The 144,179-nt window shown below is 40.0% G+C and overlaps 3 protein-coding genes and 1 pseudogene across 5 annotated transcripts; 3 read left to right on the forward strand and 1 right to left on the reverse strand.

The window, feature by feature from the left end:
* Positions 1-573: 573 nt before the first annotated feature.
* Positions 574-23,071, forward strand: LOC139211311 (uncharacterized; annotated as a pseudogene).
* Positions 22,351-43,083, forward strand: LOC139210690 (polycomb group RING finger protein 5-A-like). 3 transcript variants are annotated; one of them, XM_070840803.1, is made up of 9 exons: positions 22,351-22,572; positions 27,434-28,238; positions 28,626-28,722; positions 29,221-29,276; positions 31,052-31,111; positions 31,811-31,995; positions 32,244-32,342; positions 33,425-33,514; positions 42,677-43,083. In XM_070840803.1, the coding sequence occupies exons 2-9, from the start codon at positions 28,124-28,126 to the stop codon at positions 42,722-42,724; spliced, it is 750 nt and encodes a 249-aa protein (XP_070696904.1). In that variant the 5' UTR covers positions 22,351-22,572; positions 27,434-28,123; the 3' UTR covers positions 42,725-43,083. The 3 variants fall into 3 exon arrangements, with proteins under 3 accessions (XP_070696904.1, XP_070696906.1, XP_070696905.1); XM_070840805.1 differs by having other exon boundaries at positions 31,814-31,995; XM_070840804.1 differs by having other exon boundaries at positions 27,438-28,238.
* Positions 43,084-66,787: 23,704 nt separating this feature from the next.
* On the forward strand, positions 66,788-113,480 carry hectd2 (HECT domain containing 2). Its single transcript, XM_070841561.1, has 22 exons — positions 66,788-67,300; positions 73,794-73,935; positions 79,425-79,563; positions 79,772-79,874; positions 80,096-80,185; positions 80,595-80,659; positions 80,993-81,038; positions 83,875-83,984; positions 85,636-85,784; positions 85,928-86,051; positions 87,877-87,973; positions 88,141-88,248; positions 89,440-89,572; positions 93,487-93,575; positions 99,324-99,388; positions 99,661-99,754; positions 101,773-101,847; positions 104,477-104,564; positions 106,053-106,159; positions 110,422-110,537; positions 111,721-111,864; positions 112,867-113,480. Exons 1-22 carry the CDS (start codon positions 67,217-67,219, stop codon positions 112,985-112,987), a joined length of 2,289 nt encoding a protein of 762 aa, XP_070697662.1. The 5' UTR covers positions 66,788-67,216; the 3' UTR covers positions 112,988-113,480.
* A 27,073-nt stretch (positions 113,481-140,553) lies between these two features.
* LOC139210762 (protein phosphatase 1 regulatory subunit 3C-B-like) lies at positions 140,554-143,200 on the reverse strand. Its single transcript, XM_070840909.1, has 2 exons — positions 143,044-143,200; positions 140,554-142,622 (listed from the first exon to the last, which is right to left on the reverse strand). Exons 1-2 carry the CDS (start codon positions 143,055-143,057, stop codon positions 141,596-141,598), a joined length of 1,041 nt encoding a protein of 346 aa, XP_070697010.1. The 5' UTR covers positions 143,058-143,200; the 3' UTR covers positions 140,554-141,595.
* Between the last annotated feature and the right edge of the window lie 979 nt (positions 143,201-144,179).

A 144,179-nucleotide genomic window follows, 5' to 3' on the forward strand; every position in this document is an offset into this window, starting at 1 on the left:
GTTCACACAGAATGTCCTTGCAAAGTTTGTTTTTTCTGCAATGTCTGCTCAGAACCACTGAAGGATCTTTTTTGTGCCTCTGTTTCGGCACTCATGGCACTTGCTTAAGGGGGAACTCCCTTAAGGTGGTGTGCTGGGGAGTTCTGCTTGCATATGTGAATGAAGTACTATAAAGCTTTTAGTGTCTCCGGGGAGGACTACACGACGTCTAATAAATGTCCTCAAGTGATGTCACTAGAGTCAGCACATGAAAAAGTTCTGGAGGTGTTGAGCTAGAAAGACGTAAACTTACACACCCTCTGTAGCCCGCTGCTCGTCTCTGCTGCGGGCTGGAGGTTTCAGGGAACCTTTGCTGCTACTAACACAACACACACCAGTCTCCAACTTACAGTGGGTACAGAAAGTATTCAGACCCCCTTCAATTTTTCACTCTTTGTTATATTGCAGCCATTTGCTAAAATCATTTAAATTCATTTTTTTTCCTCATTAATGTACACACAGCACCCCATATTGACAGAAAAACACAGAATTGTTGAAATTTTTGCAGACTCGGGTGCTGTCCATTTCTTCTGAACTGCTGCACTTAAGGTTCCGAAGAGCACAGTGGCCTCCATAATCCTTAAAATGAAGACGTTTGGGACGACCAGAACCCTTCCTAGAGCTGGCCGTCCGGCCAAACTGAGCAATCGGGGGAGAAGAGTCTTGGTGAGAGAGGTAAAGTAGAACCCAAAGATCACTGTGGCTGAGCTCCAGAGATGCAGTCGGGAGATGGGAGAAAGTTCTAGAAAGTCAACCATCACTGCAGCCCTCCACCAGTCGGGGCTTTATGGCAGAGTGGCCCGACGGAAGCTTCTCCTCAGTGCAAGACACATGAAAGCCCGCATGGAGTTTGCTAAAAAAAACACCTGAAGGACTCCAAGATGGTGAGAAATAAGATTCTCTGGTCTGATGAGACCAAGATAGAACTTTTTGGCCGTAATTCTAAGCAGTATGTGTGGAGAAAACCAGGCACTGCTATTCACCTGTCCAATACAGTCCCAACAGTGAAGCATGGTGGTGGCAGCATCATGCTGTGGGGGTGTTTTTCAGCTGCAGGGACAGGACGACTGGTTGCAATCGAAGGAAAGATGAATGCGGCCAAGTGCAGGGATATCCTGGACGAAAACCTTCTCCAGAGTGCTCAGGACCTCAGACTGGGCCGAAGGTTCACCTTCTAACAAGACAATGACCCTAAGCACACAGCTAAAATAACGAAGGAGTGGCTTCAGAACAACTCCGTGACTGTTCTTGTGTACATTAATGAGGAAAAAAAAAAAAGAACTTAAATGATTTTAGCAAATGGCTGCAATATAACAAAGAGTGAAAAATTTAAGGGGGTCTGAATACTTTCCGTACCCACTGTAACTGTCTGCTGCATAGTGGGAAACAGAGCTGTCAGGTTTTGATAAAGATTCTGTGGAATAAAAAAGATACAACATCTCTGTTTCTGCTGCTGTTGTGTTTCTATTTCTGTCAAATCTAACAGCTTTTTTTTCACATACATAAAAAAAGAGCTGTTCCTAAACATTCTCCAGAGAGGATAGTTCTGAACGCAGAGTTTATTGTTAAACGGGAAAACTGAAATTTTACAAAATTCTGACATATTGGCTGATATATCGGTTGGACTAGATCCTCTAACAACAGAAACAGAGACAAATGGAAATGAGAACAACTTTATTGTGCATTTGGCTGCATGAAAACACAGAGAGGAAGGAATACAATCATGGAGGTTTAATGAGCTGAAACTATTCCTCCCTTCCTCGCTCTTTTCCTTCTCTCTCTCTCTTCCTAACTACAGCCATGAAAAACTAGATTAATTGTGTGTGTGTGTCAGGACATGCCTTTTTTTTTTACATTGAAAAACTCAGCCTTGAAATATACATTAATGTGTTGACATAAAATTTGTCACTTTCATTTGGTTTAAACTCACAACCGTACCAATTCTATCTGTAAGTATTCCCTACCAGCAGCAGCACTGACCATGAATTATGAGCAGGGATGAGAAGCAACAACTTTTTATTGAGTTATTTTTGAGCTGTGATGAGGTCTGTGATTGCTTTGCTGACAGGTCCACGGCTCCAGCAGGAACAGCAATATCATGTTGTTACAATGAGAGCTTGGCACCAACACTGACTCTAAATAAAAATGGTGCACTTCACCTAAATAAAGTCCCTTGTGCCTATTTCGACTGCCGCACCTCCTCTCTAACACGCACCTATCAGCCATCTCTCATATTTGTCAGAAGTCTAAAGGAGAATGTGAAAATGACACTATCTTTATGTGTGTGTGTGTGTGTGTGTGTGTGTGTGTGTGTGTGTGTGTGTGTGTGTGTGTGTGTGTGTGTGTGTGCTGAGTTCCTGTGCAGGCTGGTCAGTGGTGTGCCGGTAGTCTAAGACTGGTTTGGCGTTAAACCCCAAGGGATACATCATAGGATTCTGTAATTATAAATAGGCCCCGTGCAGAATTCCTTCTCTGGAAATATATCTAGTTTACTCTATTATTAGCCGTGTAAATCCTCCTCGCACCCAGTATCCTCATTCAGTGAGTGGGGGTGGAGGTTAGGGGCACTGCATCTGTGAGATCGATTGCAGCACCTCAGCACTGTTTATGAGTGTGTCATCGTATGAAGATAATCCTTCACTCAGAGAGACAAACCGTCCGGTCGTAATTCACAACACTGTTTGCTTTCTGACAAGCGCTCGCAACACCCCCCCCACCCCGTCCTCTAACAATCTGTCTGAAAGAGCTGTAAATCTGACAGGGATGAAATTTAAAGGTAATTTGCTACACTGCTGCTACGTTTTTCAGGATAGACACAAAGGCAAATGCCAGCAGAGATGGGATAAGATAAAATGTGACATGAAACTTATGTTGGTAGAGAGATACCACTCAGCCATGTTCATGTATGGATACGGGTTGTAGCATATGTGTTTGGCAGTATTTTAAATTAAACAGCCCAGTATCCTGAGGAATTATGTTCATATTGGTATAATTTTACCCCAAAATTTACATCAAATGACAAATGCACAAAGTAGTGAAACTGGAACTTCTGGGATTGTAATGACGAAGGCAAATTATTTAACATCCAGTTATGTTCCATTAGAATATAACCTCAATCAACGGCATGTCATGTGGTTCACTCCATATGTCTCGATAAGGATTAAATGTTATGCTAATCTCTGTAATATCTAATGCTAATATCTGTTTTTTGGAACATCGAACACCATTTCCCCCAGATAAGCTACATGTTTGATGTTTTTTACTAAACATTCACTTCCACTTTCTCATCGTGCTTGGTTGGAACACATTAAAAAGCGTAGTGCTGACAGCGGGTGTCTTTTTAAATGCAGCACTGAATTCCACATTGTTGTTGCAATGAACAGTCTCAACCTGCTGATTATTGTCGAAGACTGGAGTGGCTGGTGAAGTGAGAAACCTGTCAAACTCAAAGGGTCTGTTATTTGGCATTTGAGTCCTGTCAAGATGTTTTCAACCATTTAGTTTAGTAAACATCATAAAATGTTTCCATCTAACATATTCAGGCCTGAAGATCGCATAAATAAAAACTAAGGCAGTTATGAGGCTGTGGGGGTTAAAACTCAATAGAGCATCATTACTCACAGTTATTATAACCAGTATAACTTCAGTATTCTCTAAAGAAATACAACTCCTTCAGTTTCAGCATTTTACTTGTTATACCAATAACATAACACTGAGCTGCATTAACCTTCCAACTGCAACCCTGATGCACAAAGATGGTTCAGGTGTTTCCTCCAGGAGATAACTCATGGAAATAAAGTTTGTTGCTAAGCAGCACAGGCCAAAACTTGGTTTAATGGAAAATAACTTATTTGTTGCCAAGCAACATTATTTTATTGGCTGTACTGAGAACCTCTGGGAAATACTGAGGTCTTCAGTGTGGAGAATAAAACAGAACTGTCTTAAATTATGACTCATGCTTATTAACATGTTCATCAGTGGGTCCACTGTGGCCCAGGAGAGCTACAATATCAGGCAGACACTGGAAAAGAGAGAGAGAAGTCCGTGTTCATCCTATACTTTGTTGTTTTTTAGTACAGTGGAGGCCAACAAGGAGCAGAATGAATGAAAACATGTATACTGAGACAAACAAGAGAGAAGGGAAGAAGAAGTGTTCAGACATACAAGAACGGCACCAGTCAAGTTTAGGCACACCTTCTCATTCAATTGTTTTTCATTAATTTTATTATTTTCTGCATTGAAATTAAAATTGAAGACGAAACTAGAAAGGAACACATATGTTGTAAACACAAAAGCAGAACAAATCAGAATATGTTTCATGTTTTAGATTCTTCAAAGTAGCCAGCTTTTGCTTTGATGACAGCTTTGCACACTCTTGGCATTTTCTCAATCAGCTTCATGAGATAGTCAACTGGAATGTTTTTCCATTAACATGTCAGCCTTGTCAAGAGTTAATTTGTGGAATTTCTTGCCTTCTTAACGTGTTTGAGACCATCAGTTGTGTTGTGCAGAGGTAGGGTTGGTACTAAGTTCTATACAGTGAAAAGCCCTATTTCACTACTATTTTAATCCATATTATGTTGAGAACCACTCAACTTAAATAAAGAGAAATTACAGTCCATCTCAACTTTAAGACATGACGGTCAGACAATCTGGAAAATTTCAAGAACTTTGAACGTATGTGCAGTTACAAACACTATGATGAAAATGGCTCTCTTGAGGACCATCCAAGGAAGTAAGACCAAGAGTTACTTCTGCTGCAGAGGGTAATTAATAGCACCTCAGATTGGAGCCTATATAAAGGCTTCACAGAGTTTAAGTAGCAGACACGTCTCAACATCAACTGTTCAGAGGAGACTGCATGAATCAGGCCTTCATGATCAAATTGCTGCAAAGAAGCCACTACTGAGGAGGAACAAGAAGAAGAAGAGGAATGTTTGGGCCAAGAAACACAAGGAATGGACATTAGACCAGTGGAAATATGTACTTTGTTCTGAAGGGTCCAAATTTGAGATTTTTGGTTCCACCCAGCATATCTTTGTGAGACGCAGAAAAGGTGAGCAGATGGTTTCTACTTGAGAGGTTGCCAGTGTAAAGCATGGAAGAAGAGGTGTAATGTGCTGGTGGATGTCTTTGGACTGAGCAATATGGTCATCATAGAAAAAAGAACTGCCACTTCAAGTGGAAAGGAGGTTGCGCCACCGTTTCAGCTCCATTTTACAGCTGTCATCTAAGAAAACATAGTAGTGGGGTGATGGGATAGTGGCATTAAGAGGAAGAGGAAGGATTGACCTTGGGGAATGATGCCTATGGTGAAGTTCAAGCAGGGAGAGAAGCTGGTGCTTATTAATAAAGCTGGGGTGAGGAGGTAATATGAAATATACAAGAAGATAAGATACCGATAAGTTACCGTTTCTCTGTAGGAGAGTAGGCCTGAAGGGAGAGTGAATCCATTGTAATGCAGAGGAATTCAAAGACATACAGGGCCCTGCTCTCTGCCAAAAGGGGAACACTGACCTGAAGAAAAGTGAGACCATTGTTCAAGGTGATGATGGTGGTGTAATGGTGAAGAAGTCATCCACAAGATGAATGATGTATGGAAGTCTGTGGCTGTTGATGTGGATCCAGCAGAGTGCTTCGGAAAGTGAATCAAATATCTTGGGAGTGATGTTGTATCCAAAACGTAGACTGATTTTGAAATAAAAGAAACCTTTCCAAGAAATGCAAAGAAACCTCCAGAAATTCAGGTGAATGGACATAACTTAGGCATAAGAAGGTGCTAGTGATCTCAGCCTTGGCCAACCAGGTGCAATGGCCAGTGAGATGGATGAGGTCGATGACACGTGATTGCTGCACAATGCATGGTAAAAATCTGGACTTGGGGTGAGGCTGTTGATGCAAGATCTAGTGGCACCATAGGGAGAAGAGAGATCACTAATGAGTCCCTTCAGATGAAAGAGGGGCTGTGGAAAAGGGCAGAGCTGAAGGATCCACATTAGCCTTGGCGGCAGGAAGGGAATAAGAAAGGATACTGGATAGAGGCGCAGCCTGCTGACAAATGTTTGAAAGAAAAGCAGGCTGAAGCAGTTTGCTGCACCGCTGTAGCAGGCTGCCTCGTGACATCATAAGTGTGCTGTGTGCAAGAGGTGCTGTGCAGGGAACCCAGGAGCAAGCGGTCGGATGGAGTGCTGGTAGAAGTGGAGGCTGTGTGGAACTGGAAGAGCCTGGCTTTTTATTGTTGGTCCAGTAAAATTAAATATTTCTGTTCTTGGTGGAGGTGGACAACTGCATGGTGGGAGATGGAAGTAGCACTGGTGGGAGCTGTATCTGGCCGTGGCAAGTTTGCCCCTGCATGGTAGAGAGCTAATGAACAGGGAGTATCGGACAATGCTTCACTGGCGAATGTTGATGATGGAGGGTGGACTTGATGGCAGAGTGAACAGGGGATATTCGAAGACCACAAATCAAGCAGATCACTGTCCAAGGGACTGAGAACCAGCTTGCAGTCCATGATAAGGTAAGCGATTGACAAGATAACTCAAGAAACAGTTAATGAACAATTGTGAGAACTGAGACAAATGGGAGAGAAGAGGCTGAACACACACAGCTGTATGCACAGATAACTGGATTAAAAAGACATGGGTGATTGACATTAGAGAGGCACATGTGATTGCATCAGTCAGAATGTGGCAATGTGGTAAATGTCTCTGAAAGTGAACCTACAAAGAAATATGACCTGAATCTCCACCTCTCTTTGGTTTTATGGAGCTGTACAGCGAGTTTCAACTCGCTGTACAGCTGTCTAGCCCAAAATCTTTTCCTGTTTGACTTTGATCTCACCAATCTCATAGTGTAGGTATAACAGAAATTTGCCAGTTAGCCACCAATCATCTTAGTGTAGACAAATGTGTGCTGATAAATGTAGCCAAGGACAGACATTGTGACAATGTTGACTAAAAAGTGGTCAACTCATTTAACATCTAAAATGATAATGTGGTGTTAACATGAATAGAAGTCTGCATATTGAGGTGGAGGAATGGTTCGATGACTCAGGAGATCAGGTTTTTGAAAGTGAAACTTAAGTTATGGGAGTGAAGTTGTAATTTTAACCTAAATCATCATATTTTCCCATATCCAACCAAGTAGTTTTAGTGCCTAAACCTAACCAAACTGTTACAATTTCAGAGTGTTAATCAAGTGTGGTGTGTTTTATTGCTACAGAGACAACGAAAGTCCGATATGCATACAGCTATATTAGATGGTCTGGGGAATCAGTATTTTACAAAGTGGGAATGAGAGCTGTTTGTGAAAGGGGCACCATATACTGATGCAGAAGGGAGCCTTGTGCGTTGGTATAAGACACCAAAGCGTGTGACAAAGCACTGGAAACTGACGCCCTGGGAATGAGAACTGGTTGGGTGCAACAGGCAAGCTCATTAGCCATCAAGCATGTAAAATGACATTAGCAGTGAGCTTTTGCTGTCAGCATGTTTATTTGTCTGTTCCTTAGCACCATAAAAGAACAAGAAAAAGAATGATGATGTCCTGCATTATGCAAAAACTTCTGTATGCTGTAGGCCACAATATGCAGTTTAAAGTGCTTGCTGTCTAACAGCATCTTAAATCCCCTTAGTGGCGGTAGAATAGAGGGGGGTCTGCATCCAAAATGTTTTGTAACTTTCCAAAACAGGCAATCCAACATTTACGCCCACTTTACGTAGCGCTTGGCCACTTCTCTCTGAAGCTCTCTCAAGCGTTTTCATTTTTCATCCAGCTACTTCTGTCACTTTTTGTCATTACAACTCAGTACAACATCGTGAATGTTTCCGAGGAGAGAAAGTGTGTAAAATGATTCCCATTTAAACAATTCACTGGGCGTGGTAACAAACAGCCTCCAACTGTAACAAAACTTGAGCACAACCTTCACTTTTCCTCTTGCAATGCACTCTGAGGTAACCTGATATAGAAAATAACAGATTCGTTGGAGTAATCACCATCGGCTATTGCCTGTACGTTAGTGTGTTTGGGAATGGACAGATTGTTTTGATGGTACAGTATCTGACTGTGAGAATGAGGTCAGCTTGAATGTTGTGGCATGAGTCTGATAGGCTACAAACCGTAGTTCAGTACCTCTGACCTGACCCCCCTCCCCCACCCACCCACATATAAACACTTCCTGTGTGCACACTAATAAGAGCTTAAGAGTGAAGGATCTCGGCATGTATTAATAGACACAGAGAGCTTCATGGCAGTAATGAGGGTATTTAGGATAGTGGAGATGTGTTAAGATTAAGCACAGGTGTCACTCACGTGTGCACACTCGCACACATACATACAGCATATCGGCACAAGCGCAAACGTACTCATGCATACATCAGCTTATATGGACACACATTAGCGTAGGTTATCAGAGAGATTCACTGCTTAGGGTCACAGGGTAACTGTGTGTGTGTGTGTGCGTGCGTGCGTGTGTGTATATGTCTGATTACAGCAGGTGCTGGTTCACTGCACTTGACCTTTGCTCCCACGTTTATGAGCATGATCACATGTACAAACGTGAAACCACACACACACATACACACACACACACACACACACACTGCTACACAACAGCCTATACAAGTTATTTCTGTCTGACACCTCTGATGATAAACAATCCATAATCTTTCACTAATCTCCTTCACACCTCAAACGAAGTCTCACTCTACAACAATGCACAGCAGTTTAACAAAGGCAGGTGTTTAATAGAAAATTCAGTTACATAATCTATATATAATGTGTGCCTCTCCAAATTGTATAAATTACATATATGTACATACACATTATATGTAGGCCTATTTATTTCAAAACAACAGCAGTTTTATACGTGTCTGATATATCTGAAATATATATAAATATATATTGTCACATTATGCTGTTGTATTGAGTTATTAGTCCATGTATTACTTAGACATCCAACCAACCTGTGGGCATCATTGTAAGATCTTTTTATATTGTGACAAATATCCTCCATTGAGTTTAAAAGGATTCTGAGCTCTTTATCTCTTTTCATTAAGTAAATATTAAGTAAACTGATTACTTTTCACAACATGACAAAATCCTTTAACAAAAAGGGCACATGCAATTAATTCATCGCAATATCTATTGTGCAAACTTTTACAGAAGGATAGATTCACAGTTTTTCAAGTCTGTCTTACAAGAAAAGTCAGGTGCACATGAAAGTGCATTAGGAAGGAATCTCGTAGTGACCATAATGAACAGGAGGTGATTGATGATGATTGCAGCTAGCGAATCTGATTGCAGCGTTCTTATGCGTTCAGGAGGTAGAACAGGTCGTCCACTTATCACAGAGTTGGCGGTACAATCCCCTGCTCCGCATGTCGAGGTGTCCTTGGCCAAGACACTGAACCCATTGGTTGGCTTGCACCTTGCATTACTGATCTGCGTGTTTGAATGGGTGAACGAGGGGCAAATTGTTAAGCTTTATATAAATGCAGTCAATTTATATGTTCATACATGGTGTTACGTGCAGCAGTTTGCTGCTGGCTCTCTCTCTCTCTCTCTCTCTCTCTCTCTCTCTCTCTCTCCCTCTCTTTGTCAGCTCTGTCTCCCTCCTTCCTCTGCCTGCTGTGCACCTGAGGTAAATCACCACTCAGGTAGAGAGGAGGAGGGGATAAGAGAGAGGGAGAGGAGGAGGAGAGGCAGAACACATGGCACACGACTGACGACACTTGGTGCAGGTAGAAAGGAGGTTTTTCCTTCCTCTGTTTTGTTTTTTTTCTTTCCCGCAAGCCCGTTCATTTCCATGCCCGTTTAGGGGCTGGGGTTTTGTTATTTTAGTTTGTTTTGTTAGTTAGCGTCTTTTGTTTATTCTAGTTTTTGTCTTTAATAGTTTAGGGGGAGACGTCAGGAGCGACGATCCGCTGTAGGGTTGGCCCGGCGTTTCCCTTCTTTTGTTTCTTTTGGCCGGGGTCTCCAGTCCCTTTTTTGTTTCACTTTTGGTTTGTTTGGGATTTGTTCTAAAATAAAGCTTGTGGGTAAATAGACAACTACCTGTATTGGCGTCCTTTTTCTTATATGTTGCTGCCTCCTGCCCCTAGACAGCTTTGTTTGATTTGTTTGTGGGGAGGCCGTAACACATGGCTATATAATAGACGTTTGTATGGGTTGAGCTTTGGCTGAACCAGAATGAGGACTGGGAATTTTGTCCCCACCTCTTACAGTGAAGTTGCTCGTTTGGAGGGAAGAAATTAATACAAAAACCAATTACTATTTCAATCCACATATGGACATTAGAGGACTGTAAGCATGGATACTGAGGCGACATGCACGTGCTGTGAACAGACACTGATTATAAACCAGACATGGAGGCAACAATCCTGTGGCATGTATTTCTGTGTGTGTGTGTGTGGGTGTGGGTGAGGGTGTGTGCATTCATGGATATGTGTCCACAAGAATGCCAACTGCTCGCCGTGAACAGGTGGGTCGGGCGCTGTAACAGGGCGTCAGATGCCGCGTGGTGAGGAAAGGCTCGCTGACACCAAACGGCAGCTTCAGATGGATCTGAGCTGATCCTCAGGTTCAAGGTTAAAGACGGGAGGGGGGGAGGGAAGGGCTCATAATGATCAGAATAATAAAGGAACACACTGCCAGAGAAAAATGCTTGTCATGTGGCACGCTTCTGTCAAGCATAATTCTGGTTTACTTCAGCTTCAGTTTTATTTTCATTGTGTTTGGCATTTTCATCCGTAATTGTAACTGATAAGTTAATTGAGATCTGGGAACACAATGACATCACTATGAAGAAGTCTGACATGGCAAGAAACAGGTTAGATCATATGGTGAGTATAGTGTTTTCCCTGTAAGATTTGATTTGACTTGTTTTACTGAAGTCATGTTCTCAAGAAATGCATATAAAGCATTTTAAGGCCCTAAGGAATTCCTTAATCATAATCTTTTCAGTGACTCAACAACAAAATTAAAAGAATATGTACCTTCATAGACACCTCATTGTATGCAAATAAACAGAATGAAAATGTGTCAACAAGAAAACTTTGTTAGTAAAACTTGTTAGTACTTTCTTGCTCTTTTACCATAGGCACAAATGCACCCCCAAATTATTTAAAATGTATCACACTAAGAACCGAAACAACAATTATCCTTTGAAACATAACCAGGATTTAATGCAACAAGAAGTGAAGCAAAGCTGCAGCAAAAGGCAGCAAAAAAATGAGCGCCAGCTAGGAAATATGGATGTCAACAATGCAGGTTTCAACGGGTTCCATATATCAGCTTAGGAAATTATTTAAGAAAATGTATTCAACACCTCTGTTAGACCTCAAGGGTTCACATAATGAGTCTCAAAGAGAAATAGTGAATGTAAAAATGACCTTTTTCTTTGTTCGAGATAAAACTCCACAGGTCCCCCTTTAATTTTCCTCATTTTCTCTTGAGTCAGTTGCCTTGAAGACATTATCATTAGATGATTTGACTGAGAATGAGTTGGACGGGACCACATCTCCCTCCTCCTGGTGAGGTGCACTGTGCTTTATTCTTTTTTACTTTTGTGATAAAACCATTGAAATGTTTATTTGTGATGGGAAAATGTAGCGTAAAGAAGGTTGATAATGATAACTGAGTAATTTCTGAGTCATAATGTCATCAATCCTTCTAAAGTTTGGCAGCATTAGCCACCATAAGCCATCAGTGATATCAGATCATGTACAACTCATATGTTCAAGTGAACAAGGGTGTGTTTTATGACTTAGGAATTCAACATTTCATTTGTAAGAGCAAAATTAAGTTGTTTCTTACAAAAGCTATAGGGTGAAATATTAAGGATATTAATATTTATTATTGAAAACCAGGCAAGAGCTGGCAGAAGTTTATTGTCCATCTCAAAAACACTTCATCAGTGTGGATGTTTGATCTCTCCTCTGTTACACTGACTCACCCTGCAGGCTGTGTCGCCCTGCTGCTCTGGAGAATATCTGTGGTCAGTGCTGCGGTGTTGAGGGAACTCCATGCACTGGTGCCCATCACACCCTGAAAATAATAGTTTGGTATTTTCTGACTCAGCTGCTGTTCAGCTGTCACACGCTTCATTCAAGGGGCTGGGCACACACGCCCACCATTTGGCAATAAGGTCCAAAACAAGGTTAGATTTAAAGCGTCTTGGCATGAAAAGGCCAGTACGTCTGTGGTGTTGATGGGGCAAAATAGAGAATGATGCAAGAATCATAATAAAAATTGTGTATTTAATAAAACTACTTAGAGTAAAAATGTATTTTGTTGTTAAATTTGTGAGAAAACAGTCCTACGGGTCAAATATTAATGATTATACTGTAAATTAAAATGTTTTCAGTAACACATTTTAATATCGACATCAAACTGCAGCAGATAAAGTGAAGTTGATCACATATGAATGAATTAAATACATATGAATTATGAATGTGAGTAGCAGGTAATTTCACAGTCTATAAGACACACCAGACTCTGGTGGATGTGTTCCCATGTCTGTTATCTACGGTGGCCCTGAAAGCTCAATACACTTAAGAAAATACATGTGTGGAGAAAAACACATCTGCAGTCATTTTAGATGATGAGTTTCCAAATATTTCATTAAATGCGTGACAAGTGAGAAATGCACACCTCACAGTGAGGACAGGAAACATCTAAACTATTGCTATTGCAATTAATGGAAATGTTAATGGCCACTCAAGTCATCAGTTTGGTTGGACATTCTGGCATCCTTTTATTGCATGTCCTCTGCGCAACAGCCAACAGTAATGATTTTGAATTGGGTTAAAGGAAGTAGAAGCACAAAAGCTAAAAGTAAGAGACTCTATGTCCAATGGAAATGAATTGAAATACACAAGAAAGTCCAAAAACCTCCGTCTGTACATGGCAGTTGTACCCAGAGGATACTTTGTCAAATGACAGAATATTTCTTTGTGCAAAATTAGTCTGTGAACTGATGACCCAGGCAGCGTTCCAAGCTGCTGTTAATAATGATAATAATAATAATAATAATAATAATAATAATAATAAAATTACATTAGCCTACCTCCCTTCTAGCTAAACGTATCTGGTTAAAATAGGATGTAGTTCTTTTATCCATAGTATGACCTTTATTATTTGAGGGAAAAAATCACTCGGCTGTGATGCTGAGGGCCTAAATAGCTCTACTAATAGTTTTAGTTTAGTTTTAATTTCAGTGTCAGAAGTTTAAGACCCTGTTCAGTTCATCACTGCACATTGGTGACTGATGTTTGAGCAACTATTCTACATCAGTGCCAATCAACAGAAAAAAAACATTGTGACTGTACATTCAGCGGAGTTTCCCCTTTAAAACCGAGAGAACAGAAGAGCTTTTCTGTGTTCTCCTGTGGTACTTTTTTATTCAAAAGGAAGCTTTCAAATCCTATTTCTGTCCTGAGAGCAGGATTGTGTTGCATGTCAACTCCAGCGTTTGATGCCAAGTTGTTCAGCTGGACTGAACTGAAGATGATCAGAAAAGCCAGGCAAATTCTGGCTTTTGACAAAAAGCCAATGGCGTTTGATGCTACAACAAAAAATAGAGACTTTGATCTGGCTAAAGCTGTTGCTTTGAGTTAGGCCAAGTAGGTAAAACAAACCATGCAGTAGGGTGAAAAGTTGCAAATGTAAATTTGAGTTTGATGAGGCTGAAATCATAAATCATAACCTACAAGGTGCATAAAATAGTAGCGCCAGTACTCATCCATGCATTCCCAGCATGCATTGGGCCAGAGCTAGGTTACGTCTTGGAGAGTCCATCAGTCCATCAAACAGTATAGTCAACTGTGTTACATAAAACTGCTGACTAAAGTGTACATTGGCGCTACTTTATGCTAAAATTGCTCAGCTGGGAGAGCACTGAAAATCTAAAGGTAATCCTGAGCTTCAGGCTACAATTGTCATTGTCTGACATGGCTGTTACTAATGTTTGTGTCAGGGTTGGGTGAACAACAAAAATATGTTTGTATTGAATATACAAATGAAATTGGCATTCATCCTCTATCTCTTGGTAAGGGGGCAAAAGAGATAAGATTGTCAGACTGTATATATACTTACTGTGATGGAAATCTTAGGATGCAGGAAGTGAGGTCACACTTTATACTGCAGAAATACTTAGTCAAAGGCAACTGGACTTACCCTTTTAAAGTTCAGTGGGTAACCTTTATAAAAATGGCTTTTTGACATATTTGCTGTCACTATATCCTGACAGAATCAGAATACGGGAGGAGAATTAAGTCTACTCTCTTCTCAATGCTACCAACTGCAGCTTTGATACTCAGATTATGCTTTGTGTCCATATAGCCACAAGGGTTAGAGTGACGCAAATCAGCCCATGTTCACAAGTTGCTATATGACACATTCACTGCCAACGTGAACCATCTCACGACAAATCATGATGAACTTGAAAGTGTAAAACACAGAACAGAAGCAGGTGAACATGCAGGTTTGAGTTTAACCCTTGTATGGTGTTCAGGTCTGTGGGACCCGTTTTCATATTTTCATCAAGAGAAAAATGATACGATTCATTATTTTTTCAAACTCAGACTCATTGGCCTTGGCTCATATTGATGAGTCTGAGTTTGAAAAAATGATTAATCGTATCATTTTTCTTTTGATAAAGAACATAAAAATGGATGAAATCGGGTCCCACAAACCCGAACACAGTTCTCTACAGTACAATTTGTATGTGTTTAAAGCTCCTTTTACCCATGGAACTACTCATCCATGGCATTGCATGCAGGTATAAAAGTGTTTCTCTGACTGTAAGTGGTGTAAACCATGCAGAGAGAATAATGAGTCATTTAAAGAGAAATGATGAGTCAGTCAGTCAGTTGGGAACCTGCTGTAGGAGCCCCTGAGAGACATAAAAATAAGATGGAAGGGAGGCTAAAGAGAAGAGGTTGGAGAAAGGGAAAAGAGCAGTAGGGAAAAATAAAATTAGAGCTTCAGAGTTGAAAAGATGAGGCAAAAAATGAAAAAAGAAAACAAAAGGACTCAGATACAAGAGTGGAAAAGATGGGAGAGAAACGAGAGGAAAAAAAGAGTTAAGGGCCAAAAGGGCTAAAAGAGAAAAATGGGGAGAACAGACCACATTACAGTAGAGGAAAGAAAAAGAAGGAGAGGGGAATTCATGAAGCAGTGGTCAGTAATTGGGGGGTTCAGAAGTTGATCCACATTCTTGTAGAGTGAGGATAGAGAGTAATGGCTGCCAGCAGTGTATGTAGGGCACAGAAACACCCTGTAGACAAGAGCGATGAGGAAGACAGATGCTTCTCTCAGTATTCTCCTCAGTATCATTTCCATCCATCACTTACATTTGCACTGAGGAAGATTGTAATGTCAAAGTGTGGCCATCTATTCGTCAGTCAAATAGCAATTAATCATCTTTAATCTTGAAGCATTCGCGCAAACTGTTAAACTGCATTATTTTCAGTCCAGTCCAGCACTTTGGTCCAGATTGAAACTTTGGGGACACATTTTTGTACAGTTAATTGTGATCCCTAGATGATGAATCTGACTTTTCCTCTTGCACCACCATTGAAAACTGAGATTGACATCCATGGTTTTAAATGAAATGGCTCATCAGCTATTGAATGGGTTGGTATAAAATTTGGATATATTTTTGGTGGCCCCCTTAAATTTTCTTGTAACACAATCCCCGGTCAAAATCTGAAATTGTTCAGTACTTTTGGAGACAAGAGAGTAAAACTTTCCCTCCTATGTCAGTTTCATTGATTTTGAAAAGGCATTTACCAGTGTTGATCGTGAGACACTTTGGCATGCCGCCTAAGTCCATTAGCATCATCGAGAGCTCATACCGAGGGATGCAATGTTGAGACTTTGATGAAGGATGCCAATCAGATGTCTGCTCTAGCCCTTCCTCCTCTGCATAAATCGGATCACGAACCAAGTAACAATAGCCGAACCGACATACAGTGGCGCATGGTGGAACAGCTAGAAGATCTAGATTTTGCTGATGACACTGCACCTCTTGCACACATTCACCAAGAGATGCAGGACAAATCACACAGTAGAAAGAACTGCTGCTACACTCGAGCTAAAGATCACCACATTAAAAGCAAAAGTCATGATAATCAATAACAAGAACGATGAACTAATAATTACAGATCATAACAAACTAAGGCGGGAAGACAGCTTTACCTTGGGGGTATAATTACTGTGGATGGAGGAACAGAGGATGATGTGAAAGCCAGGATGGGAAAAGCAAAAATACCATTCAACATCCTAAATAACACCTGGAAAAGATCAAGAAGAATTAAATCTTATCTGTTGTATAGGTATAAATCGTGGAAAATTGCCACAGTGAACCCTGAATTGAAAGAGTAGTTTCCTCCTAATGGCGAATCAGCAACCTCCCATAAATAGGTGAATGTGAATGTAGTGTTGAAACACTTTGAGTAGTTGAAAAGACAAGAAAGGCACCATAAAAGTACAGTCCATTTACCATTTACTGTACATCATCCCTAACACCAACCTGTGGGAGCACATCAAGAAAGATCCTACAGAACTTCAAATTAGAGGAAGGCCACACACAATAAATCAGTCACACATTAACACAGGAAACACAGAAAAACCAGGAAAAGAAGCATAGAAAAAGATATTAAGGCTGATGGGCTGTAATGGCAGCAACTGGGACAAAAGGAGAGCTTTCGCTGATGGTGTGTGTTCCTTAGGGAATACAAAAGCCTAAGTAAGTAATACCCTAGTCTATGACTAAAGGAACTGTACAAACTGTCGGCTGTGCCATTTGCAAGTGATCAGATTGGATTTTAGTGTCCAGACTTTACCAACGTATCTGCATGGCCCGCTGTGGTAACTGCATACATTGGTGATGTGGCTTTACAGCGCAGAAACATGAGAAATGGAGTTCCATGATGCCATCATCCAAACAACTGCGCTGTGAAGGTACAGAACTCCTCAGGTCGCAGCAGACAAAGACAGCGACGGAAGAGGCTGGTAGAGATTGCAACGTTCTGTGCTGCAGTCAAGGTTGGCTGAGTTGTGAGTGATGCAAAAGACACTTTGAAATCCGTTTGAGCAGCCAGAGCATCTGCACTGAGACGCATCAGTAGAAATCCAATTCGAATCACATTTCATGTAGCCTCAAAACGTGGTTTGGATCTGATTTGTAAAAATCACATTTCATGTGTTTTTTCGCTGTCCAGACCTTGAAAATCATTCTGGATACAACATACTGGATATTTTAGAAACTGCAGTCTGAACAAAGCCGAGTCTTCTTAGGAGGGACTTACTTCCTCTGCAGTGGTAAAATTAAATCTGTAAAATAGTCAGACTAATCCCAACAAAGTTTAATAAATAACAGATACACACAGACAAATGTGCACACACACTCTCTCTCTCTCACACATACACACACAGCTATGAAAATTATACATATATATTTAGCTCCTGTATCTATGTAGACTGGTGTGCACAAACACAACAGATGAAGTATGACGCTTGTGTGATTTAAATAAACAGATAAAAATACAGACTGGCGAAACTGTTTCCAGGTTAAAAACCATCCCAAGTATACAGCAGAGTCTCTCTCATACATCGCTCCTCTTTTCTTTCTCTTTGTCTTTGTGAGTCTTTCTTTTCTTGTCCGTCTTTGCAGCTGTCTTCATTTTCCTCCTCTACTTTGATATCCATCTGCTGTATCTCTCTGCTGTTGCTGTCTTTGTCATTTTATCTCTCTCTATTCATCCCTCTGCCTCTTCGTATTTTTCTCTCTTCATCTCATTCTGCTCTCAATTCTTTCACGTTTCTCCTCATCAGTCTTATTCGTTCTCTCTTTATTATCTCCCAGTATATATGTGTGTGTCTGTGTGTGTGTGTGTATATATAAAGTGTAATCTTACTCTTCAATCATTATCACTTCCCCTCCTCTCTTCCCTTTTCATCTCTCTCATTCTCTTGCTTTCTCTCATCAGCTCATCTATATCTGTGTTTTGTTCTCTGAATCTGTCTTTTCCTTCCTCTTTCCACCTCTACTGACCTGTCAGCCACCTCCTCTCTTGCTCTTGCTCTCCCAGTTGTGACCTCTCGTTTCTCTTTCCCTCTCTCTCTCTCTTTTCTCTGTTTTCTACTCTAGATTTTACTCTAATTTGGACTGACACCAGCCTTGCTACACTAATCCGTACAGTTAGCTCTAATGAGTTTAATGAGAGCGCCCAAATTTCAAAATAACATTAGTTATGGTAAATTAACATTGAAATAGGCGTTAAAAACAATATATATTTTTATTTCATCTTTAATTGTTATCATCCTTGGTTTATTTAATTAATTTAAATTGTACTTCCTCTCCATGTCCATTTAAACATCTCTGGTCACACTTCACACACACCATTTATAGAACATGCAGGATTCGCACAGGAGCGCAAAAATAAATTCATTTAAAGATTATTTGAAAATCAAAACATTAGCATACACTGAAATCACACTTATCACACGCTGAAACACACTCTAACAAGCATAGGAGGCGTCCAACACTGCCCCCTCCTTACCATCCTTAACAGCACCGTGTCTGGCGTGGAGGCCTTCAGGTTTCTGGGATCCTCAATCTCCCAGGACCTGAAGGGGACACCCAACATCAATTCCATCCAAGAGGAAGGTCAAACTGATTCAGGAGCAGCTGATCCAGTTCTACTCTGCAGCCATCCAGTGTGTTCTCTGTGCTTCCATCACTGTCTGGTTTGGATCGGCCACCCAGCAGGACAGGAGCAGACTGCATCAGACCGTCAGGACTGCAGAGAAAATCATCTGTGCCAACCTGCCCTCTGTCCAGGACTTATCATTATGTCCAGAGTCAGGAAACATCATTACAGACCCATCGCACACCCTGGACACAACCTGTTCCAACTTCCCCCTTTTGGCAGGCACTACAGATCACTGTGCGCCAGAACAACCAGGCATAAGAGGCCATCGCTCAGATGCACTCTTAACATCAGTCACTCAGTATCAGGAACAGCCTCTGTGTTATAACCTAATGTCCATTGAGACTGTTTATTCTAAAGTATACTTTTGCAGTTAAAAGCACGGATTTTTAACACATTATCATCAAATACAAATGGAAACATGCTGTTCATACTGAATAGATCCAGCCTCATTCAGAGGGGCCTGTTTAAAATTGCCTCATTATAGTAAGTAGAGAGTAAAAAATATAGCAAGCAAGTCAGCTCTTCTTGTAGGCTTTTTTTTCCATTTTGTCAAGTCATCTGATTGGCAGGAAATAAAGCATGAAGTCTGGGCCAACTTTAATGAGAACTCCCTGCACCTCTGGAAACAGATTCATTCAACAATCCTGGAGTTTTTCTTCAAAGGTAAAAAAAAAAAGCACATTTTTTACTGAAATTGTTGCAGGGGAAAATTTTCATTTTGGAATTTGCAATCTGTAGGACTGTCCAACTGTGTGACTGGGAACTGCGTTGCCATGGTGATACATTCCACTTCCCAAAACAAGAGGTCATATCCCACAGGGTAATGTCACAGAAGACTTTGTTTTCCCTCCAGTGGCCCCTTGTGTGTGTCAGTGCAATTCTGCTAGAAGCAAAGTTTAAACAAAATCTTCATAATTCTTTTGATTTAAACCCACACAACAAGGAGGACTATATATTGTTTAAAAAATCCCTGGGTGGCAGTCACAGTGAAAATGAGCACTACAGGAAAAGGAAGGGGTTCACCAACGGTTACATTAGGGCACATCATCTGGGTATCATGAATGCCAAGGATGTTGAGATGTATAAACTTTGACCTGCTTGTAGAGTTAGATGTATCCTCTATGCACCATGCATATCTGTATCCACTCCAATCAAAATGTCTCATGATGGTGCTACAGGAGAAGTCAGGGGATCACTAAAGCCAGTAAGATTCATTCTCTGGGGGTCATGAATGTTTTAATAAAATTTTATGGCAATCTATCCCGCAGTTGTTTCAGTCGGGATCAATGTGTCAGTGTGTGTGTGTGTAATTACTCTGGTGATCCTTTGACTTTTCATCTAGTACCTTCATTAGGTCAAAATTTCGCTTGTTCAATACTTTAGATTATGACCAAAAACCTGCAAAATTAATGACATTCTCATCAGCCTCTGCTGTAATTTATGTTTACTGCAAACTAAAAAAAAGTTAGTATGCTACCACACTAAAGTAAGATGCTGAACATAGTTAGCATTATATCTGTTTAGCATTAGCATGCCAGGATTGTCTTTGTGAATATGTTAGCATGCTGACATTAGCATTTAGCTCAAAGCACCACTCTTAGTGTTTTTGCTAAACAAATATGAATGCAGATTTATTCCTTTGTGCAGCGATGACTGAAACAACAGCAGAACAACAGTGGGAAAAAAAGTGTGTGATCACTCTGTTTAATCATTTAATGTCTTTTTAGGTAAACCTGTTAGGTCTAAACATTTTTTGAAAGGTGAGTGTTGATGAGTGTAGAGTGATGAAGAAATTAATCTTGACACTGCATCTCTTCCCCAGCCTCCCCCCCTCCAAGCTTCCCGCCACATCAACATCCTTCAATCTCTTTTTATTTTCCTCTGATGATCCTTCTCCCCCTGACGTCTCAATCTGAGCCGGAGCGAAGACTAAAGGATGACAAGATGGAAAGACTTCTGAATTCTCTTTATAATGTCTTTTTCCTCTCCTACGTCTCAAACCAAGTGAGCCCCAATTCAGGGCTTGTTTGATGCAAATTAGCAGTTTTATTGAATGACACAAAAAATCATTTATTGAAGGCGAGTCGACCTCACAAACTCTGGAAGAGCTGAGTTATCAGGTCTTTCTGTCGTATATGGAGTGCAGCTGAGACCAGCAGCTGGGTCAGCATTTGACGAGTGGAATAGTTTTTTGGTCACAGCAACCAACGTGACGAAAAAATCTTCTAAATATGAGGAAACTACATAGTAAAAGTGGCTCAAAATCAATGAAAGTAAGTAAAACACAAAAATTCCGCATGAAAAATCTTGTCTGACAGAGCGACCACCAACATACACTAACTATAAAATATACAGATGGCACTTCTTTTTGTTTGTTTTTTTTGCTTTGGATGGATGATAACTATCTTAGTTGACCAAAGTAGGTACAGTAAATATGATTTTATATGATTGTGCATGTCATGAGAAGTCTTCTCATTGATATGTGAATTGTTTTTTTTATCTCTCAGCTGTGTGATATGGTCACTTTCTCCGAGCCACAAAGTAGCGAAGGCTCATCTGAACATTGTGTCAGGTGAGCAGGCAAGAAGGCGCAAAGCAGCATCAAGAAAAGGGCACTGGCAAACCCAACTGATGCTCCCATAAAAGATTTACTGAGTGCAGCTACGTGTGACGAGTTCATCAGGAATATGGGGTGCAGGAGTAACCGAACGTACTAAATGATAATGAGTTTGAGTGAAATTGCTTAAGAAGAGGACGGCAGTCAGAAGCGTGCAAAAGGTTCGATCCCTGAGTATTGATTAATTAATTAACAATTATTTTCAATATTGAGTAATCTGCCGATTCATTTATCAGCTAATCAATTATTCGTATGATCTATAAAATTTCTACTTCTGTCTCCAAAAGTCTTATTTAGTTCCCAAAAGCCAAAGATGTTCAACTTACAGCGACATAAAACAGAGAAAAGCAGCAAATTGTCACATTAGAGGAGCTGGAACCAAAATACCTTTCTGCTGGAAAAGTAAGTCAAACTATTGATCGATTTTCAAAATAGTTGCTGAGTAATTTTCTGGCGCCTTTCTAATCCATTAATATACTAATCGTTTCACTTCTATATTGGCTGTTTTGCAGCTGAGTGCCAGATTGAGACAAATTTACATATATATCTGGAGCATTAACAACTTTCACAGTTGAGCTACTAAAAAGTTGACTTGTTATAAACAATGAGAATCTGAAGAAATCAATTGTGCATTCATTATAGCCTGGTTAGTGGCAGAAATTAGACTAAGACATAAGCTAAATGTTATTTATGTGGGGTGGTGCATAATGTATGATATCTATATGGTAAATCCTATTGGGGCCCATAATGTCGCCGTTTGATCATGTTATACTTTCTTTCTGTCTTTTTTTTCTCTTGGAAATGAAAGTTGATTTGGTGTGCGGTGCTCCATCCCTGCTCATCACAACACACAGCAGACACGGTGCTTTGTGTGTGAGCTTCGGTGTGTACGCGCGCGCGTGTATGTGTGTGTGTGTTATAGGCCAATAGTCACTCAGTTACACAACCGCTTTCAGTTTCCGAGCCCTGCCTGCCTGCCTGCCTGGTGGCTCCCCGCCCACCGCTGCTCTCTGCTGCCTGCCTGCCTCCCTGACTGTTGGACGGACTGGGGCAGATCCGAGCCGACCAGTTCCGTGTTCTCTCCTCACCCAGTGCACGGACCAGACTGAAGAGGAAGACCTGCCAGTGTCATGGTGGACATTCCTGGCCAGCCGCGGCATCCATAACTCCGGGGGCAGCGGGAAAGTGCGGACGGAGGTGAGGAATGTGTTATTATTTCTTATTATTTCTGCGCGGATGGCGAATTCATCAGCCGACGTCGCCCGCGTTACGTTACAGCCAAACTTTGACGCTGCTGGCTGGACCTCCTCTCTCTCTCTCTCTCTCTCTCTCTCTCTCGCTACCCCTCCCTCCCCCTCTCTCGCTCTCTCTCCTGACACGCAAAGTGCGTCGCCGTGCACGCTCACATGCGGGATTTACGATGTGTTCACGCAAACGGTGGATAACCCGCGTGCGGTGCGCTTCCCGTTCGCGCCGTTAAAAGGCCCCGACGTGAAGCTCCGCAACTTTTACCGTCGATACGTGCCGCGCGCGTGTGTCTACGCGTGCGTGTGGGTATAAGGGCACACGGTGACGAGCTGCGACACGCGCGCGCACGCGAACACGAGCCTCCGAACAGGTATCGCACAGTGTGTCGGCGCGTGCCGCTGTTATATGCGTGTCGTCCATTGATGTTGTTTTGACACAGGTGACGTAGACCGTGACGCGCCCTAACGATGAGATAAGCGGATCCGCTCCGTGAATAAATAGCACGCGCGCGTGCGAGTGGGTCTCATTGACGGACAACTGAGGAGGGGGGGCGGCATTTCTGAGCTGCGCACTTGAGATTTTTCTAGCAAAAAGAGCCACGCAGAGTGAAGCAGGAGTCCGGAGGAGCCCACGCTGTTTCCTCCGTCTCTAGTTTGTTGTTTTTTTTTTTTTTTTTTCCCTGCAGTGAGTAAGCTGCCTCAGTCCAGCTCTGCATGTGTTCAACACTGTTTACACACCTGACGCACACGCAGCGATGTCCACACGCACGCCGTGTGACGTCATCTCCAAATGATGGAAATTGCACGTGAAAAGTAAGCGTGTACCCCCCCCAGTAAAAAGTAGCTGCAGCAGAATATTCTTACAGTTTGATAGGAAAGTATTGTGTTTGTAGCACACAGCAGGGGAGGGCGGGGTCAGATTAGATCATAAGGACTCAAAAGCCACCTCATCATTTAAACCAATTGTTGTATTTAGATTGATCTATTCGGCTTTAGTCCACACACCTGAACTGATCACCACTGAACTGATCACCACTCTCCTGCTTAGTGAAATAAGCATCCGTTAAAGACTTTGTCATTCACATCTCCTAAATATGACACTAAGTTGGGAAAGTTTTGTGATTGTGAGTCATGATCAGCCGATTGCATCATCAAAATGAATGCATTGGATAGTTTTGGGAAAAAAGTTTGGGAATTCAAAGAGTGACTTTCTTTTGATGTCATTGCCATGCAGCTCTATTGCAGCAGCTATGAACAGCCTTTTTTACATGAGCTATGCGATAGTTGGAACATGTCAGCTTTGACAGTAAGTTGGTGTTTTCTGTCCCACCTCTTTGTGTGTTTGACTTTCTGTAGTAAGCAGAATATATGTGAAGCTTTGGCAGCTTTTGACAAATTTCATTTGTTGGGAAGTTTTACCATGGGTTAAGGAAGAAAGTTGAATTATGATATGTTGTTGAGGGTTCAGGAACTTTAAAAATATTTCCCTCACAATGACAAAAAAGTGCTGTGTGCTGCATGTATCCCATGATTGTTAATCATCCTGTGTGTTCAAAGTCAGACTCTATCCATGCAGAGATGTAAAGTTTCCAAACAATTTCTAGGACATAGATAATATTAATGTGCAGGATTGTGAGGCATTTAAGAATTTAATTACATTTTTTAATTTAAGCAGTTACAACGATTCAGCTGTTTCCATTTAAAGTGCATATTTCCTATACATATGAATTAACAATAAAAAAAAGACATAGTATTTACAACATTTTGTTCAGTGAAATTTTAAATCTTGACAGAGAAAATGTCATTTATGTAAGCGAATGCTTTATTCCAGATAAATATTGTATGCAGTTTTGACAGATAACAGTAACATAACTAGAACAACTACTTATCGTTGCCTTCACTGCTGGATCTTTCTTTATGATGTGCAGATATCTTTAGAAAGTTGTCATAGAAACAAATATAACACGTATTGGTGGATATGTTTGTTATGAGTGTTCACATTATCATTTGCATCCAATTTTAATCTATGGAAATCATAGTTTTCTATGTGCAGTATCGCAAACTTTATTTCTGTAATATTCCTACAGTAACTTATATTATGTCTGTGATGCACAGTGGTGAGTTAAACAGAGCCTTTCCTGCTTCATTATGTTGTTTGCTCCTGGCACAGTCACATGTGTCACTGCTATATCCCAATGCCATTTATTATTATAAGAGTAAATTATGGTCCTATAGAATGAAGTTGTGGTAGTTCGACCCACCAAAACTCAGAGTGACTCATTTTCGTAAATTCATGGTAAACATCCCATTGTCATGCTACTCATACACTGGATGAGGTAAATAAATACAACCTGCATGCAAAGAGTTTATTCTTTAGCTGTTATTATAGTAATTTGAATGATGATTAGTATTTGATGGTAGCCCGTTATCAAGTAATGGGCAGAGTGCTGTGTGTTTACAAAGAGAATGAATCAGACCTGAGAGCAGTGACTAATCCCACATCCACAAACATTTACTGGCTCGCTCACTTCATTTACTGTAACAGCAGCACTGACACCATCGCATGAAAATAAATGGTTTAGAAAAGGCTTAGCTCAGTAAATATGAAATATCTGAGTGGGTTTGCAGTCGCCACTATGAAGCTTAATATCGAGCCCAGCAGGCAAACCAAAAGTCATTCAGATCCATCAAAGTGGGGATGGAATGGGGGCAAGCTGGAGAGTTTAGCTATCTATAGTAATAGTAATCCAGAGACGGATGCATGTAGGTCAGAACTGCAACAATCCTGTAGGATAAAATGTTCATGGCTCCTAATGATATTAATCACAGAGTTTGATTAGAGGCTGTAATCAAACAAACAGGGAAGAGAGCGAACCAAAAAAGTTATAGAATGGGAAAAAGATAATACTCCCGTAAAACTGTATAGCAAGTAAAATGTCCAAAAACTTGAATATAGGAAAAAAAAAATCTTGTAATTCATCTTCTATTCTTTAGTTTTAGTCTCCACAATGTTTATGTTTGATTGACATATGACTTCTAGTGCTTGTGCGAACAATAGCTGCTGCCTCCGAGAGGCATTTAGTGATCCATCCCCAGCCTCAGTAGTCTTAGCTGTCTAAAAACAGAACCAAAACGACATATGACATATGAATCATTTTTGTAACAGTCATGTTTGTTTTTGGAAAGTAGTGACAAACAATATCATCCTGTCAATAGCGGCTCAACAAAACATTCATTATAATCGTTTTTGTTGTATTGTTGGATGACTCGTTAATGGATAGCAGTAGTTACTCAGTGTCATAAATGCTTGACAATAAAGCAGGTTGGCGAGAGTAACCCAAAATATATCCCTTGTTATAAATCAAGTTGCATCACATATGTAGCGTAGCTTCACTTCCGTAACTAACATACTTATTTTAACTCAAACCACGATCTTATCCTAAACCTAATCAGGTAGTTTTGGTACCTAAACTAAACTAAACAGCAACCGTTTCACAAAATTAACTTCAGTCCCTTTTGTAACGTAAGTTATGTGCTTGTCATTGGCCGGTCCCCTTTAGAGGATGCTGAAAATGCTCATATTCGTCAGTTTTGGAGCCTTTGGAAATTGAGCAATTCTGTCATGTCGGTATAAGAATGTGTTAATATATAGTGACAAAAAATGACAGTAATTAAATGTGTGGGTTTAATCGAGTTTAATGATCTAATTGATCTATGTCACTGACCAACATATATTTTATAATCTACATGTATCCGATTTTTTGGTGATCATTATTTGGTGGGGGCATCATCCAAATTGAGGGTCTAAGGACAGAGGGTGCTGTATGCTGCACAAACTTTTAAATCAGTGTTTGTTAGTGCTGGTCCCGGGGGCCTCCTGCCCTGCGTGTGTTATGTGTCCTAACACACCTGATCCAAATGAGTGGATCATTTTCAGCTCTCTGTGGAGCTGGAGGGCGAGCTGATCATTTACACCAGGGGTGTTGGAAGAGGAAAACATCTAAAACATGCAGGGCATTGAGGATTGAGAAACACACCTTTAAAGTATCCATTAGCCAGTTCACAGCCTCAACTCACACGGAGCCTCTCTGGTTGTTGATAATGGTCCTGGTGTTGAAGGTATTACATGATGGTGACACAGCGATCTGATATTATTTGATTGTTGATGAAATTTTTCTTCTTTTTTTCCTCAGAATTCTGTTTAATTCTGTGTGAGAGCAAAGAGAGACTCCTCAAGGATAAACACTTTATGAGTAGAGGCATTTATTGAGAAACATGACGATATTAACTTTTATCAATACTATGCAGCTTTCAGGCTCTCAATAGACTAATATTTCTTTGGAATTTTTCTTCATCTTTCTTTCAAAGTTTGCTTTTTCAGTTCATCGATTCATTTTGTTCTGATGTGCAGCTTCAGTTTTCATTGCTCTGAGTAAACCTTCGTTTTTTTGTCTAATCTGGTTCTCATATACTTCATTTGAATTATTTCAGCTTATTTTTAGAATATGTCTAGTACATACAAAGGTGTATTAAAGACGTGATGTGGCTCCTTGACAAAAACAGCATTCTTTTTTTAAATGTATTTATTTTTAGCTGCAATGGCGCTATTACGCCATCATATTTACATGCCGTTAGCTTCTTCGCAGTTTTTTTGTGGTAATGTATATGTGTGTGGATGCAAGGTTGTAAGTATGTTGATCGTTCATGAATACCTTTCCATTCCTCTTTGTTTCTTTGTAAAACCATTGATCTGTACTCTGCTCATAGCTCAATCGTCTCCAACCCTGATTTTTGTGTTTTATTCTCTTCAGGTAGCTTCAGTTTGAAGTAAAAAAGTCGTTTGACGATCCCATGTCGCCGCTTGCCACCACTCGAATGAAGACGTCAGCAGCAGCAGCACCACTATGATGAATGAACAGACTGGGATGAGGCCGACTACACACAAGTCTTCGGCCTCACTGTCATCAGCTGACCTTTGACCCCTCATGGATTAAAAATGGCACTTTGGTGGAGACAGGGAGGCTAGCGAGACGTCTTATACTCCAGGAATTCTGGGAATTTAACAAACGGGTTTGTCGGAAACAGGATTAAGCAGACGGAACAAGCCTGGAGTCTTTTTTTTTTTTATTCTATGGGACTAATATGGTTCAGTGGAGATGGAATAAGATCTGAGTGGGAGATGCTTCTAGAGAAAAACTGACTACAAAACAGAATTTGAGACAAGGATGGAGCAGGATTTTACACAGTAGGATCTCTTATCTCTCATAAAGTGCAGATAGTGAACACTTGCATGCACTATCCTGGACGAGCGTTAGCCAGGAGTCCAACTCTTAGGACACAATTCTGCTTAAAACAATTCAAATTCATTAAACTCTAGCAGGCAATAGCAGCCTGTAACTGTTTCCATTCCTCATTTTTGTGAATGGACTTCTGACCTTCAGCTTCAAAGTAACTGACTCCCGGTCAGTATCCCACCACAGCATTGCTACAAGAGCCCAAACATGGCGGCTACAGGAAGGAAGCACTTAGTGAGAGACTTTAACCATTTCATCACTTGTTACCTGTGTCGAGGTTACCTGATTAAACCGACCACGGTCACCGAGTGCCTGCACACCTGTGAGTGAAACACACACACACACACTTTTTTGTTCTTAGTTTGAAAATAAAAGGCAAAAGTTCAAGAGTTCAAGGCTCAAAGAATCCCAGAGTGCATTATGTGAACACATCATCATCCACACATAGTAGTCAGCTGATGCTGCGTTCATGTCATAAGAGGAAAAAACATTATCATGAATGAACTGCTATAAATATAACACAATACAGAAAACAATACTTCAGGCTGTTTATTTGATGTCACTTCAAGGTTAAAATGGGGTAACCTCTAATAAAGACTAAACTCTGGGAGGCTTTTTCACAGTTTTTTAACTACTTTTTCTTGACTCTCTGTCATCAGAGATGCTAATTTCACTCCAGTAAAATATGTCGTCATTGTTTCCCCTGCAGTCTGTAAGAGCTGTATTGTGCAGCACTTTGAGGAGAGCAATGACTGTCCTAAATGTGGCATTCAGGTCCATGAGACCAACCCACTGGAGATGCTCAGGTGAGATGTACTGTATTTCTTCTCTGTCACTGGTACTTCGTCACCCTTAAGCTGTCTTCATTTTTCTTCCTCATGGCTCTCTTCATTTTTGAGGAAACTCTGTTGCTAAGTTTTAAAAGTGACATTTTTCAAGGCCTGTTATTGTACTCGTCTTTCTATCATTTGATCATCTAATCCTTCTCCTCTCAGCACGTCTCCTCATCCTTCTGTTCCTCTCTTATCTCATTTAACACATCTTACTCTTCGCTCTTTTTATATTTGTCTTCTGCTTTTTTATTGTACTACCTCTGTTTTGTTTTTTCAACCGTCGCTACTTTCAACTATCCCTCTTTCGTTCCTCCATTTTTTTTTACCAACTCAATCACCTCTCTGTTACATCTCCCTTTTTCTCGCATCTTTTATTCCTACTCAGCTTCTTTTCTTTGCTATCCATCCACCTGATCCGTCTCTCCTCTCCCTCCACCTCCCTCTCACCCTCTTCTCTCTCCGTTTTCTCAGGTTGGACAACACCCTGGAGGAGATCATTTTCAAGCTGGTGCCCGGACTCAGAGAAAGTGAGTTTGCCAGATGGTTTCATCAATCTGTCTCCTCAGTTTGCAGTCCGTGTTTAATTATGTGACTATTCAAGGGAGGAAGGGAAAGCACACAACACAACACAACACAACAACAGCACTCCAATCACATAATTTATTACAAAACATGTGGACAATTTATTACTACGCACAAGTGGCACAAATGGCCTTCAGCCCTCGCGCTAGCAACAATGCTGCAACCCCTCACTGGATTATTTGTAGTTAAACCAGTAAGAAAGAAAACAGTCACAAGATTCTGAGCATTTCTATAAGCCCATTTCTGTATATACACCCCAGCGATCACCAAGAATATCTTAGCAACTACTTGGCATCACCGTCACCGAGCAATCATTTAGCAAGATCCTTGCACCCATGTAGCAGTGTCCACTAACCACCCAGAACACGTAGTGACCACCAAGAAATGCCTTAACAGCAACCTACCAACCCCTCAGCAACAACTCAGCAATCATTAAGTCCAAGTGAGACTCTTTTCACGCTGTCTTTGTGGTAGTTTTTTTATGTCTTTTTTTGTGGTCAACATTAATCCAGATTTTTAGACCCACCATAAAAGGCAGGACCTGCACTGCAGCCCACCACAGTGTACTGTATACTGTACTAACATACTGCACTAAGTAACAACCTGCAACTCATTCAAACAGTAACACACATTTTGATCCCCCTTTAAGATGGATTGGAGTTTCCACAGAGATCAGTAAAGTATTCATTTGTCAGTGTCAGATTATTTTTTAGAGAAGTAGAAGCTGAAGAGTTTCAAAATGAGACGAAGATGTACAACCTTCCCTCCGTAGCGGAGTCTTGGAGAAGCCGCGTCAACATGTCTAACCAAAGCTGTGATGGTACTATAATTTTATGACTCCATAACTTCACCTCTGCTGACAGAGCGCTCTGGCAGTCCAAAGATGGAACAAACATTGTATATTTTAGTGGGGCTCGTGCCGCTTGGCCAAGTGGTGTAAAAATCAACCTCATATGAATTGTGCTTTATGGTTTTTGAAGTGTAAACTGTTTTTTTTTTTTAAATACGATTTATTTGCACTCGACATTACAGTCCAGCTATCTGTCTGTTACCATCTTAACCTCATGGCATGATTCAAATTTTTCTCTTTTGATCGTTCATCAGGCTAAAATGTACTTTGAATCTGGAGTTAAACAAATTCTATTCATACACACAAGTTTGAAAACAACGTTGCAGTGTGCTTTTTTTAAGAGATGGAAATGGCACCAAGAACATGCTTGTCTACAGTTCCAAACAGAGCTGTCGGTGACGAGATATGAGCCATATGCTCCTGGGTACCTCAACATAGTTTTATCTTTAGTAGCCATGGTTAAATTATAGCAGCTGGCTCATATTAAACAATACATTCCCCATCCTATAAATCCGTTATGGAAATGCAGCCTGCTGTCTGGACAGAATCCTCACTACAGCCCATTTGATGCACGTGGGTCTAGTCTTCATAATGTGTCTCTTTCTTTAGAACTATATGCAAGGGAATTTGTTTGCATCAATTTAACATAAACCCTGCCATATTTTCCCATTACACCCCAAAGCACACTAAGTTTTGCACCAAATTTAATGAAGAGATATTGAGTTCTTTGAACACAAACTGGAACAGGTCATGCAACATGAGAATCACCCCTCCTCTTTTATACAAATGAATTCTGTCCAAAGGCCTCTCTGTGTCTCTGCGCTGCTTGTTAACACTGTCGCCTTTTCATCTGTTGTTCATGTGAACCAGAAGAGGAACAGCAGGAACTCGAATTCTGGAGGAAGAATCAGCCCAAAGAAAACGGCCAGAGTAAGCTGTTTGTCATTCAGACCATGAATGTGTCTGTGCATTGAAATATGTAGCATGTAGTATTTCTCAGGCTTTTACAACTTACTGCTAATGCTGCAATTTTCAATAACTTCAGAGATCGTGTGTGTAAATCAGCCATGTTTAAAACGTACAAATGAAAAACTCCACTACAGAACCATTTTCAGGAGGGGGAGGGAATATGGTAACACTATTCTTGGGAAAACAGAACTTTTAGTAGTTGGTTTTTGGCTTGTGATTTCTTTTTTTTCCATCTTATTCACAGTTTCTGTCTTTCTGACATTATAAGAGGTGGCAGAAGTAAAATCAGTAGATTGAAATTAGATTATGGGAGTTTTTGATTCATCAGCATGTGATGAGAATTTCCCCCTATGGGGGATCAAATAAAGAAAAGTCTAAAGTCTAAATAGTCATCACATTTTCAGCTTGATCAAGTGAATCTGGGGATTTCCTGCTCGTTCATCGCAGACCCACATAAACCTCTACTGACGCAAACAGGTCTTGGACTGTTCTCACTAGGGAGCAGTAATTCAATATTGTCATTTGTCATTTGTTACTCTGATGACATTTTGATATCTTAATGTCCTGGACATCGAACATTATGTTACTGCTCTTGCTGGAAACTCAGTGGCGATGTGTGTTTGGACACGTGTGTGTGTGAATGTCTGTCTGAAACAACAGCAGAAAACTTGAGGTGTCAGAGGCTGGGGCTGCCTGATGTCGGAGGCGATGATGGAGATGGTGGTGGTGGTGGTGATGATGCAGACGATGGCGGTGATGAAGACTACCACAGAAGTGACCCTCAGATAGCAATCTGTCTGGACTGCCTACGCAACACGGGACAGTCCGGGGAGAGCACTGTCACGGTGTGTGTTAAATAAGAATAAACCTTTAAAACAGGGATAGTTTTTAGTTTTTCTTTAATTAAAAGAATGACATCAGGGAAATGTTGTGTAAATGTTTCCAAGCACAATCTAATCTAATCTAATCACTATCTTGTAAAGCTTTGAATGTGTTTTGGGGTCTTTTCCTGGAAAAAAAAAAATCTCCATTCATATTAGCTGCCTCACTCATTATATCAGAGTGTAATAGAATCTGTCTCTCGTCCAATTAGGATTTGATGAAGAGGTTCATCCGCTGCTCCAGTAGAGTCACCGTGGGAACAATTAAGAAGTTTCTCAGTCTTAAACTGAAGCTGCCCAGCTCTTACGAGGTAAGGAACGCATTCAATCCTCCCCCTCAAAAGCAAATATACATTTTGATCAAACTATCAAGAACAGCACTGTCAATGTTTTGTTACTCGCCAGGTCTCACGTTTTATATGCCTGCTTAGCTCAATTGCTGGATATCAATTGGTTGAAACAGCCTCTAAAGTTTGAAAATAATACATTTAAGCCTCTATGAAGATGGCTACTACCCACTTAAACTTAAACACATTTGTAAAGTTGTTTAGTTTACCAAGACAGTAGATTTTTATGTTGTTCGCTGAACAATGTTTAGTGAACTCATGCCACATTTACTCTTTACATTTACTTCAGCCACATTTTAATGCAAATTTCTTCTCCTGAATATAGACTACAACCAGATGGCTGTGCTACACCTTCTGTTTATAGCCCCTCATATGGTCTACAATTACTTATTGTCACATAAGGCGAACGGGCGAGCAGACTAGACTGCCAGTAACATGATCCCAGCACAGTATGTGTGTGAATGCTACCGAGTTCAGCGCAAAAGAAGGAACACCTATCTGAACAACTGATGTCAACTTGTTTTAGGTTTGAATAGACACAGACTCTGTTGAATTTGTCATGCAAAAATGGCATCATGCGTCAACTGAACGATGACAATTTAAGTAGAATAACAGATTTCCGCTTAAAGAAAATCAAGTCAAACTCTGACCAGGTTAACCTTGATTCTCAAACCAGCCCAGTGTTAATGAAGCCAGATGCTCATTAATATTCCATTCCAATCATCATTATCACCAGTCAGCTTCATTAAGGGATTAAAAACTGTTGGCGTCTGTATTTGCAAAAGACTGGGCTAAAACACTCACACTCATGCAGTGCAGCCTCCCACTCATAACCACAGTGAACTTCCCCTTTCCTCTCATATTACATTAGGACCAAGATTCTGCATCGTGTTGTTATTTGACAGGTTTTTGCGCCACACTGTCCTTTTGACCTTTTTATTAATTGACCTGAATTGTTTGTTTCTTCAGTGTTTTTGTTCAATTTTGCCTCGGGAAAATATTTTAATGCAACCTATTTCTGATGACATTCTCGCTGCTGTGTCCAGCTGGATGTGCTGTGTAACGGAGAAATCATGGGCAGAGATCACACACTCGAGTTCATCTACATGACCCGATGGAGGCTACATGGAGAGAATGTAAGGCTGTCACCCTCACTTCCTGTTAACGTGTGCATGTGTGCATGCTCATGCGTAGATGCAATCGAGCAGGAAAGCATTCACTTGTGTGTGTGTGTGTGTGTGTGTGTGTGTGTGTGTGTGTGTGTGTATGTGTAATGCATTCATCCCCACAAGGTTGAACTTTAATTTTATGGTTAAACCCTTGTGTTAAGTTAAGGCTTGTGTAAAGATCTGGGTTGTGGTTAAGCAGGCAGGTTAAGTTACAGAAATGAGTAGCACAACTACTGTGTGTGTCTGTGTGTGAATGCATGTGTGAAAACTATTGCTGGTTGAACTACTTCTCTATTCAGTGGTAAATAGTTTTTGCAGAAAGAAGAGCACAGAAGAAAGTTTTCATTCCAAGCAAAAACCTTTAATGACTCGTATTCAAGCTGGCTGAAAGGAGACATTTCCCAACATGTGTTTGGTTGTGGTGTTGTTATGTTGTTCTGAGAAAATGCTTTTCAAATATCTCACGCACTTTTCAAAGATAACGCTTTTGCTTTCAAGATGCTGAAAAACAGTTTGACTTGAATTATATTGTACCCCTCATGCCAAAGAAACACTTGGTACAATTGGTATTAGTACTTGTCAAATAAAAGGTGCTTACTCAGACTGGATTTTTAAGACATGACACGATAAAAGAGGTTAGTGGTGTTTGCGTCTATTGTGGGGACCAATCCGTGGCGTACTTTGCAAAGTATTCTCTGGTCCGTGTCAGACTGTTTATATCCAAACCACACCCAAGCAACAGATTTGTGACACAACGAAAGAAACAACAGAGCATGATATGAAACGATGGGTGTTTTCATGTCAGGTCTTAAATTTGGATTGAACCTCGCAAATATAGAACTACAGGAACACACGTACACACACTCGCAGCAGGAGGAGTTGTCCCGGTTTCATCTGAAATGTGACGTCACGCTCAGCTTCAGGCTGTAGGGTCATCAGTCCGCTCTGTGGTTCATTGGGCCTGTGTGTGTGGAGGGGGGGGGGTTGTGTGTGGATGGGTGTGTGTCTTCATGACGTTAATATGCAGTATACTGTGTGTGCTCGCTTGTGTGTGGGTGTGTTCATTTCTGTTCAAGCTGATTTGTGTGTGTGTGTGATGAGAGTATAATGTTGAGGTTTCTCAGTTCCAGCATGTCCACTTACTACTATACTACTATATACTACTATAATAATAATATAACTACAACAGAGCAATTGTTCTTTTACATAATTTCCCACAAACAGGATATCTTAATATTAAAACTATATATCTTGAAACAATCAGGCTCATGGACATAAAAGCTCGGAGCCTGTTTTCCAACATCACAGACATTGTTTGGCCTTAATAATCCAGTTTGAACTGACATCCTTCTTATGTAATAATGAGGTACAGATTGTGTGTTTAGCATGCACAGATTGTCAGACTTGTAGGTCAAGTCATTTTCCATCTGGGCCTTTATCCCATATGGAATGTTGTGGACACACATGATATAAACATTATGTTTCGGGACTTAGGACAATAAAACAAATCATTCACAGTGCACTGCTCTGGCAAGTAATCCCTGCAAGTAGCACACCAGTGACTGTTGTTAAATAGACTTGTATTGATGATGCACAGCAGAAAAAGGCTGCTAGGCATCCAAACCACAGATCAGATGAAAGTTATAAGATCTGTTCAGTCCCACTGTTGTCAGTCCTGCTTTTAGCTCCTGGAAAGAACCGTGAAACAATGGATATATTGTTGTACATTGTTGTTTTCAACCTTTTTAGCTCAGTTTTAACCCAGATGTTTGGATGTCCTCCGACATGCAATTCACTAAATCAGTGATTACAAAGACATTTGACCCCTTTTAAGTTAGTTTAGTTACAAAAAAAACATGGTGACTCAGCTCAACATACCCCATGAGCTCTAGAACCACCTGATGGTTTTGTATAAAATGGTTTATACTGTTGCTTTGTACTCCTCGTCCTTCAAGTACAAGGCAAAGTCGCATTCGCTCCAGGTGAATGCTCTGAATTTAAATGCATTTGAAGCACTGAATTTGAATATGTGAAGATGGGTTGTTCAAGTTAAAACGCTGTGTTGAATTAGTTTTTTTTTTTTATTACCCAGCTCCATTAAGAGCCAAATCTTCTCAGGAGTGTTTGAGTGTTTCCTTCATCTTTGCCCTGCCCAACACTCTCGTGTTCCAAAACAACAGACAGAAGTCAGACTTTATTTATGTCCTGCCTGTTGAGTCAGACGGATAAACACCGTGAAATTATTTTGAGTCCTCTTTGAAACCTGTCTGGTTAAGGACAAGGTAAGAAGGGGAGTGATGGACAGGGTGAGAGAGACGGTTAAGAAGCATGAATGTCAGGAATGGAGACGGAAGAGGAAGAGAAAGAAGATACGAGTCATTCGTCAGTCTCATCCTTCTGACAACTCCACAGCTTGGCTTCATTTTCTCCCTCTGACAGGAAACTGCCACCTGAATGCCATCACAATCATTTAAAAAAACATGAGACTCAAAACTAAATAGAATTCTTTGTTCTGACTGGGTAATGAGCACGCTCTGAGGTCTGTTATCGCTGACTGGCAGTTAATTATATCGCTCAGCAGTTAATACATTTGCACAGTTTGGTTGATTTCTGTTTAAATTAACTGTCAACATTTTGTTACAGAAATGTGCTGTTGTTTGGTATTGTATTAGATAACTATATTGTAAATCTTTTCACTAATTTAAATAGTGTCACAAAGACTGAATCAGCAGCCCTGTCTCCTTCAAAAGCAAATAGAATTTTTTTAATTCCAGAAAGTGCAACAACCTAATGGGATGATGGGGGTCCCATGTGTGGTTAGTTTGAGGAAACTAAAATACTTGGTTATGGTTCAGTCCAGTACATAACCACCACTAGATGCTAAAACATACAAGTGAATCAACAAAACTGAACCGGGTCGACATCATAAAAGTAGACTTTATGGCAAATTGTATTTGACCGCACAAGTGTACCTAACACAGAGTGAAGGGGTAACATGACCAACATATTACGAAGAATTTAAAAGAGTAAAAAAATAACAATTATAGAAACACAGATCATGGGCAACATTTTTGTATATAGTAGGAGGCGTATTAACTATTAAAATGGTTTTTAAATCCATGCACTAATGCATTATAACATACTGATATATCTGACTTACTTAGATTAAAAGATAAATGGCTACGGTGTTCATCTTTACATGAAATTACATGAATTGACTTAAAAGCAATGTGTTTTGTCCAACATGTCCTTATACTAAAATAACAGAATAAGTTGATTTCCAATTGCCCCACAAAACAATATATGAGCACTAGCGCTAGGGTTAGGGTTATTGTAATTTAATGTTGTGACAAGGTCGCAGTTGGTTAGGTTTAGGCAACAGTATGATGTAACTTACATCTTATGTCATTTCCATCATGGAAGTGACATAAGATGTAAGTTGCATCGCATGTGTAAAGTAACTTGTGTCTAATGTCACATAAAATAAGGCAATTGAAATTAATCAATGCAGACTTTTGGTTTCACACAGGACACAAACAGCGTTCTCCTGGTTGAAAGTCGAGTCCATCCAACCATCCACAGCCTTCTCTCCACGCTGACTTCTTTGCACTTCATACTATATCATGTAACTTCCTCATTTGCTGTCAGAATTACAGGGCCACTAGAGGTCGCCTACGTAAACACGAGTTGTTATAATCCCCTAGAAAAAAAACATGCACTGTTGTCATTTTCAGTATGAGCACGAGCTGGTTTCGTCACAGGAGTCTTAACAGTAGCAGCGTATTGGCAGAGACAGGTGGTGATAAAGAAGACAGAGACTTGTGACCTGAACCTGACTGTTGTGTCTACACAACACACTGACAGTTTAAATGCCAGATGGTTGCTGCTGACAGTCGTGCTGGATAGACGGAGCTGTCCTAGATAGTCCATCCCCGTTTCTGCTGTTCAAAGGTCAACTCTGCCTCTCAGATCAGATAAGAAAGAGTAATCACATTGTTTTTGAATTTCACAATGTACTTCTGAGATCAGCCCAAAGTCACAAATTGTAGCTGTGACAGATTCCTTCCATCCCTCCTGTAATTGAGAAGCAGTAGATTCATTTTGTTAGTACAAATCAGTCTCAGGTGTTGGCACCATTAGTTCAAAAGCAGGAAAATTTTTGGCCTGAATGATGGAACAAAACTTAAGAGTGAAACCCAAAACTTTTTCCTAAACACCTTCAAGCAAATGTTCCATCCAGAGAAAGCTGATTCTCTTCACCACCTCAAACACACCAAACTCGCCAGGGTAAGTTTAAAAACAAAAAATCCCAAGGGAAAGTGGATGCTAGATGTTAATTAGGGAAAAGGGTATCCACACTGCAAGGAGACATTACATCTATTTTTTTTCCTACACAGCCCTGCTATTACGTGTATAGTTCACAATTTAGTGCTGGGATTAGAGAAATAATGAATTAAAAAGGTTTGTTTGTTGGTCTTTGGTGGTCTTTTCAGAGAAAGATAATCAGATATATAAGATATATGTATCTGTTCTCCTTATATCAGTTCCCGTCTGAGCCAGATAGCCTAATCTAAACTACTACCTTACTACAAGATTATAATGTGTTTCTTCCAAACTAAACACCAATATACATTGTCCCTACAGCATAGTAACATACACACTGTGTGTGGATGGAGTTAAAAAGCGCTTGCAAAGCAGATCTTGCAGCTCTTACAACTTACTTGGAACTGTAGTTCTCCAGTTATATTTCTCCTATGTCTCTTCTTTTATTCTCTGGACTTTGTACATTAATGAGCTGGAAAGGGATAAGCACATTTTATTTTTACTCCACTGGAAACAATCTCACTGCCTCACTGTTGAATATATCTATTTATATCAACACCTTCACATTGCTTCTTAGAATTTGCTTTGCATTCAGTCTGAACACACCTTTATAATCAGTAGATGTCCTCAGACAAGATACTGTATACTGCACCTTTTTTTTTTCCACAGCTACTGTTCACATTGTAATGAAATCTGGATTCGTGGTTCCCAGAGAATGATTTCCATTGATTTTGGTGCCGCTCCGAGCTTTCCACTGGACCGACACTTTGGTTCATGTGGAGATTACAAAAAGACATCTAAAATTTGTCCAGAATTTGTTGTGAATATTCAGGGTCACCAGAGGAGACATTTCATGAGCTTTGTGCAATGTTACACACCAGTGGAGACACATTACATTAGAATATATTGGCATTAAGCATAAAAAATGACATGTTTGTGTAGGATATGTAGAATTGGAAACAAATTCATTATCATTTTTCGCTGCATTCTGGCTATTTTTTGCTAGTGCTGCAAGTTTGACGACTCCATTTTCAGCCATTTGACACCAAAATAAAATCCCTTAAAACTAGCTGACAGCTGGACAGAATTTGTGTTAGTGCAGTATAATTAAAGTGTTTGGAGAGAAAAATGCTGAGTGAAAGAGTATCAGAGATCCAGACACAGTGATAGACGGGTTAGGTTGGATTCAGTGTTGTTTTTTTTCTCAGACATGATGCAGCAAAATGCAGAAAGCCGGAGGAGATGACAGCAGCTGTAGTCTGCTGCAACAGCAGCCTCGAGCTGCCAGAAATAGGAGACAGACTCCAAAAACAGGAGACATACTCTTCACTTTGCAGCTGCTCTGACACAAACACTCGCCTTTTTTCTTTGTGAATTTTTTATGAGAAGGGCAGCTCACATCTTTTTACTGTTTCAAATGTACTTTACACCCAAAAGAGGCAGGAGTGTCATTTCGATTATTTAACCGCAATGATGGATGGATTAGTGAATGGGCCTGCAGGCCAGCATGTCCACACAGGGGCCTGAGAGATCATGAGTTCCCTTTGCTAAGTGAAAAACGTAAGGTGCAACCTAATCATTCACCATGAGGCTGCCACATGACATCAGCATCGCATGGAGTGTTAGTTTCCTCACATTTACTGCTTGCCTGATATCCAACTGTTTGTCAACTTGTTACACTCTATTTCCGTCTTCAGTGTGGTGTTGTCATCGCTAAAATCTAGCTGATTTCCATGGAGAGGGGGGATTCGATTTTCCCCCAACCACTGGGTAGAGACCAACGTATCCGACTGAATCTGACATCATTTTAGGTCGTAACCATGACAGCATACTGGTTTCACCAGGGTTTTAAGAGTGGAGGAGAGTGATGTCAAAAGGACATGCTGTCTATGTAGAATAAATGTATCAATCGATGAGGTCATATATAATTCAGTAATACTATGCAGCAGCCCAAACACGTCGTTGTTACTCCTCCTTGAAGTTTGACAGCTTGACAACAGCATTCGGCCCACCCGTGACGCTGATTGGCTGATCATTGGTTATAATCGCTTTTTCAACTGAGAAACTATGACATGTAGCCGGACCAGGATCGATGGAGTGGGTGGATTCAAAGTACCGAAGCAAGTTTACTGCAGGATGTTTGGCTTAGTATATAACATTGACATCTTGCTATCACGGCTCTCAAATTAGATTTTAGTAACCATGTTTTAAGCTGCAGAAATTATTTGAAGGTGAAGTTTGCACTTCCATGTATCTTAATGGTGGAATACAACTTTAAGTCTTTTGTCAGGGCAGTTTTGTGACATGGCTTTGCATATTTGTTGTGGAGTGCGAGCAAAAAATAGTTCTGCTGTGGGGATTATCTGACAGCTCTCATTGAACATTGGGAAAATCAATCTTGTACTACATTCCAAATTGCATATTTTTAATTTTTACTTGTAGGACTTACTACAGCTGCCCTTAGAAAGGATGTACAGTTGTGTACAATATGCAAATAATAAGGATATACTACTACTGTGACCCTCTTGCTTTGACCTCCATACATTCATTGCAGTCCATACTGCAAAATTTGAGTACAAGTCGTAAAGTTGTTTGTAAAATTAAAAGCTAAGCCTGAATACATTTTAATAAGTTGGCTCTTTTCTGGATTCAGAAATGATGAGATCCGACTGCCCCAAACGTGATACAGAGAGTGTTTGGTTACACATGTAACACTTCCACACACTCAGGTCGCTACATCTCCAATGTCAGACCATCTGTGCTTTTCCAAACGGTGAATTAATAGCTTTTTGGAAATGAACTTGTCTTCGGCAGAGCGAGCAGCAGCCAGGCCTCTATTACTTTATATATATATATATATATTTCTTCTGCATCACAAACTTGGCCTCCATCCCTGCAGAGCAGAGGCAGGTGGATTGTGAGCAGTTTAGTGCAAACAGGTTTACATTCCTCTTTAACTCCTGTAGTTTCAAGTCAGATGAAATAAGAGTCACCTGGTCTGTCAGCAAAACCAGGAACACCTGAGATTTTAACAAACGGCTTAAAAGTTAAAGAATATATCTGGCTTGACATTACTGCAATTTTAATTGGAGATTTATTCTTTCATAGAACCTCAAAAGTAAGTTAAAAGACTTCTAAATAAATGAAGCGTTCTTCATGTTTCATTTTTATTCTAAATACACATGACAACCTTTTTTACCATTTTAACACCTTCATTTCATGATTTTATGGTATGGAGTTGGACATTATATGAGATAATATAGCAATTTTGAGGCAGTTGATCAGTGATATTAAATCCCAGAAGAGGCTGATGATATAGTTTCTATATCACCAATCATTGATTTTTGTTTTTTTACTTTGCATTTAATTAAAATTGTGTACACTGAATTATAAACGTAGAAGAACAATATAGACACATAATTTGTGACATTTAGCTTTCATGAACCTCATTCAGTTCGAAGCACAAGCAGTAGATGTGGGTTTGACTTTGGTCTAGAACAGGGGTCTCAAACTCAAATTGGCTTGGGGCCACTGACAGCACTGTTATCTTACAGGAGGGCCACTACAAAATTCAAGTTCAATATATAATTTGTCATTTCAAACAGAACAAATTGTAAACTGCAGTTTAGAAACATTTTCCAAACAGTTGTTTTCAGCTTCTAGTACAGGTCTTTTGTTCTTGCTTTTTAAAAAAAAAAAAAAAAAACTAAAATAACTTCATTAAAATAATCTAACAAAGCTTCACTCTCCAGCAACAAAGTGAACACAGCCACAGCCAGTGTTTGCTGAAAGAGGAAAACACTGGACACAAGATATCGGCAACTTGCAGCATGCAATCCTTCAGTAACTGTCCTTCGGTGGTCCTTTGGCAATTCATTCACTCACCATGTCACTGAACTTCCAAGGCAGCGTCTGCATCCTCTTCGGCTCTGCAGAGACAGGAGTCCTCTCTGCATCTGTGGCCTGCTGTGTGCTCTCCTCTCCCTGCTACTTCTCATGCTGATCTCCGTGTGTAGTCCAGTGATGCAGCTTGAGCTTATATTCCTTTAAAACTGCGACTTTTTCCTTACATATCAGGCAGGCTGCATGTCCACTGAACTCCACAAATAAACACTGAAATGTCCATCTTTCTTAAAACTGTCTGTGTTCTTCAGCCACTTTTCTTTTTGCCTTAGAAAGCGACACTTTTACCACTTTTACAGCCAAACAATGACGCATCGGCGCCACCTGCTCTCCGTCATGTCGAACCTGGGAGGACACGAGCACCTTTGCCCTTTGACCTTTGCTACCTCGTCAAAACACGTTATTGTAGAATGATTTATTTTTTAAATTTGATATGAACGGTAGTAAACAATGGTTTAAGCATCATTAAAAAAAATAATTAAATTAAAAAATATTTCGCGGGCCGGATTGCATTGTGTTTTTGACATCTGGGCCGGGTCGGAGGGTGGGGGCCAGTGGGCCGCAAGTGGCCCGCGGGCCGGGCAGTTTGAGGCCTCTGGTCTAGAATGTGTGTGAATATGTGTGTAGACATGTTGTTTTAGCATATCAGGGTCAAAAATGCACGTTATTGATGTAACAACTGTTCCTTTTGAAAGGAGTCCTAAAAGTCTGTTCAGGAAATGATAACCTGCATTCTGGATTTTCTAGCATTAGTGATTCAGTATTTATCAGATTTTTCTTCCCCGCGATTCAGCAGCAGCAGTGTGTTTATCTGCTGATGTGTGGCTATGCTTACAGTGTGAGGACCAAAAGATCGATTCTCTCCCTCTGAAACAGTTTCTCTTTTTTCTGTCCCTCCCTCAGACGTATCCCATGGTTCTTGAGTACCGGCCACGAATCGACTTTGGCTGAAACACACGGCTGCAAGAAGAGGACCACACACACACACACACACACACACACACACACACACATATATATGCACACATATAAAGACATACAGACATCGAAAACATTAGGGAACACACATGCCCACAATGTGCAGAGAAAGAGAAAGATTTAAATGTATTTTTGTACAGCCAATGATGAAGTGCATACGTTGTTATGGTAAAGAGGTTTTATGCTACATAGAATAATATATGCTATAATATATGATATTTTTAAATGTATGTCCCTGTGCCTAAAAACCTGTTGAGATCAGAAATGAAGTATGACCATATCTTCACTTTGCCTGTCTAACTCTGTAGATTAAATGTTGATTTTCTACTGTTGATGGATGTACTTGTGTTTGCCTCTGCCGTTTGATTTTTATCACGTTCCCTCTCATTGTCTGAAAGTGTGGCTGACAGAATTAACACTCAGTGTGTATGCTTTGACACATGTATGCTTTATGGAGATCTCCTGAAAACAGCTGCAATGTTCACCTTGGTTTTGGTGAAAAACCTGATCAGCACCCCCACACCCACTCATTCATTATGGTCAGTTTGTTCAAAGACAGGCAGTGAGATACTGCTGTTTTTATTTGAAAATAATGGTTGAAGTACTTTTCCTGTCACTGGTCACACCAGATGCGACCACACACAAACACACACGCACACGTTCACCCAATGTTTTATGTGTTGTGGTGGTTAGGGTCAGACAGTGTGTCTGCTCACTAAAACAGGTGAAGCATGTTGGTGACTGAATTTATGAATGAAGAGGACAGACAGAATGATAAACAGGTCGAAGTCTGAGTGATGACACGCACACACACACACACACACACATCTCATGACCACCTATATATACACTGTAGACACTGGTGCATCGGATGGCATGTCAGCATCCATTCCACAATCATGCCTATACTTGTGTGAATGCATGCACACACTAACAGAGAGGACAAACACACCTTCTCTGACAGTTTTACACACACTCACTCACACCTTCATAGGCTCATATGTACGCTGAAACATTTCCTCACACACACACTTGTCCTTCCAGCTGTTGGTTTTGCCCTTGTTGTTTTCCAGGTCAGTTATGTAGGCCAGAGGTCCCTGTGGTTTTCTATACAACCCTCATCACAGCCAAATACCCTGTGGCTTTGTATGAAACGATGACACGGAGGCAACAGTAGACAAATCTTACATATATCAGTAGTTACCAGCTTCACCAGTGGATCAGTCAGTACAGACTGAAGCTGTGCAGCCAAATGCGGTTTGAAACCATAGAACTTTATTCTAAATATAAAGTTGTTGTTTGAATCAAAAATTCTTCCTACTTCTCAATTAAATTGAATTCTGTCTGCTTTGACTAAATCAAGTCCTACATTTCCCACGATGCACTTCTACAGCCTTCTGGGGGTGGGGGGGGGTGGGTGGGTGCAAACTCGTGTGAACTCTTTCTCCTGTGGGTCCGTTATCTTGAGTGGGTGGAGGGACTGATAATGAGCATTATCAATAGTGAAAGCAACAACAAGACAGCGATAGTTTTTCCAGCTGAGAAAAAGTGAGAGTTTCTGTCTCCACACTCAGATCACAACCTGCATTCTGGTTCAGTGAAGCTGCTGTAGGAAGACAAACGAGTTTCACTTCCTCTAGTTTGATTCATTACTGGCTGTCAAAGTGAAAACAAGAAAGGAGTGGGTGAAAAACTGTTTTTGTTTTTTTGGATTGATGACGTAGGAGCAGGGTCATCATCACTCCTGTGGCTTTCTTTACCATTTTGTGACTTTAACATACTAAAACAGAAATATATAAATAAATGAAAATATGATTCATTTTCATAACACACGTAGTTCAATATCAAAATTAGATAAATAAAACCACTGTAAATACACAGAATATTCAATAAATTATTTATAAGAAGATACATGTTTCAAAATCCTTCCACTTTACATAGTAATCGTACTTAACTCAAGGTTCATTTACTTGCTTTTTCTGAAGCTTTCAATCAAATCTCATGGTCTTTTTAGGATTGTTTGCAGTCGTCAGTTGTCTTGGAGACGCCTTGGTTGTAAACACTGAAGTTCCTCTTTATTGATAATGCGATGACCATGAGAGGAATCTAGTAAATGGATCTTAAAATGTATTAGATAAATAAGATTAATTTCACATCTCCTACCTGCTTTCAATAGAATAAACCAGTAAATATTTGTAGCACTTTGTATTATAGTGCCATTATCCCATTCCTGCTATATAAACAATGCACTTAATTAAAGTTTCCTCAGAAACACTGGAGAAATAGGAGGCAACAGATGATAATGTGGATTTTTAAAATAAAAATTATATCATTTCTGGCACTTGCACAACAGAAATACATTGTGAACATAATAAAGGACGGACTGAGCCCCTTCATCAAAATCCACATCTCTGGACAGCCTCATTGATCCGTTCTGAGAAACTAATACTTAGTCTGGGTTCAATCTACTCTGTAAAAACACCCTTTGTCACAAGAAGAGGAGGTTGAAATCTCCCCTGAGTTGTTCAGCTCTGGACTCCTGCCAGTCTGCCGGACAGAGGGACGCTGTGCAGGGACATCAGTGATGTTGAAGGTAAACAGCGTCTGGCACAAGGTACTGATATGTCTCATCCCTGCCGCTCAGTAGCCACGTCTGAGCTTCAACCTTGGACCCAGCCATGTCCTTTTATTATGAATGTATTATCATCTTGAGGACACTTCTGTCTGTGCTTTTGGCTCTAAGGCTGAATACCATATTTGTCCATGAGACAGAAAGTACATCCTTGACCTTGAAAACAGTTGTTGACATCAGCAGGAGAAATGTGCTGATAAAGATACCAGAGCCAGACGGAGCATCTTTGTGCACACATGGTCATGAGTTAACTTATAAGTCTTATATGTTGACTGATCTGTTTTGTTTAATATATTTACTAATCAACTCTTATTGTCAGAAGCATGTTGATATATGTATATTCATTCGGTCTATCTCAATATAGTAAAAGTAAAATATCTCTCTCTTAATGGCCTAAACTGTACATGGATATTTATAGTTCCATGAGGATGATTCCTGATATTTTTGGTGACCTTTTGACCTTTTTGAACCACCATCAGGTTAATTTTTTCCCTTTAATCAACACTTTGGTCCATGATGAGGTATCACAAAAACTACAGGGCCAATTATCACCTGACACCTGTGGATATTCACTGTCCCCAGAAGATGAATCCTGAGTTTTTGAACGACCCTCTGAACCTTCCTTCGCTGTTACTATTAGGCCAAAATGTTTACTTGTAAACTTAGAATCTATCAGCCAGATTGCTATAATTGTTATCCAGTGCATTCATGCTCCAATGAGGATAAACTCTTTTCATTTTAGACACTTTTCGCTAGAGCCCAATAATAAGGCATGACACTTCTGCCAAATGTATAGCTGCAATAAGACTTTCTTTATCTCTCATTAAAAAGTATGTTTTTTCCCAACTGTTTTTAAGCAATTTTTCAATCTGCACATAAAAAACATGAGCGGAATGGACAGGAATTTGACACACTACTGATACCCCTAGAATCACATGTACCACAGTGGCAGCTTCATGTCACTACCTCACCCAAATACCATCCCACCACTGGGTCCCAACACTTGACACAGATATCAGTGTGTCAAAGGTTGGGCCAAGTTAAACAGCAGATGGCACGGGACATCCTGCAGCCAGAGGGGAGCTGACACGAAGCCTGCTTGGACAAACAGCAAGTGGAGTCCTGCTGAGAGGGTCTGCATGTATGACACTGAGGCATCACAAGTGCGTGTTCACACTGTGTTTGTTGGATTGCTGCAAAATACAGAATATTAAAGACAGTAAAATGGCATTTTCTCCTGTTCTACTTATGTATTCATGTGTTGATTAATAATTTATCTCTACTTCCTTTCTAATATATAATAATTCACATTTGAGTATTTCTATACTAAAATCTAATTTTCTTCATGCTTGAGCGCAGGAGCTGTTACAGAAATATGTCTTATCACATGAGATTTGCGGCAACCAACTTACCCTGGCCATCATGTAAAACTGTACTTGACTGTTAGCTCGCAGGTAGCTAGCACAGCAATATTTTGAGAGGTGATGGGGAACATGATTGTGACAAAAAAATTTGAAAAACAAAAACGAGGCGTCTCTCTGCAGCCGTCGCTAACTTTAGTGGATAGATTACAGTCAGGAGATGCATCACTTCCCTTTTGTCAAACATGACATCAGTGGGCAGATAGTCCAGATGACAGATGGAAATAAAACAAATGACTGACGGGGTGCGGCGATCCTGAAATGGGTGCATTATAAATATTCGCCTACACAGTTCAGATTTGACTGCTGCAGTCATACTTGTGAGAGACAACTGATGTTATCACAGGGGTAACTGATATCAATCTACTTATTTTCTATTTAGTGTGATTCTGAGTGCATTCTGTTGGAAGGTCACCTTATAAATAACACATACATCATCTCACCACTATGACATTGTCGTCTATTTTTGTTTGAACATGTAAGTTATTTTTATAAATGACAATACATGAGATGAGTGTGTGTGTGTGTGTGTGTGTGTGTGTGTGTGTGTGTGTGTCATGTACTTATATCTTTTTGAGGAACAATTTGAGTTTTAAAGTACAAAGCACTGGAGTGGCAATAAAGAGAAAAAAAAAATTATGTTGAGGCTATGTTTCACCAATGAGGGGTCAACATTCAGGCTACACGTTTCGATTAATTTGTGGGCACAAGATACAATTAGACACTATTGCTGCACATAAAGTTTCCTAACAGCAGTTGCCGCTCATAGTGCCACCAGAGGGCTGCCGTCTGACTGTACCACCAAAGCTCCGTAAATAAAGGAATGAACAAGTTTCCCTCTTCCTTTCTGTTGTTGGGATATTTGTGATGCTTTTTAAATGACAGTTAAGTAATTTCCTTTAGGCAAAGTGCTTTTGCCGCTGTAACATGACCCAAAGCTAATATTAGAGCAACATTTATCAGCAGTCTGACTAATCTGTAACAGAAATTTAGAGCCATGAACTATATAATATTTTCATTATTGTTGGCATGTTTTATTTATCAGTAGAACGTGATCACACATCATATAAGACTCCACATGATGGAACATTAACTGGGCCTACGTATGACATATTTAATACTTACCATAAATACTTCGAATGAGTTGCTGTCATTGCGGAATTGAGGTGTTTTCTCACTAGCATCTATCTTCAGATAGAGTTAAATGACAATGTATGCATTGATAATACCTGATATGTGCCAGTCACATCTATAGAAAGCTTTTAAAAAATGGCGAGTGCCAGCAGAACGTAAGCAGCTTACCACTGTAGCGTTCAGCAGATGCTGCTGAACCACCAGTTGTATGTCATCAACCAATTTTTTCGATCCTGGCGCCGCTGGTTGTGCTGTCTCTCTGTGCACATGAAACTAATCACAATGTGGAAATGAATTGTATGCCGTGCCCACTGAATAATCAAAACATGGGAACAAATTAATCAAAATGTGGGAACAAACTCTATCTCATGCGCACACAATAGCAATTCAAGCACTTGATCTTTGGCCTTTATGTCTTATTTTATATTTTAGATATATTTTATAGTTTAATTATCTTATATCTTTTCTCTCTATGGAATGAGGACATTTTGTCTGTACTTTGGTTTTAGGAGTAAGATTGGACTATTGTGTTTGGTGAATGTGAGTGTGTGTGTGTGTGTGTGTGTGAGTGTGTGTGTGTGTGTGTGTGATTCTGTGTGACAGTGTTGCAGTATGTGCTTGATGAATGTGTGGTAGCGGACCCATGTGTGAGTGTGAGTCCATGTGACAGCGTCTGCATGAGTTTGTTCCCCTTCAGTGTACGTGTGACTATCTGTGAGACATGTTATGTATGCGTGCATGCGTGCGTGTTTAAGAAAGTGTGTATGTACGGTAATATTTACAGCAGCAGCCACAACTGCAGATTTTGTCACCTCCCCTGTAGTCACATGCTGCTCTCGGCTACCCTCTAAAGGCACGCAGCGACTTCCTCTGCAAGGTGAGGTCGTGATTTCAAGTGGAAATCTTGAAGATTTTTGTTAAATAAATGGCTATTAGGTCTATTACTGAATAATTTAACATAATGCCAATTATGCTAATCAAAGAAGATGGACCAAATTCGACATTCACAACCATCAGCGAGGACACTGTTTGGATGTCTGCGAGGTCCAAAAACACACCTACAATCATTGCGTAACCAGACGTCTTAGAGATTGCTGCAAAAAACCTTTCACAGTTAGCTGTACTCTTGTCCCACTTCATCTCCATCTAGGCATCACCCCTTGGCCCAAACTTGGACTTTCTGGCTGTAGATGACAAAGATGGTGGAGACTATAAAATCCTTGGTTGCCAAAATGGCTTAATGCAAGAGCGGCCTAAATCGGACATCCCTGGCTGCCAGAAATGTGTCAACCTGATGATGAACGATGAACAAGAATTGGCTCAAGCGTACTTGGGCCAGTTCCACTGGTCGTCGTGCTGATAGTTGGAGCTGATTTCAAAATCAGCCCAGAACGCAAGAGGATGATGTGAAGAAAATGCCTCATGTTTTCAGTACTTTACTCAAGAATGATTTAAATTACGTCTACTTTTAGTATTGCCATGTTGCTTGTACACATACAAATGACACTATTTACTCAATCTGACAGCTATAGTTAGTTCCAGTGACATTTCACCTCTTCCCGTATGTGAGGGCTTTGTTGGACATACTAGGAGTGTTGGTAATGATGATGATGACATGCAGAGCCGTCGACTCAGCACATGGCTCCACAACGGTGGCCATTTGTGGGAATGTCACGTCCGTGTACCGAGCCAGCTACTTGTAACTGGTGACATATGAGGATGCCAAAGGAGTGACTGCACGACTGCACGCGGGCTGCAGGTCAGAGATCATTCAGATTTAAAAGGGTGTTCATGAGGTGGAGTGTACAGTATATTAGGGAGCCTGCCATGTGTGTGATTTTTGATACTGTTGAGCGCATTTGTGAGTGATGGAGTGTGTGTGTGTGTGTGTGTGTGTGGAGCGTTCCTTCTAGGACTTTAACTCAAAGGATAGGTTTGCAGTTTGTCATGGCTGTCTTAAGACTATAATTAGGTGCTCACATGAACATTAAATAGGTTTTTGCATGTTTAATATGTTGATAAATGTGCAAAATTTGGTATTCTTGGTAAAAATCAAAGAGTTAAAAATAACACCAAAAAGAAGAAAGTGTGTGATATTTGAGGACATAATGATTACTTTTGGATAATTAAAATCATGGAACTATGTGAGGAAAGGAACTAATTGAGTGTAATATTATTGACAGACAATTCTGACTCCCAGAAATTTTGTTAAGATTGTGTTAAGATTAAACATTGAAATCATACAGTCTGCTCTTATTACCCTCTGAAGGGATATGGTCAATGTCTGGGAGGACATCAGAGCACAATGACATGCAAAATGCACCTGTTCATCATCAGCACACACACACACACACACACACACACACACACACACACACACACACACACACAGATCCATCAGTCTGGAAGATAAATGGCGTCTGGGTGTGTTGGTGACGGCTCATTCCAGGCGTCATGGTGGAGAATCTGTTGTACAGTAAGACGATCTGACTGCTTCTTCCCTCCTGCTGAGTCACCTCACACTAATAGATTACTGTCATATGGTTTTATAATAATAATAATAATACATTTTACTTTTAGGGTGCCTTTCAAAGCTCACAAGGTCGCCGTACAGAATACAAATAAAACATACAATATTTTGTAGACATCTTGGCTCTTTTTTTGTGTGTAATTTCTTATAAAAAAAAAAAAAAAATCCCTTGTCATTTTACATTATTTACATTGAGGTTATTCCCCCATTTCTGAACTGATCACTGTGCTTTTTCTCAGTCATTCTCAGTTCTTCATGTCACTCTGTGTTTCAGTCCATCCAAGACCCTGTTCCACAGCAAGATATTTGGACAACTTACCATGGAAATTATGAATAAACAGAGGATATTCATTAAAGATTACACAAAAATACATTAATTCAAATTTGAACACAACAAAATATCATAATGTAATGGAAAGATTGCCATTAAGCTTACTGAATAAATTGACGCTCCCCAGATGATTAATCCTTTTTAAGGGCACCTTAATGTTACCCTGACCCCAACATTAAATTTGAAACTCTAAACTCTAGGAACACTGTATCCATATAATCAGTGTGTTACAATTAGTAACTGTATGTGGTGCACCCACCAGGAGAATTCATCACTAATGATTCTGTCAGCGATTATCTGTATATCTGTATATAGATCTCTCATTTTCATAGCGTAAAGTGAAGAACTGAGACAAAGGGGAAGTTCTCAGGCATTCCTGTTTGCTATAAGTTAAAACAATATTTCATATTCTGGTATCACGTTATAAACACCCTCTCGTATGTGTTCCAACTGTATCTTAAAAAAGATGCTGCTGTTTACTCCCTCAGAGGAGTTGCTATCTGTCCTGAGAGTCTGGAATGAATTATTCTAAAGTGCCTCCCTGTATTGTGCTCCAGCTTCCTTGAGGATGATTTAAAGTTAAAAGCGCTTCTCTTTCTCGGTGAGTTTAAATTGTGAATAGAGGACCTTGTGGCAGATTTAATAAGGAGCTGTCCTTGCAAAATGTAAATGAGTCTGGCCTGTGAACCTGCTGATTTGCCGGTCCGCTGCCCTCTGGAGGACCCCTGTGGAAAAATGTACTTTGTTAACTCCTCTACCCAATTTTTAATCCTTGTGTATTTGTTATTCTGCATTGACTACCTCTGCCATGGAGTTTTTTTTTTTCTGATGCTGTTATTTTTGTCTGTTTGTCAGCAGCATTATGAAAATCACCCCGATTGTCATGAAACGTGGTAGAAGGGTGCAGCATGAGACACGGAAGAACCCGTTGCTGATCTGACTCAAAAACAAGCAAACCAAAATGTAACACTGGTGTCTATGGCAGTAGTATATGATGGGCTGCAGCTACACATACAACTAAGCTTTATTTTACATAATTCTTTTGGAAAAATATCCAGACATATACATAGACATATGAAGGTCTGCACTCTGCGACTGCCCTTCAAATTCACTTTTATTTCACGTGACTTTTTGCTTTATTATGATTCTCTTCTTCTTTTTATGTCATGAAAATGAGTGGCATACCGTACACACAAAAAAAATACTTATCTGCAGGGGTTCATATAGGTACTTTGAAACTGAAAAAAAAAAAAATCTGGTGTCTCTGGCTGGCACAGGCCTGTAATAAGCTTGTGCAATCATTTCATTTGCACTAAATGAAATGATTGGATGGCCCACCTGCCTGTCTACCTGCCTACTTGCATGTATTCTGCCTATGAACTCACGCTAGCAAGGTAGTCACATAAAAATGGAAAAGAAAATGCTGCCAAAGTTTGAGCCGCAGTTCAAACTAACACTAAAAAAGACAGGGCATTAGTTTAGATGTAAGGACAGCAATACAGAAACTCAAACTTTTATTTTGGTATTTGACATTTATACAGCATTGTTATTGGCATTGGCATTGTTATTTACAATATCCACAGATGCTACTTTCAGGTTTTGCGTGGACGTGAAATGAGGGTGCTTTACTGACTCACACGCGTGTCTGTACTAAGACACAGTAAATGACAAAAGAAATTTAACAACACTGACAACATCGGACACATCTCAAAAAAAGGGCATACTGTTGATCATATCTCTGAGTTTTCTGACAATGGGGAAAGAAAATAAGATCAGAAAGAGAGCAGGCATCAAAGATAGCTAATCTCTGTGTGCGTGACCATTTTAAACATGTCAGAGTATGTGTGACAGCTCTGTCAGATAATATCTATTTAGGAACAGAGAGCTATTCATATGGAGGGACTCTTCTCTTCAACACAGAAATCTCTTTCTTTAAAGTTCAAAAATTACATACATGTATTACTGCACTGTCAGAGAGTGACAGTGACAAAAACAGCCATAGACAGAAATAAGGTTGCTCTAAAATGTTAATGGATGTTTATAAATATATGTAATTTAGATATAAAAATATATGTAACAGGCTGCAAGCTAAAATATATCCACATCCCATCATCTCAGCCATTGGTATGTGGAGAAGCATGTGGTGTGTTTGTGTGTGTGTGTGTGTGTGTGTGTGTGTGTGTGTGTGTGTCACCGAGCCACAGGTGTTTTTCTGGAATAGAAAGATGACATAATGCTCTGACAGGCAGTCTGATGACATAGAAGTGTGAGCATGTATGTGTGTGTGTGTGTGTGTGAGTGTCTACCATGTATTACTCATGTTGTGGGGACATAAATCTGCTCACACAGTCACATTATGGGGACTGTCCTTCCCCTTCCAGACAAAATGCAAGTCCCCATAATGTAATAATAATAACATTCTGGGGTGATGACTTCATTCTTGGGGTTACAGTTAGGCTAAGTCTCCGGGAAATGAATGCTTGTCAATGTCCCCCAAAGGTATGATGACACAAATTAGTGTGTGTGTGTGTGTGCCCCACTTAATAGGGCCTGAAAACCGGGAAAACACCCATAGTGTGGGTGTTCATTTGGACGGACCCAGCTGGTAGAACATTTTTCTAAACTATGCTGTTATTGACAAAACTAAAAGTGTCAAAATAAAAGCTTGGTGATGGTTAAGGTCAGCGTCAGGGTCAGTAATAGGTTAGTGCTTTTTAGTTACAGTATACACTGTGTCTATGGTAAGTTCCCACAAAGATAGCGAAACATACTGTGTGTGTGTGCCAGTATATGTGTAACTGGGTGTGACGGTGTTTTATGGCAGCAGGTGTGTGACAGTAAGTAATATATATGTGAAATATACTGTTACTGTGTGTGTGTGTGTGTGTGTGTGTGTGTGTGTGTGTGTGTGTGTGGTTGGGTGGGTTGTGGATTTAGATTACCGAGTGCGACATATCAAAGATGTAAACACTTCGGTCTTTTGTTGCAGTTTGTGCTGCCTTGCGGCTTGAAATAAAGACTTTATGATCTCTCCTTCACCACACTGTGAAGTGAGCTGTCATTGGCTGTCGCTGTTCGTCATGGTCGCCATGGTCGTTAAAGCTCCAACACGCAAAAGGCTATGCCATCCACAGATGTAATTTTTCTGTTTGTTTTGTAATATTAGAATAATCATTTTTAGCATGTCAAGTGCTGGCAATCAAGCTTTGTTTTCTGAAAAAAACGGCCAAGTAATAATGTTTTATTTAATATCCCTGCAGAGACTGAGACTGCTTTAGGTAGCCAACAGTTAATGTGCACTAAAGTGACCTTAGATCAGACCTGTAGTGATCTGTGGTAGAAACTTTAACTCTGTCATCAACACAGTAGGACCTCACATTTTTTTTATTAAATCAATCACTTCACAATCACAGTATAATTTTTTGCAATTGTAATTGTATTGTAAAATAATTAGATGGATGATCTAACAGCTCTCTAATGACCAGATTACAGTACAGAAAATGACAGGAGAAATGTAAACCACAAGTAGAATCCATGGGATGGGTTTGGTGCAATGTCAGGCTGTCCTGACATTTTGTCCGTATACCAAGAGGTGATTGGAGTGATTCTGCTGCCTATTGCGATAAAGAATTGAGGAGAATATTCAGTGAAGTCAGCTTTTCCCTCTGGTGAACATAAAAGGCAGCAGGATATGATGAAGTAAACGTGGTGAGAAAAAGTCTTATGTTTTTGGTGTTACACAAAAACAAAAGTGTGGATGATGCTAAAGACCTCTTCTTAAACATAGCCAACAGAAATGATTATTCATAATTATGTTTTAGAATAATTATGTTTTCAATAATGTGTCACCTGTAATCACCTGGAATCAGCCCCTTATATCTATATAAAGAGCAGGACCTCTTTCACGGAGTCCGCCATATTGCACTGCCATGTTTCTACAGTGGTCCAGAAGGGTCAAAAAAAGGCCTTTTACAGTTTTATGTTTAAGTAGCAGCTTGAATTTGATGGCGCGAATGGACTGGTTGGAAGACGAAGAAGAAAATAAGATGACGAACATTACGTGTTGTGACAATTAGACAATTATTCAGTTTTTATTTTGCACAAGAAAAAGCACAGAAGCGAGAATATTCATCGGCCACCGTAGCGTCTCCTGCAGACTCGGAAAGGGAGGGTTGAAACGAGGGGTATTCATTTGCAGTGTGTGCAAATGTCCTACACACTGCACCTTTAAATTAAAAATAATAAATAAAGATACAAGCAATAAAAAATCCTAATGGTGGTTCAAAACAAAAACTAGTAGTAATGGTAGTTATGTGGAAAAACATTTGATTTTGTGGTTCAATGTAATTGAAAAACAGAAATTTAACGGATTTAAAAGAGTGTAAAAGAGTGTGTACATTTGTAATCATATGCTAACTAGTGAGTGTGTAATGTGTCGAAGTGTGTATCCTGTATCATTCCCAGCCTTCTCCACACATCGAGCTGTTTGCCTTGACATATGGCTGCTGTGTTATCAGATTTCAGCGGCAGAGATCTGTCTCGCATGTTATCGTCTGTAACTAACTCGTTTTACAAGAGCCGAACATATCAGCCCAACATACCTGCACACTCTGCTTCGCTCAGGTCACTGAAGCTGTGAATCATTGTCATTGTGCACATTCACAGCCAAACAAACCTGTGACAACAACTCCTGTGACCAGGGACTTACAGCTTTTTATCCCCGGACTGAACGGAAAAATCCTGGTGGAAGAAGTCAATAATTTACAATCTGCAATTTGGTTGAAGGGGCCAACTTTTTGAATTCCTCAAGAAGATCAAACATACCTAATATTTGTCTTTTATCTAGACGTGCACATCGAGACTTATTAGAGATATTTTTCTCTGTGAGACTAACAGCAACATGTGATTGTGAGACATTGTCATGGTTCAGGACTCAGGTTTCACTGCAAACTGGGCCTCCAACTACCTATCATAGAAATATAGTAACAGAGACATTATTTCCAGGAAAGGAACGTTGCTGTCACATTTTTACTGTACATGTAATATTTGATTCCTGTGAGCACTATAAAGGACATTTATCAGAGACATGTATCTCAATACATCAACACTTAAAGTAAAACCCCAGGAATACATCCAGGAGGAAACTTTGGTCATCTTCCTTTTTTTTTATTCATTATTTTTTATCTTCAATGGAAAATAATTGATATATTGTTGACATTTTCATTCTTATTTCAATAATAAGCTCAAGGACAGACTGGTCCATTTGAATTTTGTGCTGCACCTGTTGCATTATGATCCTTTTTTTTTGTGATTTTCTTGCTAAATCAATTTACCACATTAGATCAGTATGCTCACAGGTAGATCACTATAGGACTACATGGAAAAACCATTTGGTAAGCTCGCACTGTCCATAATGTCCAGTTATGATTATGATGATAATTTCCTAACCTCAGCCTAAAAGTGTTTCAGATCATTCACAAATTGTCTGTTGTAGGAATGAATGGGTCTCCATCTTGAAATACAGTATCCAGTCACTGACTATTTGATCAAAAATTCACCTAAAAAAAGCGGGTTGACTTATATTTGGGCTACTAGCTTTGCATTGCTTGAGACAAAAACTTTATTCAGACTTTGTTTCTACATTCTAGTCATGTTTTTAGTCCACTGTTGGGTTGTAACAACATGTGAATTTTGAACCATAAACACTCAAACGCCACAGAATGTGAGAAATGGTGCAGAGACATGTGGATGGTATGCAGTCACACGGTGCATGCTGACATGGCACAACTTCCCCTTAAGTGCAGGGCGAGACATCTATAAACAGTATACCTATAACACTATAAATATACCTTCAACATACTGAGAAAAGGCATGTAGTTTTATGGTCACCAGCATGTGCTTTGCTCATGTGAGTGACTTCAGAAGTCCACAGTGATGACATCTGAATTTACAACAGTAAAACCTCTAATGGTCCATACAGGAATGTTTGCTTTGAGCAGGTAAAATTAGGAAACAGGAAAGCAGCATTATGCTCTGCTCCTCTTTTGCATTTTCCACTGTCTGAGCTCAGTGTGGTGGAACCAGTGATCCCAAAACTCTGCTGTATTTTTGGATGGTGCATTTTAAAATGGGTCAACCCAGTCACAGTTTGCATCTCTTTACCTCTCATGGTGACTTGCTAAATCAAACTGTTTATGGTAACAGTTCAGTTCTTGAGAGAAAGAATAGTTACGATAGATTTTACTATAATGCCTCGATTGGACTTACCTTTTTTATTTTAACCTTAACAGACTTTCTATACGGTAGCTGTTAGTTGTGCTAAATGTGTATTTCATTTGTGGAATAGTATGTATTATATCTGGATTTAAGTCACATACCTTTAAGAAAATAAATAAAAACACCCCAGCAACAGGCTGAAGTTGCTTCAGCCTGTTGCTGGGGTGCTGGCTGAAGTTCTCATAACACTCAACAACACTTAAGTGTGGACAAAAACAAATAAATAGTGATGATTTAGTGATTCCTACCTGTGTTTGAGTTAGATGCAGATACCTCTGGCCTAAAGTATTTGGGACATGTGTATCTAGTGACCTATTGGCGCCCTCAGTAGGCAATTATAATTTTATCAGACCCATTATAATCTGTACAACGTTAAGCATCCAGGTCACCAAAAATATGTTTTTTAACAGTAATAAATGTGCCACAGACATTTTCACTTAACACACTCACTCACGGTGAGATAATAAAGATCATGGCAGCTCACGTTCAACACAGAAGGAGCAGTGCAGGTATACAGAGTAAACAGTAAACATAGCTGGCATGCTGTAAACAAAATGTATGTATGTACATGACGTGCACATGAGGAATTTTGACATACACATCACATCTACACTACATCTACCTATTTACTTGACTCTTTTGGTGATTTTTTTCGCCTGGTGCATGCACAGGTTTCCCCAAAGATCCAAAGAAACCAAGCTTCAGCATGAATGTTGATCAAACTCATCACACTAAGGAAGACAAAGCTGTGGTCGAAAGCAAAAGATGTCCTTGCTCTAAGTTTGAGGTAACCCTCAACCCACACACTCTTCATCAACAACAAAAAAGTGCCAGTTAAAAGGTTTCTTTGTCACCTCACAGTGATGTCAAGGATTGTTTTTACATAGAACTTTTAGGTCACTTCACCAATCATGTTTGTAAGTCTTCACATAGTGCAAATTGTACCTGTTTTCAGTCCCTTTTGGTTTTACTTTTCATTGCTTTGGCACGGCGTTCAGTGACAATGGGAATGATGAGGACTGGTTTGATTTTATTCGATGGTACACCTGCAACACAACAGGACACCAGCGTAGATACAGACTAATTTACTAAAACTAAAGTTTATTGTACTAATAATTACAAAACACACCTTCTATTAGACTGAATCAAACATGGGCTGGCGCTTAAAAGCACGGTCTCACAGATGGCCCAGCAGGTGCATCTCACACACACACACACACTGGACTCCAACATTAGAGCACTTTGATGTGTGTGATTAATTAGATCATATTTCTACAGCAGCAGGGGCAGGCAGCTGTAAATAGGTGGAAATGTGAGGCAGTAAATGTCTGAGGGACAGACAGGGACACGGACAAGAACACACACACACACACACACAAACACACAAACGCTAATTTTGTTCTACTATACTTGGAAGGACCCTAATTGACACACTACATTCGTTCCCTAGCCCCGAGGCTTACACTAACCTAAACCTAATTCTTTCCTTCACCCTTGAAAACACATTAACCCTCAAAAGGGGTGATGAGTGGACAAAATATCCTAAATTTCCAAAATATCTCAAGGTCAAAACTCCGACTGGTTCTCATAAAGACAAAAGAGCACACACAACAGAGAGCTACTATATTGAAGTCTGGGAAGAAAAGAGTTTCAAAGCTGGATGGCAGGATATTATTCAGTCATCACACACACACACACACACATACACACTAACACACAATGAATGAAACGGACAAACAGAGACGTATCAGGTAAAAGCTTTGTATCTCCACGAGGTCACCTTTACGCAGCCATAACTGGTGGGATCAGTAAAAGTGAGTTTTCTCATGAAAGTCGGTAACAAAGTGAAGAAAATAAGTCGGGTTTATGATGTGACGGCGCTGAGGTTAAGGTTTGGTTAGGTTTAAGCACAAAAACAACTTGGTTAAGTTGAAGGAAAGATTGTGGTTTGGGTGAAAATAAGTCGTCTGTTAAAGTTAGGGAAGCAGTGCGGTTTGGGTTCAAATGACCACTTAGTTGTGGTTCGGAGACCTTCTTTGTCATGGTTACAATGAGGAACATGTGGTGAACATGATCACGTTCAGGGTTTAAAAACAAAACAGCTGTCAGTTTACAAGAGGAGTTGAACAGCATTGTTAAATACCGATTTTGTTATTCTAGAAGATGGGAATTTAATGTGGATGTGACACTGATGAAAATGTTTAAGTCGTCTTTTGTTGGCTCTGTTTCGATGTTTCTGTGTACCTTATGTTGATGCAACCAATCGAAGCAAAAACCCATTTTCCATACCTGTAACTGTGTAACCAAGCTTTATCAAGCTCTTCATAACCAGCTAGCTCCATGTGGAATTAGGACACCTGCACTATCAGCATGGATGTATTATCAGCTCCGCGTGACGATCGCCTCCTTTCTTTTGATTGGCCAAAACAAGGCAGCTGTTGCACTGCTGTTGAACTTTGAGCAGCAGAGCAAAGTCTGTGCACGCTCACTGCAACCGCTTCATACCCCAACCGCCGTGATCCAAACCACCTCTCCTCCCTCTGTGAAATGACATGGGGCGCTGGGTTACTGCGTGACAGTGTGAAAGATACTGAATAACTTTCCAGAGTTGTAAAATCCTGTGTCTCAGAGTATCATAAGCCTCTGGGTAGAGTTTTGGCATCTGATAAGACTTATCCTTTACAATTATAGGAATACAGTACCTGAAACAACACACCATCCCCAGTGCAGTCCCTTGAAGTTTTTAGAGAAAGATTTCAACTGACTTCGGTCAGTCAGCGCAGTAGCAATGAAACTACGCTCACACTGAAAGTCAAGCACATCAGAGTGAAAATCTAATAGTGTTAAAATCTAAAAATAGGCAATAAACTGTGAAACCTGGAGACTTTTAACTGCTTCATAATAAAAAAAAAGAAAAGAGGTTAAGGAAATTAAACCCCCTCATATTATCTTGACACCACTTGAGCGGCCACATCCAAAAGACCAGAGAACAGACTCACTGACACGCGCACACACACACACACACACACACACACACACACACGCACACACTTTGTTTTCACTATGATAACTGAGATGAGTGCAGGCTTTGTGAATCATGGGTAAACAGCTCCCTCTTGTGTTCAGAGAATAGATGACAAGAAATTTGTATTAAAGCCACATAATGTAGGACAAGTAGGCCGCTGTCCGCACCCCAGCCAGACAGGAGGAAGAGAAACATTTGGACATTCACAAGACAAAAGAAAGTGTTCATTTAGCACTTTTTGTCTTTCTTTTCTTTCTTCTCCTTTTCTTAATTTGTTGTGTATTAGTCGTGTATTCTTTTTCTACATGTGTTTTATTTTTTCTTCCACATTTCATATCTTTATACATTTGTTCATCCTTGCGCCCTTTCGTTCATCTTTTCAGTCTTTCAGTGCTGCTCGGACGCACTCTTGAGCACTGAAATGTTCAGACCGGACACAGAAACACACCCTCATGTGCAGGAAATGTGTGCACCATTCACCCTCCTCCTCCTCGCTCCCTCTCTCGCTCCCTCTCTCTCTCTCTCTCTCTCTCTCTCTCTGGATCTCAGCTGAACTAGAGTAACCTCTCTCCATCTCCACTCCAGTTTTTGAGGAAAGGCGTGTGTGTGTGTTGCTGCCAAATGGTCTGAAAAGAGGATTCCGCTCTCTCTCTCTCTCTCTCTCTATCTCTCTCTATCTCTCTCTCTCTCTCCCAGTTTGAGGCGTTGCTATGAATCAAACCAAATATCTAAATATTCCCCCTGACAACAGATGCCTCTCCTCCCTCTCAGCTACTGTGTTCTCCCATATGTGCCAACGGACAGTGGATCACAGTGGAGGAACAGACTGACCTAACGTCCTTTCACACACACACACACACACACACACACACACACACACAGAAACACACTAAATGTGATGTATGTGTTGTAAAACTAGTGGAGTGTTTCATTCACATGCTTTTTTTCTTTTTCTTTTTTGAAGCTGAAGCAGATTGAGCTCCCCACACAAAAAATCTTAACAATAAAGACTCAAATACATTACTGTGAGGGCCACTTCACTGCATGTCTTTTCTTTCACATTTCATCCAAATTTGAGTCATTTGTGATCTAGACATCTTGTTAAATTTAGTAATGAGCGGCCAGAGGGCACTCAGAGACGTCTGACAGGTCCGACAGTCCAGATCGACTGTTAATGGCTCGTTCTTCCTCTGCCTGTGCTGCACACGTCCAACAAGTTTGAAGATAATTGGGCCAGAAGTTTCTCTGTAATCCTGCTGACAAACACACCAATGGCACCAAAAACATTTTCTCCTTGGTGGAGGTAAAAACACATGTTTGGAATCCGCAGCATCCTGCCGTCAGATTGAGTTAAAACTCAAATTGATTTTTAACAGTAGTTCATAAAGTCTGTTATTAATCATCCATTTATCCGTCTTGCCTGACCTGAGGATCTTTCCACAGAAGACCCCAGGGGAACGTTATTGTGTTTTTATCTTTAAAAACATCTTACTTTCATAATTGCGAAATAAATCTGTTTTTCATCAACAGTGACTAAAGAGGCAGAGGTTGAGTGTCCGGACTGTTACTGGATCAGATCTTTGACTTTTCTTTTATTGGACCTTCAGAAGGATCAGGGTGGAAAACCTGGAGGCAGGGCTCTGTTTTTCTTTTCTTGTTTTTTTTTTTGGTAATTTTCTCCAGGAGTGCCCAGACTTTAAAAAGTTGTGTGGGTCAGCAGCTTTGATGCTTATGTGGGTTAAAAATACTGCAGAGTTTCCTCTCTGCCAACCGGTCCTGGTCTTCTACTTGGACTTCTGTTCAGTACAGTACAGTACAGACTGTCTCAGATCAGTCAGTCAGTCAGGACGTTATCTGTCTGCATTCTTCGCTCTGTCATAACATTTCTTTTCATCGATAAGCAGAAAGGCAAGCGGAAAGTTTTCTTCTGAGAAAGAAAGCTACCTTCGGCTGAGGTCTGATCCAAATGTTCCAACCAGACTGGCGAGGCCCTGCGACTTATCTACCCCGAAAGGACATTTTTCAACAAAAACACAAAGATTTTACAGCTGGACCTGAACCTGAATGGAATCAAAAAAAATAGACTACTGATAAAATGTTACAATCACAGTTTTAGTTATTTTTTTCTTATTTATCGATTCTCCATAATGATCAGAACCTCAACATCAAATCTTGTGAGATTTGAGCAGCTGCTTATAATTTAGTTTTGGTTATTATCCATTTCAATACCATTTTCCTCAAATCGTAGCCATGCAGGAACTTGAACATGTAGGAAAAAACTAAAATTGAACTAAGATAGGCAATATTTGATCTAAGAACAAATACCCCAAATATCAAATCTGACCACCCATTCGATGCCAGCTTTTGGTTTTTGATACTCCAAAAAAGAGCTGAGGTTTGATACTGAGCCTTAATTATACACCTGAATGCACCATTAGTTTTAGTCTGTGTCAGGCTGTTTTGTCCCTAAAATCAACACGGGGAATGTGGAAAAGATAAGTTACAGTTTTTCTCAATTGCTTAAACACAAAAACTGGCTCATGGGGCACAAAAGCCGAAACTCTCACGTCATTTCCAACAACACACACACACACACACACACACACACACACACACACACACATATTTCCCATAACTGTAAGCACTATTCACCTGTTTCCACACATGTTTCATGTTTCAAAAGTCTCTCTGCAAAACCTTACACAAAAGTGGTCAAAAAAATCCCCATTGCACCATGTGTTCATTCAGTTAACACATGCTTTCAGTATGATTAGCTCAAGTCATCACAACTAGAACCCAATTAACACATAATTCCACAGGTGGAAATGCCAAGAGTCAAAAGTGTTAACACACCAATCAGAATTGCAGGAAATATAAATGGGGCGTCGAGGAACAATGGATCCCATTGGTTGTTTTTTTTACAGTCGTTAACATCCTTGTGTCCCGTCTGTAGTCATATTTTCAAATCCCTGAACACAATTAGCACAACATCCAGCTGTTGTGGACCATTAACTATTAACACAATTAATTTTGTTTTCACAGTAAACACAGACAATTAACACTCCACAATGGTTCAGTTTTCTTTACATATAAGCTTACCAAAACACCAAATGTATGGATTTTTCCTGTGTCATTTCCAAATGCTTGCATTAGGCATTCCAGAAATGAAAAGCTAATGTTTAAAACCTTAAATCTGGTATAAAGGCTCTACATCAGCAACAACAGCAGCTCAAAAGCTCTTTCGAAGCACCTGATTATCATCTTTGACTTAAGGGATCATTGAAACATTGAGGAAATAAAAATAAGAGATTTTTTTTTGGATTGATTTTGTGCAATGTGGATATAGAACAACACAGACAGGAGCAGACAGAACAGACCGGACAGAAGATGTGATGTGGGCAAGAACGTGTGGGGAAATGCTGACGACCGTATAGATTAGAACAGGACTGTGCATTTATGTGTTTTTTTTGTACTGTATTTATGTCGTATTTGTGTTTTTGCTTTGCCACACATTTGCAGCCAAAGGCCATGTGTGTTGGATTCTTTTGTTGATCACTGGAAGCAATTCCATGTTTTTAATGAAGTTTTTACTACATTTTATAAAATAAAGATGATCCATTCACTGTTAGATTCATGATGTATACTGTCACTCCACTTGTACCAGCACACAGTCTGCAGATTACAGTCCATCATGTCATTACCATATCAGTACAGTACTGTACTGGAATGTGTTATAGTAACTGCAGCACATAATACTTCATTCTAGTGAAGCAGTTCATCCCAGAGGTGCATTTTCTTGTAAAATGTGTGTTTTTGATGCAGGGTGGGATGATTTGTAACACTGAAGCTGGTGTTGAGTAACCTCTACATTTGCTGCATTTGTAAATAAAGCTTTTGGAAGTTGGGTATTTTACTGTGCATGAATTGTACTTCACGTTTTGTTAGTGCGACACTGCAAATGCAAACAGCTCTATCCACTAATGTTATAGACATTTATCATGTATGTGTTCCACAGTGTTCCTGAGCGGTTATCTGGATAGTCAGTGCTGTGATTTTTCAAAGTTCCAAATAATTTCTCTGAAAACCTGCACTTTTGGTAGCACTTTTTAACTGAATCGCTCCTGTCGGTCATGTAGATGGTGGTTTTAACAGTCTGTATGTGCTGTCTGAGGACAAAGTTTTGAGTTGGACCCAGTAGTTTGATGTTTCTTCGATTGGGTGAGCTTCGAAAACCGTGTGTGAAGATCTGAGAAAGTTGTTTCAGGAAATGTGTCAAACTAACTGAGGAGAAAACTGTTATACCAGCAACCTTCAAGTCTCTGTTGAAAGGTTACTCATTTTGCAGACACCTATGTGACGGTGCCGGAAATCAAATAAGCAATCTTTCGGTTGGCCTCTTGGTCACTCACTTATTTATTCACTCATTCATTCATTCATTCATTCATTCATTCCTATTTATTTATCCACATCCTTACTCATGTATTCGTTCCCCAGCTCTCCTGTCGTATCCTGGACGTGTTTGCAGAAGAAACCCGCAGCCCATAAATCCATGAGTCAGCCACAGCCCATCTGCTCTTACATAACAGTCCCATAATGCAACAGTGCCTGGTGCCTCAGTCCACTGCCTCGACCCTCTGTATGTATACCATGAACCTGCAGGTTTGAATCCCAGCTCTCATGGCGTAGAAGAAAAACTTTTAAGTGTAGAACATCAACACAGTATGAGCGATTGCTGCAGTTTCTACAGATCATTCAGGGCGGTACTGCACATTAAACCACGTGTTTAAACTCCCAGCAGGCCTTGTGTTTCCACATCAGGTGCACACGGCTGCAGAGACTCTGAGGCCCAGACACCATAAAGACTGAAACACAACACATCTGCTGTTACGGTAACGCACACGAGCCGAAGAACAGAGTCTGAGCTCCAAAAACAAACAGCTCAAGCTGATGGCTGGACTGAACCAATTTTAGAAATGCTGATGAATAAAATGTTTCAAAAAATAATAAATGAAGTTACGTTTTTTATTACAAAAGCTGCTTTATCGCCCAGCGATAATCTGCTTGTCAGAAAAGGAAAAATGCACATAACAAAGAAAACCTTTGACAAAGACACTATTGGTGTGTCTTGTTGTGGCAAATTCAACAAGAAAGACATTCTTGTTGGTTCAAGTGAGTTGCTGAAGTGTCTCTAATGTGTTTTCTCCTTGAATCAAACAAGACAGAGTTGTTGAACATTATGTCAGCCTTGAAATAAAAGTGAACAATGAGCAAAAAGGCGGAGTTGACATTACCAGAAAATCAGATCTAAAACTGTTTTCAAGGCTTTTCCAGGAGCTGCAGGAACACTGAAGCTGTTTTTAGGAAACCAGATGGAGAGTTCAGATGATCTCAACTTTACCGAGAAACCACACACACACACACACACACACACACACACACACAGATCTGCAACATCAGTTTCTTTATGTTCAGCTAGAGTTGGCCGGCTGCCCGGATCCTGTTTCTCACTAATTATGGACAGAAGTTAAATTGTAGTGGTGACGTAGTCAACAGTCAAATCAGAAGGAGTCACAGCACATCACTTCCTGTTACAACCGTCAAAATAAAAGTCCTGGTGATGAAGGTGGTATTATAGTAAGGAGTAAACAAAAAAGACACATTTCAATTCACTCCAGGTCCAAAGAGGATTACTAAACTCTACTGATTTTCATGTCACTTGCAGAGGAAAGACAATTAATTTTCTGACAGAAGAAGCAGCCTTCAATATTATTGTTATCTGTTTAATGCTATGTTAATGTTCTCAGTGTCTTTAAAGCAGTAATCTCTCAGAGTTTTGTTCTCTTTGGCAGCACCGTACGATACGATGTAACTGCAGTTTTTTTTTTTTTTTTAATCTCAGTCCAACAGAGTTCCAGTGTCCTCATTGACAGTTTTGACTGTTTGTCTTCACCTGAATTTGCATCAGTTTTTGGAGTTTAATGTCTGTAGTCATCAATCTTGTCTTTGTTCGTCCAGCTGTAGTAACTGGACCAACCACTGCTGGGTGATGAATGCCACCTGTGATTTTACCCACTCAACACGCAGTTTGTTATAACAAAGAATACTTCAAACACAAGGGCTGTCATCAGTGGGCCGTAGGCTCAGTCACCACATTGGTCATTAAGCGATAGTCTCTTAACAGACATTTATTTAACTGAAAACCTTTGAGATTTTAACTTTAGTGATTTATAGAGTCAAAATTTGGAGATAAATGAAATGTTTGCGCACTTATCATGTCACACATTTTGTTAGTTAAAAGTTTGACTTATTTTGATGTATTCCATTATCTATTTACTTTCTTTTTTGTTTGTATGTTTGTTTGTTATTGTAATTTGGTGACATTGCATCTGTTCTATGTATTTTTAGGCGGAATTGGGATTCCATACTTTCTTTAGTTATTTTCATTTTTGCACTTATTTTCATTTTGTTTGTTTATTGCTACTTTCTTTCTTTCTTTCTTTCAAGGGTCCCACTTTTATCGTGAATCTAAAGCTGCTATTTCCCGTTACTCTCTCTCTCTCTCTCTCTCTCTCTCTCTCTGTGTGTGTGTGTGTGTGGGAGGGAGGCGCTCCTGTCTCCAGGCCCCAGGCCCTGTTCTCCAGGCGCCTCCTCCTCCTCCTCCTCCTCCAAACATGGCGCCGGCCCGCAGGTTTGCTGCTTCCCCGACAGACGACGCAGAGAGGGACAGAAGGAGGAGAAGAAGGAGCGGGAAGCAGCCCACCCTGACCGTGTTTTAAAGACTCTTTTAAAACTAACACAAATTTACGCTCTTTAGGGGCTCCACTTGAGATTTTACGCACAGCTTTTGGAGACGTTTACGCGTCAGGCTGTGCGCGTAACGGAGAGCCCACCTGTCCGACGAAGGTAGATTTCACTCCGTTTTCTTGTAGGATGTGAATCTCCCTGATTTATGTGAAATAACGGAGCAGACTGAGCAGACAGACGGGTAACTTGGGGTCAAAGCTGGCTCTGGTAAAAACATGTGCAGCCCTGTGAGGAACAGAAACACAGAGGCTGTAGAGGACTGAGTCTTTCCAGGGAAAAAAACAACTTTTTCCGCTCTTCCACACCGAGAGGATGGATGGAGAACATTCTGCGCTGTCAGGAGTTGAGAGGGAAAGAGAGAAGCTTCCACCAATTTACAACACCTCCCCTCCTGCTGTAAGTAAAGTGTGTTTTCTATTTATTACCCAGCATGTTTTTATTTATCCTTCACCTTTCTTGACTAATTTTCCCTTTTGCTGTGCAGAAAATAGGTATTTACGTGGATATCACGAAAAATGGGAAAAAAACAGTAACCTGTTATTCAGCGGGCAACTTCTTTTCAATTTTTATTCAATTTCAAGTGAAAAAAATACCATTATAATTGCACTTGAAGTCAAGAAAAAACAATAAATGCATAAATATTAGGAAAGAAAGCAATATAGCCCGACAGAGTATGATACACTGCAGAAATGGTCCGTATTGTTACAGGCAACTTCATATTGATTGATAGAGAGAAATTTGTTTCTTTGAAATATAATTGTTTTAATGATTTTCTTAAAAGGACCAAGAGGAATATAGTCCACCTCTATATGATTAGTGAATATTAATTAGCGTAGTCACCAATTTATGTCTGAGTGATGCTTCTGTTTACTGTAATAAGACTTGATTCTTTAGTCTGTTTTATTGTTTTATTTTTGCAGTTTTGCATTGCTGATTCAGCTGATTATCTTTCAACTTGTACTTTATTGTTTCCAAAGGGAAGTTTGCAGCCACGCAGACTTGAACGTATGCATACATACATACACAGATATCATAACACGCATGACTGTTTTCAATGCATGCCCTAAACCACATTCACCTAACATGTAGTGTACATATATTGTGTACATAAACTAAACTGTAAAAAAGCTGTAGCTTTCTTCTGTTGGAAAAAGTGATGCCCCTGTCTTACACAATGACTCCTGACATCAGCTCCCCAGCGGCGGCTGATGATGTAATCAGCGTGTTTTTGAATGCACAGCAGAGAGCCGAGTGTTTGACTTTATCGTTATGCTTTAGGTTTGGCTCTCAGTGTCACTTTGTAGCAGACTGGCGGGGTTGTAGGCTGGTTAGTTGATGTCATCTCCATTGTGTCAGGAAGCAGGAATGTGCAGATCAGATGGTTTTGACCAATAAACAGTCTGTCATTGCTCAGACTGACTCTGGTTGTGTCTGGAAATACCATAAAGTGGCTGCATGCGTTCTCATTTCTCAGGGACTTCAGTCAGACTGATTCTCTGATTCCTCCCCAGAAGTCTTCTGGCCCCTCCAGCTCAACTCTGAGGGATTTCAGGCTCAAAGATTGGACAGAAAAGATCTTAGATTGAAGACAGCTGGTGCTCACTGAAGAAGAAAGTTTGTTTTTACCTGAACAGAAACCAAACCAAAGCTACTGTTTCTGGAGGCTGGAGCCAAAATTAACCAAATTTTCTTAACAGGATTTTTTCCAAACCTCTTATGTTCTAGTTATGTCAGGCTACTGTCAGTAAGACTTAATTGACTAAACAGAAAATGTCTTTATTAGTTTATGGCAAATATTCTCTGGTTTTCTGTAAGGTTGAGCTGCTTTTCTGTTTTAAGTCATTGTAAATTACAAAACATGAAATCCAAACACATCAATACATTCACTACCACAAGGTCTATAAATCTATAAAACCCTGCACCATAAATTAAACAGCATGATTTGATATTTCCAAAAAAAACACAAGGCGGGATTTGATGTGATGCTTCGGTCAAGTCGACTGTCTGAAGATCAGATTAGATTGTCTTTGACTGAGTTCCCAGGCTGAATCTCAGATTCTCCGTCAGTGATTGGTACGGTTCATCTCATTTATTCAAGTAATTCAACCCAGTTTAAAATGAATTCTTCCCTTTTGACGTTTTAATGCGTAGAACTCCCAGCTAGTAGCAGAATTAAAAAAAAAAAAACTTCTTGGAGTGGCAACGTGTCTTTAAAGGTGTCATTTACGCAGTTTTGTGTTTATTTGCCCCAAATACTCAGTCATTGCACCAACTGTACAGACGTTAGTATTCTCTCTATGTGTATAAAGCAGGTTTAATCAAAATTACGTCTAATCGCGTCTTTCCCTTGACTTTGTACACAGTCACACTGACTCTGAACACACAGTGCTCCATATACACAGTGGTCAGCCTAGCGGGTCTTTCATTTTGTCTTGACTTCATATTATTCTCTCATAGCACTTTTCACACCCAGAGAACTAAGGGGACCAGTGGTTGCCTGAGTCTGTCATGACTGGTTGCCAGACTCATCCCAGACTTGGGATGAATGATGCACCAGAATCAACTCAAGCCCTCAAGTTCAATTCTGTGAGTCGTCTTCAGTCCAAACTTGACCAAGTGCTGCGAACTAGAGCTAATTTCTCAGCCTAAATTAAGCCGAATCTGCAGACCTAGTCAAGTCTGGCAGCTGCAGAGTCGGCTTGTGTCTGGTCGTCTAGTGCCAGAACTCAACCAAATGTGCCAATACACAGCCATCATCAGTGTGGCTTGATGAGGGATAATGGCTGCAGATTAAAAACACGCTTTAGCAAATTTTAAACAGACTACTGGTCTCAGCAAATGCTTGCTCGTCCCATGGCGAATTTCAGCTCAAATGTTTGACATGTTAAAGTTTAAAGCAATGAAATTTGGAAACATTTAGACAACGCAAAGTGAAATTGCTACAACCAGAGAAGACAAACATTGAGTTTGCGTATTATCAGAAAAAGCAACATTTTTACAGTCAGCCATGACTGATGCAAAAAGTGTCACAGTAATCTACAGGATCTGATTAGAGATTAACAGCTGACAGGGAAAGTAGAGTAGCCTGAGCAAAGTGTGTGTGTGTGTGTGTATGAGAGAAAGAGTCAGATGTGCAGCTCCTCTTGGTGTGGTTTCTCTCTGGATGACAGCATTTCCTCTCAGACTTGAATGACCAAGAAGAATTGGACAGAACTGACATCACAAGACTGACTGAGTTAAAAGCTGCTGCTAAAACTGTTAATTGTTGTCAGATGTGAGCCAGGACATAGTCAGTGTTCATTTCACCAAGGAAAACTACGAGGAATACTTGTCGACGGGCTTTTCCTCAAGAAAACCAAACTGTCACTGATGTGGATGTCGTCTCTGTGTTTGTTGCCCAGTGATGGTCACTGTGGTGCCTCCGCTTCACGTTTCCCGGAGATCACCTGTCAATCAGCCGCTGTGGGTGGGGCTGTGACGTTGATAATGAAAGAGTTAGGAGAGACAAGCGATGTGGCTGCCCCGTGGCTTCACTGAGAAAAGAGTGTAATTATACACACATCACTTCTAGGTGCAAGGATGAGGCAAACTAAAAGTTCACTGCATTTTGGTACAGTGGTATTTGAGCTAAATGTCAGCAAGCTAGCAGCAAGTCTGCTCACAAATACAGTGCTGACATGCTGATGCTTAGCAGTTATATTTACCACATCCCATGTCTTAGTTTAATGTGTTTGCAAGTTAGCACTAAACACCAAAAATGTAATTAATTAAGGGGGTATTCGTGAAACGAAGTATTAGACATAGAAATTTTCATCGGAAGATGGCCCCAAATAAAAAGACAGTCCATCCTGAGGAGAACGTTGATCTGTGCCGATTTTCATGGCAGTCCATACAGTAGTTTTTCATACATTTGACTTGGACGCACAAATGTCAACCTCTTGGTTGAGGAAAAGTCAGGAGATCACCAAACTCAGTAGAATTCCCTGGATAAAAGCGGACATTTCAAGTGGTACCATTGTGAGAATAAAGTAGTAATTTTAAGAGAATAAAGTCATAATATTTCAAGATCAAAGATCATAACATTAGGCTCTTAGGCTTCCAGTAACCAACAGAACAGGTGAGAGAGGTCAAAAACAGCAGGTGCTGATGTGCCAGAACATATTAATTTGTGAAACCTACGCTAACATTTTAGCACAGGCGACATGCTGCTCTTCTGATATTTCCCTTCTGAAATAGCACGGAAAATTACAACTTTATTCTCATAATATTCCGCCATTTTTCTCCAAATTACCATTTTAATGTTGGGATATTACAACTCTTGAAATCTCTGATTAGTTTTTTCTGGAATGTAGCCCTAATACTATGCTGGCACAGAGTCAAACTTAAATGAAAGTAATGAGGTGCTTGTAAATTTAGGTTCTCCTAAATCGACCACTGCGCTGTACATTCAGTTGAAGATGTTGCTCTGTTTTGAACTCATTGGTTTCACGGACATGTTTTTTTTTTAATGATTTCAGTACGCCTGTTTTTGTGGGTCGTGCGGTCACTCTGTGTTCTGAGTGCCGATCAGTCAGTGTTATCAAAACGTGTTTGATCTGATCCGAATGAAGAACCTTATGAATCTCATTAACGCTCTGCATGGAGAGGTGGAGCTTCTGTCCAGAGACACGAGATGAATGTGCACATGTGTTTGTGTGTGTCTGTGTGTTTGTGTCTGTTTATGTGTGTGTATGTTTTTCATAACTCCTCAGAAAACACAACCCGTCACCAACCATTTGAGGTCGGTGCTTTGGAGACAAACTGTCCTTTGTTTGTTCTCTCTATGTTGCTGTGCACAAGAGAGTAAAGTATATAATGACATGGAAACAGTAGAAAATGTGTGTTTGACGTGTATGTCAGTATGTATGTATGTATGTGTGTGTGTGCTGATGCCAAGAATAGGATTTGGTTCAGATTTTTCCTCTGGGCCTCATTTCTTTGGAAACTGATTCATTTTGAACGGTAGATTAACAGTCTTCCTGCTCCTTCTGTTCTGCAGCCCCTGAACACATCGCTGCTGGATTGTTTGTGTGTGTGTGTGTGTGCATGTGTGTGTGTGTTTGCTGCTGTCAGGAGCGGCTGCTGTGCATCTGTTGATGTCTCCACCTCCTCTTCCTTTACCTCTCATCCCTCCTCCTTTTCCCTCTCCTCTGCATCTATTCATTAATTTCTTTTTTCTTCCCACCTCCTGTATTTTCCATCTTCCATGCTTTTGTCTGGTTTGCACCTTTTTATTCCTCATCATTGTTTTCCCCCTACTTTCATCTTCATCTGCGTCTTATTTTCACATACTTCTCTACTACTGCTCCTTCCTCCTCTCCTCCCTTCTCTCAGTCCCCTTTTCTCATCTTTTTTCCTCTCACCCTCATATCCCCTTTTTTCCTTCATTCTCTCTTTCCTTTTGTCTTGTAATTTCCGTTTTCTCCTCCCTCCCCCCTGATCCCTCCTTCCTCTCGTCTTCATGTTTTCCTCTGCCTGCAGTTGAGGCTCTTTGTAGCTCAGTTTTGGTTGTTTGGTCATTATCTGTTAAAGCAGCTGAAAGTCTGGATTGATTTAAGAAGTTCCCAGTCTGGTGAGAAACCTCAACATCTGAGAATACAGAGAGTCGGTTAACTGAATTTATCCTGGGAGATGGTAGCTACTTGGTGTTTATGCTTTTTATCATTTAATATTTTTCAGAAAAACAAAATACATTTACAAATTGGTGCTTTTATCACTGACAGATTGCAAAATGTTGCATATTCTCAGCTACATGTGAGGCTCAAATTGTATTTTAGTTTTACTTGTAGCTTCTAATACTGAAGCTACTTTTTGAATGTGCTTTTATTTACGTTATCGGCAGGTTTAATATAGCGATATAATTGGCTTATCAGAGTTATATCGCAGATATATTGGCGAATATCTTGGCGGATAAGGAAAACGGCTTGCAGTGCAGTAAATTGCAGCAAAACATTTACATTGTAAAAGCTGCACTTTTATTTATATTTGATTAGATTTTTTCTTCAAATTATTCGAGCAAAGCTGTAATGATATTTATCTCTCTAATTTTAAATAGATTTGACAATAAAGCTGCCAGCTGTCATTGTTAAACTGTAAAATATTCTGTCCCAAAAATCAACTTCTGAAGCACTTCAAACCCCATTTGTATGAAATATACAAAAAATAAATATATATCTTAAATAACTCTTTAACAAACGAAAAGTTTCCTGAATGTAAAAAGTATATATATAATGATCTAATAATATATATAAAGTCTGTATATACATCACAGGCTTGGCGGTCTGTTACAGGGGCGGCCCAGTGGTGCAGTGGTTAGCGCTGCCACCTCACAGCAAGAAGGCTCTGGGCTCTGTTGGCCGGCCGGGGCCTTTCTGTGTGCTGTGCATGTTCTTCCTGGGCCCATGTGAGTTTTCTCAGAGTGCTCCTGTTTCCTCCCACAGTTCAAACACGTGCAGGTTAGGTTATCTGGAGACTCTAAAAGGCCCGTAGGTGTGAATGTGAGTGTGAATGTCTGTCTCTACGTGTCAGCCCCGCAACCGACAGGCTCCAGCCCAGTATGACCCTCTTACTGAAGGAAGGACAGATCAAGAGATGTCAGCCACAATATTGTTGTCAGGCTGAAGATTAGACAACTTTTACTCTCAGTTGTAAGTTTTGCTGCAGTCTTCTCCCTTAGTGTATGCTCTTTACCTGCTCAGCCACCAACTTTTTCCAACGATGGTGATGTGAGGTTTTTTTTTTCACGAGCCGTTTAGTGTTGGTGTTCCTCAAACGTCTTTAACATACAAAATGTACAAGAGGAAATTCTTGTCTGTTTCTGTTGGTGATGATGCCATCTTCCTTGCACCAGGGTTTGGGGCGAGGAACGAAGCAGCCGTTTCCGTCTCTGGGCACCTTCATCTCCACGCTAAGCCAGCGGAGGGAAGCAGGGGGGCGGGGTTTGGCTGGCGGCATGACGGGCACCCTGACCGGCAGCCCGTGGCTCAGACATGGTAAGTTCATCATCGTTTGTTGGAACAGAGCAGAGTTAAGCCTGATGTGTTGTAAGGGCACATTGTCAGCTCTTACCTTTTTTTCCGTGACTGGAGCCGAAACACTGTTGATCGGAAGAGACAAGTGCCCTTTTTCTTACTCTAAATTTCAGTTGGATGTTCTGCCTTAAAAATCAAAAAAAAACTTAATTGTCATACGTTTCCCAAATCAGATTAACCCTTCGGAGTCTAGGACCGCCACACGGCGTCAAAGTCACATGTCGCACGTTTGAAAACGTAAAGCTGTGACACAAGCACGCAGGTGCTCAATTCAAAGACTGTCGGAAAGCGGACACATTTTGTCCATCGGCCTATTAAGACTAAATTTATGAAGAGCCGAAGTCGCGCACTACAGCTCTTCTACGAGTTAGAAGATGCTGAATCTGGGGAAGAACGTTCTGATTCTGAGGAAGACTTTCAGAGGATGAAGTGGATGCTGCGCGTGAAGACGAACGAGAGGAGGTGTCCGCGCAGACCCCCGCTCCTCCAAAGATCCAACTAGTTCCTACTCGGATTTTGTGTTTCTTTTGCACTTTTACATACAGTGTGTCCATATATTATGTCAAAATAAATGAATACTTGTAGAATCACATAGGTGAGGTTGTGCTGAAAAGAAAGACACAAAGAAAGGCAAGCTGAGCAGTTTTAATGGGAAACACAAAGGTAAAATGAAAAGTAGTAAAAAACGCCATTTTACCCCAGACTCTGAAGGGTTAAAGGAGAAAAAAAACGTGCACTTCAATGGCATCTTTTGACCTTGTGGATCTTCTCGTGTGTGTGCAGGATGTTGTGTCCTGTCAAAAGGACACAACTGCATGTTTGCAGTGTAACGTGAAATGTTTTAATTGAATTTCACTTGTACTATGTGGACTTTTGACTTGAAGTTGTGCAACAAGGTCAGCTCTTTCTTACATCCCAGCGCAGTCCTTTCCTCGCCTCCATATAAGTTGATTTCAAAGCAAATGTTACCAGTAACATTCAGCGTGGTGTGTTCACTTTCTGACTGTCTTTGTTCTCTGAGACACTGTGCTCTCTGTCTCCGTCTAGGATGTAATGATGTGTTACTTCCTCTGTTTACAGTATGCTTGATGTATGTGTTCAGACTCTGTTTATGTTCAGCCGCTAGCAACGACATCGGAGCAGCAACCCAAAATGGAAGGTTTTCAGAAAAGAGAGGGAAGAAGAAGAAGAAGAAAAGCTGTTCATGTTTTCCAGTTGATGACCGTGCATTTTAATACTGGCTATATGCAGAAAATCACAGGACCACACTAATTTAGATAGTTACAACCATTTTTATGGGGCGATTCAGGTCTCGGGCGACTTACAGTTTTAGCTTCTTTTCTCAATTTTCTGCTATTTTTCCTTCATGGTTCGAGTAGGTTCAGTAGCTGAAATCAATCAGCGGCCAGACATTCGAGATTCTCTGTTGAATAGTGTTTTGGTATTCTCCGTGCTCAGAATCCTATTTTCAAAATAAAAGTTTACTTGTGTTCTCGGTAGATTCAGTTCTCCTAAAATAAAGCATTAGAGAAGGGAATTTAGTGAAATGTAAAATATCAGTTATGCAGTCAGTGCATCAGAGAAAAGAGGTGTGAGGTAAAAAAAAAAAATCAAGATGACACATGTCGTGAGGTTCTTGACAGCAGCGATATTATTTATTCATCTTCAGCGTTTTGACATTAAAGGAAATGTTGCTTCCTGTTAAAGGCGAGGTTATTTCTGACTGCCGTGAGAACGCAGACCCAGTGGAGTGCTCACCAGCCCGCTTTGTCACCACGGCTACTGATGCCAGAATAATTATGCAAACCTCCACCCCAAATGAAAACCATATGAAAGTGAAAACACTCCACACACACACACACACACACACACACACACACAAGATAGCGTAGCATTCCTCTGGCCTGTTACAGTTGTCCGGCCCGCTGGATAATCATCACAATTTGCAATTTCATCTGTAAAGTATTACAGGAGGTTTGTATTTCCTTTTAATATTGTCAAATATGGTTTTGTGTGCTGAGTTTGAGCTCAGCAGAGTTTCATTTCTGGATCAGAAAACAATAACACCTTTTCTAGAAACACTGGCATCAAAATCCAGCTTGTTGGTCTCAGCAGGAAAACAGGGGCAGTGCAGCAGGATACAGTGATTGGAAACGAACTAGAATAACAGCAAAACTGGTTCAATTTTCATTTTACTCCCTAAAATGTTTGGAGAATGTTCTTATTGTTATTATTTCTGAGGGTATTTTCATAGTTTTTATGTAGCTAATGTTAAAAAAAAACGGGAAGCCAACGTTTTTCAATTAATGTTCCATAAAACCAAATAAAATGTTGATATGACTGATATGTTCATGTTCACGGTATGTTCAGGTTATTTCATACTGTGATTGGAACTCAATATGCACGTTAGTCAGGCAGACATGGTTGGACAAGAGAACCAGTTTCATGGACTAGCATCTTTCATCTTGTTGGGCAGATTTATTTTTTTTTTCCTGAGTGTGTGATCAGCTTGTATGGATTTCATCCTGGTTGAGATCTGATCACAATGTGAGTTAGTTCCAAATGACTTAATCAGATAGAGATTGCATTTTGATGTCAGGCGTAAATGGTTAAAATGATCAGGATGCACATGCTGCAGGGTCTCCTTGCCACCTCGACTCAAACACGCTGGCAAATCGTATACTTGTGACGGAGCCTGAGTTTTATCTGCTGCTGTTTTGTAAATTTAAAAAGTAACCCCAATAAGGACTTTTCTTATAATAAACATGTTGCCTTTTGTAAGCAAAAGTAAGTGGCTCATGTTGAGTCTTATGTTTGTTGACTGCTCCAGTCATTGAAGCTCAGCAACAATAACATGAATTAATGTGTGGCACTTGATGACAACACTTCAGGGAGGTAACAAGGTTGTCCTCTTCCCTCTCGTCAAATGAAATCAAAGGGCTTTGTTCAAGTAAACTTTGATGAAAGAAAAAAGGAGGAGAGGGAGGAGGATGTCCTTGGAGGTTTTGAAGGTCTTGAAGGTGACTCTTTTGATTAAAGGGTGTCATGACGACCGAGGTTTGCTGCTGTCAGGACTAAATTGGGTGACGCACAAGCTGACAAAGCTGAAGTAATTAGGAAACAGTGATTGAGAAGGAGGGAGGGCAAGAGTGCAGTGGTGGCCGGGCGAGAGGTTAGGAGCTCCCATCACCTAAACGTCCAATTAACACATTTCACGACCAGGTGGCTATGAAACATGCTGGATATTCATGGTCCCCAGGGGGTGATTTCTTTTTTGGTCACCATCTAATTCTCTCTGCATTGCCACCGTCAGCACTTTGATCCATGACAAAGTGTATAGAAGGTTAATGGCTAAATTTCCTTGAAATGTGGTGTGAATATTTATTGTTTACTGCTTAGAATTGCCTTCCTTTTTCACACAGCTTAGCACACACTGTGAGAGGCACTCAGCTATTATGATAATTTATATTCATTGAAAATGTTCGGGTAGGAGTGCTTCCTGGACTTAAATTAAGGTAGTTTGATGTGCGGTTTGGATAAAGAAAAATGTAGGCATTAAAAACACAAAAAAACACTCTTTTTATGAACAATTAAAATGCCTTTTTTGTCATGGTATGGTCATGTGACACTGACGTTTCGGCATAAATCTTGACGAAGGATTTTCAAACAAACGATGTTCTTTATTTGACAGTAGAGTTAAACAAAGAATTATTGATAAATTGAAACTTGTTAAGGGTTGGATAATAAGATGCTCTGTAAAAAAAATATGGATAATGGATTCCAAACATACCAGTAAACAATACAATAACACTTTATTCCAACCTCACTACTAACAGACTGTATATTTCTTATACACAGAACTTTTCCAGTTTACCACATAGGTTCACATGAATTTTCCTGAACACATTTCTGCTACTCTTTTAACTCCGATGACCCCGTGACCTCATTCTGTAGCGCCACCCTCAGGACAAACTTTACTGCTGTGGCTCCTCCACTGTTTGCACAAAAAGAAACATCGGGATTCCTGTGATGTGACACCTGATCACATCATCATTGTCCGCCTCTGCACTTGTGTCCCTTTTATCTCCTGCTTGAGCAATCTGTCCACGCCCACAGAATGAGCTCCCACAATGCACCTGGACCGGCCTGCTGGAGACCGTTGTCACTGTGGGGATGGATACAATAGGAGGCTAATTATAAACAGAATGGATGGATGGACAGAAGTGTGGGAGGATGGGTGAACATGTGTATGTGTGTGTGTGTTTGTACATTTTGGGAAAGTGTATGGTCACATAGTGCAGCCTGGCGTCTGTGGTTACACGCTGATTGAGGCTAATAGCTATCGTTTGTGCATGTGTGCGTATTGTGTCTGTCAGTCTGGCTCTGTTTTGCTGTCTGTCCTCCTTTCTTTGTATTGCTTTGTAATCTCTACACCTTTACATGTTTCTGAATAGAAACAGTCTTTCCCTTGCTGAAAGCACATTTTGCCTTTTTCTCTCGGTCTCTGATTTACAGTAAAGTTCTACAGTAAAGCTGCAGATCTGCTATTAGCAGCCATCAGTACTTTGATGTTTCTATCAAAGCAGAAGCAGAAGAGTGTACTTTGATTGCTGTATTAATTTAGAATTGAGTTATAAACAGTTTTTCAGTGTCCAGTGTGAGTGAAACATGTTGTCAGTCACAAAAGGACTAAATAATGTTAAATGATGGCAGCCAGTAAACTTTACATTTCTATGTATAAATGTGTAGAATTAGACCGTATAGTAAATTAATATCTCATAACGTATTTAATAGCATTCTTGTCTGGTTGATGTTCTCACCATCTCTCTATCCATTCTCTGTGTGTGAGACTCTCCAATAGCTCATAAGGGTCAGGTTTGGTAACAGAGAGGTTGATGGTTCAAATCCTGTCTGGTTCTCCAAATATGTAGTTTGGCTCTTGTACAAATAGGTATTTGTCTGCATTAAAGTCCAAACAGGAAACTGCATTTTTAACCTTTAGACTACATTCAGCATCGACTGGTTATGACCTTTTAACCAACTGAATTATGAACTTTTATTGAACTGACTTCTTGTTAATTATTACGAGTCTGATTAACCTTCTCATCCAGCTGATGTTCTCATCTGAAATCCATGTATGTATTGTCTCAGTCAGAGCTACTGTAGCTCAGAAAGCTCGATGCATATATATGCTGATTTATTTTTCAGGATAAATAACATAAAAACCTTTTTTTTTTTGCACAGATGATCACTGCTGTTGTAAAAACTATCAAAGTCAGAACTTCAATCAGTGTAATCAGTGTCAGGAATATCAGTATTCAGTATTATCAGAGGGCTGTGCAAGTCTCCGGAGCTAAAATAAACTTTACATACGATATCCCATAGACTCCTGCTCTGTAGGAAGTATAGTTAATGTTAGTTAATCGTCTTTCTCTTTCTCTCAAACTCAGGGAGAGAGCTGCCTCCGATCTGCAGTGATGTTCGTCAAAAGCAGCGGCTCTCCATTGACACTCTTCCCCCAGAGGTCAAAGCTCCCTTCCCCTCCGACCCCGTCATCCCCCTTCGTACCAAGACCACCAAGGAGTTTCAGTGAGTTTCCAATCTCTGAACTTGGACCCAAAACCGCCATAAAGCAACCCCCCCCCCCCCCCCCCCCCCCCCCCCTCCTGTTTGATGCGCGAAATACATTAAAACAAATACTAAGAGTTATTTTGGATCCTGGTCTGGGTTGTATTATTAAGCATCGTGTGTGTGTGTGTGTGTGTGTGTGTGTGTGTGTGTACGCTTGTGTTACCAGGGAGGACATGGAGCGTGCCATCCAATCAGGCGACTGGAGGGAGGTCCGAGAGTTCTACCTGACCACCTTCGACTCCTTCATAGAAATCAACGCTGCCTTCAAGGTAGAACACATAAACACAGGCCCGCAGAGCCTGGCTCTCAGCAGCATGCCTGTTGTGAGAAAACTGTTTTAGATGCTGTTAAAATTTCCCCAGACGCCATAACTGCTTTACGATGGGAAAGCATTTTTTTCCTCTGCTGTTTTCCTCCTTTTTTCTCATGCTCTCTCCTTCCCGTTTTGTCCTCATTTTCTTCCCTGCCACCCTCCTCTCTCCTTTCCCAGCGAGAGGCGAATGGGTCGTTTAACACCATAGACGACTCAGGAGTCAACGCCAAGTTTGTCAACGCTGTTTACGACGCACTGCTCAGCACAGTAAGCAACAAGACCGCATCTACTCATTTCCACATCTACTCGAGGCCACTCGACATTCATTTCAAACGTACACCTTTAACATTATGTTAGGGTTTTGGGATGAAAACTGTATATTTATACCTGGTCTGCACAGGTGATGCTCATTAATGGCATCCAAAAACACAAAGGAACAAAACATTTTCGTTTTCATTTCAGTGAATAAAAGCAACTTTTCAAACACAAAACACCTCAGGTCGTCCTTGTAAACACTTCTGTGTTCTTAAGTGACCTTTCTGGTGGAGCAAAGGTTAGATAAACACTGAGGTCACTGGCCAGTGTTTCTTTTTCTCTCAGACGTTCGGGAATGTTGACTCAACCTTCCGATTCTTTGTGTTTTGGACGCTGAATATGTTTTGCTGTGTGTGTTTAGCCTCAGGACATCCAGAAGTCAGTGTTGAAAGGCATCATCAACAGCCTGCTGAGGGAGTGGAAAGGGTGAGAACACTGCATTTTCACGATCCACTCGCTAAAATGTATTTTCTACCTGATCTCTCTCAGCTTGAATGTAATTTCCAAACTCAAATCAGATCATTTGGATTTAAATTCATGTGATTGATACGCAATTGAACTCTGCGTCTGAAAACTGCATGTTAGATTTAAGATATTCCAAAATGTTTGTGAATTTTCTTGCCTTCAGTAGTCAGAGTGTGACCTTGACCTGGTTCAGCAGGAAGACATCGCTGGCCTAACTCGGCTTTGGTGCGTTTTGTTGCAGGGCATCAAATTTTTTGTGTGACAGGTTCTGGTTTGTGTGTGTTCTGTTCTCAGGCCCCGGACAAAAGATGACCTGCGAGCTTATTTCATTCTTGTTCAGGTGAGACTGAAGATCTCTGAGACACAGTAAAGACAATCCAGTGTTTCCTTATATGAAAATAAAGGGTTTGCAACAAAGGCGAGCAGAGGCAAAGAACGCTACAGAGCAGTGTTAACAATTTATGTAGCTTCATAATTGTTGCTGAAATGACCTGTATGTTAAAGGGATAGTTTGGATTTTTAGTCACTTATCCATAGTCAGTTTATTACCTACAGTAGATGGCAGTTGGCACTCCCCAGTTTGGAGAAATAGGCAGGAATCCCAGCACAGACACTAAACAAAGTACTGCTGTGGACACAGGGCAGCAGGAAAACAGATTTAGGTTAAATGTACGCTATATTTAAAATATTCTCACCACCTCAACCCGTTATATCCATCCTCTCTTCAAAGTCACCAGACCTCATTTTGTGTTATTGTGTGACCTTGGCATTTTAAAGGGTTAGGTCATATCCATACTAATGTGCTAAAACACCAAAGGCACAGCAACAAGACTTCCAGCTTCCATGTTCTGTGAGGTAAAATTAATGTATTCTTTTTTCAAAGGAGTCTGGCAGCTTTGAATAGAATGATAAATGGCTTCAGTACCCCATCAGAGAGGGCTGTCTGATGGAAGGTAAAGCGGTGAACATAAGCTGAATATAACTTACTTTTTTGTTTGGTGGCTAAAATGTTTTCCTGCTGCCCTAATATACCTTATACAACCTTACATTAAAAAAAATCCTAGCTGTCCCTTTAATGTACCCTGTGCGCAATTTAGCAGTTTTCAAGAAATGTTTGAATAAAGTGGCGTCAACCACAGCAGTTGCCATTAGAAACTGAAACCTTGGCAATTTAAAAAAAGAAATACAGTTGGTTTCGTCCATGTAACTCACCAACGCTCTCTTCTGAAGTCATTTTTTCAACAATGAAAAACGTTTCTGCACACTTAGATATAGGCAGTAAATCACTTTAATAGCTAAGCCTCATCAGAGCATACATTCAGCGTTGTAGTTGTCATCTCTGCTGTCTAAAAATGTCTTCATTGTTCAGTCCTCTCTGTCATCATGTGCAATCATCACTGCGATGTTTAGCCTGTGAATGTCCAGGGCTTATGTTCATTAAAGGCCACTAAAAGCCATACACATAAACATATGACGTGAGCCCCACAATACTGTTGAAGAAGGCTCTGTTCCAAGGCTGTAGTTTATTAGTGTTTCACTTCAGCACCACAAGCCCACAAAAATGCCACCAATAGCAGCTCTTAAATGTGTGGTCCACCTAAGAAATGTCATAGAAACTGAGACAAAATAAACCTTTTTTTAATCAGGAGCAACGTTTTTTTCAGTGTAGCTTACAGATGCCAGCTGTCAATAATCAATAGCATTAATTTGCAGCTGTGTTTCACTAGATGTCCATGCTGGGTGTCAGCTGGAGGATCCTCGGGGTCGCAATAAACAGGATCACAAGTGGATTCGTTTGTAGAGCTGATCCATAAATGATCCTGGTCCTAATTGTGCCGCTCAGCTCAGGGCATCCATACTTTAAGTGAAACTTTGGGATATATGTGCACTTTTATCTTTATGCAACACTTCGGCCAAACAACAACTGTTTTTTATTCTTTCTTGCCTTTTTCTCCCACACTGTTTTTTTCTTTAACATCTTTTTTGTTTTCCCATTAGTGCCGGTAGGCAGAAATCTCTCCCTCTCTTTCTTATTCTGCCTTCATTTTCTGCTTGTGAGTTCCTCTCTTGGATCCTATTTGATCCTATTTTTGATCTCTCTCTCTCCCTCTCTCTCTTTCCCTCGGTCCCTCTGCCTCTCCCTCTGAGATGGAGACAGAGAGAACTCTCTCCCTCTATTTCTCCCCTTCTCTCTCTCTCTCTTTCTCCAGTCTGATTTCCTTATATGGTTTTGGGAATTAGAATCAGATAAAGACAGGAATCTACAGTAGTTCCACTGTGGTTCCACGCTCCATCAACACACACACACACACACACACACACACACACACACACACACACACACACACACAAGCCAACTGTCTGATTTTGTCCCATTTGACTTTGAGGACTCGCCTCATCTTCCAACTCTCAGGAGAACACAACCGCACACACACACACACACACACAGATCGGGATAGGGTGAGGTCATGTTGGAGTTGAGGACTGCTGGTTTCCTGTCTGATGATGACTCTCCCTCCTTTAAAGGCTTTGCAAGCTACACTTTGAGCTCTTCCCTTTCCCTCACTCTTCATCTCCGCGTTGCAAACATGTAAAGAGTAATGGGAGCTCTTTGGGATTATCTCACTTATTGTGTCATGTGTTATTGCTTTTCATTGCATCCAAACATCAGTCTAACAGCCAGAACCTCATGTTCTCAAAGCCTGGACTTTGCAGAAAACAGCCATTTAAATCCAGCTCGAGTCTCTCCTAAAGAACTGAACCACAGTTCTTTCAATTAAAACCAAGTAAATTACTGAGACATTAAAATACTATAATAAAGTCTGACAGGATCCATTTTATTTCTTGTCTTTTGACCGATCTGACCTCATTTTTGCAGACAAGTGTTCTCATCTCAGTTATTAACTAGATGAGTAAAATGTTCATACAAAAATAAGAGTCAAGTTGTAGTAAAGTGCCGTTATCTTTTAATTACGCAGGCATCCACAATGAAAACCTTCGAGGCTTGAATGCGGAGACTTTTTGTCCTAAAATGTAAAAACTCCAAGTTGTGTTCCAAAGTCACCAGCTGTGTCTCAGTTTAGAGGTTTTAACACCAAATATATGTTGTCACAATATGATGTATTCTGCTCTGTGTGTGTGTGTGTGTGTGTGTGTGTGTGTGTGTGTGTGAGCAGAACCCCCAGTACTCGAGCACCAGCACCTACGTGATCTACGCTCACCTGCTGAGGCAAATTGCTGCTCTGTCTGAGGCTGACCACCACTTCCTGGTTCACTGGCTCAAAAAGTAAGTGTGTAACTGTGAATGTGAACGTGAATGTGTATGTGACAAACTTTGATGTCTTTTTGAACATTGAAACCATGTAACCTGTTCTATTAGGACCTCCAACTACCAGTGTGAACTTGACTGAGCAGAATATGGGACCTTTTTTGTATTTTTCTTCCAACTGTCATCTATTTCTGTGATTCCATCCGGCAGCAGTTTTAAACCTTTAAAGTGTCACTGAAATGAAAAAGGAAATCATGTCCTTATGCAGAGTGATCAAAGCAAAGCCACATTATCTGTATTTTTGTATTTGTATTGATGCTCTATTATCTTTCAATGCTTTTCCTCACCTAAACCGAGCCTAAGGATAGTGGTATATTTTGCATGTTTTAAAGTCTTCTTAGGGATTTGTGATTTGGGGCTCTGTAAATAACTTCAGGATGTGTAGGCGGATTGGGTCTTGTCATCTCGTCTTTGCAGCAGGGTTAGCATGTGATTGATTGTATGATGGGAACGTAAATTTAAAGAGTTTCCACCTATGGAAACTCTGGAGAGACTTTGCTCTGGCTCACTTCCCTCATGCAAATATCACAGACAGCCTCCAGCTCTGATGAATGTCTCTTGTCCTTTGGTACAAACCCCAAATTCTGACAAACTGCAGCAGTTGCATTCTTTTTAGCAACCAGTGTGATCTGCTTCACCATCTTTGTTTTCCTCCTCTACTCTGAGAAGGGGGAGTCATGCAGCAGTAATAACAGAGACATGTTCACCCTGTTCAAGTCTTCTACATATTCATTTTTAGCATATATTACTGCGGTTGTGTGACCTGTGTGGCATCACCTCTCAGCCTGGAAGAAACACTATCAGAGGCTAATGCTAAAAATGAAAATAAGAATGAATTTCCTCTATTATCAGGAAATTTTGATTGTCATTTGAATTCTGTAAGTGGTACCAATTATTGAAAACTATGAAGTATGAAGAGTTTGCATCAAATTCTTGGTTTTGTTTGCTTATCCTTTGATCATACACACTTTTTAGGTAATGATTTTGTATGTATTGTAAGTATTTTATTAGTATTAGTATTAGTGTTTGTGTTGTGACCAAATTAAAGATCACTTTAATATCTGCACTAAAATGGCATTTAGGCATCAAATTGGCAGAGACTTGGTGAGCCAGTGAGGAGACACTGGCGCCTTCATTTCTAAACCTGGTGTCCGGTCAGTTTAAAACATTTTTCAGATTTAGAACTCTGCAACTGTGTCTCCATGGTGTTTCATCATGTCGTTCCTAACTTTTCCAAAACATAATCCACTTCCAGACAGTTTTATAAAATCTTGCAGCTTTTAAAACTTGACACACACACGCCTACCAGTGTAAGCCAGCTTCTGTGCGTCTCTCTCAGCCGGAATAAGGAGCCCTGAAAAATGCGCCCTGTTTGTGGTAATGATTTACAAGCGAGCTGCTTCAAATTACAAGTTCTGCTTGGTCCCGCTCAGATCCAAAAACCCAATTTCTCCATCCAGCGCTGCTATTTTTTCCCCTCTCTTGAAGTGTGAGTGTCTATTTTTGTGCATGTTATATTTCAGGGTATGTGCAATTTGTGCAGTTTTGACTCTGTCATGATGCTGATGGTAACTAATATTAACTTTGTGTATGTGTGTGTGTGTCTCAGGCTGTCGGCGAGGCGTTTCAGGCAGCTGGTAGAGCGCCTCCTGCAGTTCATCTCCACCCGACTGTTTCCTGCAGAACCTGACGAACTTCCTCCTCTGGCCAAGTGCTCCTGGTGGATTCCCTCTGCGACCAAAGTGCTCGGCCTGTTCAGTGAGTCTCACACACACACACACACACACACACACACACACACACTTACATCACTGTAACAGCTTGCTAAAGCCTGTATTTATTGTATGCAGTACAATGATGTACAAGCCACAGATTATTTTGTCACACTTCCCTCTCCTCAGACGCAGCCAACAGTGTTTCCTCACCTCCCATCATGCCTTTCACCGACTTCTACAACATCACTCTGGAGCACATAGACTTCATGGAGGAGTACAGGACCTGGCAGAACTACGGCAACTCAAATAGGTCAGATGTCTGCCAGTCTCTTTGTCTCTTTGTGGATACAGTTTAAATAGTAAAGTGACTTCAGTGGCTCTCATGCCTGGTAAAGTAAAACCAAATCATGCCACATTGACAGAATTATTGTTTGATTTGTGATAGAAAATTTTCACCCAGTAAATATTTAAAAAGTTGCATGACTGTGTTTGTAACAACTTTGGGGGAGAGGTCAACTTGCTGCAAAAAACATCCAATCAGGGAGCTTCAGATTGTGTTGCTGGGTGAAGTTAGAGGCAGAGCCTTGTAGAAGTAAACTCAGAAACCTGAGTCAGTCCACTTTTGATTTTTGGATCAAATTTGGATCATCTTGGTGCAGAGTTTTCTTTTTGAGCAAAAAAAGCACCCGCCCAGTTTTTGAGTTGATGTGCACTGATTTTATAATTAAAAGTAAGCTTTTAATTGGAAATGAATGCTTGTTTTCATCAATCAGCTAGTAAAATGCCCTCAGTAGACTGAAGATCTCTGCCAGGTAATCTCTGCTGCACCTTAACATAGCCTAACCTTAATCTCTAACCACCATAAGCCTTGCAAGATATTTATTTAGAGTTTTAAATTCATTAAAATATTTGTTACAGTTTGGTCCTCCTAGCGTGTTTGTAATTCTTGACTCCAGTTGCATAGACAACAGGTTTTAAACGTGTTGTATACTGTAACTGTTTCAATAAAATTCTTGGGGATTAATTCATTATTCATTCATTCAGAACATATCAAGTATGGAATTAATCAGCGGGTGCTCTGGTTCAAAACCAGACCAAACTTTTCTATGGTTGTCGAAAGCCTTTAGTTCTGAGATGCCAAACTGAAGCAGATGCCATGCGACCCTGACCAGCAGGTTAGGAGGAGTGAGAAGTCAGCAGTCAGTGATGGCATAAAACAGTCAATAAAACAGGTTCTTCAAAAATTATGAATCACCACAACTGTGAAAGGTCATTCAGCATGAATGTGCAAGAAAAATATTAAATATTTGACTGTTTAGATTATAAATTGTTGCACAATAGCGAAACATGGCCGCTTGTAGTGATGTCTTCAAGTTGCTTGCTTTGGCAAACCAACCGCCCAAAACCCAAATGAAATGTAGTTTAATGCAGTTCAGTTCAATAATATGAAACAGAGAATAGCAGCAAATCCTCAGCAGTAAATAATCAGCGCAAGAAGTTGGCTTATACTCACTAAATGTAAATGGATGAATGGATGAATGGCGGAGCAGTGGATCAGACAGCGAGTAGTGACTTTTCCCAGGGATGGTGTCTCTGGTCTCGCCTGCTAATACGGACCAGAAACGCTAACAGATGTGACAGCACATCAGCTTGACTAAGCACTAGCCGTGACCAAGAGCAATGTTTGCTCCTTCTGAAGATTCCTGGAAGTCTGACTGAGCATCTCCTCCTGAGCAGAGACAAAGTCACATTCCCACAGCTGCAGTTTATCCAGAACCATGGAAACACTTTCAGAAGCCGTGAAGTCTGCTTCACGCTGCGTCGCGGCTCGTTAACGTCTGATAAAGGAAATGGATGAAGAGTGTACAGTTCAAATAATCGGCTCTAAAAGTCCCTGGCTGCTGCGCTTGGGAATTCTGCTCATGTCGAGCTCAGAGGGTGTCGGTTTCACTGCCTGCTCGATTGGATATAGCCTATAATTTTAAAAGAGTTTTGAGAGTTGATCTGGAACAAAGTGTTTTCATTCTGTAGTCTTTAAAGAAATATATATTTGTGAAACTGATGGTAGCAAAACAGATTAAGAAATACCTTTTCAGGGTTATTAACTTTTCGTGTTTCTTTTCGCACTTTCTCAGGTTTTCCTTCTGTCAGTTTCCCTTCATCCTCTCGACTGTGGTGAAGAAAGCCATCATTCAGAAAGACTCTGAGCAACAGATGATAAGTCAGGCCAGGGTGAGACACACACACACACACACACACACACACAAACACAAACATATACACAAAAACACAGACACACTGCACTATCACTATCACAACCCTAACTTAAATCTAATTCCAGCCTCAACTCTAAGGTGTGTGTGTGTGTGTGTGTGTGTGTGCGTGTGTGTGTTTCACAGCAAAGCCTGGTCAGTAAGGTTTCTCGCAGGCAGAGAGTGGACATGAACCTTCTGTTCCTCAACATTAAAGTACGACGAGCACAACTCCTCAGCGACTCACTGGATGAGGTTGGTGCACATTTACACTCAAACTCACGCACACACACACACACACTCACGCACTCACGCACACAGATAAACACACTTATTCTCATCACATCTGTTTTTAATCCATAATCCTAATAAAAACACTAATAAATAATAAATCAGATTATATGAGGAAATGGAGACTCATTTTTCTCTTTTTTACTTTTATTGTTTTATACCAAGTAATATATATATATATATACACACACACACATATATATATATATATACACACATATATATTAACTCATCTCCCAAAGGAAGTTGGAAGTTGGTCTGTGTCAGTGACCACAGACAAGATACGTTTGCATCTATGCAGAAATATTTGCCTTGAGCTCTGTAGAATATCGCTTGATTTATTGAAATATGTTCGAGGCCTCACATCCAATCAGAAAGCAGCATTGTCTGCAGACAGTGTGGCGCTGGTCCAGTGCCAAACTCGCTGTCATTGAACCAAATAACAACCATTTGCAGTTTAATTAGAGCCATTCTGCATACATTTGCCTGTGAGTAGTTTATCTACGTGCAGCCTCCACTGAGGCACTGAGCAGAGATAATGAAGGAGGAAGGAATTCATCTCCCAGATGTGGACAAGCGCTTTGGTTGGAAACTGGAAACTTTATGGCCTTATGAGGTTGTGATGACAAACAAAAAATATAATTTTTGAAATGTGTTTTGTAATGAGAGAAAAACAGGCAATTTTGTGGTCTGGTAACTACATACAAGAAACTGACACAAAACAAATACAGAGCCATTCACAAGGATGTAGAAGTATGCCTTTAATGTTCTACATTCATTCAACCTCAAACAGTCAGTGTAACTTAAACCTAACTGTAGAGCTGATGTGAACCCTCAAATCTAAGTGATGCTAAATGAAAGTTTCTTCAAGAAGTGAGATTCAGGCCAAGGTCTTTAGTGTTCATGAAGTTTTTTCATCTGCAGAAGTTAAATATCAGAATCAGGAACTGGTTTATTGCCTCAAAGTTTTTGACAGTCAATGGAATTTCTCTTGGCTGGTTGATACATACAGTATAATAAACAGAGAGGTAAATGAAATAAAAAACTAAAAAATAAAGTTCTGCAGCACAGCATACAAAACAACAATAACATTAAAAGTGAACTGGTAATTCTTTGTTGGATCTCACCTGTTTGTTTTGTCTCCTCCTTCCGTAGCTGACGAGGAAGCGGTGCGACCTGAAGAAGAAGCTGCGGGTGACATTTGTCGGGGAGGCGGGGCTGGACATGGGCGGCCTGACGAAGGAGTGGTTCCTGCTGCTGGTCCGACAGATCTTCCACACAGACTACGGTGAGACACACTTTCGGTTCGCAGGCGTCTGGCAGCATGTGGCGTCAGTGTAACGCAGGCGGCCTTCAGCTGCCGTGGTTGTTGCGATCTGTGTGCAGCTGAGAACAGATAATGCTGAAAGTCTAGAGAGCAAATCCAGTTTGATTCAAAGTCAATGGAAAGTGAAGCAGTACTTAATTGAAAACAAGCTGAAGGGAAATCAGATTTTTATTGGATAAAAATGGAAAGTAAATTTTCATTAGATGGAGGTCTCAGTGGACAAGCTGTGTGAGTTTTCAGGCAGGTGAAACTGCTGCAGGAGTAAGTGTCAGATGGCTGAGAAAAGCGGTCAGTGTTGGTTTTGGAAACTCTGCAGCAAACTCATTTAAGACCAGAGCGGCTCTTATTATGACGGCCTTCTTCTCTGTTTCTCTTTCCAGTTTACTCTCCCGTCTTACTGCCTTACTCGAACAATCCCTATATCTCATAGTGTCCGAGTCACTTTGTGTGTCTTTTACTCATTCTCCTCCTCTTTCATCCCTCAAAAAGGAGGCAGTCCTGTCCATGCCTGCATGGTTAAAGGAACAGTCCACCAAATATTGATGTTTTGAGTGTCAGATTCACATTCCTGTAGCCTGTGAATAGTTTATATCTTGCTCCTTCTTTGATCAGCTGCACTTTGGATTCACAGCAGTGAAGTTTGACAGTGAAGAAAAAAACTTCTATAGACTCCCATAGAAACTTTTGAACTTTGCAGCACATCCACATCTTATTGAACATGCAGTACAACTCAATGGTGGAGAAGTGGATTGTGCTGCAGAAGTACTTTGAGTTTCTTTGGAGGTTTTTATCATAACATCTAAACCATAACTTTTTCAAAAGACAACACTGGTATTATTCTATTTTTTCTTCTTATTGCCAGCAATATCCCATGAAAAGACCAAAACTAAGTTTGTCTCCCAATGTTTTTTGATTTCCCTACCCTGTCATCTTCAATCCACTGGTGCCTCATTTAGACGTAAATCTATAAAAACTAGTATCTAGGTTGATTTTTTTTTTTAAAAAAGATCCAATAATATGCTAAAATAACTGGACACTGTAGTTTTAAATTTACTCTGAATTTACTCAAATAGAAAGAAATAGTGCATTTGTTGGGGACTATTTTCATCAGTGGATTATTCACATTTGGTGGTGTAGTGAGTCTTTTAGTCAGCAGGAAGGTGTGTGTGGGACTAAAAGTCCAAATAAACTACGAGCTGTGTGTTCATGGTAATGAAAGAACAATGGAGCTCTGAGGCACAACTTACAAGTAAACAATACTTGTTGGTAGATACAATCATTGCTGGATTGGGTCTTTTCGTGTGACTTCTTGACTATAACAAAAATCAAATTAGCCTGATCCTTGAATCTTATGTTACATCCCAACCTTCCAATTCAACAAGCTGTAGTTCTGCCCCTTGTTTACCCAATGAATGACTGACATCAGCAGGTCTTTGTAGATGTTGCGATCTGTTGAGTGTTTTCAAGTTCTCAAAATTAAATGACAAAATATATAGTTTGTCCAAGCCAGCTAGAATGAGTAGAAATACATACAGTAGAAACAGTAAAAAAAAAAAAAAAAGAAAATTAGTATTATGATATTACAGATAAATTAAGGCACATTAACGAATTGGTGACGTTTAGGGAACGATCATGGTTCGGGTTGAAGTAAGTCCTCCAAAGTTAGTGGAGCTTTGTTGTTATGGTTACCATAATAATACCACAATGAACACTTGGTTAAGGTTAGAGAATGATTGCAGTCATGATTCAATAATAATAACATCAACTGTTGGTTGGAAATGGGAAATGAACAGCCATCTCCCACGTTCGAATCTAATGTTTTGTTGAGCGATCCATCCATCCAGTCACCTGACTTCTTCACTTGTTCCTGTCATAGTGATGCTAGATGGCTTTGCCACTCGACCAAAAACATAGTACTTTTTGGGGCACTTGCTGTTGTTGTTCTTGGAAGGACAGTCTTGTTTTAACGGTTTAGCGTGGAGTGGAGTCACACTGCAAAGATGGCTGGGAGTTGGTGTTCGATGGATATTATTTTAATCCAAACCTAAAATGAATTTATGTGAAATGTGAGTATATCGTTTCTCAAGCGAAACGTTTTTTTTTGTGTTTCCATCACTGTTGCTGCCTGTAACCACAAGAAACATTCTCACATCATGTGAGGGTGAAAAGCTTTTTAAACATTGATATAGAGTTTTCTCCAAGCTTTGCTGTTTCAGTTCAGTCTTTCTCGTTCAGTATTCTGAAAATTTGCATAGAAAATACTTGAATGGAAACCAAATGAACGTCTGTCTGTGCATCTTCCTCTACTCTCTCTTCCTCGCTCCCTCTCTGTCCCCCTCTCTCTCTCTCTCTCTCCCTCTGTGTGTGTGTGTGTGTGTGTGTGTCTCTCTCCCCTCTGGTTGAGTTGTTCTTTCCATCGTCTTTCCGTCTTTCCGCGGTCGTCTGTGTTTTTGGTGCCAGGGGACGTCAGCCCAAAGCAACACACTCAATGAAAGCTGTGTTCCCCTCATTAGCAGCACAGGGAAAGCCCCAGCTCTGCCTCACACACACACACACACATACAGAAACACACACAGCTGCACACTGGCAGGTGTACACACACACACACACACACACACACGCACACACAGACAGGCTCTTTTATGCGTGAAACGGTGTCAGTTTCTGGTGTTCAGCGATGTGAGCGGTCCAGATGTGTGTCTCCGCTCAGAACAGACTGCTGCTGTTTCTTTCAGTAAGAGCTGGAAACGTGTCCGTACTGTCGAGTTCATTCTACTGAACTACCTGCTCATTATCCTTTTTTGCAATGGCTCTGACACTCACATCATACATTTAACACAAACAGAGTGTTGACAAGGTGTTAACAAGTACTGTGTACTACCATGCAGATTTTAGTTTACAGTGAAAGGGAGACAGTTTATCACAGCTCTGTTGTACTGTTTCTTATTGAACTGTACTGTACAGCTCCTCTCGGCTTAACTGAGCTTTATAGTGAGTTTCAGTTCATTGTTTATATGTTCAGTTCTTTAAACTTAAATGTTCTGATTCACTCTCACGGCTCTTATGCTGTGGTTTTTCATAGAAAAAGCTGTAAAAAGCTGTTGTACACAACCTGCTGAGCATCAAACAGCAGATAGAGCAGATGGAGAATTTTGGAGCTAAAGAGGGGTGGTGGAGACCCAAAAGAGAGCGACAAGTGAGAATATTGAACTCACATTCATCAGGTGATGCAAACACAACTCCACATGAAGGATCAAATTGCTCCATATCTGCCTGATGTGGAAATACACAACTGTTCACAAACAAAGTCATCATATCAAGGTGATGATGAAAAATAAGGTGATGATGAAAAATAAGTTGTTGTAGGTTTAATTAAATATTTATCTGATAAATAATGCTGACAATTGTATCATTGTTATTTCTCTCCTTTATTACTTCTCTCATTTACTCCTTTTTTTAATTTCTTCTTTTCTACTTTCCGTCCTCTGCATGTTTGCTTTATCTTCCCATCTTCCATTTCTTCATTCCATCTGTCTTTGCTCTTACAGTTGTGTGGTTCCTCTTTACATTTCACTCCTGCATTGATTCATTTATTCAAAATTATCCAGTTAGGTGTATTCATCCTCCTGTTATTTTCCTTAATTTGATTTTACTCACCCATCGTTTCTTTTTTTCACCCATGTTCTGTTTGCTCCTTTAGTTTGTTTTCTTTTTCCTTCGATCCTTGGCTTCATCTATACTCTATACACTATACTATATCTATACTCCATCTCTCCCCTTGTCAGTCCATCAGTTTCTCATTCAGTCAGGCTTTATTGATTTATTAATTACTGGAGATGTGCTAAATCTAACTGATTCGTATTTTTGGTTTTCAGGAATGTTCACCTACATGAAGGACTCACGCTGCCATTGGTTCAGCAGTTGGAAGTGTGACAACTATTCGGAGTTCCAGTTGGTTGGGACTGTATCCTTTATCAAAAAAACACAAAAACATCAGGATATAATAAATAATGATAATAATGATAACAACAGCAATAATAATAATAATAAATCAGTCGCACAGGCATTAAAGACAAGTCATATAAATATATATATATATATATATATATATATATATATATATATATATATATATATATATATATATATATATATATGAATTATATATATATATATATATATATGAATAGTATATATATATATATATATATATATATATATATATATATATATATATATATATATATATAGTCACATAAGAAGCAAAATGTACCAATAAAAAAGAACAATAACACAATGACTATAAATACTTTAGAACAATGATTCTAAGAAAGGTAAGATTATTTGAAAGCAAGATTATAAAAATAATTCCTGAACTGCTTCTGAATAATTTCCAGTGATACAATAAATAAAAACATGCACGTACTGTTTAGGTAAATAGAGGTGGGAGTGCACAAACACACCACATTTGCATTTTAATGTTCTTACATTATATTCAGTGGTTTCACACCTTCTGGCTGTTGCTGTCGGTAGGTCTGATGCACACACTCATATAGGCACTCTTGTTCTTAAACCCCCACCCATCCCCTCCCCCACATGCTTTAACACTCCTCTATTTTAAACCACAGAGGATAAAGAGATACTATAATGTGTGTTTTAGGCTGCAAACTTGCACGCTGAACAGACACACTGCAAAATGAATACATCTTTTTTCAGCTCAGAATATAGAATTAAAACGGACAAGAGGCTCAGTGATTTCACACCCACATACTCTTACATAACAATCGCGTCAAATAAAATGTGACTGTTCAGCTGAGTATTGTAAAAGACACTGGCAATAACAGTTTTTTTTTAACAACGGACGCTGCAGGCTTTGGATGTTGCTAGCAGTGGTTTAGTGTTTTAAAGGTGTATGTAGATTGAATGTGAAGTGTTTTTGCAGTCAGACTACAAACAGCCAGTGTGTCGACTGTGCAGATGTTTGGTCAAGCTACCACTAAGCGACTCTGTGTTTATTTGTGTCCTTGAGCTCAGAATCAGACTGATTGATTTCAAATATCCTAGCAGGACTCCAGCTGTTTCTGTTTTCTAGATTCTCTTCTTTTCTTTATACTTTGAAGTAGAGTCCGTCCCAGCTGTGCTTGAGCCGGAAAAGAAACAGCATCAGTACTCCAAGCCAGCAGAATACAGAGCATGCACACTCTGCATACAGGGCGGTGAATCATGTGCAATAGCTATTGAACTGTTGAATTGAAACTGTAAATAACCAAGATTTTCCTAATGCATAAATACTCTGACTTCAATTGCACAAACTCTCCAAACACATAGACCCGAAACCCACCAGGCTCGATGCGGGCCATATCTGGACAGAGGATTTCAAAGCATAAATCTAAGCTTTTATCCAGCAACCTTATGTCCTATAAATTATGTTTATATACACAGCTGCTAATTTGCAACTGCGATTTGTTAGGAAACATAATTGCTGCCTGGGGTTGTGTTCAAAGGCAGCATTTCTCCCCAGTTAGGTAAGTGTTTCATTTTTGAACAGCACAGAAGTCAGAGAGGTTGTCGGGGTGGGTAGACACCAGAGCCCGGGGTTCACGTCCTGAGTCCCGCATGTGGTTTAGGTTTAGGTGACAGAAGCATTTTGGTTAGAGAAAGACTGTGGCTTCAGTTAAATGTTGGTAAAGTAAAACCAAGTCTTGTTCTAGTTCAAGTCACTTTTTCAGCATTGAACTGAGAATAAACATAACTTAACTTAACTAATGCTTTTGTTGTTCTTTTGTCAGAGCAGATACGAATACATTTTACTGATACGTCCGGTATTAAAACTTGATGACTTGCCGGATAAATTACTTATTTTTTTCTTGTTATGTTAATTAAAAAAACAGTTTGCTGTTGCTTCTTTCAAAACACATTTGCTGTTTCAAATTAGTAGTATGTTTATGTGATTTTGCGGAGAAAGGTTTTTTTTTCCAGCAGCTTTCCAACTAAAGATCACTTATCATACCTCAATCAGCTGCACATTTTGTCCTGTTCTTACGTCTTGTTTGAGCTGAAAATGGGCCTTTGTTGGCTTGATAATAACTACAGCACGTGTGCCTGCAAGTTGCAGTAGCGATTAATGAGAAATCTAACAACAATCTAACAAACTAACACACATCTAATACTGCTTAGTGTTAATTCTTCACTGAATTTGAAACATTTTCAACTTACTTACTTTCCTCAATTAAAGCATACCTGCCTTTTTTTTGGGGGTATCTTTCCCCTGACATGACTTTCTAGTGGCCCAGAGTCATTGGCCAGCTGCCGTTATTGATACATTTTATTTTATCAATTTATTTTATTCCAATACAGAGCAGAAATGAGGCGGATATACATCTCTGTGAAACATTCAGACATGACTTTCAGAATCCTGCAGGGTAGCTCTGCTGTTGCTTATGCTGTTTGTAAAATGTACTTTCAAGACAATGTGCATATGTGTATGTGCATATGCTCTATGTGAGAGGTGTTTATATACAGAATATGTGTGTCTAGCTTGTGTGAATCGAGATCCAGTCCAGCACTTTATCCTTCGTTACTAGCCAGCTGGGAACTGTCAAAAGGTTATATAACCTAATAGCTGCCTGTTCCCAGCCAGGTTAGTGTGTGTGTGTGTGTGTGTGTGAGTGTGTGAGTGTGTGTGTGTGTGTGTGCGAGTGCATGTGCATGCATGTGTGTGTGTGTCTGCGTGTTTGGTTGAGGGCAAAAACACTGACTGTTTGAGGAAAAATGTCAGATAGGGAAGAAAGATAGAAATAAGAAAAGAGAGAAAAGAAAGGGTGTGTCTGTGTGTGTGTGTGTGTGTGTGTGTGTGTGTGTGTGTGTGTCTGTGTGTGTGCGTGCGTGTGTGTGTGTGTGTGTGCGTGCGTGTGTGCTCCTGGGTGTTCCATGCATGTTCCACATGTGTGCTTGTGCTAAGAGCTAATTAATCAATCTCCCTCATTCCTGTTAAGTCGTCATGGTAGCCCTGCGTCACTATGGAGATGGAGAGGGAGCGGTGGAGAGCGAAGGAGCCTGGAGAAAACATGTGTAACAGAGGCAGAGAGAGAGATAAATGAAAAGCAGAAAGAAAATGGTGTAGTGGAGGGTGTAAGATGGAAAGAGAGAGTATAAACAGATGTAATCAAAAAGGAACAAACATAGATGAGAGAGCAGAGAAGAAGAGAGACAAAGTGGGACATGAAGAGAGAAAGATGATGAGATTGAGCCACGGCTGCCTTTTGTGTAATGTATCACAGTCACACTGTGTGACTGCAGCATGTAAACCCCATAACCTCTGAAATATTGAAAAACAGGGCCAGAACATTAAAAAAATAAAGTCAGAAAATATAAATAAAACAGATAAAACATTAAGCAGTGAAAACTAAGCAGAACGAAAATAAATAAAATAAAATAAAAACGGTAAGGTCATGAACATAATTGTAGGAAGATACATTTTCATTATCGTTGTCCAAAAAATTTCATTAACGAATTTAGGACCAATGGATTGCAACATAGTAATCGCATGAGGTTAAATGCACCAAATTTGGTGTAGATTCACATCTAAATCTTATTAGATTTATAAAGCCCTTAAGCCTACACATGTTTCATACATCTCAATCATTGTGAAATTGTTCACAAAGGCACAAGTCTGACATGTGGAATAAAGTGATTTTAACTGTCCTAAAGCTACTGTACGTGTCGGGAATCGTGTATATAAGGCGACATTTTCATTGTCATTTTTCAAATCACAGTTTTGTTTTCAGTCACATCTGAAATTTTGATAGAGATTTAGCTGCATAGCAGACATTTACAGCACCTTGGAAGTAGACCAACATGCATGCATACTTGTTTTGTCATCAAGTTTGTATTCACAACTGTGCATTGTGGTCAAAGAGGGCAACTTCGGCTTGATGAGGGGCCCTGAAAGCTCCAGGTTTACTCTGTGTGTGTTGACTCGCTTGTGCAAATTTAACTGCAAATTTGCCTAGAGTAGGTCCTCCTTTATTCCCTTAGTTTGAGTTAGATGTCACATATGCCTACTGTAAATGAGTTTGTGTTTAATTTAATGATTACACAGCAGTGCTGGAGCCGGGGAGTCTTCCATTTTTTACCAATACATGCTGATGGTTCAGTTAGGCTCAGTAGTGCTTGTAAGGAAAAGCTAATATCAGCATGCTAACATGCTCACAATGATGACTAATGTTTAGCAGGCAAGTTTACCTTGTTTACTCGTCTTAGTTTAGCGTCTTAGCATGCTAATATTTGCTAATAAGCAATAACCACAAGGTACACCTAATGGAGGGTAATGGGAATGTCATTAGTTTTTAAATAGTTGTCATAAATCAAATAAAAAGTGTTGGACAAATTAAGGAGTGTTTGTACAAAATAACATGGTAATCCATGAAATAACTGAGATATTTCAGTCTGGACTAAACAGGTGGAACAACCGGCAGACAGACAGACACACAGACAGACATACATTGCCATAGAGCCATGCATGCTTGCATGACTAAATGTGTACAGAGTGGAGGGAACAGGCCTAGACGGGACTTAGCATCTCATTTTCTCCCTGGACCACCCAGCAGCATAATCTTGCCATGACTGTCACATAAACCTGATTGAGTTTTATTGTTGTTGATTGTTTTTTGAGACCTTGATATTTGCAGAATATTGTTGCACAATCTGTTTTCTGTTTGTTGCTTTGCGGCCCGTCTTGCTGTCGCACCAATAAAGCAACACTTTCAGAACCACTCTGACACACAGAAGGAAGTGGGTATAAAAGCAGACAGAGAGAGACAGAGATGTAATGCGAAACAGAGTGGGCATAAATAGAGAGGGAGAGAGGGAGGGGAGGTGAGAGAGAGGCTGAGAGGGAGGGTGAGAGAGAGGCTGAGCTTTATTCACGTCTGTCCCATAAAGTGAAGATATATGAACGAGGGCCTCTAAATGCTTTTTTGTTACACTCTCTTTGAAATCTGTGTGTGTGTGTGTGTGTGTGTGTGTGTGTGTGTGTGCGTGTGTGACTTGTTAATGACCTTAATGCTTGTGGTAATAGTACAGTTTACGTTTATTTTCATGGGGCTGCATGTGTGTGTCTGTGTGTGTCACCTACCTGTAATCAGTAGTGTTCAGTTCACAGACACACACTCAACCTACACACACAATTACACCACATATGGTCACCACATGTGGCAGCTGTGAGCACTTTGTGTGTGTGTGTGTGTGTGTGCGTGTGAGTGTGTGTGTGTGTGCTGGATCACCGCCCCTTGGACATACAAAAAGAAAATGCGGGTTAATAGCACGTCAGTACATGAACTCACCATCGCCCAGCCACACATGCACACACACACACACGTACAAGTTCACACACTGAAGTTCCACTATGAAATCGTTTAGTCTGCGTTAAACTCTTTCTGCCGTAAATGCTGTAAAAGAAAAAAACAAGACTGGCCGGTCTCTTTTCACTTCACACACACACACACACATAGTAGCAGTCTGTCAAATGAACCATGAGGTCACATTTTACACTGTGACTTTTCAGACTGAACATCAGTAGAAGAGACGTTATCCATCTAATTATTTCAGTTGTTTGATAAAGAGCCTGTGTTGACTTCGGTTCCCACTCTCACTTTTATTCCTTGTGTTTGTTTTCACTGAGAATTTCCTCCTTAACCTGCTGTGCTATCAGCTGATGGGCTTAGCAGTTTACAACAGCATCGCTTTGGACATCCACTTCCCCCTCTACTGTTACAGGTGGGTGTATGTGTGTGTGTGTGTGTGTGTGTTTGTTTCCATCTATCACACCTTGACAATACTTCTCTAAGGACAGCTGCACTGATGGTAAAATCCAACACCGGATAGAACAAGACTCATCAGAGACATTACTTAGATTGCAAAGAGTGCTTCCACAGCTAACAGCAGTGTACAGCTGCTGCGGAAAGGTTTCCCTGCTCCAACCCCAAGACGAATATTTAAGTGAAATGTAGTGTATCTTGTAACTTAGTTGATTTTGTCCATCCTTACAGGAAGCTCCTGACTCCACCTACTGTACCATGTGACCAAAATGCCCTCGTAGGCATGGCTACCGCCACCCTGGACGACCTGCAGCAGATCATGCCGGTATGTGTCTCCGCCTGATACGTCACGAGTTTGAATCTCAGACTGTGTGTGCTGAGATAGGAGCTTAAAAGAGGAGTGTAATTTTGCAACGAGTCAGTGACGACTAACCTTTCACTTATTTATTCACTTTCTTCTGTAATGACATATTTATGTTTTCGTTTGTTGACGTATTTTTGTTTGAGGTGGTTAAAAAAAAATGTAATTCAAACAGTCAACTCAACTTTTAAATCACCCACAGCGACATATTCAGTCTGAGTTGTGTTAAATTGAACTAAAAAAGTCTTTTAATCCCTAAATCTCTATCTTGGCATGCTCACACTTGCATTTCTCTGCTCTGCCACTAGAGGGTGCCAGAGTTAAACTTTTCAGCTCAGTGTTCACCCTCCGATCCCACTAACCATCGTCCTTGTCGAGTCTAAATCTATCTTCGTGTGTTGGTACCAGATCAAAGTCGACCACCAGATTAAATATTCAGCTTTGTTAACTTTGATTCAAACCCTTGTATACATTTTGTCCTCTTCTCCCACTTTTCACTTTAAATATGCTGATCAAACTGCAATTTTTCACTGTACATTCTTTTATTTTTATTTTGAGGTAATATGCAAATTATTTGATCTTTTTTTTTATTTGATTTTTTTTTTGTATCGATGGTTCGTGTGCTCACCTTCAGCCATTCACCCTCATAGTCTTGTCTGTTACTTTACTGTTTTCTCTGTGAGCAAATTAAGTCCAAATCTCGAGTTAAACACTTTAATGTCTTAATAACAGTTTTTTTTTTTTTAGATTTCTATCCAGATTTTTCAGTGTTTGTTTTGGTAAAGTTCACATTTAACACTTGTTGAGTGCTCCCAGATGTGTTCCCACTGTTGAAACTACTTCCCTCCCATTCTCTCTCTCTCCCTCTTTCTGTGTCTCTCATACACACAGCAGTTTAGAAGCTCAGTCTCTCACACACACATACATTCTCCACCCGACTCATGCATGCCAGTGTATACGTCCCAGCTGTACAAGCTGTACTCACATCATCCACTTCCTTGGTCTCAGTGTGTGAACACTTTTTGGCTAATAGTAACATAATACTATCCCCTAAGCTGTTACGAGTGCAGTTAGGAGATTTGCAGTTTGAAAAAAACTTTTTATTTACGCAGTTTTACAGTAAATATCAGCTAACAGCTGCTGTGCATTTTTATTTGAATAAATGAGATTTGAGTGAGTGACAGACACAGTTGCTATCAAAGACTGAAGTGCATTTAGGCTAGGCATTGCATGCCACACACCTGCTGCAGGGGCCGACAGTTTTAGTCTGCAACTTAGCAAAAATAGTGCGCTCACTTTTTGTCCTCAGTGTGGAACAGAGGCACACTGTGTGCCAGATGAGACAGTTCACCTGGACTGTGCAGCAGCGTTGACAGACAGACCCTGAACTGTCTCTTGAAAGTCGTTCAGAGTTAACTGATCCTCACCGTGAAGGTCGAAAACTGGCTTCCCGCTAGGATACAGGCACATGCAGACACACACACACATACACTCACATAGGCACATACACACAAAGATTCACACACTTGGATGCTAAAACTGGCCCTGTGGTTGCATAACAGCAGGATATCAGATATGAGGCCTGCAGTTGGCCATAACTCTGGTGACCCCAGACAAGCAAGGCATTCAAACTTTATTCAGCAAATGCTTGATTCTGTATGACCAAGTGGAGCTTTGGGGCCTTCCTAAAGTGTGTTCTGATATTCACTAACCTGAAACAGTGACATGCCTCGGAGTTACCTCAGTATTATTAGAGTCCAGATCCCTGCGATGCTGCAGCCTTTGAGACAGCTTGTCACTTGTCCTCTAACACTAGTTTGATGTCCTGTCTGAAGAATGTGTCATTGAAAATCATGAAGTCATTGAAGTCATGAAGTTTTCCCACCAATGAAAACAGAAAACAAAAGCTCTGACTTGCAAAAATGTAAAAAATAAAAAAAACACCTGAACCTTTCTGACCCTGAGCTCGTGTCTGTCTGCAGGAGCTGGCTCATGGTTTGGGGGAGCTGCTGAGCTACGAGGGAAACGTAGAGGAGGACTTCTACCTCACCTTCCAGGTATGAAGATACACTTAAAGCTCAGGTAGGAGGTTCATAAAGAGTGGGTTATATGAATTTAAGAGATTGCAAAGGGAAAGAGTTCTCCTATTATATGAGATTGAACATGTTTTCAATGCAGAGAAGTATAAAAATTGACAGAAAAGGTCACTTACATGAGTAAAGAAATAGGATAATCTTTTTATTTTTATTGTGACTTCCTTGTCTTCAGTTTAGTATTACCACGATGCTTGATAAGCTGTTTAACTTACCTGCATATGAAAACTTTCTTACCAGATATTTATTTCTGTTTTATTATCACTGATGTTAATGATGTGAGAAATCTTTGGGGACATATAAAGCACTTCAAGGGACTCTGTTAAAACTCAGGACACACACACACACACACACACACACACACACACACACACCCGCAGACGTCATGGTTAGTCTCGGCAGGTCTGACGGTGCTGACAGACAGCTGTGACTGCTGTCGCTGCTGTGTGATTTTAATAAAGACCAAAGGGTGATATGGATAACTGATGTCATACAGCAGATTAGTCAAACGTCAAGGTGATTGATGCAAATAGTCATTTATTCAACTATCAAAATGTTGGGTTTTGGTAAGCATGAACAGTTTGGTTCCAAATATCAGAAATATTCTTCCACATGAATTAATTGAGGATAAAATAACCAATAACGGATGACCAGAGATTGTTAACTGAATTGAAACTCAGCATTATTTATTTATTAATTCAGTTATTAAAAATCTTCAACTTCCTGGATAGATATGTGTAGCATTTGTGAGCTTCAGACTTGTACAGTGACGCTCTTCAACTGCTCACCTTTACCTGCGAAAACTAAACTTTTCTTCCTGTAACTAAATACATACGATGTATTATATACTGCAGTATTTTCAAACCGACTTATTTAAACATCTATTGTAAATAAATGTACTGTTAACAACACAAAAAAGTTTAACACTGCATTATAAGACATGCAGGCTGCTTCAAAATGCAGTTATTTTTGGTGGACATTCATTATCGAAATATCGCCAAGTTCCTCACACAGAGTTTTACGTTACATGACATCAGCATGTTTTATGAAACCGCCCTGTCAGAGCATGCTGGTGCCTGCCACTGAGCGTAGTTACCAGTTATAATGGAGTACATTATGGTGCAGCTGGGTTTCCACATGAAGCCGGAACATATGTGAGAAGACATATTATGTGAAAGGCGACTGGAGGTGTTATTTTAACCCACAGTGTGAGCTGTGGGCTGGTCACACTCGCACATTTATGGCACAGCTGAACCCACTGACCTGCAGCACAGTGGCTCTCTCGCTCTGTAGTTTCTATAGCTCTCATTCACTGTGACTCCCCGTTTTTTTGCTGTGTTTGTTCATCAGTATGCGTCTCTTTTACTGTATTTATAATCCTCTATTTTTCGCACACATATAAGTTGGTACTGCTGTTCTTGCTACAGCCCTCGCTGACATAATGTATTCCCCTATAACCCCGCAAGTTTATTCACATACCACACATGAAGTGTTGTTGACACAGTCTGTCCTTTGGGGAAATGTGCTTATTCTCTTTCTTAGCAAGAGTTAGATGGAAAAGACTGATTCCACTTATGTCTGTACTCTAAATGTGAAGCTATCCTCCAAAGATCCAGCAATTTATTTTTGTCCCGCACGGGGCAGATGAGTCTGAGACTTCTCTGTCAAGCAGGATTTATGCGATCTGTTTGTGTCTGACTGTACTCTCAGGAGGACATCATCTATTAATGTAACACACATGTGGTTATGGCCATACCATTAATAATACCATTAATAAATACCCAAGTGTAAGAACAACCATTTGTTACATGCTGGAACTACTTCTTGGTCGGGCGCAGTGACTTTCTGTCGTGTTGTCATATTTCACCAAGACAGTGAAGGAATTAGTTTGCTGAATTTACCCGTGTAGTCTGTTATGGTTTAGTTCCAACTCCCTCATTTTTTCTTAATAAGTGACAGACCTTTATCAGACAGCATCTGACATATCATTACCTCATAAACTGATATGTTGAGCAGCTGCCTATAAACGCGTCCAGGAGACACAGAGCAACACTTGAACGTATTTGAATTTTTGCTTTTGTTGACCAGATGAAAGTAAGTCCAAGCTCTGGTTGGTCTCCACTAACTTCTTCAAAAAATATTTGGCTCTTCAGTTGCTAGATGCTCTGCTGTCTTCTTCGTCACTTTGTCGGTCTGCTGTTTCGTGCTGGACAGAAAAGCCAAAAGTAAAGCCAAAGGATTGAGTTGAAAGTTCTCTACGGGTTCTTCCTCCCAGCGACATCTTGCACAACATGTGGAGTCATTTTCTCTCTTGATAGTGTAAAAATGTTATTTAGTCTGGGGTTATGATTCATCGTCTTGCGTGGTAGTTTGCTGCCATCGGTGGGTGTGTTTGTGAATGGATGAATGAGAGGATACTTGTAAACCACTTTTGATAGAAGTGCTATATAAATGCAACCATTAATCATCTCTTAAGATAATAAAAGTTATTTGCTCCTGGAAAATCTGGTTAATTGTTCACATACCCTACATACATAATCCACATAACTTCACAAATGTGAAGTTATACTTTGTGTGGTTGTGTGTGTTGCAGGTGTTCCAGGAAGAAATGGGTGTGGTCAAATCCTACAACCTGAAGCCTGGAGGAGACAAAATCCCTGTCACCAAGCAGAACAGGAAGGGTGAGTCCACAGTGAGAGTCTCAGCATTGGGCATGTTTCGTGACTTGAATGACTCAGCGGTCTTTCATGCAGCAAACGTGGTGACTGGTGCACAGATCACCTTTAAACCTGCACGGACCTGCAGCCTATATAATAAAGAGCAGATAATCCAAACAGCTTCAAGTCACTGCTAACAACCATACATTGCTATTGCACAAATTCCACGCCAGCTACACATTTTTTTCAACTTACTGGTTAAAATAGTAGCACATGGCAGGGTGAAACAATGCTGCAATGGCATCAGGCTACCTCAAAGCCAACTAACAGCCTGCACCATACACTACAGGTTGCAGCTGTCAACTTAAAATAAAGGAAGTGGTTAATCATATGACATGGTTAAAATAGCACAGGTTTAGCTAACCAACATCATCAACATTGTGTATTAGCCCAGACCTGACAGTAATGTTTGTTCACTGCTGGTGATGAGGTGTTTAATTCAATTAACAGTAAAATCAGGTCATGCATTGTTCTCCTTGGGGTTTCTGTTGTTGCTATGGTGACGCCGTGGTGGCAAGTCATCTGGGCACCTGACTGTCTGTATCAGGCTGTGTGCCAAACCATCCAGTTGCTTTCAATATAGTGGAAAAAGTGGAAAACGTTGACCTGCTGGTGGCGCTACGTGAAAAATGAAGCAGTCACCATGACTGTCTGGACCACATTGGGAATCCATCCATCCAATAGCTGCTGAGATACTTCAGTCTGGATACCAAGTGGTGGACTGACAGATCACATTGCCATCCCTAGAGCGTAGTTCAATCAACCAGCTGCTGCAGCCAATGCCACTCATATTCACGAGTGAGTGGGTTTGATTTCAGAAGTGGATGGTGAGGGGGGACCGTGAAGAAAGAAAGCCTTTTCATCACATTTTATAGAATCTGCTGGTTTCACAGAGCCCCAACAACAACATTTTTATCAACTCAGAATAATGTTCAGAGAGGTTTTAGTATAAAAATCTTTGAAAAGTTATGGGGACATACCCCCCAGTAGAAGTGACATCCTTGCATGTTCACAAGAGTGGCAGCCATCCTCTCTCCTTACATCGGAAACAAAATCTTAACAAACGATTTCTTCAACTGAAAGGAAAAATATAAGCCAGGTGCTCCATACGTTTTACCATCACATCAGTGCTGCACTGCCCTGTAAAGAAAATGACCATACTGTTAAAATCCTCCTCTTGTGTTGTTAAACTTCGTGTGAGCAGCATTGCAGAAACCTGGCTCCGCTCGAAAGCCTCTTTGTTCCTTTTAAGAGGACGAAGTTGAGCTCAGAGCGTCAACTTTCTTTCTCTCATTAAACCTAATTTTCCATCCAGCAACTCTTGTTGCCGTCCAGGTCCAGCTCTCTGCCAGTGTCCCTCTGTGCGTTAGAGCCAAGACTGGAGGGTAAATGGATAAAAGTTTGTAATGGAATATTGAAAATCACACTGTTCTGTTGATTCTCTCTCCACAGAGTATGTCCAGCTTTATGTCGACTTCCTACTGAATAAATCCATTTATAAACAGTTTGCTGCCTTCTACCATGGTTTCCACAGTGTGTGCGCCTCAGATGCACTAATGGTGAGTTCACAGTGTGTGTGAGTTTCTGTGTGTGTGTGTGTGTGTGTGTGCGTGTGTGTGTGCGTGTGCGCTTGATGTAGGTTACTAAAACAGTAGAGACACGTGGTTGTACAAATATAACAAGTTAACTTTCCATTACTCAGTCCCTCCAGTTTGAGATGATTGTTGCCAAAAAATGTTTACAGCAGCTTTTCAAACTTTTCTATATACAATAATCATAATTACAATGTGAAAACATGCAACATTCAATAAGAAAATTACAGCATCACAAACAACACGCCGAATCACCTTTCCTGTTCTGGGATCTTGGTTGGTACTGATGTTGGGCCCAGATGTGAGGGGTCTTACAGTGTCTGCATGTTTGAGATTAGAGAGGTTATCTGTTCAACCTGATTTCAAAATCGATTAGGATTTTAAAACCTCAGTGTGAGCCAGGCATAACAGGGCAAAACTGGATTTCCATATTAGAGAGAGTGATGTGACAGTGGAGCTGCTGTAGTTGGAAAGATGCACAATAGAGCGTTATCTGTACATCAGCATGGCCAAAATCACTGGCCGATTGTAGTTTATTACAGATACGTCAGTAGTTTGTGTATGTGCACTAACGAGAATTTTGTTTTATGTGACATATTGTTGGATTTTTTTATTTTATTTTCTAAAAGTTCAAAGATACATTGTTAGTTGATATTTAAACGTAGTCGATAAACTTTTCCCATAATGCAACAGGCTGTGGTCCATGTGGTTTTTTTTCTAGATAGGCATACTGGAGAGTTGTTTTTTGTAGGTTTCATATACATACATACATTTTACATACTGCTGTTCTGTAGAAATCCGATTTAAGAGCAGCAACATGTTGGTTTTATGTCACTCAAGGTCATTTAGAAACAATGTCAGTGTCTTGCGTGAACTGCTCATTATATGTCTTGATAACAATAAAAAAAAACTGGTATTGCTGGCATCAAAACTCCAGTATTTTTATTTATTTTATTTTAGGAAAATGTTAATTACTGGCTGAGGCTGTGAGTACTGGAAAGGATTTGATATTCATTCCTAGTTCAAATCATTTACATTACATCGGATGTAAGATTCTTCATTTTATCAACCCTATCTGAAACATCTTTACAGCCTATCAGTAAGCACTACGTCTATTTGGGGTAAAGTCATTATTAGGCCTGAGTATTTCATGAATTTGAAGATGAACAGATTTAATTTCATCTAATCTTAGCAGCTGCTCATTCAGAGAAGATAAGACTCAGCTGACTGAATTTCAGAATTTATCCGAAGAAAAACCAGGAGATACCAAAATCATCAAACTCTGTATTGATCTGAAACCCAGCCATTAAGTGAATTCACTGTAGTTCACGTGTTGAATGTGAAATGTGTGAAATACCACTTCTAACAGCAGTGACCTAATTCGGGCTCATTTCAAGATAAACTGTGAATAGAAATTTCCCTTTAACGATGTCTCAAACATGACGTTATGTATAATTTGTCACTTCCTGTGCAGCAAAAGTGGAAGTAAAAAAACTGTTGTATGTTTAATCACTTTTCAGTTAATTAGAGCATTTCTTAATTGAACTTCTGCCTCTCTCCTTCTCCATCATGGTCAAAGACATTTCCCAAAAATGGAGCTCAGGCAGTAAATTCTGTTTGCTCTCATCCTTGGTCAAATGTTAGCTCGCCCTGATAAAGAGCTGCTGACTCATATCTGATCATGTTGTTGTTTGTTGAACTCTGGGGAACCTGAAGAGGGTAAGAGGCCCATGAGAAATCCACAACATGTATTCAACCTGCAACTATCCTTCAGTCCTCAGGTACAGTTTTCATAACCTGACTGTTGACTGACTGCTCTGTCTTTATTTTTGGTGTTTAATTTATATTTATCTATCTATCTGAGATATATCTTAATCGTAGGTAGGTAGGTAGGTAGGTAGACTGTTTAGGTCCTGGCTGACAGTCAGGAGTGTAAGGTCAGGGGTCACTGTCAGTCAAGTTCACAGTGAACCACGTTGGGCTGAGCATACAGTGGAGATCGAAAGTTTGGGCAGTACAAGGTATTAACTCTGCAGGGTGCCCAAACTTTTGCAGGCGCCATTATTTTGTTTTCTGTTATTTTGACAGTGTAATTGATGGAAATAAAATCTAACTTTTTTTGACATATTATAAGAATGTCTCATCTGTAACTTGATGCCTTTTGGAGATTTTTCCATCTTTCCTTGGCTTCTTTATGCACATTAATACAAATTTTTACCTGGGGTGCCCAAACTTTCGATCTCCACTGTATGTTGTTATTGAAGTGTTTAGCTGGGAGTTAACCTTCTGATCTGTCTGGCAACAGAGTGACCACACTGGAAGAACACTCTGTGTGACTGACTGCCGATAAGAGGGACAGTTTGACCACACTTTATCAGCTGAGAGCCTGAATGTGGGTCAGAGACCAAACAGGCTGATCTAAGCTGCAAAGACTGATACAAAGAGGATAAGTCTCAGCTGCCTCCTCTACTTGCAAAAATAACTTTATCGCCCTTTGTTTGGCCGGCAGATTTTTATATCATGTTTTAATCTAAATTTGATCTCTGTGGTTCCGTGATAATAGCACCTCCAAGTCCTAAAATGTTCATAAGAGTTATCTAGTTCACCTCAGCACTTAAGCTCCTCATCTAAATATAATATACAATGTATACTGTGTGTATATCACACTTTAAAATTACTTGCCTACCTTTTTATATCTGTATTAACATTTTCACAGCCATTTTAAAGGATAGGTTACCAAACTTTAAAGTCAGTCTCAAAGCAAAAGTCAGCTGTCCAAATGAAGATTGAAACTGTTTTTGCTTCTCTTTTGATGTGAACAGGGGTAAAATATTTACATGTGTAACTCATATTTAAAATATGAGTGTCTGTCTGCCTGCCTGCCTGACTGCCTGTCTGTCAGTCTGTTTTTCTTTATCTTCAGTTTGCATTTGATCCTTCAGACACGTACGCATTGTGTGACGTGTCAGGACGTGATGAAGCAGTTCTGTGGTTACTTCATTGGTATGTGGATGTGGGTGTGGTTTGGTGTAGATGTGTATGCTGGGGTAATGACGCTTGACCTGGAGTTTTTGTCTATAAGATCGGCATGGTGTCAGACATTGACATCAAGGTCAAACTCAGTCTGCTGGCTTTTTAAGTATTTTTATTAAGTTTTCCAACTATTATTTTCTATATCTTCCTGTCAGAGCCACTACTTAAATAGTGAACATGCTATATTGACATACTGATTCTGTATGTCAATATAGCATGATAATACATATCATACATATCATACTATAGATTTCAAGTCCTCCTGTATGCAGACTTACAGAACAAGTACATTTATTTACATTGTGTGCCCGCTGTGCTCACAAAATCTGTTATACATTTTCACTTTTGCATGAATGTAATTAAGACACAGTAATTTTCACTACTGTGCTACGACGACTGTAAACTCCCTTTGAATTCGACTTTCTGACAATTTGACACATTTCCTGTCATCAGCTGCTCTGATCAAGTAGAACTTCCTGTTTCTCCTTCTGATTTACTGGTTGCGGTGCTCTTGCATGATGTTGTTACATTAGCAGCGGAAATCATTGTTACATTCTGACTGTTTTGTTTCAGTGGAAAGTTTGCTGAAAAACATGTTGCATCCACCCAGCTATTTTCATGAAGTGCCTCCTCATGTTTGCTGTGGTTCAATGGGTCGAGTAAAGCAACCCACTGAACTACAGCAGTTGAGACAGTTTTTGCCAGGTTCAAATCCTGGTAATAGTAAGAGCACATGGACATGTCCCTAAAATTTCAAAATGTTTTATGAAATCAGACTCCTTTTGATAGGATATATGGTCGACAGTTGTTCAGCTATAGCAACTGGATGTATTTGAATTCTTCAATTAGACTAGCTCACCAGTAGTTGGTATTGTTAGTTCCTGTGCTGGACTCAAATTGCCAATTATTTGCTGTTGTTTTGATGTAGATAAATGTGAATACTTAGGTTGTTCATAAAATGTACAAAGCGTAGGGGCTGGTTTTTTTGTGTTGGATGTTGACTTCTTTTTTTCTTCGATGACATATGCAAGGCTCGTGAGACATTTGCTGCTGTTGTACCTTTTGAAAATCCAAATAAAATCAATTTTACAAAGTCATTTTGAGTGAATGAGATTGTGAATTGACCCAAATCTACATTATGCATATGTCATTGTGTCAGCAGTATGCATTTAGTATTTTTTCTCTTGTTTTTGCAGTTGCTGCGGCCAGAGGAGGTGGAGATGTTGGTGTGTGGGAGTCCAGAGCTAGACATGGGCACTCTGCAGAAAGCTGCTCAGTACGAAGGGTACAGCAAGACCGACAGCACCGTACGGTAAGATGCCTGCACTTCCTGTTAACTAATACTGACCAACTCTGCTACGCAAGAAGTCCACACAAACTGCCCACTTACTGCTTGCACAGTGTGTCAAACAACCTTCAATTTCCTTTCAGTAGATTTTCATACACAATGGCACGCTGGTGATTCTATCGAATAGACTGAAGTAGACGACTAGATAAAGGTCATTGTCCAGGGTTGTTTTAGGAAAAATTGACTAAAGCTTTGCAGTCTGTTTTATATGCAAGCATGCAAGGGATATGTTTTGCAACGGGAAGAAACTGTTTCTCGCTCACAGACACACAGACAGTCCTTCAGTCCTTTTGTTTCCAGCAGTAGGGGAGGAAAACTGGGCAACACTTGTCAGCCACAGATAATGTAACTTAGCGCAGTGCTGACAGCTGACAACGAGCAGCTGTAGGCCAGTTACATAAGAATGCAATTCAATACTGTCTGCCTGTCTGTCTGTCTTTCTGCCTGCCTGCCTGCCTGCCAGCCTATCTGGCTGTTTGTCAGACTGTTTTCAAAAAGCACATTTGTTTCAAAATGAGAAATCCCAGCTTCAGATCACATTTAAAGTCAAAAATAATGTGCACTGCAGCTCTCATCCCAGGAACTCTGAGGCCTTTTGTCTGTCAATACTTCTGTGCCTGTAAATTACATTATTCTTCACAGTAGCTACAGAAATCAACAGTAACAACAGTACCAATAACAGATGTAGTAATTGTAGTTGATGATAGATCAATATATCAAATTTACCTGACAAGTGCCCTACTATTGATCGTACAAGTGGTCTGTGAGATCAAACAGCTCCAGCTGGTCAGCCATAAGAAAGACTCGGTTAACTCTGGTTGTTGATGGTCCACTTGGCAGGCCTGTCACTGTGCACTTCTCTTTGGACAGTAGAGGCCAATGCGACAGTGATGTGGAGCGTAAAGTATAGATCTGGTTCTCAAAACTCAAGGTTGAAAGAAACCAGGTAAATAAAATTCAATGCATTGTGACCAAAAGGTATAAACAGAATACAAAATGTTTCAAACCAACTGGATTCAGTTAGGAAAAGGTGAACTCTACTGCCAACCTGCACTCACAGCAGTATTGTGAACATATGAGCGCCAAAACATAGAGAATATCTGTCTCAATTATATTCACATGTCAGTTCATTTTTGTGTTGCACCAGGTGTTTCTGGGATGTGGTGTTGGCTTTCCCTCTGGAGCTACAAAAGAAGCTCCTCCACTTCGCGACAGGAAGTGATCGTGTTCCCGTCGGAGGAATGGCTGACCTCAACTTCAAAATTTCCAAGATCGATGTTCCAACTGATTGGTAGGTTCCAAAAACTATTAATGTACGTGAACAAAACCTGTGGTCAGGAGGTATACTGAAAATGTACATTTACATATTGTTGCAAATTCTCTCAAATACAAATACAGACATTGTTGATTTTTTCCAACAAGCTACACTGAACCAACACAATGAGAGAGAGAACTTTGGTCTCACACGTAACTTTTGATATCTTACACAGACACACAAAATCTACAGACAAAAGAACGTGACAGAGGGTCGTGACACCACTGATTCTGACCTAATTTTCTGTCTCTTCACTTTCTAGTCTGAAGTGTTTGAGTTGCCCCACAGATAATATAGGTAAAGCATTAACAGTGTAACTGTTCCCTCCTTCTCTGTGCATTGCACTGAATCGACAGTAATCACAGACTAGGGTGTGAACTGAACTGCAGGAGATAAGTCACACTGTTGAACATTGACAGCAAATACCCTGAATCTGGTTAAGAGAAATGAAGAGGCCCCATCGCTGTTCTTTTATACACTCTCACACATAGATGACAAATGAAATGAAAAAGAACAACATAAAGCTACGATGGTGGCAGAGAGCACTGTCTAACATGTCGCTCCCAAACTTTCCATAGATGTTCAGTTGGGTCAAGCTCTACTGATACACATCATTTTCACATTCATCCAACCGTTTAGTGAGCACTTATGTCTTGTAGGGGTCACCATTCCCTGTGTGGAAGCGTTCCTTATGTTTCTAAGATTCACTAAACTGTCCTTTGAAGTTGGGAGCACCAGCCAAAATGGTCGGACTTCCCAAAAATGTCCTCACTGGCATCGCTTGGTCCTTACTATGTAGCAAACACAAGTACAAACACACACACACACACACACACATTGTCAATTTCATGTGAGAAATTGTGAGAGTTTCTCCACATAAATGTAAACATAGACAGGTTTTCATTTTTGACATACGACGTATTTAAATAACTGCTCCTCTCTCTCTCTCTCTCTTTCATTCCCTCTCTGTCTCTACAGGTTGCCAATCTCTCACACTTGTTTTAATCAGATCTGTCTGCCTCCATATCGAACCAGGAAGGAACTTAAACACAAACTCACCATTGCCATCTCCAACGCTGAGGGCTTCGGCCTGGAGTGACCTGCCTGCGCGCACGCAGACGCAACACACAGACGCAACGCTAGCTATCTGTCCGCCACAACTACCACAATGCACCTTATGTATGTCTTTGGTTGTGATCAGACTGTAGAAGGAAGGAGTTTCTCAACAATTGAGCTCTAATGTCAAACAATATTATTATGGACTGTGATGCAGTTTGTTTTGTTATGTTGGGGTTGGACTCATCAATGTTTTTTAATTTGCAGCAGGTAAGATGGGAACCTTCCACTGCAACAAGCTACAGAGAAACACTAGAAATCCTTTTATTTGCACATGCACTATGTCAGTTGTATAGTAAGACATCCTCAGTGGAAGAGCATTAGATGAAGACATTCAGATTCTTAGATGTTGCATTACTTTGAAAATATCAGTCAGCCTTCCAAAGACCATTACTGATCAGGTTATAGTTACAGTTTCATGAATGAAATTCAATTATTACCATTGAAATAAAAATGGTGTATATATATATAAAGATTTCAGGAGGGTACTCAAGTATTGAGATGTATGGTTTAATTATTTCCTGTTATGTGTTGATTCTGACTTCACTGCTTTGGTGACTTTTTAAATATATTTTTATGACGGCATAGGAAATATGTTTAATATCATTTTGCTTTGTTTGCAGCACACTGTATGGATGTAAAGCTTTGCTGGAAGAAGAATGCTATCATGTATCATGAGATATAGATTGTCTTGTGAATGTTTGTTATTGATGTTTTTTATGACATTGCTGCCTGTTTTATTGAAAAGGCTTCAGCAGAAATGTTTTAATTTTGTGTTAAATGTTGTAATATTATGATACAGTTGAACAGGAGCTGTTTATTGACAGTTTGGTGTTCGTTTTGGTTTACTTATGTTGTTCCGTTACATCATGGCTGCCATCAAGCTGACAGGTGGCCAGAAATCTGCAACCAAAAGCTTGTAGATGTTGACCGTTAGTCAAGAGAGTCAAAAACAGGAGATGAAGCAGGATGGGAGAAGATGTCGTCTTCTGGATGTCCTGTTCTGTTATGTTTCGGTGATTGTGGTGAAGTACTTACTTACACATTGTTACCTCATACTATGATCATGACCTTGCAAAGCAGCTTCAGTTAAGCACCTATTTCGCATTCGATGCTTATTAATGTCCTTATTGGACTAATCTTAATACAAAACTTCAAACCCACTGGATCCTCAGAAAATCCAAAATAAAATGTAATTTATTGTTCATTTGGGGACAGAGGTTCTTCAAAGAATTTAAAAAATGGAAAACAACTAACACATCACACTATCGCGCTGAAAGAAAGAACACTAACATCATGTGCCATTTGTATGGACTGTACTCAGCATAAAGGTTCTCACCTGCGCTTTGTGTAAGTTGTGTTTTTTTTTCCCTCCAGAATTTTGAATTTCATCTTCCTTCAAGTGGATGCTAACTTTCAACATATAACGAATATGGAACTTTATGAGCAGAATGGGTCCTTCTAGTTTTAGTGCTTACAATGCTTACAATGACAGTTGTATGCCTCAACAGTGCGTTTCAACAAGAATTACATCACATTAAGAAAATTAAGAAAAACTTTTCTATTTCAATGAGCCTTAGAATCTATTTCATTTGCGATCAGTGTGTCGGGAAAGTATATAATCAGACAGACGTGATTTAAGCACCACAAATGCTGGTGCCTCTGGTGTGGCGTTCTGTAACTTTTAGTGCTGGTTTCAAAAACTCAGCATTTTCTTATATAAGGTTGCCATGGCAAGATGTCTAAACTGGCTAGCAACTAACTGGCAAAAACCCAAAAGTTACCAAGCAACAGTCAAGCAGCTAGTATGGTTGCAGCATTCAAGCTCGCATCTTCTAATCTGGGTCACTTATTCACTCAGTCTCACTGAGCGGGACTGAAAAACAGCTTCTTATACAACAATGGATTCTTTATGTTATTTAATGACACGTCCAGAGCAACAGCAGGAGCCAGAAGCAACTCTTCTCCAAGCATCTGTTGGAGAAAGACTTCAGGCCACATTCACATCACGTCGGGCTTATCGTAAAAATGAACTGCTTTGGTGTTCAGCATCCTTGTACTGAATACAAAAAGGCCATTTTTTAATAACTTAAGTGAGACGTGTTGCAGGAGGACCTCGTGCTTGGACAAAGTGTGAAGTCAGAGAAGTTGTTTCTTTGAGATGTTAATCTGACCCAGGTCTGTTATGTGTGATTGGGACCAAACTGTGTCAGGTTATACAGAGGGGGAGCAGTGTAAAAACTTTGTCGAAATTCTGTCTGAAAGTAGTTCAGATGGATTCAAAGAATTGTTGAGATGTAAATAGTTTGAACTGACTTAAAAGTGCAGACAGTACTTAAAAAGTAGATGACTGACAATTGATGTATGTATTTTTCATGTTTTTTTATTATTATTTAACAGTTGTAAACCTTCAGGTTCATCAGTATGTCTGTCAAACATTGTGTACACTTAATTCTGTTGGGTTTTAACATGAGTTGCAACAGTTTCTCATGACTCCACAGTGAACGACCGTGCATGACCCAGTTTTGAAAATATATGATGCCTCTGTTGCCCAAGTCTTATATAACATACTGTACTTTATGTACTGCAGTGTATTTACACAAGTATTTACTGTACAGTAAAGGAAGATGGGGTTTTTTCCCCTCTCTGGAAAAAAGCATTTACTGGCTATGTGTTTTTTGTTTGTTTTAAATAAACATTGCCTCACATTCATGCTCATCTTCACATTCACACACAAACAAAACAAAAGTTAGACCGCACTACAGAACCTGCGGACATGTTGAATCCACATATGAGGGTTCGTCCTTTTATATTATCATTATCATCAAGAGCCAAAGCAAAAATTACTTTCATCTGAGGACCCTGTGAGCAGGCCTCTCTCCAGGAGCCTGGTGGCTGGAGTCAGGTCATCAAGGAGATTCAGTTCAGTTCACCCCCTGGCTTCTGCTCTGTTTGGTTTTGCTTTATTTAGTTGGTCTTTGGTTGTCCTTTCTTGTCTTCATCTACATATTTTGTAGCTACAACTCATGTGGGCTCCCCTCCTTTGTCCAGCCTTTAGCTGGATGGTGAAAATCAATGTATTGGAGGTCCTTCTTCCTTGAGTTATCTCAATCGGGCAGATGAGTGACTTCTGATGCAGCTGATTGCAATCGTTAATGCAAGTGCAACTTCAGGGCCTGACAACTATTCTCTTTGTCTTCATGGAAACTTTTCTGTTTGAATAATCCAACAGACACCAGAGGCATATATTTTTGCAACATCAGAGAGTCAGAAACATAATGGTTGCATTTGTAGCCGAAGAGGTTTGTCCGTGGTGAGGAGATGAGGGCCTGTGGATTCAGCTTGTTTCAATGTTATCATGGTCAGAAATGCAAACTTTTTCAATAAAGGTCTGTCTTTCTGTTAACTTTGAGCTAATTATGGCCTCTTAGCAGGGCTAACGTAATTTGTAACTGAACCTGTCAGATAATATTTTACCAACATTATCATAACATTATTGAATTAAAAGTAGCTTATTGAAATTTCATTCATTCAAAAGTTGAGACACTAACTGTAACAGAGTTGGATGACAAGCTTTGCACTGCCAGGGCCAAAATTATTCAGTGAGTTTACTGAGCAGTTAGTCATAGTGTAACTGGATCATGGAAGCCAGTTACTGTTATGTAACCTCTGACACTTTGACCCTCTAGTGCTGACCAGTGGCTCCAGATCATGATGTAACTGACTCTACAAATCCCTATTAATGAATGAATGATGACAGAGTTTAAGCTTGCGCACCACACCTAAACAGAAGCTCATTAAGCACATCGAGTTTATCTGTGATGACATGTGCTCCATAGATAAAACTGCCATTCCTTACCTTGGGTCACATTGACTCCGCCACATTGTATCTGCCAGAAATCTTATTTCTATCACTTCCTCCCTTAATTTAGGGCCATAAATGCTTTTGAAACTCTACAAAAACTATCCCTGTAATGCTTAAAAAAAACAGCAGCACACTTCAATCGTTAATGCATTGTAGCACTCTGGAATTGCTATTGAAGTGAGTTTATAATGGGTGGCCACCTTTCCACCCCACATACGCAAACACACACCGACTATTGTTCTGTGTTTCTCTCTCCTTACTGTTGACACCAATTAATCCCCAACTATGTTTTTTCTCATGCTTCTTTTCTGTTTTTCTCTGCCTGTCTCTCTGTGGTGGTGAGGTGCCCTACTTCAATGCTGTGAATGAGGGATCTTATCGTTTATCAAACAAACAGAAATATGTAGGCCATGGCCAGCACTGTTTTCTCACTCAGTAGTCTGCCAATAGTCCACCATTATCTTTTTTTTTTAATAGGAGACCAGACAGTCTGTGTCAGCAAATTTCACCCTATTAATTTTCAAAAATGATCACACTCTAATGCCAAGTGTTGGGACAATGACCTTAAGTTGGTTCTTTTTTTAAATTTTTTGGTGTTACTATTTCATTGTGGTTTCACACAAAAGCCTTTTAAATCACCTCATCAAGTCAAATGCAGTTCATCCACTTATTGATCTTCAGATACATCAGGGGAGGAGTGGAGGTGGCACTGTACTTACTAGGGGCTTGTTATTGACACTTCGGTTAATACATGCCCATATTTCCGGGCTCAAAGTCTCCTTTTTGTTTTGATGAATCCTAGGTTTTTTTTCCTTCCTATCTCGCCCCAGTTTGGATCATCCAATCCCCTCTGCGGTTCTGGTCAGCTGTAAGTCTCTTATATTATCCTCCCCATTTAGAAGTCAGTAGATAGAAACATTCCACCTCCATGACTCAATGTGTCATCAGCAACTTTATTCCCACAACCTCTGCCAATTATTTTGTAAATGATCCATTGTTTTCACCTTAGATTAGAAAGGATACATAGTGTCTGTACTGTATACTTTAGTTTTGACGTAACTTCTTACAAAATAACAATTTCCTTAATTTTTATTTTAATTAATGAATCAATTTCCAGATCACTATTAGTTAACATGGATAGTGACACACTGGGATTCTTTCTGGCCACTCGGATGGAGTAATGAGGTTCTTTATTGTCATATGAGTAGAGTTTATTTTCAACCCTGGCAGACATTTCAGAATGCAAATACAAATCTGAAACAACTTTAGTCCAAAGTGGCTCAGATGTTATGACATAAATTAGTAAAACATTGTTTCTGAATGTTTTCGTGTAAACCCCCACTTGCCTTATCAGTAAGGAACAAGATAGAACTGAAAAAGTCTGGAACTGTGATATTTCTTGTTTAGTTTGAGCTGTCAGGCACTCCTGCCATTGTCCCGTGTAACACACCTCATACCTGATAGTCAGATACAACAAAGCAGAAAAAATGATGATTTCTCAATCCAGTTTAACTCAGGCTTTAATCCCACGCCTTCTAATTTGAAACAGCATCTGGGGAAATGTGACGCAGGATTCATCACATCCCGTAAAAGTAATCTGCTGGTGGCATCAGGCCAACATGTCAGATGTCCACATCACCTGAGCACCAAATCCAGTAGCACTTGTCCTTTTAATTAAGAATCTGACACAAATGACACAGTGCTTTATAGACTCAAATGTAATCCCTTTTTCTGCTACATGAAGATACATTTAGCAAACATGTCTGTATCAGAAAGTTTTGCAGGTACAGTGGTTAATAGAGTACATTTTATCTACAGCATATAAGAGCAGAGTACTCTTGGCATGGATGCCAAGCTCATTTTGAATTTAGAGACCCTGTTCAAATAGGATATCACTTACTGGCTACCACAGTGTTTCGGATGCCAAACATTTTGTATCTTGTAATGGTTAAAACTTCTGAGCCAACTCAGATTGCAGTTGCCGTTAGTTGCTGTCACTTTTTCAACAATAATGGGTGTAACACGTGATTATGTCATGCTACGGTTACAAAACTTCTCACAAGTGCTTTGGTTTATTGTAACAGAGCAAATCATGTAGTCTCTCCTGAAGGGTCATTAGTCAAAGTATGAAATTAATAAATCAACCCCAGCTAGATTATACTTTTGGCATAAAAATCTTGCACTTTTCCAACCAGGTACCATATTACACTGCAAACATACCAGTGCTCCGCCCATCTGTAATGTTGCGGTAAGTTTTCCCCTTGTGGTTGAATCCTCCGGCAGGCTGCCGCCCTCAGTTGACCTCTGAGCCTGCTCTCCTCAGTCTTGGCTCTGTAAGGCAGGTGTGTCTGCCAAAATAATACATAATACAGGCTTAACTGAATATATATATATATATATACATATACATGTACATATATTTGTACTTCTATCATTGTGAGGACCTTTATTGACATAATGTATTCCTCATTCCTTAACCCAAACCAAATTCAAAGACCAAGACCTGCCAAAATGTCTTGACTTCCCAAAACTGTCCTCACTCTGCTGGAAAAATGCATGCTGTGGTCCTCACTATGTAGCAAGAACAAAAAAAACACACACATACACACACGCAGGGAAAGACAATTTATATTTGGATATGAATTTCATTTTTGCAGTTTCTTCTAGAAATAATAGAAATATAAGAGAAACAAAAGGCTTTAAAAGAACTTCATTTAAAAATATAACCTTAGAACAGACACACACACAAACACACACAGCCCTACAAGCTCTTGTTGTTTCTGCTCCAGATGTGAAGAAGCAGTCTTTGTGTGCAGCAGAGTCCCAGCCCATCTGTGGTCTGGATGAGTTTCAGAGTTTAACTCCACAGACTTACTTAAACAGCCTGGTTTGGTGGAGAAAAAAAATGTGGAGACCGAAAACAGTTACACAAGCAGCTTTCTTTGCTTCGTCATTGCTTCCTCATCATGCTGACAGCAGAGTAATGCAGACAGTCTGCTCTATATTCTTCTGAGTGAGACGGGAGAATATCATGCTGGATGACCAATCAGTCAACAAATGAGTACATTTCTGATATACTCAAAAAAAACTCACCTACTTACAACCCTCCTGCTGTTCAGTGCTACGAAACAATCCAGCAGGCTCCCTGACCTAGCTGTCTAATCTGACCTAGTTCTAGAAGATAAAAGTTAAGCCATAGGCTTTCACTCTTAGTGGCACTGGTCTTACGCATGTAGAAGCTTTAAAAAGGCATAGCATAACCTGAGAATGCCTGTCGTTTAGCATCAAAGCTTCAGCTAGCTCATAATTCAGGCTAAAATTGGCTACAGTGCTCAGCCTTGTGCAGTGGCTGTCGTTGTGAAGCTAACCCTCTTGTCTCCTTTTTTAAAAAAAGGCCTCTGTGAACAGATCTCTGCCACTGATGCCAAACGCCTGGCGTACTTTGCAGCACATGATGGAACTTGAGGTGATGATCCTTTCCTCCAAATTTTCTCTCACCTCCTTTACTCCACCTAAACCCTCTCTGTGCTGCTGTTACGTATATAAAGACGTACTTTGGCAGCTTTAAAATTGCATCACTTCCCTTTAGCAGAACTTATCTGGTTGCTTCAGAGAAAAAAACATTTCACATCCTCTCCATTTCCTTACATGTATTGTGATGATACTATACTGAAACCTAAGAGCTAATTTAGAGACTGGTGTATAGGCTATGTCATATCTAGAAGTAGACAAAGTGAAAATTGTTCAGTCAACTTTTTTACTTCAGTTTAAGTACTGGATTACTTGCTTTTTACTTATACTTATTCTTAAGTATTCAAAAGTACATAGCCTTTTTAATGTCATGTGCGTTTACAGAACCTTGATATGTATTTGTGTCTTATACATTTGATATGTTTGTGTAGATATTATTCACTCCTGTACATATTAGGCAGGACGTATTGGGTAGAAACAGACTGACAGCATAGGAGGAGTATACTGTTATTGTTTTATTTGACAAACACAGCATATGGCCTCAAACATTCTAGAGAAGAAAATAAAAAAAATAAATAAGTAATAAAAAAAAGCTATGCTTCAAAGTAACAAATAATGGGAACCCTCAAGGAAATGCAAAGGCATCAAAAGACCAATAATTATCTTTTAAGAGAAGAAGAATAAAAGTCATACGTTTCCAAAAAGAATGAATACTCAAGGTGCAGATATTTGAAAACTTAAACTGTGCAGAGGCAAAATAAATCCAATCACATTACTCCATTTACAGTCAAAACTGTCAACATTATCTTATGGTCATGTTTATATTGTATTAAGCCTAATTGTGTCAGTGTCGTTAGATTTTACGTAGATGTTATTATCAAATTCTCATTTTATATAGTTATCAATAACCAACTTTGTTTTGCAAACAGTGGAAAAGCAGATGCATTACCTTTTTGAGTAAGAGTCAAAGGTCACATTTGAGTTCAAGATTTGAACTTTTATTTTTTTCACAGTTTTTACACTTTCGGGCCTTTGGCTTTGTCAGGCGGTACAGTATTCAAATAAATGACCTCTTACGGTCCACCCCTTGTCACATTATTGTATTAATGGAGGATTAATTGTCCCTCAGCAAGTTGGATGCTACTTGACTGATTAAGAATGCAAAATAAAAAAAATCTAGACCGATGTTTCATGTCTTCACCTAGGTCAGACCATTTTGTCCTTCTCTTACTACAACTACGACAGAAACAGCAGGTTCAAGTTTAATGTTTCTCCATCCACATGTCCTACATTCCTTGTAAGACATACGGACATGCGAGCATTCCTTGTAGAAGTGATGTCTCTCTCCGACAGCCGGCATGTATGATTCTCAGGTTCAGCCTTTTACAGACAACTAACTGCTGGCAGCTAAAATAATCCTCTGTACCAACAGAAACCCAGGGTCTCTGGTTACAGTGATAGACCACACCCGTATATGGGAATGATCATACAGTATAATCAGGGATTGTAAGAGGTAGTCGCAAAAGTACATATATATATATATATATATATATATATATATATGTATATACACACACACACACATACACACATATGTACTGTATGTATTTGCTAGTCTGCCTTTGCCACTTCACATATGGCTCCACAGGTTTTCAGCTATTGATTTCAGTCACCGCTAAATACATCTGCCTCCCTATCACAGATATTTTCCTCATTACTGTGCACCGGCATCAATAATAACTGACACAGATTTCAGGTTAGACCACTAGTGTGACCTCACCCCATAAACCTTTAAAATATTTCAATATTTCATCAGTCTTCATTTTTAGGTGTGACTTTTGAGGTGACTTGCGTTTTAACGAGCAAAGACAGCGGCATTCAAGCAGTGATGCAACATGTGAAATTCAAACAAAAGACAAGAGCTTTGCTTAAGGTCACAACCTTTAACAAGGCCTGTGTTTCATCCCGCAAGTCACCATCTTTCCTGATTTGTTTTCTCTTTTTTCATGTTTGCTAACGTCAACAAGCAAGGGAAAGATGATTAAACCTTGACTTTACTTAACTTCACAGATGGTATGCTGATTTGCTTCTTTGTTTGCTTTGTGTGGTTTTTTAATACCAGAGCCACCTTTTTAATGCTCTAACTCCAACTACAAACAAAGTGCGTACGTGCTCTTTCTCTCTTTTCTCTTGATGCTGTGCAACCTTGTTGCCACCACCAATGTCAGTTTAACATTGTAACATTCAAATAAACTTACGCAACTTCTGCTTTATTGCTGTGCAGCAGGTAAACAGGACATGACATGATCAACTCAGATGAGAATTTGATTTAAACTAAATTCCTTGGCAGCAGTGTTACCAGCACACAAGACACCAGACAAACAAGGTTGACCAAGGTTAATTCTCTTTGCATGCATATTTATTTGTTTGTTTGTTTGTTTCATTTATTGTTTATTGCTTTAAATGCATTAATTTTGTATTTACGGCCCACAAGCTCTGAATGTGATGAATATTTTTTCATGCTTCTACTTTGAATCTGCAAGCTGCAGAGGGTGAAGGATGGAGGGATGAGGTTTGAATGATCACGGGATGAGGGGATACAGGGTAACAGATGGACAACCAGAGTATAGCTTAGCGGATATTTAAGATCTGGATAAGACTTTGCTAAATTGGTAGTGAAACCAGATGCATGTGGCCACTTTACCTGTCCCTGAGGCAAACAGGTTGGCTAGTCTTGAATTTATATAGGCATTGTATTGAATTAGGTACAGACTTAGTCTGTTGAACATGGCATTAGCTTTTACTTGGCTAATGCTTTTCTCCTTTGGAAAATGCAGAACTGAAGTAATTGACAACCCAGTCTGCAGGAAATGCTGATCGACAGCAAACCCAAAAAGGGTAAATACCCCAAACCTGTTAGGCCACCTTCTCCGTCATCATCCTGAAGCTTTAAACTCTTTTCACTATGCATTAAGTGTAGTTGCTCTTTTTGTACACTTTTGTACAGTTATGCTAACAGACTCTCTTCATCTCCCTACACTCGTATTTTGAGCGTAATTAGTTTGCCAAAAAAGAGACAAAATGCACAATTAAGAAAGTAAAAATTTTACTGATACTGTCATAAGTATTGATATTATGTCAATTTTTCTATAGATCTTTCTCTCTCTCTCACTCCCCTCTGATCACAGCAGCACATTTAAGCCAGCTAAGGACTCAGCTGTGGTTCTGACCTTTGGATGTTCTGAACCAGCTGGGATTTATCTCTCTGTTCCCATCTTTTTGACCTACTCCCCCTCTGTATCTATTATCTTAACTCTCACCTACCCCCCCCCCCTTCTCTCCACACTTTTCTCACCTCTTTACTTCACCTCACTTAGTTTTGTCTTTTACCCAGTTACACCCTTTCTCCCACCCAACTCTGAATTATTTTTCCACTTTATGCACCCTTTGCAATCTTCTATCTCCTTTCCAACACATTCGCCTTCTCTGCAGCCCTTTGCCAACCTCCCACCCTTCTGCACCTTTCTCTCAGTTACTGTCACCCTGTGTGTGGTGTTATATACAGTATTTGGCCTTTAACTCGCATGGCCTTTATTTAAGCTCACAAGCTCACATGATCTGTCACTAGCTCACATCCACCTGTTTGAGCTGTTTGAACTCACTGAACTCAATGTATCACCTCTTGACAGTAAATACATCCAGCGTAGATGCACCCTGTACCTAGTGTGTATCTGCAGCTATGATCAATATTGCTGGAGACTGTTTCACCTTCCAAAAGTCAATATAAGATTAAATCTGATGGAGAAAAGGGTCAGATCTCTGCAACAATGATAGCCAAAGCAGTCAAAATCTAAGTTTACATGTAAAGCTTTAGGAGGTTTGCTCTGCTTGCTCCTATATACGTTTCTTCTGAGTCACGTTGCACAAAGCTCTATAAAGGAGGTGGCGAAGTTAGTATGACCCATAGTTTAACTTGGTTGGCAAGGCTTATTTTTCAGTTCAAACTGTATGGATAAGTGTTGAAAGGAAACAATAAGTGTAAATAAGATCTTAACTCAATTGAACTTATTGCATCCAGTTTCCTTTAATGCTGCATGTATGTGTCCTGTCCTGTTTCCTGTTACACTTCACCCTGGACTTGTGTGACAGCACCGTGTTGTGTGACTTTCAACACCAATTAATCAAGTCAAACTCATTCTGCACCTGCTGTGTCAGTGATTAGAAACCCCAAGCAACCCCAATGAAGTTAATACCCTCCAACCGTATTATGTGTTCTCCTGTTTAACAGTGTTTCAAATATGTGGGTATTTGTGCTGAAAATCATGTTCACCAAAGTAATGCTTCCAGCTTTCACAGGAACATCTTTCTACAGGAGACACAGAAATAAAAGAGAGAGAGCAAACAAGAATGTTTCCTTAAATATTGTCTGAAGTGTCTTTGATAATTGAAGGCATTGTGGTTGCAATGGACATAAAAAGAGGCCTATTGCACTATCAGAGGGTTAACTGTTTACGCAAGTGCATACAGTATCTACCAAGAGGCCTCGTCGCTGCCTCATTAGTTCATACAATGTGGGTACAAAGTCAAAAGGACCTCTAACTCTCTGCATCCTTTACTGTGCCTCATGTGGAATTTGACCTTTGACCTCTGTGAATTTGTTCGACTCTAAAAAAAATCGTCGTAGTAAAGATGAAAGGTGACAACTCTTCACCCCTCATGGATGTCTTTAGCTGTGTTTACATGGACCCTAATATTCCACCAATAATGGGAGTAACAGCAGAAACAGAATAAAATTGCTTCATAACCACATCAGTTGTTACAGACTTGTTAGCACCTAATAACCATGCAAACACTTTTTCCAATTTTCTCTCTCTTGTTGGAATAAATGTATTCTTTCTATGCATGTTTACCCCGTGTTGGGGTAATGGTGACATCTTTTACACACATCTATTATACAACCAGGAGATTAGACACATCATAGTTGTTGCACATGTGTTTATGCATTGGGGTCACAAGAAAAAAACTGTGCATCACAAGTCACTAGTCTAACACTTTCACTATGCTTTTAAAACGCCTTTCAGAGAAGGTAATTTTCATTGTATCTTGAGGAGAGTTTGGGTTATGTTAATACTTTATGTATTGACCAGTGTGTTTTTCTTCATGTCCAAATTCATATATGTATACTTTCTTTGTCAGTTCCCCAAATAATTGGTCATTCAGCACCTTCATTATTCAAAACACATGTGCTTTTGTACACTAAAAGCCAAGTTTTCTGTTACATAAATTTCATATGGTTTGTATAGCTTCCATTCATTTAACCGCTGTTCCAACAGCTTTATCCCCACATACAGTAATTAACAGCCTTCTGCCCGAACCCCCATCTGGCACAAGACTGTGTTCCTTATACACAATAAGCCATTTTTTCCCAGCATGGAAACTGAAAGTAGCCAGCCTAGGGCACCTACTTAATAACTTTCTTCAAAAAAATATAAACACTAGAATTTCCAATACATTTAATTGAAAGACATCATTAAAAAGAAAATGATATTAGCAACTTCATTAGTCACACTCGTCCAGTATATCAAAACTGAACTCATTAAAGAATATCATAAACATATAGATATGCAAACACCAGGCTCCTAACTGAGAACAGTAGAAATGCCAACAAAGCAGTAAATCTAATATCCTATTTCAATGAGCTGGAGTCTTGTAAAGGACCTTTTTTTAACAAGGACTGTTTGCAAAAGTTAAAGCAAATCCTTAAATTTGAGAAGCTCTAACCAACATTGTAAACTGTCGAATCATTTCAGCACTAGTGCGAATGGATGGTGTAAAGGTATTTTGTGTGCGCGCGCATGTGTGTGTGTGTGTGTGTTCGTGCGGGTGTGTGGTTTGATGAGGCCTCTCCTCTCTTTGTCTCTGTTCATGCAGAAAGACTCACGCGGATTCTGGTTCCTTTCAGCCTCTCTCCGCCACATTTCTCTGACAGCAGACACAACAAAACCCCATTAACAGCACTGCTCTTCCTGTACGTGCATCACCAGTGTTAATGGATGCTTTTTATCTCGCATGGCCCGTAGTCTGGGGCCATTTAATGATTTTTCCCCCATTCTTTCCAATGTTTATTCCAGTTTAGTTTCCAGAGTAGGCTGCAGACCTGTATTCTGCCTTGTGAGCCATTTTTATGCAGTAAAGTCAAGGTGAACAAATGCTCTTTTATGCACTTGTAATGAAAGAATAGTTATAAAATTACATGAAGTGTGTGCTGTGTAAGCGTGTAGTGTGTTAGTTGGAACAGTAGCTCAAAAGAAGCAATTTACAGAGTTGTATAGGATCTTATATGGCCAATGAAACGTTTCATCTCAACCAGAGGAGTTAGTGCAGTATTTCATCTTAAAACAACAGAAGGTGGAAATAAGGCCTTTAGAAAAGATCAGCAGGTCACTGAGCAAATAACCTTTGATGGACCAATCATCATTTCATGCAACTTACACTTACAACTTAAACCTCCTAGGAACTCAGGGACAGGAATCTAACTTGTTGCACCTAAAATAAAGTGCCCACCCGTCCTACTACAGTACCTGTAAAGCATAATCATCTGTGAAAGTCATTCAAAGATATCACTTCTAAAACCTTAATCACTTAACTGTTATAGTTACATTATCAATGAATTTGTATTCTTCATTCAAACACTTCCGTGTCTAAATGCAATTTCAATGCTTTCTTCAAACTGCAAATACATTTACAGGTAAAATACTTGCAACCGGAATCTGGATGTTTTCATTACCACCCAAAGAAAAGTTTAAAATTGAATCAATCAACCATAACAATCTTCCCTCATTGACTAATTTGACAAAGATAATTAAGGGTTTGGATGTTTTGAAATTGGGTTATATGAGGTACTTATCCATAGTCAGTGTATTACCTACACTAGAAGGTGGTTGGCATGCTTCCAATTGCGAGAGACAGGCAGGAGTCCCCACGTCAACGCCAAGGAATTTATCAACATCAGTACTCTATATTTAGAATATTTCCACTGGTTTACATTGCTGTCATCTGGGACATTTTTTTAGGTGGCTAAAATACATTTTTCTGCTGACCTTTCAGGCAGTACGTTGCTTAGAGTCCGTGCAGTTACTCCTGTCTGCTTCTCCAAACTGGGTATGTGGTGACAGCCATCAACTGTAAGCAATACACTAACTAAGGATAAATACTTCATACAACTCCACTTCAAAACATCTGAACTATGCCTTTAATTTGAATCTATTCTTGGGTCGGTGAGACGAAAAAAACTGTGAACTGTGAAAAATGATGGGTTTGTTGACACACAGGGCTCAGTCAGGATTAAAGCAAGGACCAGTTGAGGTCAGGGCTCTGAAAGGCTCTTTAGTTCTGCGTCACCGTCTCTCTCTCTCCTCAACTGTGCAACTCTCCTTATATTTCCTTTCCCCGTCCCCCACTCCCTCTGCTCCTCCTTTCTCCTCTGTCATCCTTCGCCACTCTCCTATTACCCTCCTCCCACCCACTCTCCCCTCCTCCCCCTCCCTCTCTCCCGCTGATCACGCTCCCACAGCGTGAACACGGCATGGCGGCACAAGTGAGGCAGCTGCACACTCCTGCAGCACACCCCATCAGCTGGTGGTGCTCTACAGGAATAGCTGCTCCTCATGCTTGAACATGCCCACAGCTCACTCTCTGAAGAGAGGATACACTGAGAATGATTTTACGTTTTTTACACGTGAGGATGTGCATCACGTTCAGATGCAACGGAAACTGCCGGTGTCAGTTATGTTTTATTAGATCCTGAGAATGTTGGACAAGTGTCCATGTCTATTTTTAACAGGCAGATTAATCACCAGGTGCAGTAAGTTGGAGTCAATGAAGAGAGACATGAAGAGACACATGAAGAAAATTTCACAGTACATAAACAGACAGGACAGGGACACACTCTGAACAAACTCTGAAATGCATTTAACATAACAGGTGCTTAGATTTCCTGAGGACTTTTCAATGAAATAGACCAAAATATAAAATCAACCAGGCAGTATTTTCTTTGAAAGATCAGTCAACTCTCTAGCTGACTATTTTTTGTCATTTCCAAGTCCTGCTTTCAACATTTTCATTCAATTAAAAGTGTATAACAAAGAAGAGCAGTGTAGTGTTGCTGTCAGGAGAGAACTTAATTTGGGGGATTTTCGTGCTTTAAGATCAGCTGAAGAAAGAACGAAGAGGATGTTGTACAGGTAGTGTTAAGTGTTTTACATGCTAATGTCTTAAGTTTAATATATTCTTGATTTGAAAGAACACTAAGGTGATTCTGAAAAAACAATATTTTGTTTGTGTTTTACCAGACAGCAGGCATATCTCATGTTTAATACAATAGGTGCACAGTAATACAGTATTGCCAGCAGAAAATCTAAATATTTCTGTCTGAAATATTCAAGGAAAAGAAGAAAGTGGCCAAAATGTATGTTAACAAAAACCTTAAGAACAGAATTGGAGTTATTATTCTTGGTTATTTATCTCTAAACTACACAGTACTCACTTTTCAGTTCTACCTTGTACCTGAGGCTTTGTTTAGGGGAGATGTCATGTTCATAGACTAATTACTCATTGACTATCTAAGGTGGGTGTTTGACTCCAGCATCTTTTATTATCATCATGGATAAGTTGACCTATGACAGATAAGAAATTAGGTGAACTCTCTGAATTTATGATTTAGAGAAGCCTTCATAGCTGTGATATTATCTTTATCTCAATGTCTCCACCCGTTTTCTATGTAAAAAGCTTCATTATCTGCTAACCTTTGCTTATCAGCGACCCTTCAGCAATCCATTTAGCTCTTATCGTCTCAAATTGCTGACTTTAACCACATTGTTACCCAAAATAGCCAGGACTAAGAGTCAACAGCCACGCTACTGGCCCTGAGGCTGCACAACGCTTCTTTGATGTCAGCATGCTAACAAGCTCACTATGCCAATGCTGTTGTGAAGTTGTAATGTTTAATACGTTCACCATCTTAGTTTAGCATGTTAGTGTGCTAACATTTGCTAATTAGCACTGAACACAAAGCAACCCACAGCTGAGGCTTAAGTTTTCAGTCATACACACCCGATGGTCCAAGAGGAAGTCAGGAGGAGATCACCAAATGTATTAGGACTCATTCCTTTTGGACAATAAATGCCTGCTCAAAATGTCATGGTAACCCATCCAGCAGTTGCTGAGATATTTCAGTCTGAATTAGATGTTTCTCGATGTGAAAGCACTTCAGTGTGTTCTGTTACATTTTCTGATCTTGCAGAGTCGTTAGCTACTTTCAATATAAGTGTAGTGTTTCTGTAGCCCAACTACCTCCAACGGGGGGTGACTTGTGGCTTCGTTAGCTTCAGTTTGCTCTGGGTAAGACATGGATTTGACCACCGAGGCAAAATTCAGACATTAAGTCTCGTCTGAAAGTTTATTTTTGGATCTGATAAACCTGTCAAAATACACAGCAGTGCAAGAAAAGAAAAGCAGAACATGAACAGACAATTGGCAAACTTCCAAAATGAGGAGACGGCTAAACAGAAATATTTCAGGGTCATTGCTCCTTCAGTGCAGCACGTTTCACATTCCAAACTGTCTTTGTGTTCCAGTATTTTACTTTAAGGATGACAACTGCTCTCTGAGCACCTTGAAGGCATTTTTGCCTCATCTGAATTTCATGTGTTTGAAGGGAAGCCTGTGGTTACTGCTGATCAAATCAAATGTCTCTGTAGCTTTTGAATTGCCATCTATATCTTTAATTTGTTGTAGTGATGTCAGTAGGTCTGGCATTGTGCTGGTTCATGACACCAATTGAAGAAAAAGTTGAGCAATGCAACAGTGCATTCCAGCAGAGCATTAGTGGATAAGATACAGCTGTATAGCTTTCTGTCACCACAGAGTCTGTGTCACATCATGTATGCCATCAGTATGGTTTCCAGATGGCCGTCAATACTCACTGGTTAAGCCAAAATAGCCACCTCTCCCCAATAGAAGTCAGCCATCATGAACACAATATCATACTGAAGTTCAGTCAGATTATCCAGCTACCGCTTTGTTTCAGTCATAGGTCAACTTGCAGGAACCTGAAATAGATAGATAGAGAAGTGAATATCTAAACATCCTTAAATCTTTCAGCCCTCAATGTTTAAATAGAAAAATGTTGCCATTAATGTGAAGTTGATGTGATGTGCAGTAAGCTAACTTCAATGTGGAAAAATACTGATATGGTTCTCGAAATATAATCTGGAGCTGGGAAAGAGCTGTTCAGCTTTGCTTACATTTAGATATACACACACACACACGCGCATGCACGCGCACGCACACACACACACACACACACACACATTAAAACATATTTCTGCCACAACGAGATACGATCTTCTGCTTTTTGAGTTCAGGGGACAAAATACGTCTCCGCTGTTCTGACCTTTTAAAGCTGAACCAGCCACACACCCCTGTGCACAAGCTGCACACATGACACAAGCATAAACTAAAGTATGTTTTACCAAAGACAGAGTTGTTGCTGTCTGTTTATGTTCATGAGCTCATAAACTGAGCTCTCAGTGTTTATCATCAAACAACGATGCAGCCAAACATCGACTGGAAAAGCCTGATGTAACCAGAGGGATAAAGAGGAAAACCTCAGATCAATCCAAGTCCAATAATTCAGTGTTTACACTCTCCTATCACCTGAGAGGAAGCACATCAAACAGTCACAGACTGACTGTGCAGTCCTGGCCTCAGCACTGACCCCTGACCCTGGGCTTCAGATTGCACTGTTTGATGGAATGGGGAAACGCACCACAGCGTGTAACAGAGTACATTACCTCCTTGTATGCTGCACAGCAGGTACATCTGGACTGAGCTGAATCAAAGAGATGAAGACATCAATGAGGAAGCTGGCAGATCAATAACAATTGCAATTGTTGTTGCTGTTGATGGCAACACAACAGGTCTAATTTATATCCCAACAAGTTTTAAAAGATGTGCTGACTTTGTACGAGACATTAACGACTTTTGACACAGCGCTTCAGAAAAACGAAGACGTACAACATAGACTTATGCCTAAATAGTGATTTTTGGTATACGTTTATTAACATATGCTTCAGAAACTATGCATGTTAGTTCCATCTTTCCCCTTTTTCCTCTACAGAACCAGAAGCAGCAGGTATAAATTTCTCCCAGGCTACCTGTGTCTGTTTATTCCATTTAATAAAGTGCTGCTGAGTGGCTGACGTCAGGTCTTGGAGCAGTGAGCTTTATTAAACACGGGATGCCATTACACATTCTTTTTACTGCATTATATAACTGAGCTTTTATAAACAAGCTCTTGGAGGAGCAGCTAGCTGCTGGGCAACATTAATCCAATCTGCTTTCATCTGGTACAGAAATAGACTTAGCTAAAAGGTTTGTATCAGACATGGGAGTTGATAAGATAGGAAGAGGCAGGTCTCATTAACATCTGTATGCCAAAAACGCATTTTAGCATATTGACACTTGCAGATTATTTCTGTGAAACAAAGGCGTTAACTTTTCTCTGGCCCTCCTGAAAGCCTGAACCAATCAGTTCTGCCCACAAACCAAATAAATAACTCTTTTATCAGGTGTGATATCCTGCAGTACCTGAGCCAGGAAAGCTCCTGTGTGAGACTCCCAGCACAGTTAAAACTCTGGCATGGGAGGAGTTCACACTGCACTTTAAAAACTGTTCGTTTCTGCAGCAGCTGAGGAGCATTTAGTACAGAGCTAATCTGGTAGCTGAAACAACACTTTGTACCCAAATTTGGTCTAGCAGTCAACTCCACAAACCACATTCAGCTCTGCTAATCGGCCATAAGATCCCAACCCATTTCTCCTGTTTCCTGACCTCCAGCCTTCCTGCTATCTACAAATACAGGACATCTTTCTCAAAAGCTAAAGATTTCAGACCTGAGGCATTTACCTAAATCAATTATTAAGGTGCTGGTTTGACTACAGCTCAGCCCTAGGAACACCTATACAGGTTCTGTGACGAAGCCTGCAGTGGCAGGATGAAAACAATTAGATCTTTGTTGTTGTTGTTACTAGTTTATTTATTTATTTATTTATATTGATCTATTTATTTTTCTTGGCATAATAGTCCCCGCAAACATGTGCGTGGTTGGTTGCATAAAAGTGTTTGTGTTTTGTTTCACACAGTTATTTATTCAATTAATTAATTGTTAATTGTTGCAAAACGATTATTTGGCAATTAAATTGATTTTAAAAAGATCTATAGGAATAGCACATCATTTTCAGCATGATAATAACTAAACTGCTTTGTAATTTTGCATTGGTCGTGATATGGAACATGGTCCCCAGATAATAACGCATAAAGTTTGCTCAAATGTTATGGTCTGATTTTCATGAAATCTATCGTGAATATTCACGATCCCCAGAGGATAAGTCTTAGGACCTAATTTATTTGTAATTCCACCGAGGTTTCTCCTACAGCACCACATATCAGCTACCTGATATCATGAGTCATGACTCATGTGATAGAGCTAAGTATGGTATTACCTCTGCATGCGTGTGTGTGTCTATATGTTTCTGCCTACATGTCTCTCTCATGTCCAGACAGAACTCTTGGCCATCTTCCAGAGACAGACTCTCAATTGCATCGAGCAGCTCTTCAGGCCTCTGCAGACCAATGTGGACTACACATAGACTATTTCCATCCTGGTTAACCACTGTCACACTCCTCCTTCTCACCACAGAACAGAATGTTTGTGCTGAGTCCTCGCAGGACAAGCCCACGAGCCTTTAAAAAGAAATCAGCTATAAAATTCTAAATCCATCTCTGCAGGAGGGCTGTCTCCTGGACAAATCCATATTTTTATGTTTTATAGACTGTATGTATACAACTCTGCAGTAAACTGAAAATCCCATATGTGTACTTGAGTTGTAACAGGTCTGGGTTATGTACACCTTCCTTACTTAATATTGTGGTTTCCTTCAAAAACCTGAAAATTAGGATTATGTGCTATGAAAAGTGACATTATTTAGGTTCACATTGGTTTGGTTGGTTTAGGTACTGAAATGTGTGCTTATCTCTACAATTAAGCACACATTTCCTGTCAATTTAAGCAAATCTTTTTTCATTGAAAAAGATTCTGTTATCTGTTAGTCTGAAGGCAGCAATCAACATCTCAAATGTTAGTGTTGGAATCTCCATATGCAAAAACTTGCCTGTTAAAAGAGTTTCACGCTTACTGAGAAGCAGTCACTCAGAAGAAACTCATGCATGTGATTATACACTACTCACAAAAAGTTAGGGATATTCGGCTTTCAGGTGAAATTTCAGGATGAACCTAAAATGCATTCTAAACTTTCCAGGTGAACTTAATGTGACCTTCTCTAGACCTTTGAATGCACATGTCCAACTGTTCAGTGTTTCAGTACTTTTTGCACAAGTTACTGTTCTCTAACAAGAAGCTTAACAGCAAAATTCACAACAGGTTTGATCCATGAATCACCAATACATTTCCTGCTTCAGTCAGAACTGGTATTTAAACAGTCCTCCTCATCATGCTGTTCACATTCTGACATCATGAGACCAAGACGACACCTAACTATTGATCAGCAGCACCTCGCCATTGCAAGGCTTCAAACAGGAAGTCCTCAGATGGAGGTGTTCACTGAGCTTAGAGGGTCACAGAGTGTCATCAGGAGGTTGTAACAGTGATACAGAGAGACTGGAAGAGTCACAGAAAGGAGAGGAGTGGACGTCCTTTGGCCACATCCCAATTTATTGAGACACTGAAAATGTTTTGTTGTGGTATACCTACCACTGTTGTTAGCTTTTCTTTCAATAAATTGTTTAAGATGAATAAAATTACCATTGCATGCTTCTACTTAAATGCCCTACTTTCATGATATAATATCACTGTAGCATTCACTTTTTACATTTTCCATATATTTCACCTGAAAGCCGAATATCCCTAACTTTTTGTGAGTAGTGTGTCTCCACCCTCATTTATTCACTCTTATATAATTTTTTCTTTTGTGCAGTTGAATGTCTGTGCTTTTGTGTGGATGACTGGGTGTCTCTTGGTGTGCATGTGTTTGCATATCCATTAATTGTGTTTGGAGTCGTACATGTGTGAGCAAAGGTTATCACTTATAGGTTATCAGGTTATTGTCTAACTCACTCAAGCTCAGGCAGCAAACGCATCATGGCAGTGTAAACGACTGAAGTGACTTCTTACTGTGTGAGCCTGTCCGTTTGTAAGTTTGTAGAAGTTTCCATCTTACTGTCCAAACGGTGCCTTTGACAGTATACTTGACCTTGTTCAGACAATGGTATGTAAGGCATCAAAAAAGAGGGGAGAGAAAAATGAACAAAGAAAGAGAGATAGATAAGAGATAGAAAGATAAAAAAACAGTATTGAATCAATGGATGAAATAGAAATTATTTTCCCAGATCCTTTCATTTCCCCCACAGGTTTCCATTTGCTCTTTGGCAGGCTCCATTGCTCTGAAGTCGTTGAGTTTTGTTTTTTTGGAAAATTTTCAGGAATGACACAGCAACATCTCTTTACAGAAAAGTTGTTTTTTTAGGATACTCCCTAGCCCATCGTTGCCAATGCTTATCATTAGAAGTATTCCATCATTCGTTCTTGACATCTTTTGCCAACAACATGAAAAAGGCCTCCATGTTTAACAACCAAAACAGGTACCTGCTCAGACTCTGACCTCTGGGTGGAACCCCTGAGGCTACTGTATGATCAGTGAAACTCAAACATACTTGCACATGCAAACACACACTAAAACAATACCAGCCAGGCTGGTTATTTATCTGGTCACGTGCCATAGAAAGAGCTGTTCTATATGTTGACCTCTGACTTTTCAACTTAGACTTCATGCATGCACAAGTCATAAGCACATTCATAAAGGACAAACAGTTCATATGTGTTTTTGTCAAGTCCACATAGAAACACACATTTATAAAACTCTATAGAAATTACAAATTGTAAGAATAGCTAGTTGTTAATTTCCTCTCATAAAAAAAATAAAGAACAGGACACAAACACACCAGCCCCCACCTGATCACCTAGTTTCCTTTTCCTTCTATTTCACACGGTGAGCACATAGCTGTTGAGTTTATTTGATTGATTTATTTGGTTTGGAGGACAGAACATCTGTTCATTCCTTGTTTGAACATTTGATGTGCTGCTCTCATGCCAACATGCACATTGTGTCTCTGTTAAGACTTGTCTGCCCTCAATGGCCATGTTTACTATTCTTTTTATTCTCACCTGTGTTAACCTCTGTTTTTAATTATATTTACTATTTTTTTTTTCACTTCATTTTGAGACCTTTATGTCATATATAAGTGAATGTGTTCAGAGAACATCAACATATGCATCAGCATATGGACACCTACAGGCTGATGGGTTACCATTCCAACCTATTAGCGAACTTAACTACAGAATCAGAGCCTCTTAATTTGTCATTCTACATGCTCTGATTGACTTCTCCTCAACATTTGTGTCAGTAAGTGTCGTTCCATTTCCCTGAAAGACTGAAGTGAACTTGGTGAGATTAGCCCTCGGAGGAATGAAGGAGTGACTGAACAACAGAGATGTATATTACCCACAGTGCTTTGCAGTTATTCATTTGATACATCTTTACTGGATAGGATGGGCTGAAAATGTACAAAACCAGGTGCGTTCCATCTAAATCTCCCTGTTCCTCCTCCACCCACTTTCCCTCTGCTCTCCAGAAAGCCTTCGTGACGAGTGTGCTGTTGGTAATACCAAGGGCTGAGGGTAACTGAATGACGGGAAGTGGAACCACTAATGAAACACAGCCATTGTGAACCCGCCCTGATTATTTTCACCTGTCACTCATTATCCTTCCCTCCCTAGTGAATTTGGCCTCTTTGTTCCCCTCACTTAGCACCAATTCGTCTTTGTACCCAGTCTCAAGTGCTTCAGCCTTTTTTCTTATTGTCTTGTCCTCCCTGTGTACTGAACGTTTGCATGTAAAGACAGATTTGGATAAAGATTCTGTCTCTGAGTCGTGTGATGAGTTCACTTCCACACCGGTTATTTCATCAGTCATTACTTTACCTGTAATCAGTTTCATTCCCACTAATGACTGGACGAATCATTTAGATTCCTAAAATGGCATGAAATATACAAAAATAGTTCATTTAACATTTTCAGGAAACCATGCAGATATGTTAGACACCTCTTGGTGGAGGCAGCTGGTTTTATCTATGCAGATTAGCCGTATCAATAACATTGCTTTTTCTTTGATTTTTCCGCCTCTTCACAAGCCACATTGTTTCTTCATATTTTCTTCTTTGAAAACCAAGAACTTCCCAATAAACTGTCAAATCCTGTAACCCTTATTCAGCCAGTCGCAATACAAAACCTCGAAAACTTTTTGCTTTGCACCCATAGCTTTAGAGGAGCTGATGAATTGTCCTTAAACGACCTTGTGTAGCATGTTTAAATCTCACTGACTGGGATTTGTTTTTGTGACCTTACTATCACTGCATGGGAGCGTTCTGTCTTTGCTATTTCATTGTATCACTTCGGTCCAGTCATTCTCTGGATGAAGCCCAGCCTCCATTAATGTTTGACCAGTAGTGGACTCTGATCTACACGTGAGTCCAGCTGCACATTTGGTCACTGACAATAAAAGTAGCCTGTGTGATGAAGAAATAGAAGCAAATCCTTTGCTTATTTTGTAACACTGATGTTCAGACAAGAAAAGTTAAAACCTGGATGGGCTGACTGATCAATACTAGCATTATTTTACCTGGTGCTGATATTTGTGGCTTTTAAAACGGAGTTGGTTTAGTCTACACTGTGTTTTCTACTCACATTTTCAGCTGCACAGTAATAGTGGACAGTGCTACAATAAATGCAGGGGAGTATTATTGCGCAGGAAATTGCAAAAAAATCCACAGCATTTCAGAAGCATGACTTCAAACAAAACAAAACAAAATGAAATAATGAAACTGAAATGTTCATTATGTTATTTAAAGGCCATCACGCTGCATTGCATCATGATCAATCAAAGAGAATACATGTCTCTGATCTGAACCTGAACGTTGCCTCTTATTACCAGTTAAACATGTACTTATTGGCTGGCAAGTGTAAGTGAACAGGACATTTTATAGAATAATATAAAGAACAACAGTGATACATATTAAACATCTCATAAAATTGTTTTAGTCAACAGTTTAAGATTGGAAGACAAATTGATCTTTGGCTATAATATAAATGTGTCCTGATGTACAAAAACAATGTAATCAATGGAAAAGACACTGTACTGTGCTATTCCTCACCTGACTTTGTCATAATTTTTGGACATTGCTGGCTGTTGCATAACATACATTTTCATAAAAACAAATTTTTTAAAAGCCAAAATGTTGCAGAAATCTGGCTTAACTGAGGTGGGAAAGTTGGTGTATTGATGAAAATAAAATGTAATAAAATGCAAAAGAAACAATAGAATAATAGTAATAGTAATAGTAGCAATAATAGAAATTCATTTGGATGAATATTGGATGACATCTACTCCAAAATGATGCAGACAGTGCTTCGAGAGCTTTATGTTCATCTGTTGTGTTTTGAAATGAGTCAAACACTGAACACTGGAGACAAACTGTCCGTGATTTCCCCTACAAATTACATATTTTCTTCTTTAAATATCAAATAAGTTATTTAGTTTGATTTAGCTTAATAAGTGTGTTTAGTTTGATTAAACTGAGCTTGTGTCATATCTGTCTGAGGGCTGTAAATCTGTGTTTTACACCCAGATCTCAAGAGTTAACCTGTTGAGTAAAATGTTATCATGAACAAAACAGAAATGAAGGTCAAAACTGCTAAAGGCTGACGTTTTACTTGATTGCGCCTTTCACAGGGTGGGACACACTAATGGTAAAATGACTTGGTATTTTCTTCATTATTTGATGACATGCCTTTTGAATTCATCACTGACAGTAAGACAGAACAGAGAAAGGAATTTAAACAGGAAAACCAAACAGAGGAAAGGAAATGAGAGTCGACAGTGCAGTAAACACAGGCAGTGAATCATCTTGTAGAAAACAGATACGTACACACTGAAAGAGAAACACAAAGATGGAGGGTTGGAGGGAATGAGCAAGTTTACAATGATCCATCAGGAAATTACAGGTATTTCAGGAATGAGGTTCCATCAGCCAGCAGGTGGAGATGAGCTGGAGCCTGAGGGAAGGTTGGTTCAGAATGAGCGTGTCTTTTGAGGCTGATATGGGACCAGCTTTTCCATTTTCCTCAATAAACCCCACAGTAAGAACTGGAGGAACAGAACGGTGAACTTCAGAAGTCCCCCAGAAACACCTCTGAAGATCAAAGTGGAATCTGTATAGATTGTCCAACAAATTGTGACAAATGAAAAGCAAATTATTACTCAACTTCCTAAAATCTTATCTTTTGTAATGTACAAACTTATCAGGTGTATCAAGGTCTGCAGATTGTTCCATGTTTTGGAGAAATCTTATTTGTTTCTTTTTATATATTTGTTCCAAGGGCCAGCCATGACATTTTTAGAAACGTTAACAAAGTTAAGGTGTAAAATCTTGGTGAGCAACAGTGTCGAAAAATGTCCAGATATATTCCTGCTTTCACTAGCATGGTTACTGGGTTAAAAAAACAGTGCTATAACCCATGAAAATGCTATGTCATGGTACTGTTAAGTGCTTTGGATAAAGACCTCTCTGTGTGTAAGTGGAATACCCAGAAAAGCAACATCAAGCCTGTCCTTAAGGAGTTAAAATGCTGATAAAGTCGGAATTTTCAGGCTTCAGAAGGTCATTCTGGTCCAGCCTGAGGTCCTTCCTTTGTGCATGCCAAAGAAAGGGAGTGAGCATTCTTCCAGCTGAATATGAATCCAACGTGTACAGCATCATAGACAATTGAAATGAGTCTGAGGAAAGCAAAGAAAGATGCCTTGCAGGCAACTGAGGCTTTTTTCAACTTTCAACCTCATTCCAAATGTGTGATAAAAGGAGGGTTTTGCATTATTTTGATAACTCTACTGCTAAAGTGTGTTGTCAACTTCGGAATCTGGACTCTATGGAGTTTGACGTTTAATTATTTATTCAAGTATCTTGCAAATTAAGGGAAATTGTGCACAAGAAGTGATAAATTCTAAACACATGAGATACAGTTGTGTGTGCAGGATGTGTTGACATGTGTGAGACTGAATGTTGTTGGTGGTTGTATTGGTGGCTCTTGCACGCATGAGTGCATCATCTAGGTCAACAGAGACTGATGGCTAGTCACGCCGTTGAGAGACTGGAGTGTCCTTTAATCTGACTCTTGGCATGGCAAGTATTTCAGTATTCTTGTGTTTAGAGACATGGTGATTTTTTTTTTTTAAACCATAGTGTAAGTTAAAACCTCTTGCTTACATAATGAGAATCATAATGCATCACGCTTTCTCCATCAAAAGCCTTAAAGGAAGGAAATGTTACTTTTGTACTAAACTTACGCCAAACAGTAAATCAACATGAGTAGGTACGTTAATAATGTGATCAAAAAAAAAGTTTCGAAATAAAGTCCTGTCCTGTCAAGCAGCCTTCTTGATTTCCCTTTTGTTGAGGTTATTAAAGGCCCCGCCCTCTGATTATATATTCAAATGCATAAATTATTAAATTAACTCAAGCGTTTGTAAACACAAGATTTTTTTTTTTTGCTCTTATGTTTATAATCATCACTTATGTAATCAAGACTTTAGTGGTGTCATAATCCATGAATAACTGTCTAATTTGTTGTCATAAATGAATCACGGCTCTAAAGTAAAATCAGACTGCAGGTAGGTGGTTCCAATTTAGTATCTTGGATTTCTATCTTTGGATTACTTGCTTGTTTATATTCAATGACATAAGTGTCATTTTAATAATTCCTTATTTTGAAATACATATTAGTATTGCAAAAGTCTCAAAGTAAACAAAAATCAAGTGAGAAATGTGAGTTGGATCCTAAACTATAGAAAAAGTATTTAAACTATCACCAGGATTGACTTTTATTTTTATCATTAGCCTGTTATGTGTATATTGAATATCATTAAATGTTTTGCATTACAACACAAAAAAGTATTAATTATAAAGACATAATGTGAAAAAACTGTCAAAATATTTTTAACAAAAGAGTCAGTAATCATGAACATTTTAGCACAAATATAGAAATTTATTTCTGAGAGGGAAATTCATGACTGACACAGTGCATGTCGGCAACACACACCTTTAAGTGAAATACAAAATGCTGGGACCCAGACCTTTCTTCATAGTGAGAAAAAATAGATTATTTCAATAAAGGAAAATCTCAACTTCAGCCACACACACTGTACACTTGTCACAGAATTGCACTTGTGAAACAGGCAAACAAAAACACTCAGTCTTTACATCATACCTTTCTTGACATACCGTAACCACTGGAATTTTCAAACTTCTTTCCTGTTGGATACAACCAATCACATGCAGAGTCTCTCTGTTGATAGCAGCTCAGTTCCTTAACAAACTTACCTCAAGATTACATCAGCCAAACATTTTTGATCAGACAAACGTGCAATACATTTACATAGAGGGAAAGAAACGGTTGCATGACTCAAATTTAAAAATGAAGGCCATTTTGAATCATGTTGAATTACTTTGTCCCCCGTAGGTGCAAAGGTTTAGTGTGCATTTTTCATTCGAAATGAATCAGCTGTTTTTCTTTTAGTAGAGAAGCATTTTGTTGCCATGCACTCCCCGTACTTTCCCTTCAATATGAAGGACTTAATCAGCTCCATTTCCACTTCTTCAGTTTACAGACATCACATTGAGAGGGACATCTCAACCAGTGCATATATAACAAATAGTCTGTATTTTAGTGGACAGGCACTCTGACAAATCACAATAACATTTTACAAAAGAGGAATTTCTGAAACATGATAGATTTCCCCCATTCATCATCCTCCTCCAACCACAGATCATCAAGTCTCTCAGGCCATATGACCACGTTACAGCGAAAAGCAGGTCAGTTGAGCACACAGTTAGGTTTCTGTCTGGTTTGTGCACTCCCTCTGCTAAAAAGCAGAGGTTGTTTGCTTCAGTTTAGTTTCTGACTGAGAGCCAGTCGAAGCTCAAACCCACAGCTGTATTTATACTGAATGCCCTGTCAGTGTTTGTTATCTTATTTCAATGCCATTTCAGCAAACATCCTGATGTTTTCACCAATAAGGCACGGCGTTATCAATCTGACCCCAGCTCTGCCACCCAGGAAAGAGTCCACTTGACATGCGTGGGCTGCCGAACTGATCAAACTCCATCTCCAGCAGCTTCACACCCCCGTTTTTGTGCTCTGAAGACTTCTTCTGCTCAGCAGAAGTTGGGGGCGTCACAGTGTTCAGATCCTCTCCATTCCAGCCGACGCGCTTGAGAACATAGTTCTTGCCATCATTATTGTCCCAGAAGGTCTGATCCTGGACTTTGAAGCAGATGCAGAACTCAATCCGGCTCTGTGGTGGGATGTAGGCAGGCAGTTCCAGGACGAATGCAAAGGTGTCGTTATCCTGGCAGCTGTACACATTGTTCATGAAAGTGCACTCGACATCAGTGAAGCTGGTCCACGAATCGAAGGTGACACGGACCTGCACTGACTTCTCAAACCCGATGTTCCGGACCTTGACAGTGCCGGTCAGCGAGCGCTCCTGCAGAGAGCAGTTCTCCAAGCAGACTGAGTGGCGAATCAGGCGGTTCCGGAAATCCAGGTAGTCAGCTGAGGGCTGTTTGAAGTCCAGTGCCAGACTGCGCACTGAGCTGATCTTTAGATCCATTTTGGCTGTGTCCAGGTCCGTCATGTCAAACTGCAGCTCTTCCGCCGTTCCCCCCCGCTTGTTTTGATATGGCTCATCATCGAACTTGGAGAAGACGTGGATAGCAGTGAGTGACATGCCCTTTGTGTCTGCGAACACCACCCTCTTCTTGCCAGCCTTGTTGTTGTCCCAGCCCACACAGGTGCCATCATCCACTGCTTTCTGCTGATTACTGAGGCAGGGCCGCAAGGGTTTGTAGAGCTGCTGGTTGTGGCTGAGGGTGGTCGACTGGTTTACCCGGTTCTTTGCCCTGTGCAGCTCCTCATAGGAGCTGAGGAAACCTCGGAGAGGAGGTGGAGAGTGGCTGATGTAGAATCTCATAGCTACGTCCATCGGCATTACTGGACCAGGCATGGCTGATGGACTGAAAGACCTGAGCACACTGAGGGAGGGGAAGAGAAAAGGGGAGGTGGCGTGAGAGGGAGGGAGAGAGAAGGAAATTGAGAGAAATTATGAGGGAGGTGGAAAGACAAAGAGACAGAGGTGGAGAAATTAGAACAGTGGCTTCAAGTATGTACCTTTTAAAGAAAGTAGTCACTTTTCTGACTTTATTATTCATTACTGCAATTGGCAAGATGCCATCACTTTCTGCACAATGACACATTCCCACCACACTAATCATGTCTCTGGTTTTATGATGGCTCAAATATGCGTGACAAATTTAAACTCTGATTGGAATCAAAATCATGCACACGAAAGTAGTGAATAGTAAAGATGTTTAACATTATCAGTGTTTCCACATGAAATGCGTCACTTTTACAAAACCCGAACCAAACTCATTCTATGATGCATATAATCCTTACCTTGCAGCACTCATGAATGAAGAAATAAACAGTTCCCAGGAGAAAAAAAGAGCTCTTCAAAAGTGTCTCTTTGACTTTTGAAATCTATAGAGCAGCTTTTCTTAAAAGTGCATGCCTTCGTCACTCCCCCTTTTCTTCCTCCTCTCTCTTGCTCTCTTCCTGCCTTTCAGTGCCGGAGGTTGCTCAGCACTCAGGGATTTCAACTGCCACATAGAGACAATTTGCATATGCAGTCATATGGTTCCTCAAACAGCCAATGAAAAGTTAGTGGATTTCCTCGCCAACCAATCAGCGTAAACTTAGCCTGGCTGCTGGCCAGCTGATAGGGGAGTGTCGCCTGCATGGGCCTCATGGTTGAGATGCTTCAGCCTGTTGCCTCAGCTGCTATTTGAGAAACACGATAGACCCCTGCTGGTATTTGACATGATCTTCAGATCACTCACTGTTGAGTGCTGTGGAACTCTCTGGATCTTCTCTGACATGACTGGGATTCCCACAACATAGTCGCTGACTCTGTAGAAAGAAAGGGGTCATCTAATCTAATTTAAACAATGACTAAACATGTTCTTGAAACAAAGCAGAGTTATTTATTTTCCCAATATTTCAGACTCTTCATTCAGCAAAGGCTTATTGAAGTTTTTATACATGATAAAGTCCATCTTGGAAAAGCAATGCTTTGTCAGCCACAGGCTGTTCTTTTCCACAGATCCATAATGTTGGTTTTCTTAACCTCTTAATAATGGTAGCTGATCACTTTGGCAAAATGTTTCATATTTCACCTTTGAAAAGAAATTTAGGCTCATACTGATGGATTAGCACACTTGTGGACCAATGAGAAGAGAAAATTTTTTTTTTAAGATCAACAGTGAGATGGCTTAAAGGGAAGAAATGCCTTTAAAAATCTGAAAAATGGACCACAGTGACATTGAGACATGTCTGGAATGAGTTTTGCCGTGTTACATAATGAGGGCGATGAGTTGATCTGATGTGATTTATCTGATGGCTTTTTAACACCTTTAAGTGTAATTGAAATAATTAATATTGCCTCTGTGAACCCTCAGGTTTTTCTTTCCCAGTCTTCGTGTCAGAAGTACGTCAACACAGATCAGACTAAAGTAAGTTTGATATGAGAGAAC

Source organism: Pempheris klunzingeri, chromosome 12 (assembly GCF_042242105.1).
Source record: "Pempheris klunzingeri isolate RE-2024b chromosome 12, fPemKlu1.hap1, whole genome shotgun sequence".
NCBI lineage: Eukaryota > Metazoa > Chordata > Actinopteri > Acropomatiformes > Pempheridae > Pempheris > Pempheris klunzingeri.

Bases quoted from the DNA above. Each gene is read 5' to 3' on its own strand.
- LOC139210690 (XM_070840803.1), top strand. From the start codon at position 28,124: ATGGCGGCTACAGGAAGGAAGCACTTAGTGAGAGACTTTAACCATTTC. The intron at 29,277-31,051 runs GTGAGTTTGCCA...CATGTGAACCAG, and splicing joins GGTGCCCGGACTCAGAGAAA to AAGAGGAACAGCAGGAACTC. The intron at 31,112-31,810 runs GTAAGCTGTTTG...CTGAAACAACAG, and splicing joins GCCCAAAGAAAACGGCCAGA to CAGAAAACTTGAGGTGTCAG.
- hectd2 (XM_070841561.1), top strand. From the start codon at position 67,217: ATGGATGGAGAACATTCTGCGCTGTCAGGAGTTGAGAGGGAAAGAGAG. The intron at 67,301-73,793 runs GTAAGTAAAGTG...TCCTTGCACCAG, and splicing joins ACAACACCTCCCCTCCTGCT to GGTTTGGGGCGAGGAACGAA. The intron at 106,160-110,421 runs GTGAGTTCACAG...TTGTTTTTGCAG, and splicing joins GCGCCTCAGATGCACTAATG to TTGCTGCGGCCAGAGGAGGT.